This window comes from Schistocerca nitens, chromosome 2 (genome assembly GCF_023898315.1).
Source record: "Schistocerca nitens isolate TAMUIC-IGC-003100 chromosome 2, iqSchNite1.1, whole genome shotgun sequence".
NCBI classification, from domain to species: Eukaryota; Metazoa; Arthropoda; class Insecta; order Orthoptera; family Acrididae; genus Schistocerca; species Schistocerca nitens.
Window position 1 is genome coordinate 1072643462 of NC_064615.1, and position 144179 is coordinate 1072787640.

The 144179-nt window shown below is 46.1% G+C and overlaps 1 protein-coding gene across 1 annotated transcript; it reads right to left on the minus strand.

The window, feature by feature from the left end:
- Positions 1 to 13030: 13030 nt before the first annotated feature.
- LOC126235559 (uncharacterized) lies at positions 13031 to 102567 on the minus strand. Its single transcript, XM_049944276.1, has 2 exons — positions 101511 to 102567; positions 13031 to 13104 (listed from the first exon to the last, which is right to left on the minus strand). The coding sequence occupies exons 1-2, from the start codon at positions 102565 to 102567 to the stop codon at positions 13031 to 13033; spliced, it is 1131 nt and encodes a 376-aa protein (XP_049800233.1).
- Between the last annotated feature and the right edge of the window lie 41612 nt (positions 102568 to 144179).

Below are 144179 nucleotides of genomic sequence, written 5' to 3' on the forward strand. Positions count from 1 at the left end.
CCCGGACAGGGAAGGTGTGGAGCAGAGAAGTACGCAGCAATTTTTGTGCCTGGAGGGCACTGTGTGTTTCTAACAACAGGGTGCCATTCCGTAATCTGGAACAAGACTTTACAGGACCTGTAATTGCGTCGACACCTTTCTGAATAATGAATGGGGTTGACCGTGGAGAAGTCGTGACCTTCGTCAGACCGAGAAACAAGGAACTGTGGCAACGATGGAAGAACTGTCTGTGGCTGAGACTCAGTGAACTTACGTTTGTGAGCAGACATAGTGGAAGGTGAGGAAACCATTGCGGAAGAATCCCCCATGATTACCGGTGTCTGATGGCGCGCTCCTCCCTTGTCGGGGCCCTCACTGAGGGCACTCGCGCCTTAGGTGATTGTTCACACCTCAGGTCACACCTCCCGACAAACGGACGGAGGGACCAATCGGCACTTTCGGATGGTATCAGCTCGGGTAATCACCCCTCCCTGGGCCTGGTCGTTACCAGGGGGTACGTACGTGTCCTACCTGTCTACCCGGGGGCGGGGAATTACGCGTTACCCCCGTCACCGGCTACGCATGGAAGTGCGTGGGTCGGCCTTCAGACACGCACAGGGACGAAAAAAGAGAAAGGGAAAGGAAAGAAGAGGGGTCTCAAACGCCGCAGCGGAGAAAAGGGCAAAGAGAAGAGGGAAGGAAAAGAGAAGGACAGAGGAAGAACGAAGACTTGCAAGTGTTGGACGCTCGAAACTGTTGAAAATTCCTTGCTTTCGTCTCCGGACGTAGGCACAAACCATACTCCCAGAGGGGGAGAAAGGGAAGGAAAGAGCCAATGGCGAGACGAGAGGGGGGGGGGGGGGGCAAGATGGGGGATAGAGAAGGATGCGGAAAAGGGAAGGTATGCAGCCCGGAAAGGAAGGAAGGCCTAATCAGCTCGGGGTCCCATGCGCACTGCACACGTATCCACAAAGGAGTTGTGGACCCCCTGGGGCCTGTCAGTCGCTAGCTTTCTTCTCTAAAAACCTGGCCACCTCAGAAAAGAAAGAAGTGCGTACGTCCGCAAACTGCTGGCGATACAAGAGGCTGTCAAATACTTTCGTCCTCATGTCGACGCTCGCGTCTTCACAATATTTACAGATCACAAGCCGCTGACATTCGCCTTCTGGAAAAATAATGTGAACAGTTTGCAGAAGCAACACATTTCGGGATCGATAACATCGTAGCTGACTGTCTCTTGCGTCACTAGCGTCTCTACACTAGACTATGCAGCACTTGCACAAGCATGGAAGTCAGACCACGAGTTGCGAGGCCTGTTAGGAGATGCACGGACGTCACTGCAACTACAACCCGTAGACATACCTGGTGCCAGCGTGCAACTGTATTTCGGTGTGTCCACAGCCAAGTCACGTCCACATCGGCCTCCGAGCTTCCGACAGCAAGCTTTGGAATCCCTCCGCGAGCTGAGCCACCCAGGTACGCGATCTACGCTCAGTCTGGTTCTACATGGCTTAAAGTGGTCTAGAGCAAAGAAGGGTAGTCGGGTGGACGAAGTTTCGTCTCCAGTGCCAAGGCAGTGTAGGCACAGACACAAGTATGTCCTAGTACGTAATTCCTGACGTTACAGTGAGATTCGCAAATGTTGACGCTGACGTCTACGTACAGCTGCCGCACTAAAACGGCCAACGCTACCTGCTCACCGTAGACAGATTCACTCCTTGGCCCAAACCAGTACCAATAGATAATATCTCGGCCGAAACCTTGGCGCATGCCTCAGTGTCGCATTGGATATCGCGGTTTTGCTGCGAGCTCCACGTCACCGACAGTGGCAGACAGTTGAAAGTGTGAATTGTTCGCAAAACTGTCAGTATTTTGCGCCAGTAACAATTTTTCGGACAACCGGCTACCACCTGGCAAGCGTTTTCGTTGCTGCCGTGGATCTTTCTGCGCGAGTCGTCGTGCGAGACGGTGATCAGAAAGCAGGCAAAATTGACAGCGGCAAGTTGACGTTCCATCTCCTTGAAATTGGAAGAAAGGGAAAATGGGAAAATTAGGGCTCGTGCGTAATTTTATCATTTTCATCGTCCTATGACTATGCCAGAAAATAAATTTACGATCCCTCGTCGAGTCTCCAAGAAAGAAGAGAGAATGTGATGACACAGTGCCAGGCCAGCACCAGCCATCTGGCAGCTTGTCACAAGCCAGTTACTACAGATGGCCAAATGGAAGTTTGATCCGTCATGTGGAGCAGTCGATCACGCTGTAGGAGTCTGCCCTGGACTCTGGTTGTCGGAGGAATCTGCCAGTTGGTGCCACTTGTAATGCTCCACACCCACGTGCAGCCCCTGCTCGTGCTGCCACAACCACTGTTGGCGCAGATGCCCACACAGGTGGTGCAGCTGCAGCAGGTGCCACTTGCCTCACAGCTTGCAGCTGCCGTGGGTATCGCTACTGCTGCTCCGCCTCCTCCAGTATGTCTTGACAGGTTCATCCATGCATTCCGAGAGCACCGACAGTTGTGGCACAAGAATCGGGATGTGGAATCCCATACTGTCGACATGCTGTACGTCAAGTGCTGGGTCAATGGCTGCCCTGCCAAGCCTTCAGTCGATACAGGTGCTCAGAGGACGACACTGTCGTGGGCGTACGTGTAATGCAGCAATTTGCGGCGGCTGCCGAACGTGCGTTGGGCTGCTGTTGTCGGTGATCAGGATATTGTCAGCTGCGTCCGCAAGCCACAGCGGCAGATTGGAATGGAACTCCTTCCTATGTCCAGCGACATCGTGGAAGGGCAGCCAATGGACCTTTTACTTGGCCCAGATATACTGCGTGCATACCACTGCTGTTTCGATTTGCCAGCACTGCGCATCCGACAGAACAACCACCACCTACAGTAAAACCTACAGCTATAGCGCCTGCTTACCTGTTTTTTGGACAGGAAGAGGAATGGCTCGAGTGGGTAGAACAGTTTGAAGCCCATGTAACTGCTCATAATGTACCGGGTACTATGAAAAGCGATTACTTTCTCTCCACAGTGGACAGTGCAGTGTTCCGGCTTACAAACAACCTATTCCCTAACACCACTAAGAGTGAACTATCGTATGAACAGGTCGTAGATTTTTTAATTTTTAGCATATTGGAGCCCCGTCAGCAACTGTGACAGACTATTAAAGACCAGAAAATTCGCGCACGTGATGCGGATTCTTCAAAATAACGTTCTATCACAGTTGCTGACGGTGCTGCAATATGCTAAAAATTCTTATGTTTCTACCTGCCAAGGTGTCAAACGCTGCCGAGAAGTATCTAGATACCATGCTTACAATTGCAAAAACTAGTATGATAATTTCATTTATTAACCAGTGTAAACGGTCGAAGCTGACCCCTAAATTTGTTAACGGGCATCTAGGGAAATTATGCCATAAATCCCCATCCTCAAAAACAGGTTCAACGCACAGATACTCAATAGAATTGCTGACCTATACACGAGGCAGGTTAGTTTAAATAAAACAGCGTGAACGCTGTATCTTGAAATTTCGAAATGGTACTCGAAAAAGTGTAACTTTCAAATATATCATTTTTTTAGCACAGGCCAAGGAGTGGATCTGCAAGCGAAAGGAAGAAATCGCGGCTAGACATGCTAAAAAATTCTCCAGCTTATCTAATAGGGCTATAAAGTGTGACGAGCAACGGAACCTTAGTGAAACAGTAGTCAAATCCACCTTGATATGACCGAGTAATAAATTACACATATTAATTTCACACCATTTGAAGGTAAGGTACTCTCAGAGGGGCTAAAATTTAACATGAAACCGACGTTACGAAGACACGTTATAGATAAATTAATAGTAGACCTTGTACTAGTCTCAATGTGCGAAAACATAAAAAACGTTCAAACGCGGATAGCCTATGAGTCGTGTAAAATTTTAGAAAATGAGATGACATATGCACAAACAGATGCTAGTACGTACAAAACCATAAATAATATCGAACGTAAATTGAGAAGTACTGATGCCACAATCACTGAAGCCGACAAAGGTAATTCCGTGATCATTACCTCTAAAGCAGAGTACATAGGAACGAAAAACTCCTTGCAGAAAATGGTATTAAAAGATCGCACCCTAGCCTTACAAAAAGAAATACGAGCAGGCCTCCACAAAACCAAACAATTGAAAGTGTTCCGGAAAAAAAGGCTCATAAATATGAACCCCAAACCACCCACCCTGAAGAGTCAATTTGAAGTCTAGAAGAACCATCACCCGATTCGACCGATCGTGGACAGCACGGATAGTGCATACCACAAAATAGCCAGATTCCTGCACTAAAAGATAATTTTGTGTTCGCAGGAAACTACTCAGTTAAAGATTCAGTAGACGTAGCAAATAAAGTGAAAGCATGAACCTGCTCGCAAACGTCAAAGCTTGAGTCACTTAATATTAGATGTCTATAGCATCGTGCCTGTACACCAAACACTGAGCGTTTTGGAACGTAACCTGCACCTCCACAAGAAATTGTCAGATATTGAGATTGATGAACAGTCTTCAAACACGATTCCATCCCATTCACGAATCTTTCGGGCCTCCCAATGCTAACCCAAAAGGCTGCGAATATGTTTTTTCATTAAAGGAGAAGTAATTATTTTTGTAAGTAATACACAGATACAAAGTAAAACCACATTTTACGCAAGATACGTTGATCATAAACTTCTCATAGTTGATCGGTCCCAGGAATATATAGACCAGGTACTTTCAACATTCAATGAACTCCACGAGAAGATCGAATTCACTATTGCAATGGAATCTTCCAAAAGAACGCTGAATTATCTGGACCTCATTGTCACTATCTTACACAATCGTTTACAATTTAAGTTTGTTAGAAAATGTACCTTCGCTGACAATACAAACGACTTCATTATATTAGGTACCACGTGTGATGATAACCATGCGAACGTTATCTTCATTCCTTTTACAGGTAAAGCATCACATCGAATAAGGCGAATTCTACAGAACCATGGTTATAAGGCAACATTCTACCAATAACAGCCTTAAGAAAAATTTAATCCACTCTTTAAAAACAGTTAAGGTCAATCTGTCTGTCCGGGCTATATAAAATCACATGCGGTGAGTTCCCTAGCTTTTACATCAGCCAAAACAGGGAGAGCTTTGTCAGCAAGATATAAAGAGCATTTGCCAACGAGAAGTGGGGACGGCACACGGGGTTCGACTTTCGCCGAGCATCTCGTTCAATTAATACTGAGCTGTAGCTCTGACAGGTAAAAAGGAACAACGCTAGGTATTCTAGAGGAGCTGCAAATGTTTGAACACTTGCTATCCGATAAAGAAACCCTTCTCAGCAGTCGGCTGCTTCTGAGAAATAAAAACTTTTTCGAAAGTTTCCAATCTTTGGTACGTTTGGTTTAATTTATCCCTGTTACATCGACCACAACATTTCTCTCCTGGTTGCCACATACCATGTTCAGACATCAAGCCTCGCGCTTCTCTTTACATTTAAGTTTATCCCACGGCTCTTTCACGAGAATGTGGACGCTATAATAGTTACATTTAACAATTATGCAGCACAGTAAGTAAAAACTTTAGCACTTTAAATACTTCCCCTATCAATAACGATAACGTTATGGTCATATCGCATTTCTTACAGTGTTACCTGGGGAAGAATATTCCCATCAAAGGTACATTTTAGATTTTATATTAGTACACTTGACCCATGACGGTCAATACTAGTTAAGTGTGATGAGAGGGTGTAACTGGGCGTGCAAACACCCCTAATTAAATTACAGATGATGATTAAGGTTTGAAATAAGCGAGACAAGTAAGGTACTCGCCATTAGGTATGTTTGGTGGTGATACTTTACACCATGACCATACGTGCTTTAAGTCGTAAAGGTTATTCTTAAGCTTTATATACCCAACCAAGTAAATTTTCCTACCATGTAATAGAAGTTGCGTTGTTGTTGTTGTTGTTGTTGTTATCTTCAGTCCCAAGACTGGTTTGATGCAGCTCTCCATGCTACTCTATCCTGTGCAAGCTTCTTCATCTCCCAGTACCTACTGCAACCTACATCCTTCTGAATCTGCTTAGTGTATTGATCTCTTGGTCTCCCTCTACGATTTTTACCCTCCACGCTGCCCTCCAATGCTAAATTTGTGATCCCTTGATGCCTCAAAACATGTCCTACCAACCGATCCCTTCTTCTGGTCAAGTTGTGCCACAAACTTCTCCCCAATCCTATTCAATACCTCCTCATTAGTTACGTGATCTACCCACCCTATCTTCAGCATTCTTCTGTAACACCACATTTCGAAATCTTCTATTCTCTTCTTGTCCAAACTATTTACCGTCCATGTTTCACTTCCATACATGGCTACACTCCATACAAATACTCTCAGAAACGACTTCCTGACACTTAAATCTATACTCGAGGTTAACAAATTTCTCTTCTTCAGAAACGCTTTCCTTGCCATTGCCAGTCTACATTTTATATCCTCTCTACTTCGACCATCATCAGTTATTTTGCTCCACAAATAGCAAAACTCCTTTACTACTTTAAGTGTCTTATTTCCTAATGTAATTCCCTCAGCATCACCCGATTTAATTTGACTACATTCCATTATCCTCGTTTTGCTTTTGTTGATGTTCATCTTATATCCTCCCTTCAAGACACTGTCCATTCCGTTCAACTGCTCTTCCAAGTCCTTTGCTGTCTGTGACAGAATTACAATGTCATCGGCGAACCTCAAAGTTTTTATTTCTACTCCATGGATTTTAATACCTACTCCGAATTTTCTTTTGTTTCCTTTACTGCTTGCTCAATATACAGATTGAATAGCATCGGGGAGAGGATACAACCCTGTCTCACTCGCTTCCCAACCACTGCTTCCCTTTCATGCCCCTCGACTCATAACTGCCATCTGGTTTCTGTACGAATTGTAAATAGCCCTTCGCTCCCTGTATTTTACCCCTGCCACCTTTAGAATTTGAAAGAGAGTATTCCAGTCAACATTGTCAAAAGCTTTCTCCAAGTCTACAAATGCTAGAAACGTAGGTTTCCCTTTCCTTAATCTTTCTTCTAAGATAAGTCTTAAGGTCAGTATTGCCTCACGTGTTCCAGTATTTCTACGGAATCCAAACTGATCTCCCCCGAGGTCGGCTTCTACTAGATTTTCCATTCGTCTGTAAAGAATTCGTGTTAGTATTTTGCAGCTGTGGCTTATTAAACTGATTGTTCGGTAATTTTCACATCTGTCAACACCTGCTTTCTTTGGGACTGGAATTATTATATTCTTCTTGGAGTCTGAGGGTATTTCGCCTGTTTCATACATCTTGCTCACCAGATGGTAGAGAAGTTGCGTATAGTTAATATACATAGGGACTTCGTCTACATAATGCTTAGTTTGCTTACAGGTACGGTTGTCAGTTCCCAACACGTGATATACAGTCAATGATATACAGCCTTGGCTCTCCGTATGCGCACGCGCAAGAGTTGCTGTGTGCTCAGTGCAGTTCCGCGTGCAACCGTCATTGCCAACGTAGCTGCCGCTACCAACCAACCGCGTGGTGAAGAGATGGCGGGGGTGGACTTCAATTACGTAGTTTTAATTCGACATGGTACCACGGTACTATGGGTTTTAATTTTGACGTTGACTGTGCCTTACTCTGGCATGTTATAGTAATTTTATTCTTCTGAAGAAGGCTGGATTAATTTAGCCAAAACCTGGTAGAGACCAGGAAATTCTTCAATATAAGGCTGTAGGTTCGCTAACTTATGACCTGCAAGTGAACATGGTATCAGCTAATTATAAATTCTTTATTTGTATAAAACGGTCAGAAAAATCGTATCCCGAGTGGATAATAGATTTGTTGGGTATGACGAGGACATGCATTCTCATCTGTGATTGTGATGCGTTATATTTGGACGTTATTATGCGTGATGTGATTGCATAAAGTGTACCTGATGTCAAACTCTCAAAACAGATTTTGAACAGTGAGTTCCATCATTTCAGCAGGTAGTGCAAATACTAGATCAGCACGATTCAGTGCCATGTCTGCTGATAAATTTGAGCAGCCAGCAATTTGTTCGATGTAGTCCCTTGTTTGCTACCAGCCCATTCAGCAGCAGCTTGCATTCGCCATGCCGCTTAAGCAGCTCACTCAACAGGCCACTACACTGGCGAACACAATTAAGTCTTGCCCTCAGTGTCCTTCACCGCACAAACGCGACGACTGCCCGTGTCAGCAAGCTCAGGGTTACGCTTGTGGCGGGAAAAGACATGTGCAATCGGTATGCTTGCAATGGAATGCAGTTTCTTCAGTAATACGCCAGTCTCACTTTTCGTTCACTTACCCATTAGTGGGAAACGTGGGAAAATTCAGTTGAATAAGGTTGCCTCTTTCACATTGCTAAATCGTCACACACATGAGCTGTTAGGATCCCCACGCCCGTCTCAAATTACCAAGAAGTTGACAGGTTATAATGGACAAAACATTCCAATTCTCGAAAAATTTACTTGGCATATGCGAGCGATACATGGCGGGCAAACACTTTTACAGTGCAAGAATCACGTGATTGTGCGAATATATTTCGTCTTGATTCAATTTATTTGTTTGGCTATAACATTTAGGACATTGTGTTGTCAGTGTATGCATTCCATGCAAAAGAGAGTACATCTTGCTGAAAGAATTCCCAGAACTCTTCTGAAGGTTTATGCAAGGCTAAAAATTTTGTTGCACGTATTACTATGAAAGATACTGCTCAGCCGAAACTTTGCCAGGCCAGAAATGTTCCCATTGCATCACAGGGGCAAAGTCTCTGCTGAAGGTCTACAATTGCAAGATGCGGAGTTGTGACGCCCATACAAACTAGTCAATGGGCAGGCCCACACGTTTTGCTCCCCGAAACTTCAGGTCGCTTTCGCCTCTGTGTTGACCTTAGTCACAGTTCGTGGGTTGGCTGTAGACCTGACACTTATCCACTGCCACACCCAGAGGATCTCATGGACAGATTAGGCGCTGGTCGCTACTTTTCAAAAGTTATTTGCGCGATGCGTGTCTTCAAATACTGCTCCATGAAGAACCTCAAAACGTGTGTGCAGTAAATACTTGTTTGGGCTATTTTAAATATTTCGTTTGTCTTTTAGCAGTGCTTCCGCACCCGCTATTTTCAAACGGTATTTGGAACAGCTGACTGCTCAAGTACCAAAATCTTCTAACTATTTAGACATATTGTCGTCGCAGGTCGTACACCTGCAGAGCATATTGCAAAGTTACGTGCTTTGTTTCGTGTGTTATCTGATGCAGGACTAAAAAGTAGACTGGAAAAGTGTGATTTGTATTTAAACCTGATTTGCAGTATCTCTGTTATGTGAAACAGTCTAAGTGTACATCCTCTTCAGGCGCATTTGTTAACCTTACGAGATTTGCCAGTTCCTCGGAATTTCACAGAATTTCAGACAGTCGTACCAGTATGGAACTGTGTATCGTCCGACAGCTGAAGTTGGTAATGCAGACGCACTTTCACGTCTTCCGATTGGCCCCGATACTGACGCTTCTGCTTTATCTTGTCACATCGACTCTCAGGATTCTTAACTGCTTCTATCTTTTACGCTTAAGTGTAGGAAAGTTGCGCATGTCACTGAAGCTGATTCATGTTTGATCGTTTTGCTAAGATACATTCTGAGATCTTCGCCTCGTTCCCTGCATACGATAACGAACTCTGCAGTACGCCGATGTTTTGCACGTCAGCATAGCCTATCTGTATAGAAAGTAGTGGTTCTTGTTCAAAATGACAGTGCACAGTAGCGTCTGTTGATGCCTAAAGCTTTGTAAAACTAAGTGTTGTGGTTGGTTCACCAAGGGCAATGCGGATTGTTCGTACGCAACAGTTCGTGCATTAACACTGGCGTCCATACCATGCCAAGCACAAAGTGGAACAGATGACGCATGTGTGGAAGACCAGTCCGCTCCGCCACAAAAAAATCTGTCCTCGGCGTAAGTCGCAATCACCATGGCAACTTGTGCACACAGACTTTGCGGGACGTTTGTGGAACTTTCGTTGATTGATTGGCACAGCAAAAGGAAACTAGCTATGAGAGTCCACCACAATCAATGAATGAACTCGACAACGGCATGCAGCACAGTTGAGGTGTAGACCTCAAGTTTTTGCCTCGATTTGCCTGAAGGCATTGTGTCTGACAACGGCCCTGATCACATCAAATGAATTTGAAACATACTGTGAACGCAGTGGCATACAGTATCTAATTCGTGCTCCGTTGCAACCACGGTTAACTGGCGAATCGGGACGTTTTGTCACGACCTTCAAGTAGCAGATGGCGGAACTTCGCTCCTCACACACCAGGGATAGAGCATTGCAACCGTTTCTCGTCTCCTATCGTTCGCACCCACGAGATGGACCATCGCCGGCGGAATTGCTTTACGGCCGCCGCCATCTGTCACTGCTCCACCTGCTCCACACTCCTCAGCATCCGGGGCCGAACGAAGGCCTCAAGTATCGCTTCGCGCCGCATGATACTGTCTCTTACAGGGTTTTTAGCGGCAGTAGACGGTGTACGCAAAGCGAGATCGTCCGTCGACTTTCCGCTTGCATGTATCTTATTTCAGGTCCAGATGGCTTGCAGCGCCACCATCACAATCAAATTCGCCACTGTCCTTTGCACGATGATCCTTCTGTGTCTCTTCCCCCAGATTCATCGATCCCGAGAACAACGCGGCCATAGCAGCCGCGAGAGGGTGTCATCACGACACCGAGGGATGACCCCATTGAGACGGAGCCTTCGCCCTGTCTCGTCCTACCGAAGGAGCTGAACCCGCCCACACTGCAGCAGGCGACACCTTCCGCATCTCGTTATTTGCCTCCGGAGGTGGACCCGTACCCTTCTCGTCGTTTTCCAGATAATATTTCCGCCAGACCGAAGGCTGGAGACTGGATAGCAGGGTACGACATGAACCTTGACGTCAGCAGGCACAGCTTCCGGTCCAGCGCAGCGTCAACTCTCCCGTCTCCCCCCATCGTTGACACCCTCCAACCACCACGACGGTCCGTCACTTTGGGAGGTTGGGACGAATATTCCGGCGTGACATCAAGCGCCGGCACGTCGGCCTGAAAGGTAACAGCCGAGAAGGCTGTGAGACGTCAGCCAATAGTAACGCTGTCTAGAACCGCACCATGACAGGAGCTGCACCTATACGAAGGGAATGTAGGCGCCGCACCAGCTACCTACGGCCTCACGAGCAGTCACCCCCAACTCTTCAGTCGTGACTTGCATGGAAATTGTACATCGAAGGATATTCGCGACATGCAAATAATCAATTGCTTGCGACACACCATTGTACATCCGCTAACTTTAATCTTGTCAATTTAATTTACTGTAATGAACTCCATTAATAAGAATTGCTAGAATGTTGTCTGTAAGGGGAAACAGCTTCCTAGGCAGCCTGCATTAGACGAGTGGGCAGGATTCCACACTAACTCGCGTAGAACCACGGCCCGCTACCCTACAAGCAGAACATCGACTGGCGAAGTTTAACATCGGTTTGAATGAACGCGGTTGAATCGTGAATTTGCGCATATATCTTACGGTCATTTCTTCATCTCTTACTCCAGTGGAAGAACGAGCGTGCTTCAACCGTTTCTGGAGGACTCCCACAGCACGTAAAACATTTACCCTGGAGGGTTTGCTCCGAAGATCTGGGTCAGCAACATCAAACGCTCAGGAGTATACAGCAAGCAATTCGAGTGAGGAGTGGATCATGCACATCACATGTGACATTCGTTCTTGTCAACCAGGAAGTTCATGCTCTTCAGTACTACACTGCAGGAACTTTCACACCGAAGTTCCACGACTGGCGCATCACAAACAGTTATGTACCACAGCTCTGTAAACAGAAGATCATCTAGAAACAGTCTCGGTAGGACAACAGGAGATCTCTTCCTAGATGGGAGTAAGACTGTTGTAGCTGTGTCAACTCCCGGTGTTGACGGAAAGGTTAAGAGCTAATGAACGTTTTTTCCGTACGCCAGCCGTTTTTCGTGAGCAGCAGACAGTTACTGGCAATTGGTCAAGTCATCTCGCTAAGAATAGAAGATGTACCTTCATTTACCAACAAGTTAGGTAATTAACATACTGCTCTAACACAACGAAATGGAAGTTAATTATCTAATAAAGAAATTTATTGTAAACTACTTCTACATAAAAATGTTACGAAGTACGAACTGTGTGTAAATAATGCTATGAGAATAGGAAAAAGAGTGTGTCTTATCACTACTATCTCTGTTTCACTTACGTATTTCGTTCAGTGAAGACGACATTCACCATTTTACACCATCTTGGTGATCTCAAAGCAACAATGAAGTAGCTAGAGCAAAGGTGAAGTAAAAATTGATTCCTATGGTGAGAAAAACCCTTCAGTAGGGAACTGCAACCGTATAGTCTCATCCTACCCCCTTTTTGTAGTTCTGGTATTTATAAAAATCGATTATGAACAATGTGGAAGTTCTTTGTAGGTGATTGTTCATTACATCATTGACTGAAGATCTGCCCGCTTGACCTACAGAGGACGGCAGCAACGTCTTTTCGCACTGATCACTCCTATAATTCGTGAGACACCGACGGTCGGTAATGGAAATCCGATGTTTCACAAAGTGAACGAAGTGAAGCTTATGTAGTGGCCCCTAAGATCCACCGACAGCCCCATAAAAAGACCGAACTAGCACCATTTCCCATGAAACTAATCAGATACTACTCCTGTTGTTCACTTCGCAGTGGACATAACGAACTTTAAAGTTTAACCGAATTTCGTTTTCATCTTCACAACGGTCCTGTATTCTTGCGGTGATAGCCCTGCCATGACACGTGGCCTAGGGTTCCGCGCTGTTCACCGTTTCTTCCGCCACACCTTTGCTACACAATGATAATAGTTTATTGAAACCCTAATACTGTACCATAAAACACGTTTAATTCTGACCCTTCTCCATGGAAGACGCTTGGGGGTCGGGAGGCTCAACACCGTCTGTCCTGTCCTAGCACACCCTCTTGAGGCTTGTGTTTTCTGATATGGCGGCCGCTGTCTTGCCTGTCTGCCATTCTGGATTTTCTACGAATCATAGCCGGTATTATGTAATACATATGCATTTGCTGTTTGTTTTGTTATCCTACTCACATTTTAAGTTACGACTATGAGTTAGAAAGGTGCCTGATTCAGATAGATGAATGTTACTTTCATACTTTTTTTTCGCGGGACGAAAAACGATAGACTGCCGGACGCCTCGGACGAATCTGTGTGTCGACAGCAACGCCATTCCGACTGACGTGCGTAGCGAGCCCCCTCATCCGTGACTACATCTGCGAAAAGAGTTTAATTTTGTCCCCTAATTATGGAAGTATGGGCAGTTTGCTATCGATCGCATTTTTCCGTTGTGGGCCTGATGACTCTGCATTGTCACCAAAACCTGTAGCACCTGAATGAAAAATCCGAACACACACAGAGGAAGGTTTTGCCATCTATCGCATTTTGTATGTCGCGCGGTATCCATTTACGTCTGTGAAACTTTGAAGTACTTCAGAGCGTGGCCGAGTATGCAGCCAACCCACTATCGATATAAACCGAGCCAGGTGATAGCAGCATCATGCACTTCAAAACATATTTTATGCGGTATTGGTATGTTGAGTGCTGTAATGAAGAAGACCATCCGTTTGTTAATGGATTGATTTGGGAAGAAACTGACCTCGTACATCTAAAGGTGAACCCTTGTCATCCTTCAACTAGGCGTTTGTGCTATTAGTAAACAGAACGTGAACTATACCGTCTGTATATGCCATGGTTGTCCGACCTCATGTCATTCATGTAGTGGAGACAAAGCCGTCGAAAAATTGTTATTTATAGATTTTATACATCACTTTCTCAGACTGCTTAACGAACACGTACTACAAAAATATTGACGCTTCTAGTAATTATAGCTCGTTTGACATGGTTGCTTTAGATGTTAAGGAATCCGGAGAGACACATCCCCTGTAATTCTCGTCTTCGTTCTATTGCAAGGTGTCTCTTACCACAAGCCTCTTAGTATACCACGTCTACATTTACACACGATAACCGTAGAATTACCCTGATGCTTTCAGTGTTCACGGTATATGAAGCCGAAATACAAGATGTGCTGATCACTTTCACCTAAGCAGCGAGGTAGACCAGAACCTCCTACGAGTATAAAAGTAATTCTAAAGTAATTCATTATACTCATTCCAGATTTTACGTGACCAACTGTCGAAAATAGACAGAAACTATCTTTAGGCTGAATGGTGGTTGAAATAGAGCGTAAACTGCATCCCCATGAAGGAACTTCGCGGCATCTGTAGCGTGAAAATAGTGGAGCCCGCAACAATGCATGGGAGGAACTTCTGGACACACGCCCCCCTTTCAGCACCGTACCGGCACCGCACAGAGGACGATACAGGGCCGAGCATGGACTCCCTCCACCCCAATTCATGAGCACCGAAGAACCAGGCAACAGTGTCTAGCACACACAAGTGCCATTGGAGTCTCGGCTGAAACTGTACTTTTCTGAACGTTTAGCTTACACTTCAAGACAAGAGTTTGTATGCATCAAGTGATTCTTTTCTTTTCAATTACAAAGACAGTCGTAAATATTCGACACCCCTGCGAGAATGGTTTGAATGAAGTTGACATTAATATGACTCTTGTGGTAAATTCTCTTTACGTTCCACCTGCTGCTGCTATCAGACGTCTCCTAGGTAATTCAACCACATTTATCGTTCAACGACTTGTTTCACCATGTTTTGGTTTCGTTTTGTTTTAGGGCGCAAAAAGAGGGAAAAAAGGGTCTTACGTGCCCATGTCAAAAATATATTACACGAAAATAAAGAGTTAAAAACGCCTGCACATCAAACCCAGTCGACAGAACACAGCTATGAACAGGGCTGTGGAGAAAGGTCGGTATGCTACGCCACAGAGAAACGGAGGCCTAACATTGAGATTACATGTTTTTCGCCATATTGCTACGACGGATGAAAAGTAAGACGGCCTACAGCCCGCGAGTCATTTGCTAAAACGGCCGGTAACGCAGACGTTTCCCGCACGGGTATGCCAAGGTTGAAAGGTGGGCATTCCGTCAATAGCGGAGAGTTAAAACTTGGTCGCAATGTGCATGAGGTGGTAGGGGAGCGCCACGAAGCAAAAGGCGATGGCTAAAAAGGCAGTGCCTTATATGCATCCTAGTTGCGTGAAGGGAGGACCATTGGCGATGCGAGAGGGACACCACCTCCTGACAGACGGCAACACACCTATCATCACGGGGAATATAGGAACTAGTGGGCTGAGGTACGATTACTGCAGCCCTGGCAGCAGTGTCAGCAGCATCGTCTCCTGAAAAACCGACATGACCAGGGACCCACGGAAACATCACACTGGCTCCACGGATACTTAGCAAGTGACGGTTTCCCTGGACCCGTTGCACTAAAGAATGGGCGCTGTACAGCGCACATAGACTTTGAAGGGCGCCAAATGCATCTGAGCAGGGGATACGATCGAGAAGCCTGGGTCTCCAGATGTACTCCGTGGCCTGATACAGGGCGAAGAGATGCGCTGTAAATACTGAGCAGGGTGCCGGAAGCCGATATCGCTGACGAAGGAACACCCGACCCCACGGCCAGACCGATTGGCATCGGTGTATACGAAGGTACTATCGACAAGTTCCATGTGAAGGTTGTGAAACTGAGAACTATAGACCGAGGCTTGAGTGGTGTCCTTAGGAACCGAATGAAGCCCAAGGTTACCATGGGCCGCTTCGCGAAGCCAAGATTGCGCGACCATCCCTCTTACCCTTCTCAACGCTGACGCATACACAAAGCACCCACAGTCGAGTTTCGAACGGACAAGGGACCGGTATAAACGGAGGAAGTTGTTCGATTGGCACCCCCAAGAAGTACCATTGAGGTAACATAGGGCATTCAGGAAGCACGTACAGCGGGCTGCCAGTTTATACATGGAAGGACCAACAGTGTTTCCTATCGAACATGAGCCCCAGCAATTTCGTAGTTTCAACTAACGGAAGGGCAACAGGCTTAAGATGAAAAGACGGTAGGGGAAACCAATTACATCGCCAGAAATTCATACAGACGGTTGTGAGTGGAAAAGCGAAAGCTATTGTCGATCCTCCAGGAGTAAAGACAAACAAGACATCGCTGAAAGCGCCGCTCAGTGAGACAGGTCCGCGAAGAACTACAATAGATGGAAAAATCGTCAAGAAAACGGGAGCCGGAGATTGCTATCGCCGTTAACCCTATAATGGCCTGTCTCCTGCTGACAAATAAGACGACACTCACGACAGAACCTTGAGAGAGACCGTTGTCTTGGTAGAACCCACGTGCACCTCGAAAACTCGACCTTTTAAAAATGCCTGAAGGAAACCGGGCAGGCGGCCCACGTGTAAGGAGCCCACAGGATACCATTCCTCTAGCAGGTGTCGTAGGCCTTCTCCAAATCGAAAAACAAGGCCCAGACTGGTATTTCCGCAGAAAACCATTCATGACATGGGTGGACATAGTAAGGAGATTGTGAACTGCAGGAAGGGATGCTCGTAATCCCAACTGCGCGTTCATGAGTAAATTGTGAGACTCTAGCCACCATACCAGCCGGGCATGAACCGTATGTTCCAACACCTTGCCAATCCAGCTGGTAGGATAAATTGAACGGTAGCTAGAAGGAAGGTTTTTGTCCTTACTGGTATTAGGTATGAGTATGAAGGTGGCTTCACACCAACGTCCTGGACATGTGCCCTCTGCACAGATGCGGTTGTACGTGTTAAGCACCAACTGCTTGCCCGCAAGATAAAGGTGCTGCAACATCTGAATGTGGATGGCATCTGGCCCTGCGGCGAACGATTGGGATCAACTGAGAGCATGATCTAGCTCCCTCATAGGCAAGGCGGCATTGTAGCGCTCACGATTCGGAGAACAGAAGAGATCGCCCGAGACACTTCCGCTCGCTTCCGATGATGGAAGACAGGGTGATAGTCGTAAAAGCTCGAAACCTCCACGAAATGGCGGCCCGAAGTGTCAGATAGGGTCCACGATAACATTCTACAACGTTGACAACAGTGCAGTCACGACGTTAAGGCTGCCTCCTGACAAACGGACGGAGGGACCAATCGGCACTTTCGGGAGGTATCAGCTCGGGTAATCACCCCTCCCTGGGCCTGGCCGTTACCAGGGGGGATCTACGTGTCCTACCTTTCCACCCGGGACGGCGAATTAAGCGTTACCCCGTCACCGGCTACGCACAAAAATGCGTGGGTCAGCCTTCAGACACACACAGGGAGGAAGAAAGAGGAAGGGAAAAACAAAGAAAGAGAAAGGAAAGAGGAGAGGTCTCAAACGCCGCAGTGGAGAAAAGGGTAAAGAGAACAGGTAAGGAAAAAGGCGAAGGACAAAGGAAGGATGAAGACAAACAAGCAGAGAAGGCGAAGAATGTGTTACATCTTAGAGCGTCTGTCACCGGACGTAGGCACAAACCATACTCCCAGAGGGGGAGAAAGGGAAGGAAAGAGCCAGAGGTGAGGGGAGGAGGGGCGAAGATGGGGGAGAGGGAAGGATGCGGAAAAGGAAGGTATGCAGCCCGGAAAGGAAGGAGGGCCACATTAGCTCGGGGTCCCGTGCTCGCTACGCACGTATCCACAAAAGAGTTGTGGACCCCCTGGGGGGGGGGGGGGGGGGGCACTATGGGTGTGTATCCGTTGTGATGACGCCCCTATATTGTATGTAAGACAGACTGGCCATGGTTTCGATGTTAGGTTTGAAGAACATTTCAATTTCACCAGTTCTAGGTCCTTACTGAGCAGGAACTGCCCTCCTAAACAAATTATGTACAGGGAGGAAAAGGGACAGACCCTCAATGTTTTAGACGAGGTGGAAATTATGTGCGGAAGTGGACTATACATCCAGCACACACTTTATAGGCAGACTGCAGTAAGACATCTCGGTATTTTCTGTCATTCTGTCTTGCATGGGCTTTACTTCATTAATCCAGTGGTCCACGTATCTTTTTGTTCTGTTCCGCTCCTCGTCAGCATACTCACACCTGGTCTATGATATCGTCCCAGCTGCAGTGGTAAAGCTGAGGGGGAGGCGATTTGTGAACACTTCTGGACTTCCTTTTACGGCTTGCCTCAGACACATTATACGTTTTAGTGTGTGATATGCAAGATTTTATGTTGTTGTCAGCGTTTATTGCTTGGGTGTATTAGAGGCCACCAACGCTTCCTGGTGGCGTGTATGTACGCGGCATGTGGCTGATCCACTCTTCGTTGTACCTCTCTCAGAGATATGCTTTATACTGTCTGTTGTGTTCTGCCCATTCGTCTAATATATGGTGCCTGGGAAACCTGCTTTCTCGGATCGCTAGACAATTCAAGCAAATCGCATTAATGCAATTTTATTACTGTAAGATGACGACGGATAATACTCTACTTTGCTTATGTTTCATGTCGCCTTTTGCTTGCGACAGCTCGTTGTACATCCGTCTATCTCTTCAGTAAATACATTTCGTAACAAGTGAAATAATACAGGTCCTAAGGCGCTGCTGTCTAACATTTTAGACTGTCTAGACTTGAACTCGGACAGGCGGAGCGGCGCTTATATTCTCTTGGCCTAGAAGCCGCTCCTGGCTCGGTGTCGTCCTAGAGAGGGGTCAGTCAGCGTGCCGCTGGCTGACGTCGTCTCACTGTCCTCTCTGCTCTTCAGTTGTTGACCGTCGTGCAGGCGGTTGACGTTACGCCGCAACACACAGTATTAATGCATTTCTGTTCGCTTAGTATGCACGAAGTGTAGCTGCTATTCGCAGGGGTAGTCACAACGATGTGCTAAGTAATCTGCAAGTATTCAAACAGTTGCTGTGCCAGTAGTTTCTAATTGATTTGGTGATGCGTACTCCTTTTTCGGCCCCTTTCCTGGTTATCTGCATCTGACAAGTAATCCCGTTGTATCAGGAAGGTTCAGTCTCCTTTTCTTCATCGATGTCGAACACCAAAGTATTGTGCGTCTTTTTAGTGACTCTCAGTCATTAAGTGGGCTCATTGGATCGTACGTATAGTCCTTCAAATTGTCATTGTATGCGCTCAATCCCACAATATGTGGCTAGTCCCACTTTGACTACACAGGTGAGAAATGTCCCAGCAATGCACAACCCCGAATACCTCTATTTTCCTCTGCATTCTTTCATACCCCATGTAATGAAATTCCACAGAAAGGTCATCCCATGACTCAATGAACTCTACCCACAGCACAACGTGAACAACCGTCGTGCAGTATTACTTCAGTCCTCTGTGGTCATTCCGTAATATGCTTACCCTGTCTGGGGCTGTGCAGCCAAGACACAGTGACAGGCTGCGAAGAATCAAAAACAGGGGAGTAGGACAGTCGTTCCACGTCCCTGCTCGCTTTCCCACAGACGACGCACTTGCGGCCGCTGAAACTGAACCACTGAACGGAAGATTTCGAGACTAGGGAATAACGCCCACAGCCAGAAATGGACGGAAGACTCAAATTATTGTTACTTAGGTACAGTGGAGGTAATTATCGACGTACAAATATTAGGAGCCTTCTAAATACTGGCAATACACATCCATGCGTGTATGGATGAACCTAATAACCCATTTCTCAGGAAGTGATGTCCAAAGCCAATAACGTCATTCCAAAAGATCTACGCAGCAGACGGGCGCATTTGGCCGAACCGTAGTGGATTCTTATTAATAACAGAAAGCTGGAGACTCAGAGTAAACCTGTAGAGCATCTGCAGTGATTATTCACTTGCTCAGCAACTGCATGTCGTTTATTTTGTATATTATTTCTCCATTTCATGTTCATCAAACCAGTGTATGCAAGGAAGAAGTGACGGAGATGACAGAAGTAGCAGGACCTAAGAGTCATGAGGCTCAAATAGTCTTCACGTTCAGCGTGAAACGGAAGTACATGGTTTTGCAACCAACCCAGAAACAGATGGAACGATCTTCAACGTCATCAACGTGAAAGCGTTAGCAGCTGGAAGGAAATAAAAACGCACAGAAACAATGCGATGGCTGTTACCGAGTGAAATATTTGAACTAGCAGTAAGTACTAGCAATCAGTATTTCTTAGGCCAAACTGAGTTTTCAGAGCTGAGCAATCGTTTGAATAGCAACGAAGGTACTTGTGTTGGTACCAGAAAATAGAACTGCTCCGGCACTATGCAAAATTATATTCACATTGTTGCTGTTTCAGGAAATGGAACTGAAGCACGAACTTTTATCCAGCTAACACAGACATATCTACAGCGGTCTCCTCTTCCGTCGATTGGGATAAACAGGGACGTGCAGAAAGGTCTGTATGATACGCCACAGAGAAACGGAGGCTTGCGATGGAGACTGCATGTTCTTTGCAATACTGCTACTAAGGATGAAAGTAAAACGCGGTCCCTAGCCCGCGCGTCATTGACTAAAACGGCCGGAAACTCAGACCGCAAAACCAAGCGGCAACGTAAACGGTTAAAACATTGTACATTCCGTCAGAAAGTGGCGGACAGCTAAAACTTTCGCACAATGTGTACGAAGTGGTGGGGAAGCTCGACTCAAATGGCGACGGCTGAAAGGCAGTGGCCTATGCGCAACCTTGTTAAAATGACCTCCCGGAGGGACGGTCGAGACTTCGTCCAAGCCGCTGACAGGTGCTAATTAAGCTGGAGCTTATTCCCGTGAAGGGAGGACCGCTGGCGATGCCAGAGGGACACCACGTCCTGACAAACGGCAACACAGGGATCATCAGGGGGAATATTGAAACTAGTGGGCTGAGGTACGATTACTACAGCTGTGGCAGCAGCGTCAGCAGCCTAGTTCCGTGAAAAAACGACATGACCAGGGACCAACGGAAACATCATACTCGCTCCACCAGTAGTGAGCAAGTGACCGTTTCCCTGGACCCGCTGCACTAAGGGATGGGCGCTGTACAGTTCACATATACTTTGAAGGGAGCTGAGTGAGTCAGCAGAGAATACGATCGAGAAGCGTTGGTCGTCGGATGTACTCCGTGGCTTAATACAGGGCGAAGAGCTCGGCTATAAACACGGAGTAGGGTACCAGAAGCCGATATCGAAACACACGGGTGCCTATGACGGAGGCACACCCCTCCCCACGGTCAGACCGAAGGGCATCAGTGTATACGAAGATACTATCGCGAAGTTCCATGCGAAGGTTGCGAAACGAAAGACTCTAGATCGAGGCTGGATTAGTGTCCTTAGGAAGCAAGTTAAGGACAAGGTCACCTTCGCTTCGCGAAGCAGCCCAAGTTGATGTTAAGCCGCCATAGCAAATACGGAAACTGGACTCTAGGAGGTACCAGCAGAGGGACGAGCACCCCACACTGGCGATCAAAGGAATCATCGAAGAGGCATAGGATGGGTGGCCATTCATGGCACCCTAACGGCATGCATACCAACTGAGGAGAAAGTCAAGAGAGGAGTAGTTCTGCAGCTTCAGCAGACAGACACAACTGAGCTGGTGTAAAAGGCGCCTGTGGTCAAACCGATGCCATGATGGTGGATAGTGTAGCGACAGCGTAGGAGGGATGGGCGTGCAGACCCATGAACAAAGCACCCGTAGTCGAGTTTCGAACGGACAAGGGGCCGGTACAAACGGAGGAGGGTGGTTCGATTGGCCCCCAAGAAGTACGAGGACACACAGTACATTGCGGACACACAGGACACTGAGGACACACAGGACACTGAGGACACACAGGACACTGAGGAACCGCATACAGTGGGCTGCCAGGTTAGACATGGAAGGACCAACAGTGTTTCCTATCGAACACGAGCCCCAGCAATTTCGTAGTTTCAACTAACGGTAGAGCAACAGGCCCGAGATGTGAAGACGGTGGGAGAAACCAATTACATCGCCAGTAATTCATACAGAAGGTTGTGCGTGGAAAAGCGAAATCTATTGTCGATGCTCCAGGGGTAAAGACACATATGACATCGCTGAAGACACCGCTCAGTGACACAGGTCCGTGGAGAACTGCAATAGATAGCAAAATCGTGAACAAAAAGGGTGCCGGAGATTGCTACCACGATTAACCCTGTAATGGCCTGTCTCTTGCTGACAAAGAGGACGACACTGAGGACGGAACCTTGGGACAGACCGTTTTCCTGTCGTAACTCACGTGCACCTCGAAAACTCGATATTTTATATCTGAAGGAAACAGGGCAGGCTTCCACGAAACATCCACGTGTAAGTAGTACACAGGGTATCAGTTCTGCAGCAGGTGTCTCAGGCCTTCTCCAAATAGAAAAACAAGGCCCAGTCTGGGATTTCCGCAGAAAACCATTCATGACATGGGTGACAAAGTAAGGAGATTGTGAACTGCAGAAAGCATTGCTCGTAATCTCGTAATTGCGAGACTCTAGCCACCATACCAGCCGGGCATGAATCATTTGTTCCATCACCCTGCAAATGCAGCTGGTAAGAGAAATTGAACAGTAGCTAGAAGGAAGGTTTTTGTCCTTACTGGTGTTAGGTATGGGAATGACGATGGCTTCACACCAACATCCGGGAAATGTGCCCTCTGCACAGATGCGGTTGTACGTATTCAGCAGAACGTGCTTGCCTGCAAGATAAAGGCGCTGTAACATCTGAATGTTGATGGCATCTGGCCCTGCGGCGGACGATTGGGATCAACTGAGATCATGATCTAGCTCCCTCATAGGAAAGGCGGCATTGTAGCGCTCACGATTCGAGGAACAGAACGGATCGCCCGACACGCCTCCGCTCGTTTCCCATGATGCAAGGCAGGGTGATAGTCGTAAAAGCTCGAAACCTCCACAAAATGGCGGCCCGAGGTGTCAAATAGGAACAGGGACCACGATAACATCGTCTGCTGCAGTCAGGCCGCAAAGTGGGGAATGGACGATCATCCTCGAGGATCAACAGAGGTTGGCCCACACGATCGAAATGAGAGTGGAACTGTGGAAATATCTTGCTATCCCGAAGAACACGAGATTTCTTATTTTGTCTGTCGGCCTTCTCCTGTGACATCTGTATTTCACAGATTTACGTAGAGGCATTTATTTTCAGTAGTAAAAACTTGTATTAATACGATTTGCTTTAATTGTTGTTTAGCGATACGATAAAGCCTGTTTCCTAGGCACTGCACATTTGTCAAATAGGCAGCATGCAACACGTGGGACCTGTTTAAGGTTGTCATTGTACAACATCCACATCTAACGATCTGCAGGACCTCAGTGAAACTGCCGTCGAGGAGGACATCACACCCGAACATCAACTTCATGGTCTCATCCAGAGCATACCTTGCCGAGTTGAACTCTATGTGCTAACCACTGAAGACTGGTAATCAACACCACGACTAAGATTTACACTGTATTTAAATACTGTATGAAGATGTACACTCAGGAGAGCACCTGCTTTGTTTTCTTTTGATTTTCTTGTAACTAGCCAGAATCTTTCATTCTAAAAATAAGAATTATGTAGATTGTTAGTAAGGAATGGTACAGATGTCAATGGCTGTATTACAAGAAATCATTTTAGTGAACGAAGATATTCCGAACAAATGCTGAGGAGTGTATATATAATTAGGGATGCTACAGTCAATGGTCTCTTTAGTGCAGATGCATACAATGTGAAATTCCGTCAGTATTGGGAGTAATGGACAGGTGCACCAGGCAACAGTGCATAGGCAAATTGAAACCTGCTAGGGTGGTCTGAAGCTGCCCTGACCACTGTGTCTGGATGAGGGCGTGGGTAGCGCATCTGCCTTGTATGCTGGAGACGCGGGTTCGAATCAGAGTCCGGCCCCAATTTTCAACTTTCTCCACTGATTTGTATCACTGCCCACGTGCACTTATTGTCTAATTTCTTTGTGTCAATATTTCGCGACAAAGCTGGCAAATGTATTTCTGGAACTTTACTTTTGATGCGTCTACGGAATAGTAGAGGCATTCTGGAATCTTAAGGTCATTATCCACCCCAGGTGCTGCGGAACAGCTGTTATCGATTCCATTTGCGGAACTTTCGCTCGAGGTGTTCTGTTAAAAAGGTCAGTATTTATGGCGCGGTAAATTTCTATGAGTGAGCGTTAACTACATGTCAGATTACACTCTCTTAGTAACACCAACAGGGTACTATCTCTGGAAGTAGTAAAAGAAAAAATCATTTACCAGCAAACAGAAGAAACACAACAATCGGTGAATGATGTTAGTTTCACTCACGTGATCCGGGAAGCCAATAAATGACGATCTAAACTTATTCCTGATCCGTCCGCCACACAGCTATTCCGACCACAGCTGCTAGCCCAGATAAACGATAAAAACAGGATTGCGAAAAAAACGTACTCTACTGAGCAAACACCTGCTTGCTAAATTCAGAGTACAAGTAAACCTAACTGTGTCACTGAGCCATAGCAAAAACGCCTTGTGCCTGTGGAAGTTAAGGGTAACAACTGCTTGGAAGCCAACTACCAGTTTACGAGAAGACGTTTTAGGATGCCACTTAAGCACGGCGAGATATTTTCCCGGGCCCCATGGAAGCAAATGCTCCCTCCGATGTACCAAAAGACAATTCCGAGCAGCACAAGCAGAGTACTGGCAAAACGAAACAACGGGCGAAGAAAGATGGCTCCGTTTCTAGCAGAAAAGAACGTTACGTCTCTGACGTGGCTGCCTCGTTAACAGATAGTAGGCTGTCATTTGGTGTTTTACAGATGCCTCAAGAAAGTTTCAGGTCACGACCATCTCACCAACTAACTTGTTGGACACCTGTCGCAGCTAGCTGCATGAAAATTAGGGTTTCTTCAACGGGGTCTCGCGATTACAACAATGAACGACCCAATGGGAATATGCCTGCAAGGTTATTAGAACAATGTGTAAGAGTTAACAACATATACAGGAGAGATGATTTACTTCCGTTCTCTGTTGCAATTAGAAGAATTATGTATGGATTAATATACTTTGTTCCTGTATCAGCCGTTTTAACGTATGTCCTCTAATCCTAATTTTGAGCTTTATGCCCTGTCTTCAACTGATGCAGTTCTTCCTCCCTTTTAAGGTTCCTGTCCTGCTACTTCTGAAACAGCACCCTCGACAACTCTGCTGTTTCTTCCACGTTAGAGAGTACTTATTGTTCTACTAAACATTGACAGGTTTAAGCTGAGATGATTGTAAAAAGGAGAAACAGCACACTGAAGGTTTCGTGTCTCCAGTTACTTCCCCTTCCCTTCAACAGCATAAGCCACATTTTTTTATGAAATACTGTTTCTCAAATATCTGTGGTGAGATGCAGTATGGAGTGCCTCCAGTTTGGGTTTGCGCCGTAGGTACATTTCTACTTGAGCAATAAAGGAAGAAGCGCAGTCCTTTCTAGTTTATGTTGGCACCTTATTCTCCATGTATGCTCCCAGTATGATTATCAGCATCGTAGCATCGTAACAATAGGATCCGTATACGCCCAAGAACTGCGGAACTGGATGCACGAATGTTCAGTAATTCAGCAAAGGCACTTCCTATACAACAGACATTGGCGCTCTCCCGAGTTATTCTTCAATCACGTTAATTGAACAACAAGCTAGCCAGTATTACAACATCCGAGTATTCAATTTACTATGGAAATTGAAAGTGATGGTAAAATTACATTTCTTGATGATTAAGTTCAAAGAAAGGACGGTGGGACTTTTGGAAGGTGTGTATCGGAAACCTACTCATACTGACAGCTATCTTCATGCGACCAGCTGTCATCCAACACACCAATGTACTGCAGTTTTGCGGACTCTGATGAAAAGACCTTATGCCATTTCTGACGAGGAAAAGTATCATTTGAAGATTTTTTAAACAGAATGGATATACGGATCAACAAATATGCCGTGCTCTTCCGTTTGGCCCGTCACGCGAGCCAGGAGAGGATACTTTTGTAGCTGTTGCCTATTTACCCTTTGCGGGAAGTATTTCATCCAAATTCTCAATAATTTTAAGAAAATATGATATTAAAAGTGTTTTACGCCGGTGGCCAAGCCTAGAGCCCTTCTTGGCTGAGTTAAAGGTAATTTGGACTTGAGGAAGCCCAGTTTTATGAAATTCCGTGTCACCGTGGAAAGAAGTATATTGGTGAAAGTATTCGAAATGTTCAGGACCGGTGTGTGGATCATCGGCACACTCGGTTGGTCCAGCCTGAGAAGTCGGCAGTGGCTGAACACTGCCTTAACGAAGGGCACAGGATGATGTATGACAGGACACAACTGATCTCTCCTGCTTCTCGCTAATGGGAACATGTACGTAAAGAATCCTTTGAAATTAGAATATCAAGTAATATTACCAGAGATAAAGGTTTTCCTTTAAGTAAGATATGGAATCCGATGTTGTCCGACATTGAACAACGGTCTTCCTTTCTATCACTGGATTCTTCCAACAAGTAATGTTGCGATTTATCGATTCTGCCGTCTTCTCCCACCGGCGCGCTGCGCGTCTACTTGCTGCCAGGAGGTGGTGCCCATCTGCACGCGCGGTGCTCTGTCCCTGGTGTATAAAGGTTTCCGTCGTCGTGGCTGGAATTCAGTTCCGGCGAGTGAGTGCACGAGCATTAACTCAACTGAAGATCGCGGCCAGCTGGTCCGCCGAAATTTTATGTCTGGACTACGACATGATCCGGCTGCAAACCCGTTAATGGTATCAGTAACACGTCTCAACTGTCAGTCGAACCGATCAACCTGATGCCTTTGTAGTCACCATTTGTTGCAGACACTAAAATGATGAACTATTTCACAAAGCAGACCCCATTTCACAATTCCTACTGTTTTTGACGCCTATTTAAGATTTACCATCTACCTCACAGCTAGACTTCGAATATTGTCTCGTCTACAAATATATTAACTAGACTGGAATCCTAGAGACATCTTGATTGAATCTTGTTTTGCTCTACACAATTTGAGACTAATTTATACGGGCCACCACAAGTAGGTAAATTTTCGCATAATATTTGAATGTGTCCCAAATGTAAATAATGTTACGTGTTTTTTAGCTGCTCTGAAGTTGGTTGTGAACAAACGTGCGTATGATTTATTAGCAGCTTTACAATTATCTCTGACTGGCCTAACAAATTACTAACGTTTTACCGAGCGAGGTGGCGCAGTGGTTAGACACTGGACTCGCATTCGGGAGGACGACGGTTCAATCCCGCGTCCGGCCATCCTGATTTAGGTTTTCCGTGATTTCCCTAAATCGCTCTAGGCAAATGCTGGGATGGCTCCTTTGAAACGGCACGGCCGACTTCCTTCCCCGTCCTTCCCTAATCCGATGAGACCGATGACCTCGCTGTCTGGTCTCCTTCCCCAAAACAACCAACCAACTAACTAACGTTTTAACCAATTTTAAGACAGATCGCTCGGTTGTACATGGAAGTACATTAAAAGCTTGGTTAAGGGGCTCCGGAAAGGCTCAAAATCATGAAAAGTTCAATTTTTACTTTTTTGCTTTTTCTTAATCTGCAGACTATTACCTTTTAATAGATATATAATTTATTCAATTCCTAAGACTACAACTATTTTTAAATTTTTTTTGAAATGTGTTCTACATGGGCGTGACCCACTGTGGCGCTGTTAAACTGCTGTCAAATGGTGGTATTATTAACGTCCGTGTTCAGCAGGTACATTTTAGTGATGTGAGATAAAGTATGTGTTGTGGCTAACCTGTGATGGTTCAATATATATCGCTGGTGTGATTGTCGATTGTGTCATGTTTATTTACTCTGTCGTTATCTCGAAAACATTCGTAATTAATTCTGTTTCTTGGGTCTCTGTTTTCTTGAAGTATAATAATGAGTAAAAGTAAAGTTATTAGAAATCCTTTGAAGGCTTTTAAGAAAAGGAGAAATGTTGGAAAGCCAAAGGTATTTAGAAATATGGGAATGAAGATAGGTTCTAACATGGTACGAGCGATGCTTGCTTTAGACAAGGAACGCCTTCGGGCTGCAGACAGGGCTGTAAAGAGTCTAGAAATACAAGCAAGAGTAAACAGGAGGAGGAACAAGAGGAAGCTGGAGGAGCAGTTTGCAGAGGATGAAGATAATCCATCCTATGGACCTGGAATGCACTATAAAGTTAATCCAATCTTTGTCGCTCGATTCCCAAAACTTTTATTTTCTCATAATAATTACATGTTTTCTAAGGATCTTCCAAACATATTTGTTTCAAACTTTCAGTAAATGTTACACAGTACCTTCTGCATAATTTAACACAGCCTTTTTCCAAAAAACTGTATATTTTTGAATATATAAATAAAAAATTGCAAAAAATGTGAATTTATTAAAATTGAAAAAATCATCTTTAATAACTGAACTAAAATTTTGTAAAATCCCTGTGTTAAGTTGTAGCCCATATTCCAATAAATAATCTGTAAAACGTTCAACTTCCTACCTCAAATACTTTGTGAGGAAAGATGTAGTTTATAAGCGTTATTTTAACATTGCAAGTATAGGGCGTTCCGGAGCCCCTTAAATGTTTTGCAGTAATCTATTCATTGCATGAGACCGCACCAGTTTTCGTTCTTTGTACTACGATCTGTACCTCATTTACAGTATCGACCAGCCTGAAAGTATCCTCAACGGAGTAGTTTTGCTGTCTGGAACACACATCGATCGTGATAAAAACTATTTCTGCAGGTAACTACTAAATAAATATGGAATGACGTACGCGAAAATACCCAACGTTTTCTTCAGTTGTTGGTAGCTTAACTGGACGGGGATGCTATTGTAGAAGTAACTAAATGACGAATAAAACCAACACTCCGAGTTTACCCTTGCTTCGACTACTCCTCTGTCACCTATCCCTGGATTTATTCCTGTGATCTTGCAACTGTCCCGTAGAAATATAGTTAATAACCAGTCATGTGGATCGGTTCCGAGTTCGACACTTTTATGACTGGTATCAGCAATCAACTAATTATGTGCTGAAGTCCAACAAAAACAGTGAGCATTATTCACAACCCAGTTTACGCTGTTCAGCTCTAACACACATTTCCTCTCTTATTAACGATGGTAAGAAACAATTTCGTACAGAGAATTTTAAACCTAGGAAGAGCCTTGAAATTCTGTATATAGAACACCGCAGCCAGTAACTTACGAAGAAAGTTCTTAAACTGTGTGTAACCAAAGTGCGTGTTTGACACCAGAAATAACTTGTCACATCAATAATAATTATTTGAAGCCAACCATCTACTTTTACAGGAGAAGACAGTTTAAATAAGGAACAATCGTTTCCCACTTCTGCTGGTTTCCAAATGAACGTCCCGAAAGGATTTAGTATCACAAGGCCACATTATTGACATACTTTATGAGCAATGCTGTATGAAGGTAATAAATCTTATGACGACAGCAGGAAAAGGGGCAAAATTACTCATCCCTCATGTTCACTGAGGACTTCAGTTGATCCCAATTTTGTCATAACATCCGACTTACAAACTGATGCCTGAACGATTCTTCACCAACCTCCACAACGGAACATAATGCAACACACTCTTCACCTGACAACATGGCGATTGGTAAATCATGAACTACGACCCATAAAATGAGTAGGAATCTATTCTCATATGAAGTAAAAAGCGAATGAATTCCTCAACAGAAGTTTGGTACACCAAAACCGGAAGAAGGCTTATCCAAGCTTGGATCGGATCCCAAGTTACAAGGACTGCAATGTAGCTAATAAGTTAACCCAAGAAAGAGGCACGATATTTTAGAACTGTTTGGGCAAATATAGGATCATAGCACAGAGGGAATTAATTTGTAGACGTGTTAAAAATGTTAGCAGAGAAAGGATCCGAAATGTGATTTAATCAAGAAGAAAAATTCTTGACTATTTTCTCCATCGGATTTCTTCGTTTGTGATTACATCTGTTAAATGTGGAATATCAATCGCACACCACCTTCTAGAAAGGCGTCACTACCAGGATCAACGTGATTCAGTGCACGATCTGATCGAAAGAAGACCCAACCCTGTGTACGTACTGGATCAATGGGTCACCAGCAAGCTACACACATTTATCGAAGTGAGTCAGGGCTTGATATGCAACTTCAACAAAGGTGCCGAGGGAACAGCGGGGTGTTGGGCAATGAAAATAAGGTGGAGTGTAGTACGGGGAACAGTTGTCTTAAGACGAACATACGAAGCTTACTGCAAGTACACTTAACCGAGAAAAAGCGATCTAGAGGAAGTCAGCTATCACACTGCTACTTCTTCAAAGAAGCGTGTCAGGGGTTCGTGCCAGTCAACTGAAACAAACTGAAGGACCACTAGTCTTTATGCGACATCAAGTACACCCCAGTTGCTGATCAGTTTTCCCAAAGCCTTAGTTCAACACAAACCGGTACACCCTAACATACGTATCAACGAAGATCTCTTACATATTGTGTGTAGAAACAGCATAATACACCACATTAAGTTTTTGTCGAAGCTATTGTAGCTTAACAGGATATAGAAATGCATTTTAGGTATTTCCAGTGAAAAACATTGTCTTCTTTTGGTTCTTCTGTAAAACTCACGCTTTGGAGTTACTCTATTAATACTTTGTGCCGTCAATATTGCTACATTAATAAGTACACTTGTCATACATCTAACGTAATCCCAAAATTACTTGTTATTTGAACTTCGTCTAAGGCATGGACTGAGGTATGCTGGTACTACGAAACAGGGCTGTTGGGAAGCTACGGACGATATCTGCACGTGAAGCCAGTGTCAGAGTTGCGTGGCTGCTGAAGGAAAGCACCTCCTGACACGCATCAGAGATTCATGCAATTATTTAGAATCAAGCGAAGGGTATTCGCTCAAATTCAGTATAGCGCGCCACAGGTGCTCCTTTCGTGCTGTTGATTACAGCAGTAGTTGCAACAGCTTTTGCTTTATGACTAAGTAATAGTTTAAATCGTGCCTATACTCTACCTATTTGATGCGTAAGTGAACAGTAAGAGGCTTTATGAGCAGGCATTCGTCAATGAATCTGGAGGGAAATAGTGTTCAAGCAGGGGGTCTGAATGTCCGTATCGATAAGACGAAGGGCAAAGTGTTAATGCATTGTGGCTTGTGTCTTGATAGCAAATGAAAGGGAGAGAGTAGTGAATTTTAATTGACATTTCATTTAGCGACATGCAACACCTGTTTTCCAGAAAAGAATAGGCACATGTCAACAAAAATGGTTGTATGTCCTGTCTATGTCCAATGACAATGTGGAGGGGCAGCCAATGGACCCTGTACTTGGCTTACATGCGATGCGTGGAATAATTAATATACAAAAGTTAACGAAAGCAAGGAGTAAATGATCCGCTTCGGTCCAATATACCAAGCGCCTCTGGCGGTGCGCACTGAATACTGACGCACGGGCGACAACTTGACGCGCGCGCGAACACAGACACAGTAAGCGACTGCGATCCTTACAAACTGATCAGTTTACTCTTTTCATAGTGGTAGTACTTCAACATTTTGCTTATTTACTCGTCTTGTTCCGTAGAGCAAATTCTGAAGGTCATGGAACCTATCGGTAAGTGGAATTACAACACACAAGTAACAACAGGAAAATAGTGTATGAACCCAAAGGAAGTCAAATCATAAGCTTAAGTAAACGCAGTCTACAAATATAACAAGACTCAACTTAAATTTTCAAGGTACTCTTCAACAGATTAAAACAAGTGATTCATGAGGGAACTAAGTCGATTTTGCAAGCGTGTGGGTTACTGCTAAGATTTTCGAATTCTTGTGGTCTCTTATTGAAAATGGATGCAACAGTAAACCGCACACCTTTTTGCACTGGAATTTGGAAGTGCGATCCAAATGCAGATTGGATTTCTTCCGAGTATTAACTGAGTGAAAGCTGCTACCTCTTCGGAATAAGCTGATACTGTTAACTGTGAAGTCAGGCATACGACCACACTGAGGCCTGAGAGGCAATCCGCCGAATGCGACTCTCGAAAACGGAACACAACGGCTGTGCTACCAAAACTGTCAGTCGCTATTGTAAATCTCCAGGTGAGACTGCCGGTGCACCTGCAGTCTTACCTTAAGATGGAGTTCAGTTCGACCGTCGAATTATGTGGCATGAAGAACGAAATACAGCTGCATGTTCGTTAAGAAGAACGTTTATCACGCTGGGATAATCTACGCACTCAGTAACGTGACTCAGTTTCTGCTGGAGCCATTGCTCTACTCGAGATGTACCAGACGCTAATGTCTCCGCAACAAGTCGTTTGGATAACGTGGAAAACATATTGTGAAAACCATAGAATCTGAACCAAACGGTCAGTATCTGCTGTCATTCTTTTAGTGAAGACAGAGCCGATGAAACTTTTTTCTCTTCTAGTTTATGCTTCGCACTCTCAGATTGCTTAACGAACTTTAACTACAAAAATATTTATATTTACAGCAACTATACACAGCTCGGTTGACATGACTGCGACAAGTGTTACGGAATCTGATGACGCAGAAGCTGAGTGCAAATATTCGGCAAAGGAAATATTTTTCTAAAAGCAGATGACTTACTCAGGAACAACCACATGTTGACTGTACGCTCCGAACCACGAACACACTTATCGCCTGAAACTCTCGTCTTCGTTCTATTGCATGGTATCCCTCACCATCAACCTCCTGGTCTACCATTTCTAGATTTACATACCTGTACTGTGCAATTATTTTTATGCTTTCAGTGTTAACGACATCTGAAGCCGAGGTCTACGATGTGCACGATCATTTCCGCCCAATCAATGAAGTAGTGGAGCTCATATTCAGCATACCAAAGTAGTTTTCAAGTAAACCGTGACACTTAACTATTCCGAATTTCTCGTAAGCAACTGTCGAACGAAGGTAGAAAATCCGTAGGTCGAATGGTTGTTAATAATTGGGTGAAAATGGTATCCCCATAAAGGAACTTGGCGACAACGTGACAAGGATGGAGAAGCGGCCTCAGGCTGACGTTGATAGTTCCTTGGAATTGTGCAATTAGAACTTAAAGATGGGGAAACCACGCTAGTTTCGACTGCTGCTGCAATCCCCAGAAGCGTGGACAGTATCGGACAGTCCTAATGAGCGTTGTGGAAAGGCCACAGTAGCGTATGAACGTAACCATCAGTACAATCTGCTTAAAGCCACGGGTTGTCCCGTTTCAGGGATCGCGTCCAACACGGAAATACAGTAGCTACCTGTTCGTCGCGCAGTGTGGGAGGAGGACGGCGACTCACTGGTTGTCTTACTCGCCCGACATCCCGATAAGCGAAGTTCATCAGTCAGTCAGTCAGTCAGTCAGTCGGTAGGTAGGTAGGTAGACCGGTCGGTCAAAACGCCTGCGCACGTCGAGTTAGTCGGTCCACCGATCGGCAGGTGCGTGTGCAGCGGCCGTAAGAGGGAACGTACTGGAGCAGACGGCCCACTCTAGCCACCACAGGACACCACTGCTGCCGTAACCCTTCGCTGAGCGTGCTACCATCTCACAGAGTTATGACTATAAAATGTATAAATACAGCGGCCGAAACCTTTGTTTTCATCAGTTATTTACAATATAACGTGGCACCATACCCAGAACTTATTTAGCGACAAATTTTGGACGTTTTACATGTTGCGAGTTAGTATCCGTAATTTATATACAGTTTCAGGGCATGTACGCTGTTGGCTTACTGCACGTTTTAATTTAACCCAGTAGTCCTGAAGTACGCTACATTGAAGAGTGTCTCATTAATCCATTTGAACGAAGTGAAGCTATGTGAATATATTCTAAGCACATAGCAGTAATCACCTTGGTTATCATTTATTAAAATGGAAGAACAATGTTTTCAAACTGTGCACTAGTAAATGAACATGGGCAGCTAGTAATTTACCTCGTCGGAGTCCAATCATTCTATGGAAATGTGTTTTCTTCGGCCCAACTTTTGCCCATTTTTACGTCTCTAGCGGAAAGTGTTCAACCCTACCTACTAGCTCGTGTCCCGAGCAGATCATCTCTAGCAGGTGTAAAGCTTTCTGGCTTTTTGCTTTGAATATTAATTATATTTAGTGTGTTTCTATGTGGTACGTCGTCAAAATTTTTTGATTTGCAGCACTTCTCCTACGCTACATAACTTTTTGCACAAATTACAGCAACGGCGAAGTAAGCCGTGTCTGGTATATACACAACAGTGAAAATAGTATCGCCTTGTGTGTTCGAATCGTGGATGATCCAGTACCTGAGCGTTTATAGGAAATGTTAGTGGCAATATCTCTGATACCGATTCCGGAAGTACTGCTGTCACGGAATTCAAGCTGATCAAGGAACTGTTTTAAAACGTCATATGGCGGCACCTAGCTTCGATCGATATTCCGGTCAGCCAACTCTGAGAATGTAAACATTCGCTCGCGAACACATTTTATTTTCATTTTGACGGACGTCAAAGCGATATTTGAAAGCCTTCAATGTTGTGAATACATTGCCAATGTTTAAACTAGAATCGGCGAGATGCCTATTTTCTACAACTGTAAGTGCATTAGCGGAAAACAATGGAACTGCAGCCAAGGACGGCATATTTGTTTTATGGTGAAACTGATGAATGTGTAGAACACTAAGTCGTTATACTGACAAGGGAACCTCCCCATCGCACCCCCCTCAGATTTAGTTATAAATTGACACAGTGGATAGGTCTTTAAAAACTGAACACAGATCAATCGAGAAAACCGGAAGACGTTGTGTGGAACTACGAAAAAATAAGCAAAATATACCAACTTAGTAGTCCATTTCCAAGATAGGCAACATATAGGACAATGATAGCTGGTGAGCGCCTTGGTCTCGTGGTTAGAGTGAGCAACTGCGGAACAAAAGGTCCTTGGTTCGAGTCCTCCCTCGATTGAAAATTTTACTTTATTTTCGCAAAGTTACGATCTGTCCGTTCATTCATTGACGTCTCTGTTCACTGTAATAAGTTTAATGTCTGTATTTTGCGACCGCACCGCAAAACCGTGCGATTAGTAGACGAAAGGACGTGCCTCTCTAATAGGAACCGAAAACATTTGATCGCAAGGTCATAGGTCAACCGATTCCTCCACAGGAAAACACGTCTGATATATTCTTTACGACACTGGTGACGGCATGTGCGTCACATGACAGGAATATGTTGTCGACCCACCTAACTTGCACACTTGGCGAATGGGTAAAAAGATTCTTCTACCTTACCCGATTTAGGTTTCCTTGTGGATGTGATAATCACTCCAAAAAAAGTGATGAAAACATAAGAGTTTGTCACATAAACTGCATCATCAAATGAATGCAACAGTTTCAGAGTCGCACAGTTTTCCCTGTGCTCTGTCAAAACATATGTTTTTTACGTTTTCAAATGTTTCCGTGCGTAGACCGTCAAATTCTGTATACGTCCAAGCAAATCTGAACATGTCCTGGAATTTGAGAGAGCGAAGTTAATTACGTGTGAGTGCCTGAACTTTGATAACTATCTGAAATAAAAAATTAAAATTTTCACCGAGAGAAGATTTGAACCAAGGACCTGTCGTTCCACAGCTGCTCACGCTAACCAAGGGACCACGGCGCTCGTAAGCTAACACGCTCCTTGATGTTGCCTACCTTGCGCATGGACTACTCAGTTTGTATATTTTGCGATTTTTTTCATAGTTCCACTCAACTTCTTCCTCTTTTCTCGATTGACCTGTGTTCAGTTTTTCAAGGCCTATCCCTGTGCCGACTTATAACTAAATCTGAGGGGGGTGCGATGGGGAGGTTCCCTTGTGAGTATCTTTCATTACAAACGTGTAATCGGAACTAGGTAATAGTCTAATTCGCCATTTTCAAGCAATTTCCATGCCGTACTGCTTTCCCGGGTATTACATGATTGCTACAAGAGTTCGATCATAGCTTCTCAGTTTCGTAAATTTTACGTAGAAGAGACAAATTGCACCTGGCGTCGTTTTCGTACATTGTGTGTATGAGCGTGTGCGCCCAGCCGTAATATGCATAGAAACACTGACTTTTCCAGAACGTAAGTTTCTGGAATTTCGGTTCCAGTTTGCATCATAATTAAAACTGCGTCAAATATAGCAAAATGCGCTGACATATGGCGCTAACGTAAACATTAGGGCACGCTACAGGTCAAGCTCTTACCATTACCTCTATTCGGCCTTCATTTTCGTTGACTTCAACTGAACCGAAAACCACTTTTACCATGACATACACCTGGAGCTACGCTACACGTCGATCTTACCTTTTGGCTAGGGTCTGCACACAGCACGTTCGCATAATTTCAAAGGCAACAGCAGTTATTGAAACCATCGAAACCATCAATGTGTCCTACAGCGCGAACGAAACTCAGCTCTCTGCAGGCAGTCAACAAGATACAAAAATTTAGATCGTAGGGCTGGCTTCGTACACCCATGTTCTGTGGTTCTGGGAAAGCGGCATTGTATCTGGTATTAGTTTGCTTACTAGTTTTGAAGTGAATAAAAGGGCTGATAGTTGCTGTAATAATTCTATCACAACACGAAAAAAAAATGCAAGCACAATAGATTTGCTTAAGCCTACTGCAATGGCAACTTCGTAAACGGGCTCGTTTGCATCCAATTTCAACAGTTATCTTACGCAAACACAGTTACACACCCGCCCCCCCCCCCTCCCCACTCTTCCCTAGTGAGGTCTCCCATAGTATCTATTCGTACAAAACTGAACAGGCTCAACATCTATACTGTTCATTAGTTGCAATTACAGCATGTCAATCGCACAGTAGTTACAACATCGTTGTAAAATGTGGTTCATCTTTTACGCGGAGCTACGGAGGAAACATTCTACAACGTTGACTACGCAGAGTAATTACAATGTTACCGGCTGCCTCAGCGGGTAATACAGAAGGCACAAATAATCGAATACATACGCGGAAGTAACATTTTTTTTAAGAAGAATTGTTAAATTGAGCAACAATCACTACATCAACGTTTCACCTTTTCCCGAATACGCAACTGAATATTCTCTTTGGAAGTAATTAACGACATCCAACGTTCACTACAGAAAGCAAAAATCTGCAGCACGATTGAGCTTACTCGTAGCTTGTCCATGAATTAATTCAGTAATTGTTACATAATGAGTTATGCGAGGGAACCTTAACATACATCGCTGTAACGTCTCTTGTAGAGTGTCAAATTCTCTAACGCAACCGCGCTTTGCAGGACGTAAGCAAAACATTTTCGGTACTTACCAAGTAATGCAGCGACTGACAGTAAACAGCAATGAGATACAGACCCAGGATTCTGTGCTGGCGGAATACGACCAACCGTATCATAAACGAACGCGATGGCGCGGCTGCTGCAGCTAAGATTCCCACGCGGAACGAAAGCCACGAGGCCGAACTGCCGCAGTAAACACGACTGGAGTTAATGGGATACTAAGAAGTGCAGCGGTGCGTCACGTAGAGACTCTAGCGCCCTCTGCACCTGGCATCGACACGGACCGCTTTCGATATCGGACCATACTTGCAATGTAAAACTCGGAATGACTGGGGAAGTTGAATGTTGATTTTAATACCAAGAACCTTTCTTTCTGGAAATTTACAGCGCATCAATTTATGGTTGAGACGTTCGGCGTGTAATTCGTTCGGACACTTGAAATGAGGCAAAATAGCGGCCACCTAATATCACTAGAAGAAACACTAGCATCTCTCTTCTTGTCTTCGCTATTATGTGTTGTTCTTACTCGACGATCTCAACATCCTAGAAACCTCCTCAATATCGATCTAGGGAACAGAAAGTATATCGAACTTGGGAATCTGATGTACGTTTTAATTTCTTCGTACCCTTTATCTTTCGCCTCCTTTCCCCTCGTCTTCCATTTCCTCTCTCCCTCTCCACCTCCTCCTTTATATCCATTTCCTCTCTGTGTGTCTCCCTCTCCCTCTGCCTCTGTCTCCCACACACACACACACACACACACACACACACACACACACACAAATTTAGTGTTATTGTTAACAGAATCCGGGTATAGAAGTGAAAATCAGTTGCTAAATCGGTTGGAATCATTAGTACACCGTTTGAGAAAGACCTCTCCAGTAGCTGGATCTGTGAGGATAGTAGTTTTAATTACAATATTTCGCATGTTTTAATTTACGAAAAGGTTGGATTGTGAAGGTCGTCGATACAACTTTCCTGAGTTATGTTACAAATTACTGCGAGAAGGAGAAACAAAAGAAGACGCACAATTTCACAGCACAGCTTAGCATTTTCCTCGTAGCCGGTGTAACAGAATGTGTTTGTTGTGTAATCCTTATTCCACTTGTCTTTCATTGAGACGTTCATACAAAAATATCATCAATACTTCCCACTGTTCTGGGGGATTTTTCTACCATTTTCTTTCACAAGAACCTTGTTGACAATTACGAACATAACGAGAACAAACCAGCCAACATGCTTGAGCGGTTAACGAACTGTTGTTATATGCTAACAACTAGTCTCCTTGTATGTTCAAGTTTTGAAAGAGCCGTTTCCATCACTGAAAGAAAGCTCTGAATGCACACTCCTCGCGAACATGCCGAACACACTAGTTCGTTGTTCCTGGAGGGTCAGTCCTAGGGGTGGATTTCTGTAACTGTTTGTCGTCAACCCGGGACTACCTTCATCGATGGGAAAATGAAGTTGATTCATTATTTTGGAAGATTCTTTCGACAGAGTGGTTATGTGGCTGAGTATTTAACACTAATATTCAAGTAGCTTTTATGCAACATAGATGTTTGTGATGGTTGTATTGAGCTTACAGTGTTTCTTTGGGAGGGCTGTTGAACTACACCAGAGTACAATATGCAGCGGTATAGAACACTAAATTGAGCAGTGGTTCGAAGCTTATCTGCTGACGATCCCTGGTTGTTACCGAATAGTTTTGGATCTGATTGTTTCATGTGATTTTTTCCTTCTGAAGGAGATTTTTGAGATGCTTCGTCAGCGACACTGTGCTCCCAATAATCATTTCAAGTAAATTTGGGTGCCTGATGGCGAAGCTCGGTTTCGTTCGTGTGGACCTGGAGTTTCTAGTCTTCTGGTATGTTGGGTAAGTAAGAGTTAATAAAATGAGAAAAGCTTATTGAACACTGTACAATCATTCTGGTCTACTGTACCACCATACGCTAGTTGACGATGAAATACGCTGGGCAGAACAGAGGTACTATAAAGCAGAGTAAAAAGTGGAGAGTGCGATAAAAAAATTGTGATCAAAAATTAGAAGTAATGGCACCTACGTAAATGTATACAAAACGTGGCAAGTCATGGAAAAGCCCGGTTTTAGTCTTCTTCGTTTTGGTAGAGGCATCCAAAGGGTGAGACTCAAGGAGCCAATATTCCAGCATTTGTGGTAAAAGGTGTTGACAATAGGAAGAATTACAGAAACAAGGAAAGAACTAGAAAGAAAGTACAAGAAAGATCGAAACATATATTCTTAAGTGTAAAATAGTAAATTTAGAAAGCTTTCGAGGCAGAAGAAATACGTACGTGACCGTTAACACGACTGATACAATGAAGGCGAAGGCGAAGATGAAAATGAAGCAGTTACAATAAAATAGCTAACAGGGAAACAACAGGATTGGACAGTTTTACGTGATCCTAATTTAAACACTGCAAGTATCACAACAATTTGGATGTTAAGAGATTTAATTTTAAGGTATTTGGTGCTTTACACCAAATCTGGGCCTGAAGTCTCTCCCCCTTGGATGTTGATTTATATAGATTTTTTTTATTTTTAGATATGAAAATAGCATTGTCATACTTAAATTGAGGCATCTCAAGCTTGCATTAGACACCAGCTTAACGCTCGTGTTTTTTTGTTGACTTATTTCAGATTTGGATTGTGGAGGGGAAGTGGAGGTGTGTATCATGTTGCGTGATAGGCTGAGGCACCTATTTCTAGGAAAGCGGGAGATAGCGGAACTTTGCCAAATTTTAAGGAGTCTTCTCGGAACGCGAAATTGTATCTTTAAGTAAAATCGTGAAATAGTCGACGAAATCCGGAAATCAAAGACAACAGATTCTACACTATATCGCGATATATATGGTAAATAATTCACCGGCGATCATCAACTGTGTTACAAAATGCAACGGACCATGTTGACATTCTTTCACTCGTCAGTGTTTTCAGTTGCGTGTTATACATTGTTGCTGATCACCGATGCATTCATTCCTATTTGTTTTTCGTGCTGCAGTTTATCAATATGGTACTGGCACTTCTTGCTCGAAAAAATGTTCGTCAGGATTTACTGTGTGACAAAAGTGTAAAGACACTTTTATACAAATACTGCAGTGTGCAAACTGAGTGGCAGATCAAGGATACGCACCTAGAATATGTAAATAACAGCACAGCACCTTCTCCTTGTTCTTATGGGAAGAACTAACGACGACAGGTGTCAAGAGAGTAATTCTCACAGACGTCAGTGCAGCGGTAAAATGAGCGATAGAAAAATTCTACTTCACCTCTCATCGACGCTAGGATTCTACTGGAAAATTTGCTGAGAGAGTGGATGACAAATTATGTAGCAGGCCTGTGCAATATTACATAATTTTGGAGCTGAAGTGCCGTTTCGATAGCGGGCCTTCAGAGCAGCAATTTTCATACAGTCATCAAAAATTAACATACGTGGTTTTTATGTAACCGAATGTAGCAGGAGGACAATTTCTTCTCTACCACCCATCACCCCGCCCAAAATAACAAATCTTAATTTTATAGCTAGAACGACACAGTTGCAACCCAAGAATTTTGCTGATTCATAAAAGTCTGTCAAGGAGCAAGAATTTTAAAATGTAGAGGTAGAGTGACATACTCAACCTAACCAAACTTCCACTCGTCAGGATTTTAGTGTGTACACTATGAACTCGGGATGATGTATTCATGTTGGAAACTGTCAACATGGCGATCGCGCGTCGTCGCGGCCGACTAAGAGCACACGTAAATAGACAGTCCTTAGTCCCTCAGTCAATTCAATACCCCATCTTTTCGTAATGTATTTACTACATTTACACGGGAATTGGAATCAAACTGAACACTTTTTCCGTACGTTATTCTGAAGCTAAGCGTGGCAAAGTATGAACAGTAGTGAGCTGAAATAATTGAGCACAAATGCAATCGTAGGCGCAACACATGCGGCACAAATTACTATCTAACCTTCCCAGGAGTTTTTGAAATCGATGTACAGTCGTGGACAAAACGAGCGAGACCCCTCGCCTTTTCGTTATGCTGATCCGCACGGCTTTAAAGTCTGCTACACAGCATAACAGGCAAGGCGACGAAGTGCTACCAACATACTATGCGCAGGCGTGAAATTGACAAACTATCTGAACTTTTTTAGACTGTATTCCATAATTTCTAAGACTATATTAATGCTGATTAGTGTGTTAAATACAACACGTAAACATAAGACAGAACTGAAAGAAGAAACGCTAATTTGTATGAAACGGACGAATAAAAATGAATTTCAGCTTATCCAGACAACAGACAAAGAACCCCAGACCGTTACGAATTAGCAAAATATTATCCGCATTCGCCCGCGAAACGGTCTGTGTCAACGTTCAGACCAGTCATACTGGATTACCATTGCTGACCTACCATGAAAGTGTGCAAATTTAGCAATGCGTGAAGATTCATAACGAAATTCACTTAAACATCATTCAGTGCCACACTTAAGTCAATTCCATTATTGACAGAAGCGGAAAAAGGAGGCAGTATCATGTATGAAATTCTACAAGAGTGTCATATTGACATCCACAGAGCGCCAGTACAGAATAAAGGTAGCGATAAATCGTATTGGGTGCGCGAGAATTTCTTAAAATTGCTTTACTGATATTCTACCTGCCTCCATAGAGATTAGAACCGAAAACAAACCAGACCTTCCTTTCACTATGCTAGCAGACAACCTAGGCAAACAGCCCTCTATTATTACCCCAGACATGAACAAGCCGGCAATTTCGCAATAAAAATCTGCAGTTTCTGTTGCATAGAGCTTTCTGGACTCAAAAACATGAATTTTCTTCCTTTATGTCACCACTTATGCGACAATCATTCGGGATGATTATCGAAATAACAAATTACTGTTATTAGAGAGTAAATTTTGTAGGATAATTCTGCACCACCCCAGGAAATAAACGGCTACATAGCTGCCAAACGTATTCTGCATTGTTTAGAATTCTCCACTAGACTCGCCACAGCCAGAAAACGTTCATTAGAAGAAGTGTTTCTTAAGCTAGCTAGCAATGAGAATGTTCATACTTCTAAAACGCGGTGGCATTAATACTGGGATGTGAATTACCACGTGTATAGGCAAATACATTCTATTTGCATTCCTGTAAACGTGATTTGGATCGAAAACGTAGCTACGACTAATATGCTTATGTATCGACAGCAACTAGAACATTTCGAATAAAGAGTAGCGGGTGTTATTTATGCGGCCCTCATCTTCAGTGTTTTCGTTGTTAGGATTTCGTCACCTAAACCGGTAAAAACGGAACCCTACTAGTCTCACTTTCTTGACCGTCTATCGGTCTACCCAACCCTTAAAACCCGTTTACCTCCAGAACGGGTGGACATAATAAGCGGAAATGTATCGCACTTCTTGCTGTAGCCGGTCCCTTGCTGGTGTAAAAAAGTGAGCTTCTATGTCAACGCAATCAAAAGATACGACGGTTTATGTAAAGAAAATTTACGCGAAAGGTCAAAAAATGGCTTCAAGAACTATGCGACCTAACTGCTTAGGTCATCAGCCCCTAGACCTAGAACTACTTAAACCTAGCTAGCCTAAGGGCATCACAGACATCTATGCCCGAGGTAGAATTCCAACCTGCGACTGAAGCAGCCGTGCGGTTCGTCACTGAAGCGCCTGGAACCGCTCGGCCACCGCAACGCGGCGAAACCCTACTCACCTCATGTATAATGAAAATATATACTGTCTAATGAGGATAAACTGTATTCTCCAGCAACTCAGATCGTTTGATCACGGAACTTTTACGAAGCTACATTCAGACTTTGTAATGGATATTGCAGACGACTTCGACAAACACCCTAGGAACTTCGTATGCGATATCCACTTCTGAATACGCTGGCAGATAATGCAGTACTATAACAAGTAGGTGGGAACTTATTGTTATTGGTCCATGCATGACACTTTATTTCAATATCACTTTAACGCGCCTAGGTGTTCGTATATGGCTGAAATTAATGAACAAAAAGTAAATAAACAGTAAACAACTTCGATGTTCAGATCAAGTGAAAGTCACATGTCGTAATTACAACATAATTTCGTTGTTACATCTACATGAGTACATCAACAGGATTTCTTTGCAATCCGGACTTACGTGCCTGGCAGAAGTTTCGGATTATTTCTCTACCGTCCCACTCATTAACAGTGTGCGGGAAAAGGGACTACTTAAATCTTTTCTTGCGAGCCTTGAATTACATTATTACTATGGTTTCTTCTTGTGTAAGTACCCTAGGAAATAATGTTTTGGCATTCAGAACATATGGTGGTGATTTAAATTTCGTGAAAAGATCGCGTGGCAACGAAAAACGCATATGTTTTCATGAATGTTACCCAAACTCGATTATCAAATCTGGGATCCTCTCTCCCCTATTTCGTGACATTACAAAGCGTGCTACCGTTCCTTGGACGTTTTTGCGTGCACAGTCAATCACGTCTGTCAAGGATATTATAGCAGTGGACGGACAAACGTAGTGTAGGCAGTGTTTTCAGTTGGCCTGTTGCGTATTCTTAGTGTGCGGCCAATAAAACGCAGTCATTCGTTTGCCTTCCCCACAAAAGTATGTTTTCGATCTTTCCAGTTTAAGTTTTACTGGGTACTGAGATGAACTGACAGTGCTTCGACTTGTGTTTTGTCATGTAACCGAAAGTTAATTATTGTTATTGGACGCAGCTTTCGTCTTTAATGTATTCCTCAGTCAACAACAGTAGACTCCTCGTACACCACACATAACTGTTTCAAAGTATTAAATTGTTACTGATCTTACCATGTTGCAGTGGTCATCTTAACTTGCCGTTTTGAAAAAAAGGAAAATATTTTAGCGAAATGTAGCAACTAAGAAGCGGAGTATCCAAACAAACAAACGTTTCCGGTTTAAGTAGTTGCAGTAGGTCTACTACACAGTAACGTAAATTAGGAGCAAAGTCCATAAGTAGATCCTCATCAGGAAAACCAGCCCTCATAATGCAAAGTGCAACTACAACAAAGAAAGTTTCCACACATGTCAATGAGTAGTCGAGGAAAGTGGACGCATTCTGTCTACTGAATCCCAACGCACGCAATTTACGAGGGGGCACGCCAAGTGTCAGACCCCGATCTTGCTTTTAACTACGCTCATTGAAAGAGGGGACAAAATAAGCTTAAACTCTACCGCTTCTGAGAAAACGACGGTCAAAGTGTTCAATGCGTTGTTGCTATGGTGTAGATACCGCTTAGCGGTTAAGGATTCAACTGAAGCGGTGGCTCTGCGGCTACCATAGCGACTTCGGAACTTTGCGCTGCGAGTTCGAAACCCGGTTTTTCCTTTTTTCCCCCCTCACTCTCTGAATTATCTACGAATGTTTATTCCAATTTATGATGAAACACTGTTGTCGTTATTCGTCAGTTAATTTACTGTGTAAAGAAATAAGTTAAAAAGGGAACACACAGTGCGTAGTGGGGCGATCACTCTGTTGTAGAAATAATTCAGAAGCCAAGATCGCTTAAATACTGTCTACTGGATAACCGGTTTCAACACACTAAAGGTGCCATTATCGGATCTAAATGTAGATTAACATTGATAAACCATTTGGATATAACGATACATGAGGCAGACGAGATGATTTTATATCAGCTTGTCTCATTCGTTTATTATTTTTTTAATTCATTAATTACACATAAAGTTAATTGTCGAGTAATGACAACATTATTTCAACATAAATTAGAAAAAAAAACATTCGAAGATAATTCTGATAGAGAGGCAGGAAAATAAAATAATTAAAAAACCCAATATGGTCTCGAACACGGGAATCAATGCTAAGAAGGAACGACGGTAGCCACTGAGCCACCGCTTCAATTGCGTTCTCAGCTGCAGAATGTATCTACACTAGCGCAACAGCGCGTTGATAACTTTGGCCGTCGTTTTCTCGGAAACGGTCGAGTGTCTGCAGATAAGCCGAAACACAAGTTCGCTTATTTTGTCCTCTCCTTCACTGACAAGGGGAGGCCGCCAATTGTGAAATTCAGATTCGATTCATACTGCGCATAATAAAAGCTCATGGCCAGAGGTGTAATGTGGCAAAGCACCAAGATGCACTTCTCAGCCGTTGTCGAGAAAATCGACAGTTAGAAGAAACCGCTGCGGTGAAATACTCTCTACGATTCATAATTTTCTACAGCGTCGTGGCGCAGCGGTAAGCGCTCGAGTTCGTAATCCGAAGGTCGGCGGATCGAATCTCGCTCCATGCAACTTTTTTTTTTTAGTATTTGTTTTTTGTAATTCAAATGTGTGTATAAACACACACACACACACACACACACACACACACACACACATATATATATATATATATATATATATATAATTCCCGGCAACAGGTTGCAACAATTATGCATATAATAAGTTGTTGAAAGTCGTTTGTCGTGGAAAAACTGGCGACTTCGAACATCATTATGTTTTCCGCAAACAAATTTGTATTTCACAAATGTTATTAATTGTCTTCATAATGTTAACCACGTATAGTTAGCGGAAGACGTAGAAACGATATTCCGAAACGAATACGTATAGCGTAAGTCAAACGTTCGAATTAGAATAGAAACCCCACGAACACAAATTTGCTGTGGCAGGTATGAAATATAAACTCCGTTAATCGCTCGTTACACTTGAAGGACAGATGTTGAATGGGCCGAAACGAGCCGCCGCATAACAGCGTAGTTGCCTGCTAACTTCGAAAGAAGGTAGATGCGGTCCCTAGCACAACTTATAACACCGTCGAAAATCAGTGCGGACGTGAGAGCTTTGGTACACCCTGTTAAACAAACGGTAAAATGGAGGCGGTACAATTGGAGAGCGAGCCGCCTTCACCAACATGCATAAGCAATTCATTAACAGTTTATATATATATATATTTGAATTACAAAAAAATAATAATAATAAAAAAATGTTGCATGGCGTGAGATTCGATACGGCGACCTTCGGATTACGAACTCGAGCGCTTACCGCTGCGCCACGACGCTGTAGAAAATTATTAATCGTAGAGAGTATTTCACCGCAACGGTTTCTTCTAACTGTCGATTTTCCCGACAACAGCTGAGAAGTGCATCTTGGTGCTTTGCCACATTACACCTCTGGCCATGAGCTTTTATTATGCGCAGTATGAATCGAATCTGAATTTCACATTTGGCGGCCTCCCCTTGTGAGCAAAGTTTCGGGACAATCAGCCTATGACACTTGGCGAGTTCCCCTCGCTCGTCGAGTCGCTTCTTACGCCCGGCGAGAATTATGTATGCCTCCGAGTAAACTGCGCCACCTGGAAACACGGCGAGCGGGGATAAACACGTTTTCCTTCTTGTAAGGCAACCCTCTACAGATAAAATTCATGAAGTGTTCTTCATGTTGCCTCAGATATTTCAGAAATGTTTCTTGCGTCAGGCCTGCCGCATATGCAAAACGTAAACATTTCATTTCATGTAATATTTATCAGGATAAGACATGACAAGAGTGGACCAGTCCCTTCTGAGAAAAATTAGAGATTTTAAGTTGCTCCACTATGTAATGACACGGGTATGGGCTTGCGATCTGTCTTTTATGCCATCGATTTCCGTGTTACACATACTTGGCCACTGCGTTGTGGCTGCCATCGTGGAGGAGGCAGTCTGTTTCCTGCCAGCGCTGTTTCCGCAGCCAATATTAACCGCGACGAATCATTCAGTCAACGCTAAATGGCCCATCTGGCTGAGGCAGACAAGGGCGCTATAATAGAACTCCATGCAGAGGGATCTTCAAATGCCGACATAGCGAGAACTATGGGTCTTCACAAGTCGACGGTAGCCAGGTGGATCAGACGAAAGGAAGAGAGTGGTAACTTGAATGGGAGGCCTCATGGCCGTCGCCGCAAAACAACAGCAGCTCAAGATCAGCAGATACGCCGTTTCAGTGAGAACCACCCATTTGTCAACGCACGACAAATTCGGCAAACTTTGGGTCTCAATGTTAGCAGTAAGACCGTCACTCCTCGTGTAAGGGAAGGTGGACAGAGCAAGAAGCGCTGCTGTGAAAGAGACATTGACTGTTTCCCAAAGAGAAGCTTGCCTTGCTTTTGCTACTGAAAATGGCGACAAACCTCTCCAGTTATGGAGGCGAGTGATTTTCACGCACCAAAAAGTTTTCTCTACGGCATCATCCGGAAAAGTACTAGTTTACCGGCCTAAATGTGCTAGGTATAATCGAAAATATATTTACAGTTGCCGAAGGAGTGGCAGGTTGTCGGTGCCGGCCGGTGTGGCCGTGCGGTTCGAGGCGCTTCAGTCTGGAACCGCGTGACCGCTACGGTCGCAGGTTCGAATCCTGCCTCGCGCATGGATGTGTGTGATGTCCTTAGGTTAGTTAGGTTTAAGTAGTTCTACGTTCTAGGGGACTGATGACCACAGATGTTAAGTCCCACAGTGCTCAGAGCCTTTGTAGTCGGTAACGGTATGGGCGTGGATATCGGCCGAAGGGTGTGGGCTCCTGTGGGAAGTGGAAGGAAGATTCGATGCGCGCAATTACATATCAATTCTGGAGAACGTGATGTTGCCTGCTGTGGCAGCAAGATTTGGCGATGATCAGATCATGTTCCAACAAGATCGCTCGTCTATTCATATGGCACGTGTGGTTAAGAGGCGGGTCGACGACCATAGTAATATTACTGTAACGGAATGGCCACCTAAAGGAGCTGACACGAATCCCATTGAGAATATCTGGGCAGAAATGGTCAGAGTAATACGAGAAAAGGGCAGTCACCGTCGACTCGCCGACAGCTTTCTGATGTGATTCATGACGCTTGGAATGAGTTACTTGAATCTCCTAGTTATGTGGCTCGAGTTGTGGGCTCAATGCCCAACAGACTTCGAGCTGTTGTGGAAGCCAAAGGAGGCTTCACCAATCAGCTGTTTCAAGCTTTGTTTCTTTCTTCTTCGTCTTTTTTTTTTTTACTTACAGACGTATATTTTATATAATTTCAAGGAAACGCAGTAAATGGAATGTGGACTGATTTTTGAGGCTTCATTTTGTGACGGCTAAACAGTGCTGCATCATGGGACCCGCTATTTGTCCACATGTGGCTGAACATCAGAGGTGTAAAAAATTTTGAGGTGCCGAAGTTCTCTGGAAGAATAACGTCTTTTAGACAAGGAGATGATTTTTAGTTCATTTCATTTTAACCATTCACACTATGATTTGACATTCTAATCTTTGATTTCATTTTATTATTATGTATCTTTTCTCCAGTGAAAGTCAACGGTAGTAAGTTTCAAGATATGAAGAATAACTGGAAGTTTCTAATTTGTGGAAAGCGTATTTAACAGTTATTATTTTCGACAAATCTGTAGTTATAGGACATATTAAGAAGCGAGTCAAAAATGGCATTGTGGAATGATCAGGTTGGTCTATAAGGGTAACGACGATAAAATAGCAAATATGAAACTATGGGTAACAACTATTGTTGATGGTGAGGAGCCATAATCGATATGTCACTTTTCCGTAATTGTATTTCTGAAGTTTATCGTCAATCCTAGGACTGACATCGATACTCTGTTTTACGTAAAGAATACAACCTTCAAAATTTATTTAGCAGCGCAGAATATTAAATCACAGTTTATAGATCAGGAACCTAATCCAACTGCCTTTAATTTTATTTTCACGGATGACATTGAGACAGTAAATAACAAGAGAAATAAGAAAACTCTCAGAATCAATATAGAGAATTCAAGTATCATGTGAATTCAAAAGTTTGCTATAATAGCGATTAATTGCTTTTTACAGACCCCTTCATGCCTACGTTTTCCGTCCGACAGACAATGTTTGAAACTAGGACTAACGAGGTAAACAATTTTTGCACAAATTGTCAAATTGGAAGTCGGAGAGACAGTTACACAAATTACGATGACAACAAACGTTTTTCAAGTAAACTGATCACAGGAGGAATCCAACGCATTTATTGTGAGTTACATGCACAGTATGTAAACTGGCAACGCCACCAACACACAATACCACTAACAAGGGAACATCCCCATCGCACCGCCCTCAGATTTAGTTATAAGTTGATACAGGGGATAGGCCTTGAAAAACTGAACACAGATCAATCGAGAAAACAGGAAGAAGTTGTGTGGAAGTATGAAAAAAATAAGCAAAATATACAAACTGAGTAGTCCATGCGCAAGATAGGCAATATCAAGGATAGGGTGAGCTCAGGAGCGCCGTGATCCCGTGCTTAGCGCACGCAGCTGCGGAACGAGAGGTCCTTCCGTCAAATTTTCCCAGGAGTGAAAAGTTTAATTTTTATTTTCAGACAATTATTATCTGTCCGTCCGTCTGTCCGATGCGAGGTAACCGCGCCGTAGTATGATGACGCTACACCTAAAAAACATCGAAAGACATGACGTCAGTCGACTATAGCGCACGGAAGAGAGAGTATTCCTGCTAATGAGGCTCCCTGGCTGGCAGTTAACTGTTCGCTACTTTGGACGAGAGTGCATTAAATACGTGCGATGCATTGCGTGGGCAATATGAATCCAGCAAATATAGCTCGTGACTCCAATAACAATGTCAATGAATATTTTCCGAACTGTAAGGCATCGGAAAGTTCCTTAAGGGATCGAACGATTGTCGAACATTTGTATGATTATTTCCTACATTTGTTGAATAACAGTACGTGTGGTGATGATTGTCTGAAAATAAAAAAAATCAAACAACTAACCCGAGGGAAGCCTTAAACCAACGACCTCTCGTTCTGCAGCTCCTCACGCTAACCACGCGACCACTGCGCTCCCGTGCTCAAGCTATCCTTGATGTTGCTTATCATGCACACGGACTACTCAGTTTGTTTGGTTTGAATATTTTTTTCATAGGTCCACACAACTTCTTCCTGTTTTTCGAATGATCTGTGTTCAGTTTTCAAGGCCTATCCACTGTGTCAACTTATAACTAAATCTGAGGAGGGTGCGATGGGGAGGTTCCCTTGTTAGCTATGAAACAACTGTAGCAAAACGGAGCATCCTCGTTATCCATGTGATGGATAAGATGACTGATGCTTACATTGACATTTATGTTGCGAATTAGTTTCTGTTGGAACGTGCTTCCCGGACCAAATAACATACATTTCCTACGTCTTCAATGCGAATCATGTAGCAAATGTAATTTAAAGGACATAAAAATATCGAGTGAATTTACTAAAATAATTATGAACCACTTGAATTTGCATTCTACAGGCAATGTTCAGAAGTCTGGTGTAGGAGTACTGCATGCTCTAAATCGAAACAACAAAAATCAACAGAGTAACTATTATTGAACGTCATCCGGTCACTCACCGAGCATTCCTATGCAGTACTGTTACTGGTGACGTGTTATGATGCCTTTATCGTTAACTTCCTAAGAAGAAATGAAAGGCTGAGCCCCACCAAAAGACGTAAACTCGAGGAAAGAGTTGCGTGAACATATTATTTTACATCTGATAAATCCAAAAGTGTGTTTTGGGCTACGAATTCTGCCCCCAGGGTGTGTGCAACACAGCTGGAATTTGTTGCCAACAACTGAGACACCTTTCCGTCACAGTGTAAGAAAATCGAGCAACAAAACTACATCACCTGTGCTACTGCATGATAACGCACTATGTTGATTTGAGAAACAAAACTATCCAGGAGATTGATAGGAAAGTCGTCTCTCAGGCACATTTGTATTGATAGGGAAGTCCTCTCTCAAGCACTTGTCCCTCTCGTCATATATTTGTAAAATTTTACCTTTCCCACTCTAGATCGATCAACCGTCAAGGCAATTCATTTCTAGACGAAAATACTTTTAAAACTACTCTGGTTTATTGACATCGTTAGAACAAGTAGGTTTCTACAGGCGTAGAATTTGTAAACAACTTTAGCATTGTCATATCGTTTTAGATATCGTGAAAGAAAATTCTGCTGCTAATTAATTTCTCTTTGATAATTACTGTTGCGTTTAGTAAACTAATGGAAAATGCAATTAAAATATTCACTGTACTAATACAAACTAAAGTCAGCTTAATACAGAAACATCACGACGGCAGTCTATCTTAATAAAGCATTAAGTTTCTGTGAGACAATTGGGCTTATTTTAACACGAATTAGTAGGATATTACAGACTTTACACTTAGAAAAGATCTGTATTTATTTCATTTCCTGTACCATTCGTAAGTGTTATGAAAATGGGGCTTTTCATAGATAAAATTATGTATTCACAACAACAACAAAATGTCGGCAGAAAACAAAAGTGGCATTATGAATCTGGCAGTACCGTAAGGTTTTCACTCTGACACTAAGAGTTACTGAAAGTAGCAAGAAGAATTTTGCTCGAGCGTTGTCTTACGATTCCCTTATTAAGTTTTTATCTGCCTGCTTGTAGCTGTGCTACAAAAGAATTAAAAATCTGGCTTTCAGCAAGTCTCGAAAGGCGAACAAAAGCAGCTTGCACCTGGTTACTAAGCATGTTACCTGGGGACTGGTTTTTTCTTAAAGCGGGAAGACATCCTTTTGTGGTTCAATTGGCAAATGTCAGTCAGACGTGTGACGTTAGTCTAAGCGTTTCGGCGTGTTGAATTTGTACCAATGATTTTTCTACACGTTTTTTCTGTCCCAAATAGAGTTGAAGTCTCCCATTAGTATTTTCACGTCATCTTGGTGAATTTTGCTCATGGTATTTTCGAGTGTGTTCCAGAATTTTTCAACATTGTCGGTGTTTTTCTTATTTTCGATGTTGGTGGGTTCAAATGGTTCAAATGGCTCTGAGCACTATGGGACTTAACTGCTGTGGTCATCAGTCCCCTAGAACTTAGAACTAGTTAAACCTAACTAACCTAAGGACATCGCACACATCCATGCCCGAGGCAGGATGCGAACCTGCGACCGTAGCGGTCGCGCGGTTCCAGACTGTAGCGCCTAGAACCTCTCGAACACTCCGGCCGTCGATGTTGGTGGGGACACGTGCATTGATGAGTGTATATGTTTTACTGGGGCTCTGAATGACCATAGTCATAAGTCGCTTGTTGACGGGCCAGCCGCGGTGGCCGAGCGGTTCTTGGCTCTTCAGTCCGGAACCGCGCGACTGCTACGGTCGCAGGTTCGAATCCAGCCTTGGGCATGAATTTGTGTGATGTCCTTAGATTAGATAGGTATAAGTAGTTCTAAGTTCTAGGAGACTGATGACCTCCACTGTTAAGTTCCATAGTGCTCGGAACCTTTTGATTGTCGATCGGTGTGAATTCTTTGGCAGAGTTGATAGATCGGTGTTCGAGAAATGCGATGCCGAAGATTGGTACGCCTTTCGTTACCTTTTGTTGTATTCTGCTCTTGAAGATGCAATGGTTTCCCTAATGCACGGTTTCATTGTCAGTTAGTCGTGGTTCTTGAAGTGCAAGGATGAGAATTTTTTGTCGGTCCATTTCTTTTGTGAGATTATTTAGTTTTCGTGTTTGGATCAAGGTATCGATGTTTACTTTTAAATGCATGTTTTTTGCTTGTAGGGAAATTTACCAGAGATCTTCGATATTCTCTGTCGTGCTAACCTGGACTCCCCAGAATCCGAAAATCCAACTGCCGCCTGTCGACAGCCGGGTTGTGTACCACCTGGGATAAAGTTGACTTTGCTTGCATAGTTTACGTTTGCTTGTGTTTCATTGGTTGTGCTTGGGTGATACCAGGACCGGACAGGACCAGAGGGTGTTGAAGCCTTTGAAAGCAAATATTTTCAGCCAAGCTCATTGAGCTAACACGGTGACCAGAGTAACGGTGATTTTCACTCAGACGTGTCTGGATTTTGCGTTCAACGGATTGAGTAGCCGTTCAGGATTGTGTTAGTATTTGGTTCACCCCTAGTATTTGATTTCCTCGGTACCACCCATATGGGGGAGGGTTTCCACTATCCGCCACACGCGATTATTATTATTATTATTATTATTATTATTATTATTATTATTATTATTATTATTATTATTATTATTATTATTATTATTATTGTCATTATGTCTCAGCAAATCCCATATGGTGTATCTTCCCACCACTGAAATAGATGTGTATTGTTCGATTCAGTATTTCCATCACATAAATGTGGTTTATAATTACGTTACATTGCTACTAGTAGACATATTTCTCACTTTTTCTTAGACAGTTGCTACCTGTTACTCCATCATAGGAATTTATGTGCGAAGCATTGTTGAAATACAGACGTTCAAATTATCCGATTTCTGTAATTTCATTTCGATACCAGATCGTTCTAATCGGATTCAGCCAGGTAGTCTTAATGTGGATATCCGACCACGACTGTCATAATATGATAGACTGTGTAAACCACATTCTTTATCGGACTGTTGAATATAGATCACTTATCTATGACAGGACCTGAATTCTTAAACACTGTGGAAAATAATAATCCGATGTGCTTATTACAAATACGTTATTCCAATATAAATATGTGAACTAACGAGATAACAGTTTATTTACAGGAGCAGAACTAATGTTCAAATGTTCAAATGTGTGTGAAATCGTATGGGACTTAACTGCTAAGGTCATCAGTACCTAAGCTTACACACTACTTAACCTAAATCATCCTAAGGACAAACACACACACCCATGCCCGAGGGAGGACTCGAACCTCCGCCGGGATCAGCCACGCAGCTCATGACTGCAGCGCCCCTGACCGCTCGGCTAATCCCGCGCGGCTACTAAAAGTATACTCGTCCACAAAAGCCATGTGGACAATTATCTGATAATCGGTCAAGCTTTGCTTTGTCGCAGCTCTTTAGGACAAAAGAATGGACAGCTCCCTGCTTCTTGCGTTTCCGATATCGCGTACGATAAGAATCTGGTGTCACTGGTTATCACATTTAGCATTCAACCACGATTTTTATATATATTTTAACAAATGGATTATATCAATCTGGTGTCATATTATGTTTCAGAGCCGTAAACTGTTTATTTTTTCACCTCATACTAAAACAAAAGCTATGATATGAGACGAGGAAATGACTTATATGCTTCTCAGGAACTTAAGTTTTTCGCGTTACTTTTCTCACTTCATTCTAAAACAAGGACGTTAATATGAGAAGAGGAAATGAAATATACGCTTCCAAGACATATTATTTCCTTGTGTGCTACTACTGCATACATGAAAGCCCTGCAGTTAATTTTTGTATGTTGGATAAATTTTGATATCACCTCACATTCCTTTGTGAGAAGGTTCCTATTTTCTTAGGATTCAAATAGAGTGGACATTTCATCACTGGTTAATATTCTCATGACTAATGACATGATACCCGTTGCAATTGCTCCATGGCACCTGTGAGTAGAGTCTCACGTTGGTTACTATAAGAACACGCAGGCAGTGATATCCGCTCACTGCAGTCAGAGCCAAGGTGATTTCTTTCTGTTTATGGCGAAGCGTCTGCTGCAGTGTCCACGCTCAGCCAACATAAACAAGCCGGCCGAAGTGGCCGAGCGGTTAAAGGCGCTGCAGTCTGGCACCGCGAGGCCGCTACGGTCGCAGGTTCGAATCCTGCCTCGGGCATGGATGTTTGTGATGTCCTTAGGTTAGTTAGGTTTAACTAGTTCTAAGTTCTAGGGGACTAATGACCTCAGCAGTTGAGTCCCATAGTGCTCAGAGCCATTTGAACCATTTGAACCAACATAAACAAATCGCGGCGGCATTGGGCAGTGCTGATCGCTGCGCTTGTCGCAGGCCTCGACAACAAGAGCGCACTCTCTGCTAACGATACTATGGAGTTAATACATCTTACTTAACGTAATATGCAGGACGTGGGTTAGATGAAAATTCAGTTTGTAACTTCCCATCGCATTAACATACTTTACAGTCATATTTGATGCCCGGTTGTCTGTCTGATGTTAATAGTATTGATTCAGATTGTGCATTAACACAAAAACTCACTCACACACACACACACACACACACACACACACACACACACACACACACACACACACACACACACACACACACTCACACACTCACACACTCATTGATTCCAGTGAGGGTGACAACTACTGTGTGTTGAACAACACATGCACCAGTCAGTTCCTCAGTTGGCGTCGAGTGGATGAGTTTTTTCAATTACCTTGCATTGCAAGAATTGTATGTAAGAGCCTGAAAGTAAATGGACTTGTATCCCAAAGAGCTGCGACAAAGCAAAGCTTGACCGATTATCAGATAATTGTCCACATGGGTTTTGTGGACGAGTATACTTTTAGTAGCCGCGCGGGATTAGCCGAGCGGTCAGGGGCGCTGCAGTCATGAGCTGCGTGGCTGATCCCGGCGGAGGTTCGAGTCCTCCCTCGGGCATGGGTGTGTGTGTTTGTCCTTAGGATGATTTAGGTTAAGTAGTGTGTAAGCTTAGGTACTGATGACCTTAGCAATTAAGTCCCATACGATTTCACACACATTTGAACATTTGAACATTAGTTCTGCTCCTGTAAATAAACTGTTATCTCGTTAGTTCACATATTTATATTGGAATAACGTATTTGTAATAAGCACATCGGATTATTATTTTCCACAGTGTTTAAGAATTCAGGTCCTGTCATAGATAAGTGATCTATATTCAACAGTCCGATAAAGAATGTGGTTTACACAGTCTATCATATGATGACAGTCGTGGTCGGATATCCACATTAAGACTACCTGGCTGAATCCGATTAGAACGATCTGGTATCGAAATGAAATTACAGAAATCGGATAATTTGAACGTCTGTATTTCAACAATGCTTCGCACATAAATTCCTATGATGGAGTAACAGGTAGCAACTGTCTAAGAAAAAGTGAGAAATATGTCTACTAGTAGCAATGTAACGTAATTATAAACCACATTTATGTGATGGAAATACTGAATCGAACAATACACATCTATTTTAGTGGTGGGAAGATACACCATATGGGATTTGCTGAGACATAATGACAATAATAATAATAATAATAATAATAATAATAATAATAATCGCGTGTGGCGGATAGTGGAAACCCTCCCCCATATGGGTGGTACCGAGGAAATCAAATACTAGGGGTGAACCAAATACTAACACAATCCTGAACGGCTACTCAATCCGTTGAACGCAAAATCCAGACACGTCTGAGTGAAAATCACCGTTACTCTGGTCACCGTGTTAGCTCAATGAGCTTGGCTGAAAATATTTGCTTTCAAAGGCTTCAACACCCTCTGGTCCTGTCCGGTCCTGGTATCACCCAAGCACAACCAATGAAACACAAGCAAACGTAAACTATGCAAGCAAAGTCAACTTTATCCCAGGTGGTACACAACCCGGCTGTCGACAGGCGGCAGTTGGATTTTCGGATTCTGGGGAGTCCAGGTTAGCACGACAGAGAATATCGAAGATCTCTGGTAAATTTCCCTACAAGCAAAAAACATGCATTTAAAAGTAAACATCGATACCTTGATCCAAACACGAAAACTAAATAATCTCACAAAAGAAATGGACCGACAAAAAATTCTCATCCTTGCACTTCAAGAACCACGACTAACTGACAATGAAACCGTGTATTAGGGAAACCATTGCATCTTCAAGAGTAGAATACAACAAAAGGTAACGAAAGGCGTACCAATCTTCGGCATTGCATTTCTCGAACACCGATCTATCAACTCTGCCAAAGAATTCACACCGATCGACAATCAAAAGGTTCCAATGGCTCTGAGCACTATGGAACTTAACAGTGGAGGTCATCAGTCTCCTAGAACTTAGAACTACTTATACATAGCTAATCTAAGGACATCACACAAATTCATGCCCAAGGCTGGATTCGAACCTGCGACCGTAGCAGTCGCGCGGTTCCAGACTGAAGAGCCAAGAACCGCTCGGCCACCGCGGCTGGCCCGTCAACAAGCGACTTATGACTATGGTCATTCAGAGCCCCAGTAAAACATATACACTCATCAATGCACGTGTCCCCACCAACATCGACGGCCGGAGTGTTCGAGAGGTTCTAGGCGCTACAGTCTGGAACCGCGCGACCGCTACGGTCGCAGGTTCGCATCCTGCCTCGGGCATGGATGTGTGCGATGTCCTTAGGTTAGTTAGGTTTAACTAGTTCTAAGTTCTAGGGGACTGATGACCACAGCAGTTAAGTCCCATAGTGCTCAGAGCCATTTGAACCATTTGAACCCACCAACATCGAAAATAAGAAAAACACCGACAATGTTGAAAAATTCTGGAACACACTCGAAAATACCATGAGCAAAATTCACCAAGATGACGTGAAAATACTAATGGGAGACTTCAACTCTATTTGGGACAGAAAAAACGTGTAGAAAAATCATTGGTACAAATTCAACACGCCGAAACGCTTAGACTAACGTCACACGTCTGACTGACATTTGCCAATTGAACCACAAAAGGATGTCTTCCCGCTTTAAGAAAAAACCAGTCCCCAGGTAACATGCTTAGTAACCAGGTGCAAGCTGCTTTTGTTCGCCTTTCGAGACTTGCTGAAAGCCAGATTTTTAATTCTTTTGTAGCACAGCTACAAGCAGGCAGATAAAAACTTAATAAGGGAATCGTAAGACAACGCTCGAGCAAAATTCTTCTTGCTACTTTCAGTAACTCTTAGTGTCAGAGTGAAAACCTTACGGTACTGCCAGATTCATAATGCCACTTTTGTTTTCTGCCGACATTTTGTTGTTGTTGTGAATACATAATTTTATCTATGAAAAGCCCCATTTTCATAACACTTACGAATGGTACAGGAAATGAAATAAATACAGATCTTTTCTAAGTGTAAAGTCTGTAATATCCTACTAATTCGTGTTAAAATAAGCCCAATTGTCTCACAGAAACTTAATGCTTTATTAAGATAGACTGCCGTCGTGATGTTTCTGTATTAAGCTGACTTTAGTTTGTATTAGTACAGTGAATATTTTAATTGCATTTTCCATTAGTTTACTAAACGCAACAGTAATTATCAAAGAGAAATTAATTAGCAGCAGAATTTTCTTTCACGATATCTAAAACGATATGACAATGCTAAAGTTGTTTACAAATTCTACGCCTGTAGAAACCTACTTGTTCTAACGATGTCAATAAACCAGAGTAGTTTTAAAAGTATTTTCGTCTAGAAATGAATTGCCTTGACGGTTGATCGATCTAGAGTGGGAAAGGTAAAATTTTACAAATATATGACGAGAGGGACAAGTGCTTGAGAGAGGACTTCCCTATCAATACAAATGTGCCTGAGAGACGACTTTCCTATCAATCTCCTGGATAGTTTTGTTTCTCAAATCAACATAGTGCGTTATCATGCAGTAGCACAGGTGATGTAGTTTTGTTGCTCGATTTTCTTACACTGTGACCGAAAGGTGACTCAGTTGTTGGCAACAAATTCCAGCTGTGTTGCACACACCCTGGGGGCAGAATTCGTAGCCCAAAACACACTTTTGGATTTATCAGATGTAAAATAATATGTTCACGCAACTCTCTCCTCGAGTTTACGTCTTTTGGTGGGGCTCAGCCTTTCATTTCTTCTTAGGAAGTTAACGATAAAGGCATCATAACACGTCACCAGTAACAGTACTGCATAGGAATGCTCGATGAGTGACCTGATGACGTTCAATAATAGTTACTCTGTTGATTTTTGTTGTTTCGAATTAGAGCATGCAGTACTCCTACACCAGACTTCTGAACATTGCCTGTAGAATGCAAATTCAAGTGGTTCATAATTATTTTAGTAAATTCACTCGATATTTTTATGTCCTTTAAATTACATTTGCTACATGATTCGCATTGAAGACGTAGGAAATGTATGTTATTTGGTCCGGGAAGCACGTTCCAACAGAAACTGATGCTTACATTGACATTTATGTTGCGAATTAGTCATCTTATCCATCACATGGATAACGAGGATGCTCCGTTTTGCTACAGTTGTTTCATAGCTAACAAGGGAACCTCCCCATCGCACCCTCCTCAGATTTAGTTGTAAGTTGACACAGTGGATAGGCCTTGAAAACTGAACACAGATCATTCGAAAAACAGGAAGAAGTTGTGTGGACCTATGAAAAAAATATTCAAACCAAACAAACTGAGTAGTCCGTGTGCATGATAAGCAACATCAAGGATAGCTTGAGCACGGGAGCGCAGTGGTCGCGTGGTTAGCGTGAGGAGCTGTAGAACGAGAGGTCGTTGGTTTAAGTCTTCCCTCGGGTTAGTTGTTTGATTTTTTTTTATTTTCAGACAATCATCACCACACGTACTGTTATTCAACAAATGTAGGAAATAATCATACAAATGTTCGACAATCGTTCGATCCCTTAAGGAACTTTCCGATGCCTTACAGTTCGGAAAATATTCATTGACATTGTTATTGGAGTCACGAGCTATATTTGCTGGATTCATATTGCCCACGCAATGCATCGCACGTATTTAATGCACTCTCGTCCAAAGTAGCGAACAGTTAACTGCCAGCCAGGGAGCCTCATTAGCAGGAATACTCTCTCTTCCGTGCGCTATAGTCGACTGACGTCATGTCTTTCGATGTTTTTTAGGTGTAGCGTCATCATACTACGGCGCGGTTACCTCGCATCGGACAGACGGACGGACAGATAATAATTGTCTGAAAATAAAAATTAAACTTTTCACTCCTGGGAAAATTTGACGGAAGGACCTCTCGTTCCGCAGCTGCGTGCGCTAAGCACGGGATCACGGCGCTCCTGAGCTCACCCTATCCTTGATATTGCCTATCTTGCGCATGGACTACTCAGTTTGTATATTTTGCTTATTTTTTTCATACTTCCACACAACTTCTTCCTGTTTTCTCGATTGATCTGTGTTCAGTTTTTCAAGGCCTATCCCCTGTATCAACTTATAACTAAATCTGAGGGCGGTGCGATGGGGATGTTCCCTTGTTAGTGGTATTGTGTGTTGGTGGCGTTGCCAGTTTACATACTGTGCATGTAACTCACAATAAATGCGTTGGATTCCTCCTGTGATCAGTTTACTTGAAAAACGTTTGTTGTCATCGTAATTTGTATAACTGTCTCTCCGACTTCCAATTTGACAATTTGTGCAAAAATTGTTTACCCCGTTAGTCCTAGTTTCAAACATTGTCTGTCTGACGGAAAACGTAGGCATGAAGGGGTCTGTAAAAAGCAATTAATCGCTATTATAGCAAACTTTTGAATTCACATGATACTTGAATTCTCTATATTGATTCTGAGAGTTTTCTTATTTCTCTTGTTATTTACTGTCTCAATGTCATCCGTGAAAATAAAATTAAAGGCAGTTGGATTAGGTTCCTGATCTATAAACTGTGATTTAATATTCTGCGCTGCTAAATAAATTTTGAAGGTTGTATTCTTTACGTAAAACAGAGTATCGATGTCAGTCCTAGGATTGACGATAAACTTCAGAAATACAATTACGGAAAAGTGACATATCGATTACGGCTACTCACCATCAACAATAGTTGTTACCCATTGTTTAGTATTTGCTATTTTACCGTCGTTACCCTTTAGAGGCCAACCTGATCTTTCCACAGTGCCATTTTTACTTGCTTCTTAATATGTCCTATAACTACAGATTTGTTGAAAATATGAACTGTTAAATACGCTATTCCACAAATTAAAAACTTCCAGTTATTCTTCATATCTTGAAACGTACTACCGTTGACTTTCACTGAAGGAAAGATACGTAATAATAAAATGAAATCAAAGATTAGAATGTCGAAGCATAGTGTGAATGGTTAAAATGAAATGAACTAAAAATCATCTTCTTGTCTAAAACACTTTACTCTTCCAGAGAACTTCGGTACCTCTCAAAATTTTTTCAGCTCTGATGTTTAGCCACATGTGGAAAAATAGCGGGTCTCATGATGCAGCACTGTTTAGCCGTCACAAAATAAAGCCTCAAAAATCAGTAAATAAAACTATTCTTGTACAGTTGCTCCGAATCGCATATACCAACCGCCCTTTGCTGCGACAACTACTCAAAGTCTATTGGGTATTTGATTTTGTTCTGCTTTTTCGGGCCTCCTTACCTCTCCTTCTAGCCCAACCTTTGTTCTGCAATTACGTCTTCATCGGGGAGCTTCTCCTCAACATTTGTATTTTGTGCTGAACTGTTTTGTACCCTTCTTGCATACACACGTGTGTCACGTATTTTATAGAGACTGAATGAATATATAAGGTGAGTATTTCTTCTCTTATCAAATTAAATATTACATATCTTGCTGTGAATTAATTTGTTTGTCCCCATTCCACTTATTGCGTTTCCTTGAAATTATATAAAACATAAGTCTGTAAAAAAAAAATCGCGTATAGCCTCCTTTGGCTTCCACAACAGCTGGAAGTCTGTTGGGCATTGAGCCCACAACTCGAGCCACAGAACTAGGAGATTCAAGTAACTCATTCCAAGCTTCATGAATTTGCTGATTTGTCGTGCGTTGACAAATGGGTGGTTCTCACTGAAACGGCGTATCTGCTGATCCTGAGCTTGCGTTGTTTTGCGGCGACGGCCATGAGGCCTCCCATTCAAGTTACCACTCTCTTCCTTTCGTCTGATCCACCTGGCTACCGTCGACTTGTGAAGACCCATAGTTCTCGCTATGTCGGCATTTGAAGATCCCTCTGTATGGAGTATTATAGCGCCCTTGTCTGCCTCAGCCAGATGGGCCATTTAGCGTTGACTGAATGATTCGTCGCGGTTAATATTGGCTGCGGAAACAGCGCTGGCAGGAAACAGACTGCCTCCTCCAAGATGGCAGCCGCAACGCAGTGGCCAAGTATGTGTAACACGGAAATCGATGGCATAAAAGACAGATCGCAAGCCCGTGCCCGTGTCATTACATAGTGGAGCAACTTAGAATCTCTAATTTTTCTCAGAAGTGACTGGTCCACTCTTGTCATGTCTTATCCTGATAAATATTACATGAAATGAAATGTTTACGTTTTGCATATGCGGCAGGCCTGAGGCAAGAAACATTTCTGAAATATCTGAGGCAACCTGAAGAACACTTCGTGAATATTATCTGTAGAAGGTTGCCTTATAAGAAGGAAAACGTGTTTATCCCCGCTCGCCGTGTTTCCAGGTGGCGCAGTTTACTCGGAGGCATACATAATTCTCGCCGGGCGTAAGAAGCGACTCGACGAGCAAGGGGAACTCGCCAAATGTCGTAGGCTGATTGTCCCGAAACTTTGCTCAGTGAAGGAGAGGACAAAATAAGCGAACATGTGTTTCGGCTTATCTGCAGACACTCGACCGTTTCCGAGAAAACGACGGTCAAAGTTATCAACGCGCTGTTGCTCTAGTGTAGATACCTTCTGCAGCCGAGAACGCAATTGAAGCGGTGGCTACCGTCGTTCCTTCTTAACACTGATTCCCGTGTTCGATACCATATTGGGTTTTTTAATTATTTTATTTTCCTGCCTCTCTATCAGAATTATCTACGAATGTTTTTTTCTAAGTTATGTTGAAATAATGTTGTCATTATTCGCCAATTAACTTTATGTGTAATTAATGAATTAAAAAGTAATAAACGAATGAGACAAGCTGATCTAACATCATCTGGGCTGCCTCATGTATCGTTATAACCAAATATTTTATAAATGTTAATCTACATTCAGATCCGATGATGGCACCTTTAGGGTGTTGAAACCGGTTATCCAGTAAACAATATTTAAGCGATCTTGGCTTCTGAATTATTTCTACAACAGAGTGATCGCCCCACTACGCACTGTGTGTTCTCTTTTTAACTTATTTCTTTACACAGTAAATTAACTGACGAATAACGACAACAGTGTTTCAACATAAATTGGAATAAACATTCGTAGATAATTCAGAGAGTGAGGGGAAAAAAAAGGAAAAACCGGGTTTCGAACTCGCAGCGCAAAGTTCAGAAATCGCTATGGTAGCCGCAGAGCCACCGCTCCAGTTGAATGCTTACCCGCTAAGAGGTGTCTACACTATAGTAACAGCGCATTGAAAACTTTGACCGTCGTTTTCTCAGAAGCGGTAGAGTGTAAGCAGATAAGCCGAGACACGTGTTCGCTTATTTTGTCCCCGCTTTCACTGAGCGAAGTTTCAGCAAGATCGGGGTATTTCCTCGGGAACACAGGAAGAAACCATAGTAATAATGTAATTCAAGGCTCGCAAGAAAAGATTTAAGTGGTCCTTTTTCCCGCACACTGTTAATGAGTGGGACGGTAGAGAAATAACCCTAACCTTCTGCCAGGCACGTAAGTCCGGATTGCCAAGAAATCCTGTTGATGTAGTCATGTAGATGTAACGACGAAATTATGTTTTAATTACGACATGTGACTTTCATTTGATTTAAACATCGAAGTTGTTTGCTGTTTCAAAATGGTTCAAATGCCTCTGAGCACTATGGGACTCAACTGCTGTGGTCATAAGTCCCCTAGAACTTAGAACTACTTAAACCTAACTAACCTAAGGACATCACACACATCCATGCCCCAGGCAGGATTCGAACCAGCGACCGTAGCAGTCGCACGGTTCCGGACTGCACGCCTAGAACCGCGAGACCACCGCGGCCGGCTCGTTTGTTGTTTATTTACTTTTTGTTCAATAGTTTCAGGCATATACAAACACCTAGGCGCGTTAAATTGATATTGAAATAAAGTGTCATGCGTGGACCAATAACAATAAATTCCCACCTACTTGTTATAGTACTGCAGTATCTGCCAGCGTATTCAGAAGTGGATATCGCATACGAAGTTCCTAGGGTGTTTGTAATGGATATTGCAGACGACTTCGACAAAGTTTGAATGTAGCTTCGTAAAAGTTCCGTGAGCAAACGATCTGAGTTGCTGGCGAATACAGTTTATCCTCACTAGACAGTATATATTATCATTATACATGAGGTGAGTAGGGTTTCGCCGCGTTGCGGTGGCCGAGCGGTTCCAGGCGCTTCAGTGACGAACCGCACGGCTGCTTCAGTCGCAGGTTGGAATTCTACCTCGGGCATAGATGTCTGTGATGCCCTTGGGCTAGCTAGGTTTAAGTAGTTCTAGGTCTAGGGGCTGATGACCTAAGCAGTTAGGTCGCATAGTTCTTGAAGCCATTTTTTGACCTTTCGCGTAAATTTTCTTTACATAAACCGTCGTATCTTTTGATTGCGTTGACATAGAAGCTCACTTTTTTACACCCGCATGGGACCGGTTACAGCAAGAAGTGCGATACATTTCCGCTTATTATGTCCACCCGTTCTGGAGGTAAACGGGTTTTAAGGGTTGGGTAGACCGATAGACGGTCAAGAAAGTGAGACTAGTAGGGTTCCGTTTTTACCGGTTTAGGTGACGAAATCCTAACAACGAAAACACTGAAGATGAGGGCCGCATAAATAACACCCGCTACTCTTTATTCGAAATGTTCTAGTTGCTGTCGATACATAAGCATATTAGTCGTAGCTACGTTTTCGATCCAAATCACGTTTACAGGAATGCAAATAGAATGTATTTGCCTATACACGTGGTAATTCACATCCCAGTATTAATGCCACCGCGTTTTAGAAGTACGAACATTCTCATTGCTAGCTAGCTTAAGAAACACTTCTGCTAATGAACGTTTTCTGGCTGTGGCGAGTCTAGTGGAGAATTCGAAACAATGCAGAATACGTTTGGCAGCTGTGTAGCCGTTTATTTCCTGGGGTGGTGCAGAATTATCCTACAAAATTTACTCTCTAATAACAGTGATTTGTTATTTCGATAATCATCCCGAATGATTGTCGCATAAGTGGTGACATAAAGGAAGAAAATTCATGTTTTTGAGTCCAGAAAGCTCTATGCAACAGAAACTGCAGATTTTTATTGCGAAATTGCCGGCTTGTTCATGTCTGGGGTAATAATAGAGGGCTGTTTGCCTAGGTTGTCTGCTAGCATAGTGAAAGGAAGGTCTGGTTTGTTTTCGGTTCTAATCTCTATGGAGGCAGGTAGAATATCAGTAAAGCAATTTTAAGAAATTCTCGCGCACCCAATACGTTTTATCGCTACCTTTATTCTGTACTGGCGCTCTGTGCATGTCAATATGACACTCTTGTAGAATTTCATACATGTTACTGCCTACTTTTTCCGCTTCTGTCAATAATGGAATTGACTTAAGCGTGGCACTGAATGATTTTTAACTGAATTTCGTTATGAATCTTCACGCATTGCTAAATTTGCACACTTTCATGGTAGGTCAGCAACGGTAATCCAGTATGACTGGTCTGAACGTTGACACAGACCGTTTCGCGGCCGAATGGGGATAATATTTTGCTACTTCGTAACGATCTGGGGTTCTTTGTCTTACTGAAACAGTTAAGTCATCTCGATAAGTTGAAATTCAATTTTATTTGTCCAGTTCATACCAATTAGCGTTTGTTCTTTCAGTTCTGTCTTATATTTACGTGTTGTATTTAACACACTAATCAGCATTAATATAGTCTTACAAATTATGGAATACAGTCTAAAAAAGTTCAGATAGTTTGTCAATTTCACGCCTGCGCATAGTATGTTGGTAGCACTTCGTCGCCTTGCCTGTTATGCTGTGTAGCAGACTTTAAAGCCGTGCGGATCAGCATAACGAAAAGGCGAGGGGTCTCGCTCGTTTTGTCCACGACTGTACGTACCCCATGGAAAGTAAGTAACTGGTTATGCTCTTTTTTCATTAGGTTTAGGCAATGGACACTGGATCACTAATTTATTCCAAAGGCAAGAAGATTCATAATTTAATTCCTTAAATGGTGTCCAATAGTAATCTAATATCAGATCTACTGACATTTTTAAGGTTGGGTTGGGTTGTTTGGGGAGGGAGACCAGACAGCGAGGTCATCGGTCTCAACGGATTAGGGAGCGACGGGGACGAAGTCGGCCGTGCCCTTTCAAAGGAACCACTCCGGCATTTGCCTGGAGCGAGTTAGGGAAATCACGGAAAACCTAAATCAGGATGGCCGGACGCGGGATTGAACCGTCGTCCTCCCGAATGCGAGTCCCGTGTCTAACCAACATTTTTAAGGTGTAGGACATTTGCCCTCAGCTGGTGGACTGCGGGAAGTTTGTACCTCGAATCATGAAAGAAGAGGAGGAAAGATTAAAAGAAGCTGTGATGGACCGACAGACAGAAGGGCAATGCGCCTTCATTGTTCTGCGAAAAGTAGTTAGTATGGAAAATGCTGCATTTCAGGAGTTTGTTTGTGGAGTAAAACTTTTTGTAAATGCAACAGAATATCCACAAGCAACTGTGAAAAATTCACGAGCTTTAAATTCATTACCGAAATTAGTTTATGGCTTCGTATTCAGCCAGTAATATTGACAATTGTGTAAACGTAATTAGGGGTTTAGTTTCAGAAAGGTTAGCACTCACGTAATGCTGAGCTCCAATTAAATTTCTTTGGCAGGGTGTGGGCCTTGGCGCTCTGTGACTTCTGAAAACGCATCTTCCTTAATACGCTAAAGAGAAAGCATGCGTACGTTCAAGTTTTAAATCAGGAATATGAAGGTGAATCCGAAAAACCTAAACTTTTCCGTATTCCTGTAATCACCGGCTGGTATTCGTCGTTTTAATGTGTCAAATACCATGGAGAACATCTCAATGACGTAACACAGTTCGTTTTAAGTGTTGGAGACGAGAGTGTTGCTGTGAAATACGTTAAAGCCTTGACTTCTAACGAAGGGACGAAAATTCAGTACCTAGCTATTTTACTCTCTGAGATGTGCTCACATTGTTGGAATTTGCTGCTGACATCGGAGATCTTCAAGATACCGTAATACACGTTTTAATATCCAAGCCTGGTGACCTTTCAAAGAGCTTCAAGTTACTACAGAATGCTTTGTTTTCGACCCGACTTCCGGTAAGTTTCATAGACTGCGGAAGCAAATGCACTACCTACGGAGTGGAACAACGATGTTACATGTAGTTGCAAGCCTGATACAGCAGAATGACTTAATGGTGTGAGACTCATGACCCTCTTTCCTTTCTTCTACCGTATGATCCAAGAAACGCAGCGTGAGAATTTGCTTAATTAGCTAGAAGTTTTAAAAGACAGTCAAAATGCTTTCATTACAAGAACTTTCATCATCAGAATGTATTCAAGCATACACAGTGTTCAGATATTTAGTTGCTAGTTCTTGCAAAGAAGGTAAAGTAGATGATGTGATTGCTGCTGTTCTTTTCCTGAAAAGAGAGTATGGGCTTTTTGCGGAAGCTGAAGACTCTTTGGATCCCTGTAAGTGTTTTGATAATGGGAACTCATTTTCAACATATTGTAATCTAATGAACGACAGGAGAACAGCTTTGCCTCCCAGTAATGCGGAAGTCATGGTACACCTGTCGTCATCGAATTGATTAGCGGATTACGCCCATACACAAGGCCCTATTTATTAAAGTGGCAGTATGTGTGCTTTCCAGAAATTCATGGTTTTCTGTATGTGTCTCCATCATATGTGTAACTATAGTGCTATTTGTATTTATGTAAAAATAAATGTTTCACTGCAAATACGCCATCAATGAATCTTTCTTTACGCTCTATTCCTGGGAAGTGTAAATAAAATTTTGCGAAATTATTAACGAAATGATAAAATAGCGGAAAAGATACCGAGAAAACTTTTTCGCCTGATTTCGTCATTTTTTAAAAACTTTCCACCACAAACAGGTGCCTGAAGTGATTAGTAAGCGGAGTGTAATTTATTACTTGTCAATCATATGACATGCCACGCTTCTTTGATGTCAAGGACACGTGGCAGCCTGCAACTTTGATTTTTTTTTTTTATTTCCAGCCATCACCAGCGACTACAGCGCCGCCATAATAGTGTCTTTTACTGGCGAAAACTTAGCCGTCAGTCGCAGTCGGCGTAACACATTACTAACGTCGATGGCCGGTAATAATCGACCTGAGAACACGTATCAAATGGTGAATTTTGCAGGATGACTTGAAAAATAGCTCCAGAATGAACAATGATCGTAACATAGCACAAGAAGGGCTAATATGTCCTGTGCGGAGCTAGTGAAGAAAAAGGAAGTAATTGGTTTTCCGACATTCTGGCGGCTTCAAACAAATTTAAATCAAAACACCTTGCTATATTCACGATGTTTGATTGTTAGTTTTAGTACCCATGTCATGTAATACAATGCATCGTTTCAAATACAGTAATAATGTACCCCACGTCACGGCGAGTAAAACGATATGTCGTCCAAGAAGGCGTCTTCATGCTGTCCAATGCGACACACAGCGTCATTGTTTCTTGTGATACTACGTATTGTTTACAACGGCTGGAGAATTTTCTGGATTTTTAGCACAGCATCATGGACTTTGTTCTATAAACTGCAAGATGGAGGTACGCCAACACCTTGCGGCTAACGCAGCACACTGCGTTGGGGAAGTAGAGATAATTCTCTAAACAGCACAACTATGTCTGGATATTATTTAGACGTCTTTGAAGCTAAGTCTGCCTTGGACTGTTTCATATTGTTTAATGCTACGATAAGAGCGTTCTTTATTCTGCTTAACAACTTGTTCTACCATGATTTTCACATTGGACTGCCATTGTTTGGCACGCGATGTACATTTTCATTGAATTCGGAGACCACTAATTCGCTACAGGCTTTTTATTGTCTTTAGAACCATGTTGCTAATATCGTGGCAACTAATCAAGCTTTCACAAACGATTCCCCTAAGCTAGAAACATAGAAGTGTGGTTCGCATAGTAAAATTACAAAATCTTGTTTCTTCCACGTAAAATCCAAACGAAGCAAGTTTCCTTTTACACGTTTAAGACTTCCTTAAATCAAGGTCCGATACACTGATGGACCAAATTTGCCCTCGCTCTAATCCGAAATTATTGGAGGGTGACTTTTTGCACGTGAAATCCGAACGATGCGCATACAAATGGTGCTATCAGCTGAGCAAAATAAATTAATCGATTCGCACAGTTTTACTTGTCACCAGCTCCCACTCGCCGTTCATACCTTGGTTAATATACATTACCACAGTAAAGCAGATAATCGAACGGCTGTAGAAATCGCCGCTAGTCTGGGATAAACCTGAAACATTTTACCGCATGTTGCAAGCTGAAATACATTTCTGCAATCTTGATGAACAGCATATAATGCTTTGTTGAACGTCCTAAATTGTCGAAGATGATTTCTAAATTAAAGTGTCTACGATACAATGATATCTTTCACACAGTAAATTAACTGATAGCAGATTCTGTTCTGTTTCAGTTTGTAAATTATTCTTTTCTCTTGCTATTCTATAAAATTCACTCTAAAGTCAAATTTTGTTATACTGTTTTCCTGTAATGTAGCAGCGTGTTGCCCATCCTCGTTCACAGTCGTATCAGCCGCTGCCAGTAAATCGTTAATGGTTAATGGTTTTCAGTGCCTCGCAACACGCTAAAGAATCTCTATACTGTGTGTTGTTCTAGCAGGACTTGACTCGAACATGTGTACACTGAAGAGTAACAACCCCAATGTAACACTCTCACTAAGTCCCCAGTCACTCCAAGTACTCCCTTCGCAGTAAAGTCCACAAGAACCACTTATAACGCGGTACAGGCACGAAAACGGCTCTGAAACTGACAAACAGCCCCCTCGTGAGCCCACCCAGCCGACGGGAGAACTAACGAGACAGGAGAAGCCAGCATACCGGCAAACCGCAGAGGAGTGGACGCTAACACATCTTACTGGGCAGTCGCAACCGATACGAGGCAGCACTTCACTTCAGCAGACGTAAAACCAGCATCCGTTCAACGCAGCTCAGGCCACCCCGAAACCGGCCCAGATCCCACCTGGTCGAGGAAGCTCTAGGAAGACATCGCACTCCGTCAAAATGACTACTGTCATCATCTTCAGACCTCCTTCTGGTGGTAAATCTATTAGGAGTGATTTACCACCACCGGTCACAGTAATAAATTGTGATCAAGACTGTTTTGATAGTAAATATTTGTAACACATTGATCACTGTTCACTTTCACAATGTATTCAAAAGTAACTACTGATGGTGTCAGAGCAGCTACTTGGCACCGTCTGCTTAGCGTCACGCAGCGAAGCTGCACCGAGCGTTAATGGTTACCTGGCCGCTGCTGGCCATCTTATATTGCGGTAGCAGGGGGCGCTTGTCGTACACAGCCGATGGAAGCGTGGTTCAAAAGGCATACTCTAATGGACCTTTTAGATCCCTCACAACATTATCAACATCTGACGGTAACTTGCAATTCCATTGTCAACTATGGCGTCTGTGGGGTGGTGTCGATGCCTCATACCTTAACTCCAATGCCTTCCTCAAATAATCATCTGCGAAGAATGATGTTACGTAGATGATACAAGATTGGCAGCAAAATCCACAGATCCCTGCTGCTTTGGGAGCGGCAGCCAAAAAATCAGACCTTGTGTCTATGGGCCTATTCTGATAGCATACGGTTGTGTTACTGTGCATCTTGAACGCTGACATAATCACCGATTACACAATGGAAGCTGCGAATTCGTGAGCATGATGTCTGAAGAGCACCTTACACCGGAGTAAAAGCGATGGTACAAAACTGCAGCATTTGCAGAAGAGACCGCCTAACTGCAGGTGGTAGAGAAGCTGCATGCAGGGTGTTCTGGCGCTGCAGTTGCACACTTTCAGGAAATTTAGACTACACACACAGGATCGAGAATCACACAGAAGCATGGTGGGTAACTGACCCGGTGCAGTACTGACGATAAAGAACAAAGTGGAAGGACATGAACAGTGTGTGGAAACATTTACAGCAGACACCAAGAACTAGAAACAGAAGACAGACACTGATCGCTGTCAGTAAAGAAATTCTGAGTTACGATCCCAGACTGATGTGAGGTATACATCTCCAGTGCTTGGACCTCGAACGGGCGACACGAAACATGCAGTGTTATGGAGAACTGGAACGCCAGCCAATATTTAGCACACACGATCCGAGCGCCGAACACTGGGGCTAAGGGGAGTCGGGTTCATTACACTCCCAAAGCCCACCTGATTCACCTTACACAGACCCTCTGAATTCACCCCTTAGCAGCCTTGTGATGTCAGGTGGATAATGGAACCCTAATAGCTTCTCCGTGGGAAATCGTAGCTCCGGCCTTCAGATGGAAGGTGTATTGAGGGAACAGAGATGGCAAGTAAGAGACAGCAAGGTGCACACTTTCTTTGTAGCGTCGCAAGTTGTTCCGAGCGAACGTTTCTTTTAAGATAGTTTTCTGCATGTAAACATCTAGCGGCCTACCCGGGACACACACGTGCACCTGGCACTGCCTGCCATGGGAAAGCTATTCATTCTTACTGAACGCGTACATTCACCACCTATAAGAACCTAAATACACGATATTAAATATCATTCAATCATACTACCTTTTGTTATTCAGGAGGGGATTGTATTAAAATTTCTCTGATACCGCGCGCCGCGGAAGTTGAATCCCCGACAGACGTCATGAACGTCGAAGACCCTTAGAGGTCTCTGCACCATCGCGCCGTAAGCTGTGGCGGCGCGCGCCTCCTCGCCCGCATGTAGCGGGAGGGCGCCACAGTGGAACACGTGGTTCTAGCGGCCAACAGCGGCGTCCCTGATAGAGTACTTAAGCCCTTGCCTCTCGCTCAGCCAGGCGCATCTCCGGCGGTATTCCGGAAGGACACCGCCCTTCGATTGTGCCATTCCAGCACTAATCGAAGCGCTAGGGTTTCAGGTGCGGTCCAGCCGGCAGCAGCGGCAGCAGCAGCAGCTGCGGCATTCCTACCAGCCGTCGCCGTCGCCAGCGCCAGCAGTGTGGGACTCTGGTCTTCGTCCGTCTTCGTCTGTCCCCAGTTTTTTCCTCTCCTTTTCGTCCTGTGCTTTTTTGTTTATCCCTGTCGTCATGTCAGCCCCCACCACCACTGCCACTACTACCACCACTGCCATTGTGTTCCCGCCTCCGCCGCCATTACATGGTGTGCCCAGTCACACCCCCTCTTTCCATTCCTCCTCTTCTCACTCGCCCTCTCTCCAGGTTCTTCCTCCCACTCCTCTCCCTCTGATCCTTGCCCCCCACTCCCCCCGCCTGTCACTGCAGATCCAGCTCGGGTGGTGGCCCGTCAGGCCACTGCTCATGCCCAACTCTCCCCATCGCCGTCGCCGACTGCTGCGTCCACGCCGGGACCTGCCCCTTCCCGCCACCTCCCTATAGCTCCCGTCCCTGATGTCATCACCCACCCTTCTGCCGCTGTTAAACGCCCTAGTGGCACCACCACCTCCTCTGCTCCCAAAAAGGTCCCGCCCCTCCTTCCCCCCCCTCCCCAGGATGCCATGGATGTCTCCCTGCCTGGCCCTGCTCCCTCCTCCTCCTCCTCCTCCTCCTGTTTATACAAATACCTCCTCTCCTCTCCCGATCCTTCCCTTCTTGAGGCCTGGAATGTCTCCCTCCTCCGCTGCCATCACTTCCCTGGTGGCCCATCTCACTCCTCACTCCCAGACGGGATTCCGTTCTCATTTCCCCCCCCCCCTGCCCCACCCTCCATACTGACATCCTTTCCCGCCTCCCCATCACCCGTTTTGGCCCCAACGCCTCCCTCACCCCTGCTCCTTCTCCATCCCCTACTTGCCAAACCCAACCCCCTATTCGCCCGCTGACCCTCACTGCCGTGATCACTCGGCACAATCCGACGATCACGGAGCAGGTGGTGTAGGCGGAGCTCAAGGAGCATCCCACACTGGAGGTGCAGGCAGTCTGCCGCATTTTCAACTCGGCTGGCCCCACCCGCCTTATGCGGGTTTTCTCCGAGGATGCCCCCTCCATTGACCGTCTCCTGAAGGAGGGTGTCCTCCTCTTCAACCAGCGCTATAAGGTCGACCCCTCCTGTTCCCCTCCTCAATCCCTGCGCTGCCAGAGGTGTCTGTGCTATAATGCACACCCAACAGCCGAGTGCCGCGAGGCCCCCACCTGGCCGCATTGTAGGCAAGCGCACTTCTTCCGGCAGTGCCCTTCAATCCCCTCCCTCCTGTAATACCTGCAATCTCCCCCATCCCACCTACTCCCGAAAGTATAAAGCCAGACCCCCTCCTGAACTCACCGTCCCAGTCCGTCCTCTGGACGCCCCCACCCCCTCCTGATAATTTCCTTCGTCCCCCCCCTCCCCCCCTCCCCAACGCTGAGAACATCATCACGTTCCTCACCATTGTTCTACAAAACGTCCACCCTTTCCAGCGCCCTCACCCTCCAACAGGTCTCCCTCACCGCCCGTTCCATTTTCCACCTAAAACTGTACACCACCTACTCCAACAACCAGGCCCATTTCACCTTCTCCCGCCTTGACACCCTCGTTTAAATCCCTGTCATGGCACGGCAGCACCGTATCATTTTCAACAACATCCACTCCCTTCCCGCCAACAAGAACCTCTTCCTACACACCCTTGCCACCCACCGCGTGTACGCCTTCCTCCTTAATGAAACCTTCCTCCAACCCCACCACACCGTCCACATGTCGCCCTACCTCCTTCACCGCTCCGATAATCCCCTCCCGATTGCGCGTGGCGGCGTTGCCATTGGTCACCACCGCCAGATCCCATTTCGGCTCCAACCTCTCCTTCCCAGCCCCACCGAACACCTGATGCTTAGTCTCTTCTTCCCCGGCCTTACCGTCACCTGCGCCACCATCTATGTCCACCCTAACGCCCCTATTCCCTTCGACTTCCTCTCCCACATTGACTGTACCTTCTGCTCCTACGTGATGGCCGCCGACATCCATAGTCGTTCCGCCGCCCAATTACGGCGGTGGCATCGGTTCCTCTCCTCCCCTCAAGGCGACCTCATCCCCATCCCCCAGCACACCCATCCCGAATCCAACTCCACTCCCGATGTTATCCTTTCCTCCCCCAACCTCCTTGGCCGCATAACGGTGGATGTCCTGGAGCCTATTGGTAGCGACCATCTCCCTGTCCTCCACACCGTTTCAGACGGTCGTCGCCCCCACCCCGACCCTCGTAATGACCTTCCCCCAAAGTACGTCCATGACTATTCCCGTGCCAACTGGAATGCCTACTGTGATACCCTCTCTACCCAGGTCGATAGCCACCCCTTCAGCTACCACCACCCTGACGATGTTACCCATGCCGCCTCCTTTCTCCAGCAGACCTTGTCTGAGGCCGTGGAGGCACACGTCCCTACTGTCGCCATCCACCCCCACCGTCCTACCTTACCCCCACAGGCCTCCTCCTACATGAATCCCGCCGTCTCTACCGTGCCTTCCTACACACGTGTGACCCGGACACTGACAACTGCAGCGACACATTCGAAATTTGCTCGCAGCTAAGAAACGCCGGGACTGGCGACAGACATGCACCCGTTTATAGGTAGGGTAGCATTTAAACTCGTCCAAGATCTGGTCAGCCTTCTGTCGCCTTACCAGAACTAAACCCTCCCCCTACTATCCTCTTCTCCATGATGATAACCCCTTCCCTGACACCCTTACTAAGGCCAATCACTTTGCCTCCTACCGCTCCGATATTTTTTCCATCCCCGATGATCCCCAGTTCGATTACTCCGTCTTCCCGGATGTTCGCGATCCAACTGACACTTCTGTCCCTCCCCTCTCTCCTGGTTTCCAGTACTTGGACAACATTGCACACACAGAACTCAATGCCCCTATCACTACACAGGATCTCATTGCTACACTCCGCACAAAACGCAACACCGCACCTGGTCAGGATCGTGTCACCTACCGCCACCTTTGTGAAGCTCCTGTCTCTCATCTCCACCCTGGCCACGCTCTACAATGTAGTCCTGTCCACCGGCTACTACCCTGACCTGTGGAAAACCTCCCGTATCCTGGTGTTCCTTAAACCCGGTAAACCCCCGTCCGCCATCTCCTCCTACCGTCCCATCAGCCTTACCACGGTCTTCAGCATGGTCCTGGAATCCATCCTCACCTGACGCATCCACTGCCTGGGACAGCTTCCTTTTGTGTCCTATCAACTGTCGTCACGTTTCATAACTGTGGCATGAGGTTTGGTCCTCTCTCCATGAAAATAAGCTTAGGGCCATCAAAACGATCCCCACAGCTTGGACGACCTCCTCACGCTCTTCCCGGCGAGAGGACGTCATTTTGGCCAGGTTGCGGATTGGGCATTGCCGATTTAGCCACCGCTACCTGTTGTCTGGTGACCCCGACCCGCAGTGCCCCTGTGGTCATCCATTAACGGTGCGCCGTATTTTATTGTTCTGTCCCCGTTTTCTTCACTCTCTTGTTGTCTTGTGTCTGCCATCTACCTTACAGGAACTTTTAGCTGATGACGCTTGAGCAGCTGCTCGTATCCTTAGATCTTTTTGGACAATTCCGTCAATGTAATAAAACGCTTATTTTGGTTATCTGCGTTTTTTTAAGTACTTCCTGGTGTTTCCCCATTGCGTTTTTCTACGCTATTAGTGCAATAACGTTTGTGACTGGGCGCTAATGACCTTAGTAGTTGAGTGCCCTAAACATAAACAAAAAAAAGAAAAAACCAAATGATATTAACAGCTTCATATCGCGGATTGCGCGGCTGCTTGCGCCGTGAGTTCGAACCCTCCTCCGGCCATGGATGTGTGTTAGGTTTAAGTAGGTCTATGTCTAGGGGACTGATGACCTAAGCAGTTTGACATAGCTCACTAAGAACTGTGCGACCAATCTGAAGACACGGCCATTTATGTAAAGAAAATTCATGCGAAATGTCAAAAAAAAATGTCTTTACCCCACCAAGGGACTGTATATCGCAGGAAGTGAGACATTTCCGCTTACTATGTCTACCTGTACTCGAGGTAAACGAGTTTTAAGGTTAGGGTAGATACGTAGACGGTCAAGAAAACGGGACTAGTAGGGTTCCATTTTTACCGATTTAGGTGACGAAAGCGTAAAAACGAAAATAGCTACGACAGTTGCTGAAGATGAGGGCCAAATAAGTAACTCACCTGCTCTTTATTCGAGATCAGCGTATTAATCGAGACTACGCTTTCAATCAAATCACGTTTACAGGAATGCAAATAAAATCCATTTGCCTCTACACGTGGTAATTCAGATCCCAGTATTAATGCCACTGCGTTTTAGAAGTGCGAACATTCCCATGCTAGCTAGCTTAAGAAAAACTTCGGCTAATGAACATTTTCTGGCTGTGGCGAGTGGAGAATTCGAAACATTGTAGAATACGTTTGGCAGCTATGTAGCCTTTTATTTCCTGGGTGGTGCAGAATTATCCTACTAAATTTACTTGGTAATAACAGTATTTTGTTATTTCGGTAAACATTCCGAATGATTGAATCCTTTGTCACCGCTTAAGTGACAGAGTCCAGAAAGCTCAATGCAACAAACTGCAGATAATTTTGCCATTTTCATTGCGAAATTGCCGGTTTATTCATGTCTGTGGTAATAATAGACGGCTGTTTGCCTGGGTTGTCTACTAGCGTAGTGAAATTTTTTGCTACTGCAAGGGTGCAGTGGTTAGTTTACGATTATAATCTCGATGGAAGCAGATAGTCTACCACTAAAGCAATTTTAAGAAATTCTCGCCGCCCCCCCTCCCCCATACCTTTTATTGCTTCCTTCATTCTGTACCGGCGCCCTGTGGATGTCAATATGAAACTCTTTTACAATTTCATACTTGTTACTGCTTTACTTTACTTTATGATTAAATGATGATGGCGTCCTCTTGGGTAAAATATTCCGGAGGTAAAATAGTCCCCCATTCGGATCTCCGGGCGGGGACTACTCAAGAGGACGTCGGTATCAGGAGAAAGAACTGGCGTTCTACGGATCGGAGCGTGGAATGTCAGATCCCTTAATCGGGCAGGTAGGTTAGAAAATTTAAAAAGGGCAATGGATAGGTTAAAGTTAGATATAGTGGGAATTAGTGAAGTTCGGTGGCAGGAGGGACAAGACTTTTGGTCAGGTGATTACAGGGTTATAAATACAAAATCAAATAGGGGTAATGCAGGAGTAGGTTTTATAATGAATAAAAAAATAGGAGTGCGGGTTAGCTACTACAAACAGCATAGTGAACGCATTATTGTGGCCAAGATAGACACAAAGCCCATGCCTACTACAGTAGTACAAGTTTATATGCCAACTAGCTCTGCAGATGAAGAAATTTATGAAATGTATGACGAGATAAAAGAAATTATTCAGGTAGTGAAGGGAGACGAAAATTTAATAGTCATGGGTGACTGGAATTCCTCAGTAGGAAAAGGGAGAGAAGGAAACATAGTAGGTGAAAATGGATTGGGGGGAAGAAATGAAAGAAGAAGCCGCCTTGTAGATTTTTGCACAGAGCATAACTTAATCATAGCTAACACTTGGTTCAAGAATTATAAAAGAAGGTTGTATACCTGGAAGAATCCTGGATATACTAAAAGGTATCAGATAGATTATATAATGGTAAGACAGAGATTTAGGAACCAGGTTTTAAATTGTAAGACATTTCCAGGGGCAGATGTGGATTCTGACCACAATCTATTGGTTATGAACTGCAGATTGAAACTGAAGAAACTGCAAAAAGGTGGGAATTTAAGGAGATGGGACCTGGATAAACTGAAAGAACCAGAGGTTGTACAGAGTTTCAGGGACAGCATAAGGGAACAATTGACAGAAATGGGGGAAACAAATACAGCAGAAGAAGACTGGGTAGCTCTGAGGGATGAAGTAGTGAAGGCAGCAGAGGATCAAGTAGGTACAAAGACGAGGGCTAGTAGAAATCCTTGGGTAACAGAAGAAATATTGAATTTAATTGATGAAAGGAGAAAATATAAAAATGCAGTAAATGAAGCAGGCAAAAAGGAATACAAACGTCTCAAAAATGAGATCGACAGGAAGTGGAAAATGGCTAAGCAGGGATGGCTAGAGGACAAATGTAAGGATGTAGAAGCTTGTCTCACTAGGGGTAAGATAGATACTGCCTACAGGAAAATTAAAGAGACCTTTGGAGAAAAGATAACCACTTGTATGAATATCAAGAGCTCAGATGGCAACCCAGTTCTAAGCAAAGAAGGGAAGGCAGAAAGGTGGAAGGAGTATATAGAGGGTTTATACAAGGGCGATGTTCTTGAGGACTATATTATGGAAATGGAAGAGGATGTAGATGAAGATGAAATGGGAGATAAGATACTGCGTGAAGAGTTTGACAGAGCACTGAAAGACCTGAGTCGAAACAAGGCCCCGGGAGTAGACAACATTCCATTAGAACTACTAATGGCCTTGGGAGAGCCAGTCATGACAAAACTCTACCATTTGGTAATCAAAATGTATGAGACAGGTGAAATACCCACAGACTTCAAGAAGAATATAATAATTCCAATCCCAAAGAAAGCAGGTGCTGACAGATGTGAAAATTACCGAACTATCAGTTTAATAAGTCACAGCTGCAAAATACTAACGCGAATTCTTTACAGAGGAATGGAAAAACTGGTAGAAGCGGACCTCGGGGAAGATCAGTTTGGATTCCGTAGAAATGTTGGAACACGTGAGGCAATACTAACCTTACGACTTACCTTAGAAGAAAGATTAAGGAAAGGCAAACCTACGTTTATAGCATTTGTAGACTTAGAGAAAGCTTTTGACAATGTTAACTGGAATACTCTCTTTCAAATTCTGAAGGTGGCAGGGGTAAAATACAGGGAGCGAAAGGCTATTTACAATTTGTACAGAAACCAGATGGCAGTTATAAGAGTCGAGGGGCACGAAAGGGAAGCAGTGGTTGGGAAAGGAGTGAGACAGGGTTGTAGCCTCTCCCCGATGTTATTCAATCTGTATATTGAGCAAGCAGTAAAGGAAACAAAAGAAAAATTCGGAGTAGGTATTAAAATTCATGGAGAAGAAGTAAAAACTTTGAGGTTTGCCGATGACATTGTAATTCTGTCACAGACAGCAAAGGACTTGGAAGAGCAGTTGAACGGAATGGACAGTGTCTTGAAGGGAGGATATAAGATGAACATCAACAAAAGCAAAACGAGGATAATGGAATGTAGTCAAATTAAATCGGGTGATGCTGATGGGATTAGATTAGGAAATGAGACACTTAAAGTAGTAAAGGAGTTTTGCTATTTAGGGAGTAAAATAACTGATGATGGTCGAAGTAGAGAGGATATAAAATGTAGAAAGGCAATGGCAAGGAAATCGTTTCTGAAGAAGAGAAATTTGTTAACATCGAGTATAGATTTAAGTGTCAGGAAGTCGTTTCTGAAAGTATTTGTATGGAGTGTAGCCATGTATGGAAGTGAAACATGGACGATAACCAGTTTGGACAAGAAGAGAATAGAAGCTTTCGAAATGTGGTGCTACAGAAGAATGCTGAAGATAAGGTGGGTAGATCACGTAACTAATGAGGAGGTATTGAATAGGATTGGGGAGAAGAGAAGTTTGTTGCACAACTTGACTAGAAGAAGGGATCGGTTGGTAGGACATGTTTTGAGGCATCAAGGGATCACAAATTTAGCATTGGAGGGCAGCGTGGAGGGTAAAAATCGTAGAGGGAGACCAAGAGATCAATACACTTATCAGATTCAGAAGGATGTAGGTTGCAGTAGGTACTGGGAGATGAAGAAGCTTGCACAGGATAGAGTAGCATGGAGAGCTGCATCAAACCAGTCTCAGGACGGAAGACCACAACAACAACTTGTTACTGCCTACTTTTTCTGCTTCTGTCAATTACCGATTTGACTTACGTGTGCACTGATTGCTTTTTAACTGAATTTCGTTATGAATCCTCACGCAGTGCTAAATTTGCATACCTTCATGTTAGGTCAGCAGCGATAATCCAATATGACTAGTCTGAACGTTGACACGGACTGTTTCGCGGCCGAATGCGCATAATATTTTGCTAATTCGTAACGATCTGGGATACTTTGTTTATCTCGATAAGCTGAAATTCTAGTGAGACAGTTACGTTTTTTTTATTAGTACAGTTCATACTAATTAGTGTTTCTACTTTGATTTACCACTTTTATTTACGTGTTGCGTTTAACACACTAATCAGCATTAATATAGTATTACACGTGAAACAGTCCGACAAAGTTCGGACAGTTTTTCAATCATAATTTCACGCCGGTGCATAGTATGCAGGTAGCACATCGTCGCCTTGCCTGATATGCTGTGTAGCAGACTTCAAAGCTGTGCAGACGGGCATAACGAAAAGGCGAGGGGTCTAGCTCGTTTTGTCCAAGACTGTACCATTTCACACATTCTGGATTTGTGCGTTCTAAATCCTCATTCTCTCCACCTGTCAGTAACAGGGAGAAAAATGACACTCGCCGAAATTCGGCTCTCTCTCGTACGGGAGTTTGTGGAAAAATATGCTGCAGAATGTAAAAAAGGCTGGTAGAGGAAGGCGCTACGGTGACGAGAATCCTCTGTGATTCACAGGGAGACATTTTCCGGCTGTTATTTTGAGTGAACATTCGCAGTAAGTACGCTAATGCGCAGATGAATGGTTAGCACGAAACACAGTGCGCTGGGAATATAGATACCAATGCAAAACTTTCAACGTTCCATTACGTGGTGTACCCTGCTTTGAGACCTATCGTACAAAGAAGCATTACTGATCATTGGGAACTAAAAGTGAGAGAATTTATTGACACTTCCGTTGGATAAGCAGCTGGAGCAGCAAGTCGTATACTCCTAGCTCACTTATTTTTTACATAGTTTAATTCTTAATTTCTTTGCGTGTTTTTGGTACTTGCATTGTTTAATTTATAAATTTCGGACGTATTATAGTATTTGAGAGATGTAGCATCGCGTTTTAGTACCTGAATAGTGTAAACTCGCGTAGTCTCCTTCCATCGCCGAGCAGTGTCAGCAGTGCGCAAGTAGCAGCATTACTGCATTTACTACGCAGTCTTGTATTTTAATAACCGTTGAAATTTTGTCGATTTGTTTGCGCTCTCTGTAGATTAGTTCAGACGTGCTTTGCACAACAGTTTTTAGCATGGATAGGGACTGCAACTGCTGTGTTCGGATGCAGGCTGAGTTGGCATCCCTTCGCTCCCAGCTTCAGGCAGTGTTGGCTTCGGTCACACAGCTTGAAGCTATTGCCAATGGGCATCACTGTGGGGGTCCGGATGGGGGTTTGTCGGGGACGGCCAGCTCGTCCCACGCATCCCCCGATCGAACTACGACTGTGGTTGCCCGGGATACTGCCCGCATTGAGGCTGATCCCTCACCTGTGGTAGAGTGGGAGGTCGTCTCGAGGCGTGACAGGGGGCGAAAGACATTCCGGAGGGCTGAACGGAAGGCCTCTCCAGTTTGTCTGACGAACCGGTTTCAGGCTCTGTCTCAGGCTGATACTGATCTCGGGCCTGACATGGCTACTTGTCCTGTTCCAGAGGTTGCCCCTCAGTCTGCAAGATCCGGGCGGTCGCAGAGGGTGGGCTTACTGGTAGTTGGGAGCTCCAACGTCAGGCGCGTAATGGGGCCCCCTAGGGAAATGGCAGCAAGAGAGGGGAAGAAAACCAATGTGCACTCCGTGTGCATACCGGGGGGAGTTATTCCAGATACGGAAAGGGTCCTTCCGGATGCCATGAAGGGTACAGGGTGCACCCATCTGCGGGTGGTCGCTCATGTCGGCACCAATGATGTGTGTCGCTATGGATCGGAGGAAATCCTCTCTGGCTTCTGGCGGCTATCTGATTTGGTGAAGACTGCCAGTCTCGCTAGCGGGATGGAAGCAGAGCTCACCATCTGCAGCATCGTCCACAGGACTGACGGCGGACCTTTGATTCAGACCCTCCACTCGGCTCTGTACCAGAGGCTGAGACGGTTCTGCGACCGTGTGGGCTGCAGATTCCTCGACTTGCGCCATAGGGTGGTGGGGTTTCGGGTTCCGCTGGATAGGTCAGGAGTCCACTACACGCAACAAGCGGCTACACGGGTAGCAGAGGTTGTGTGGTGTGGGCTGGGCGGTTTTTTAGGTTAGATGGCCTTGGGCAAGTACAGAAAGGGCAACAGCCTCAACAGGTGCGGGGCAAAGTCAGGACATGCGGGGACCAAGCAGCAATCGGTATTGTAATTGTCAACTGTCGAAGCTGCGTTGGTAAAGTACCGGAACTTCAAGCGCTGATAGAAAGCACCGAAGCTGAAATCGTTGTAGATACAGAAAGCTGGCTGAAGCCAGAGATAAATTCTGCCGAAATTTTTACAAAGGTACAGACGGTGTTTAGAAAGGATAGATTGCATGCAACCGGTGGTGGAGTGTTCTTCGCTGTTAGTAGTAGTTTATCCTGTAGTGTAGTAGAAGTGGATAGTTCCTGTGAATTATTATGGGTGGAGGTTACACTCAACAACCGAGCTGGGTTAATAATTGGCTCCTTTTACCGACCTCCCGACTCAGCAGCGTTAGTGGCAGAACAACTGAGAGAAAATTTGGAATACATTTCACATAAATTTTCTCAGCATGTTATAGTCTTAGGTGGAGATTTCAATTTACCAGATATAGACTGGGACACTCAGATGTTTAGGACGGGTGGTAGGGACAGAGCATCGAGTGACATTATACTGAGTGCACTATCCGAAAATTACCTCGAGCAATTAAACAGAGAACCGACTCGTGGAGATAACATCTTCGACCCACTGATAACAAACAGACCCGACCTTTTCGACTCTGTATGTGCAGAACAGGGAATCAGTGATCATAAGGCCGTTGCAGCATCCTTGAATATGGAAGTTAATAGGAATATAAAAAAAAGGGAGGAAGGTTTATCTGTTTAGCAAGAGTAATAGAAGGCAGATTTCAGACTACCTAACAGATCAAAACGAAAATTTCTGTTCCGACACTGACAATGTTGAGTGTTTATGGAAAAAGTTCAAGGCAATCGTAAAATGCGTTTTAGACAGGTACGTGCCGAGTAAAACTGTGAGGGACGGGAAAAACCCACCGTGGTACAACAACAAAGTTAGGAAACTACTGCGAAAGCAAAGAGAGCTTCACTCCAAGTTTAAACGCAGCCAAAACCTCTCAGACAAACAGAAGCTAAGCGATGTCAAAGTTAGCGTAAGGAGGGCTATGCGAGAAGCGTTCAATGAAATCGAAAGTAAAATTCTATGTACCGACTTCACAGAAAATCCTAGTAAGTTCTGGTCTTACGTTTAATCAGTAAGTGGCTCGAAACAGCATATCCAGACACTCCAGGATGATGATGGCATTGAAATAGAGGATGACACGCGTAAAGCTGAAATACTAAACACCTTTTTCCAAAGCTGTTTCACAGAGGAAGACCGCACTGCAGTTCCTTCTCTAAATCCTCGCACAAACGAAAAAATGGCTGACATCGAAATAAGTGTCCAAGGAGTAGAAAAGCAACTGGAATCACTCAACAGAGGAAAGTCCACTGGACCTGACGGGATACCAATTCGTTTCTACACAGAGTACGCGAAAGAACTTGCCCCCCTTCTGACAGCTGTGTACCGCACGTCTCTAGAGGAACGGAGGGTTCCAAATGATTGGGACTACCTGTGCTCTTTTCCAGTCTTCAAGAAGGGTCGTCGAGCAGATGCGCAAAACTATAGGCCTATATCTCTGACGTCGATCTGTTGTAGAATTTTAGAACATGTTTTTTGCTCGAGTATCATGTCGTTTTTGGAAACCCAGAATCTACTATGTAGGAATCAACATGGATTCCGGAAACAGCGATCGTGTGAGACCCAACTCGCTTTATTTGTTCATGAGACCCAGAACATATTAGATACAGGCTCCCAGGTAGATGCTATTTTTCTTGACTTCCGGAAGGCGTCCGATACAGTTCCGCACTGTCGCCTGATAAACGAAGTAAGAGCCTACGGAATATCAGACCAGCTGTGTGGCTGGATTGAAGAGTTTTTAGCAAACAGAACACAGCATGTTGTCATCAATGGAGAGACGTCTACGGACGTAAAAGTAACCTCTGGCGTGCCACAGGGGAGTGTTATGTGACCATTGCTTTTCTCGATATATATAAATGACCTAGTAGATAGTGTCGGAAGTCCCATGCGGCTTTTCGCGGATGATGCTGTAGTATACAGAGAAGTTGCAGCATTAGAAAATTGCAGCGAAATGCACGATATCTGCAGCGGATAGGCGCCTGGTGCAGAGAGTGTCAACTGACCCTTAACATAGGCAAATGTAATGTATTGCGAATACATAGAAAGAAGGATCCTTTATTGTATGATTATATGATAGCGGAACAAACACTGGTAGCAGTTACTTCTGTAAAATATCTGGTAGTATGCGTGTGGAACTATTTGAAGTGGAATGATCATATAAAATTAATTGTTGGTAAGGCGGGTACCAGGTTGAGATTCATTGGGAGAGTGCTTAGAAAATGTAGTCCATCAACAAGGGAGGTGGCTTACAAAACACTCGTTCGACCTGTACTTGAGTATTGCTCATCAGTGTGGGATCCGTGCCAGATTGCGTTGACGGAGGGGATAGAGAAGATCCAAAGAAGAGCGTTACGCTATCACGGTTACCAAATAACCCTGCGACGAAACGCGCCGGAGATGTTTTGCAGAGTCTGCCACTTGAGTTTGCTAGAGAGGCGCTCTGCATCGCGGTATAGCTTGCTCGCCAGGTTTCGAGAGGGTGCGTTTCTGGATGAGGTATCGAATATATTGCTTCCCCGTACTTATACCTCCCGAGGAGATCACGAATGTAAAATTAGAGAGATTAGAGCGCGCACGGAGGCTTTCAGACAGTCGTTCTTCCCGCGAACCATACGCGACTGGACCAGGAAAGGGAGGTAATGACAGTGGCACGTAAAGTGCCCTCCGCCACACACCGTTGGGTGGCTTGCGGAGTATAAATGTAGATGTAGCTGGATCTATGAGGCTAGTAGCTTGTATTACAGTATTTCGTATATTTTAATCTACGGAAAGGATGGATTGTGAAGGTCATCGTAAAAAAGCACTGCAAGAAGGAGAAGAAAAAGCGCACCGTTTCACAGTACAGCTTAGCACGTTTCTCGCAACTGGTTTAACAGAACGTTTTTATTGCGTAATCCTTATTCTACTTTTCGTCGAACGCTGTCTGCACTCAGTCCGAGTGATTCCATCATACCATAGGCATGCACTGCATGTACGCCGACCGATATTTCATAGTTTCAGTGGTGGCATTTTTTCCAAAAGAAATAAACCACGTACTGTTCAACTGAATGTTTGTAACACAGAAAATTACCGCGTACTGAAATGAAATCCTGCAACCCACCAAAGGTATGATTATATCGCTTTCAATGGTGGTGTTCTTCGCAAAAATATCAACATCCGATGCACAATTTGTTATTACGAAATCATTCTACAGCCAAACTGTCAAATTGATAGTCACATTTCTTTCACCGAGATTTTCATACAAGAATACATTTCCAGCTTATTTTTCCAACCATTTTCTTTCACACGAACCTTGTTGACAATTACAAATACTACGATAACGCGTCACCCAACACCGTCGTACCGTTCCCGACCTATTATTTTTTCATACTTGTGGCTAATGGTTTTTACTCAGGTTGATATTATGAAAAAAGTAAACTTCAGAATTTACTTAATTAACGTATAACACTACACATGAAATATAATCCTAAGGACAAGGACAGGAATACATAAATAAAAAAGACACACTGGTCATTAGCATATAACAACAGTGTGTTTGCTCAGTCTCCTTGTGTGGTCAAGCTACGAAAACGTGGTTTGAAGTCTGAGCGTACTTGAGTCATCCGCACTCCTCGCAAATATCCCGAACACACTAGTTCGTTGCTCCACTGTTACACCTTTGGCTGCACTGCTAACCCTGTTTGTGGAGGTTGTCCTGTGTCCACGTCGGATGCGAATTACGTCTTCCACTCACGCCGCGGGGTTTCGAAGCCCTTCAGTATCTGTATAGGGTCAATGGCGAATTTGCTATCAGCAACCGGGAGAGTCAGTCCTACGTGTGGATTTCTGTAACTGTCGGCAACCCAGGACTATCTTCATCGATGGGAACTTGAGGTTTACTCATTATTTTGGAACATTCTTTCGTGAGGACTTACTTTCTCCTTAACAGAGTAGCTATGTGGCTCAGTGTTGGATATTAGTGTATTAAAGTGGCTTTTATGCACCAGAGATGTTTGTGATGCTTGTATTGAGCTCACAGAGTGTCTTTCTTCGGAAGGGCCGTTCAACTACTCCAGAGCACAATATGCAGCCGCAGGGAACACCGAACTGAGCACAGAGGTTCGAAGCTTATCTGCTGACGATCGCTAGTTGTTACCGAATAGTTTCTTGACCTGATTGTTCCATTGGTTTTATCCCCAAGACGATTTTTGATATGCTTCCTGAACGATACTGTGCTCCCAAGAATCATTCGTAGTTCATTTGAGTGACAGATGGCGAAGCTCCGTTTCGTTCATGTTGACGTGCAGTTCCTAGTCTGCTGCTTTGTTGGGTAAGTGGGAGTTAAGAAAATGAAAAAAAGCTTATGGCTTGGCAGATGTATCTACAAAAAGATATGCGCATATAGTACCGCAAAATTATAACACTGTACGACAGTGGGAAGACCAGAATGCTTATATGAAAGGTAGTTTGAAGATGAAAATCTGGGCAGAAGAGAGATACTAGAACGCAGAGTAAAAAGTGGTCAGTGCGATAAAAAATAGTGGTCAAAAATTAGAACTAATGAGGCCTACCTAAATATAAAGAAAACGTCGGAAGTCGTGGAAAAGCCAGGTTTTAGACTTCCTTGGATGCCTCTACCAAACAAAGGGTGAACCTCAAAGAGCCAATATTCCAGCATTTGTGGTAAAAGGTGTTGACAATAGGAAGAATTACAGATCCAAGGAAAGAACTAGAAAGCAACTACAAGAAAAATCGGAACAGAGACAAATCTTTTTATGTGTAAAATAGTAAATTTAGAAAGCTTATGAGGCGGAAGAAATACGTCAGTAATCATGGCCACAATGAAGGCGAAGGCGAAAATGAAACTGAAGCAGCTACAATGAAATCGTAAACAGGGAAAGAACAGGAATGGACATTTTTACGTGATCCTAATTGGATTTCACAATCACAGAACAATTTCCATTTTTTTTTGTTTTGTTTTGGTTTTAGGGCGCAAAACAGCTATGGTCATTAGCGCCCGGTCTGTGACTTACGAAAAGGTAAAAAACTAAAATGGAAACCAACAGCAATGGGAACGAAACTCAAAAAATTGGAGAAACTAAAAGCAGAAGGAAAGCTTAGAAAACCACCACAGAAAGGGGTTGGTTGTCCCAAAAAAAGCTTCAAATGACTGACGTCATCTCACTGGCACTAATAAACTCGAGAACGCGATCGGCTGAGCGCGTGTCATCTGCTAAAATGGACGATATATCAGGCGACAGCGGTAGACGGGCGCGTAACAGAGTAAATTAGGGGCACTCAAGTAAAAGGTGTCTTACCGCCCACAGCTGAGAGTAAAGGGGACAGAGTGGGGATCGCCACTTAAAAGATGTCGATCGCTAAAAAGACAGTGCCCTATCCGGAGTCTAGTTAAAATTACTACCTCCTCCCGACGACGCGTTCGGGAGGAAGATGTCCAAGCACAGGGAAGAGCTTTCACGTCCCGCAATTTATTATGGGGACGTGTCGACCAATCTGCATGCCATTAAAGAACAAGACGACATAAAACACTCCGTAGATCGGCGAAGGAAATCCATCGAATAGCTGGCCGAAGAAGAGAAACCGCAGCCTTGGCCGCAATATCAACCGCCTCATTTCCACAGATACCAACGTGTCCTGGGATCGAGAGGAACGCCACCGAGACGCCCCCCAAGTGGAGCAAGCGTAGGCAGTCCTGAATCCGGTGGACCAGAGGGTGGACAGGATAGAGAGCTGAGAGAATCTGAACAGATAACATACTGTATCCTCTGATGGTGACGGGTGTATTGGACAGCCTGGAGAACAGCGTAAAGCTCCGCAGTATAAACCGAACACTTGTCGGGAAGCCGAAATCGATTTGGGGCGTCGCCAACAATATAGGCACTCCGTACACCTAACGATGATTTCGAGCCATCAGTGTAAATAAATGTGGCTTCCTTCATTTGTGCACATAGAGCAGCAAATGCCCGACGATAAACAAGTGAAGGGGTACTATCCTTGGGAAATTGACAAAGGTCACGGAGCAGGCAGATCCGGGGACGGAGCCAAGGCGGTGCTGTACCCCAAGTTGTCAAGAAGGTTTTAGGAAAGCGGAAGGAAAGAGAATGGAGCAGTTGACGGAAGCGGACTCCCGGGGGTAGTAGGAAGGGCGGCCTGCATACCCTAAATCCAAGGAGGCGTCGAAAAAAATGTCATGGGCCGGATTAGCAGGCATGGAAGGCCGATGGCTAGCATAACGACTAAGAAGGACAGCTCGCCGATTGGACAGCGGATGTTCAGCAGTCTCAGCATAAAGGCTTTTCACAGGGCTGTTGTAAAAAGCTCCAGACGTTATCCACCACCGTGTATTACGTTTAGAGTCGAGACGCTGAAGAATAGACGGCCGAGCAGAGGAGAAAACTATGCTTCCATAGTCCAATTTCGAGCGTACTAAGGCGCGATAGAGGCGCGAAAGATAGGAAACGTGGGAGGACCACCACAGTTTTCTGTCAAACATAAGACCCAAGTATTTAGCGACGTCCGAAAACGGAAGGTTGACAGGTCCTAGATGTAAGGAAGCAACTATGTACGACGCCAAAAATTAACACAAACGGTCTTACTGGGAGAAAAGCGGAAGCCGGTTTCGATGCTCCGAGAGTGGAGGCGATCGAAACATCCTTGAAGACGCCGTTCAAGAAGGCTGGTCCGTTGAGAGCTGTAGTAGATCGCAAAATCGTCCACAAAGTGGGAGTCCGAGACATCAGGAAGGAGACAAGCCATAATTGGATTGATGGCAATGGCAAACAGTACAATACTTAGCACGGAGCCCCGGGGTACCCCGTTTTCTTGGGAGAAAGTACGGGAGAGAGTGGTGTTCACCCGCACCCTAAATGTGCGCTCTGCCATAAATTCGCGAAGAAATAGGGACAGCCGACCTCGAAAGCCCCAAGAGAACAGTGTGCGGAGGATGCCTGTCCTCCAACAGGTATCGTATGCTCTCTCCAGATCAAAAAATATTGCTACTGTTTGGCGTTTCCAGAGAAAATTGTTCATGATATAAGTGGAGAGAGCAACAAGATGGTCAACTGCAGAACGATGCTTTCGGAATCCGCATTGGGCAGGTGTTAAAAGACTGCGGGACTCCAGCCACCAGGCTAACCGGCAATTCACCATATGCTCCAAAACCTTACATACACTACTCGTGAGAGAAATGGGGCGATAGCTAGAGGGGAGATGTTTGTCCTTTCAAGGTTTCCGAACAGGAACGACGATAGCTTCCCGCCATCGTCTGCGGAAAGTACTGTCGGTCCAAATTCGATTATAAAGGCGAAGGAGGTAACGCAGACTATGGTATGATAAATGCAGCAATGTTAGTATGTGGATACCATCCAGTCCTGGGGCGGAAGAACGAGAAGAAGAGAGTGCATGTTGGAGTTCCCGGATGGAGAAAACAGTATTGTACCTTTTACGATTTTGAGAGAAGGCAAGAGGTTGCACTTCCGCTACACGTTTCTTTGGGAGAAACGCTGCTGAGATTTCGAGCTCTTCTAATTACCCGCCAAAGTGTTGACCCAATGAGTTAGAAATTGCGACGGGGTCCACTAATGTATCATCCGCAACAGTGAGCCCAGAGACCGGGGAGAAACTAGGCGCGCCTGAGAACCGTCGAAGCCGACTCCGAACTTCCGAGGAGGGAGTGAAGGTGTTAAATGAGCTAATAAAGAATTTCCAGCTTGCCTTCTTGCTATCGCGGATGACACGACGGCATCGCGCACGGAACTGCTTATAGCAGATACAGTTGGCCAAAGTAGGATGGTGGCAGAAAACGCGAAGAGCACGTTCCCGCTCACGTATTGCGTCACGGCATGCCTCGTTCCACCAAGGAACTGGAGGGCGCCGGGGCAATTCGGGAGTGCGTGGTATTGAACGTTGCGCTGCTGTAAGAATAACGTCTGTAATATGTGTGACCTCTTCGTCGACGCTAGGAAAGTGACGGTCATCGAATGTCGCTTGAGACGAAAAACGTGTCCAATCGGCTTGGGCAAACTTCCAGCGTCGCGGGCGCATATATGGCAGTTGAAGCTGCAGTCTAAGGACACATGGAAAGTGGTCACTCGATTGTGTATCGTCAAGGGCGAACCATTCGAAACGCCGAGCTGGCGGAACAGTACCGACCGCAAGGTCCAAATGAGATAAATTTGTCGTGGAGGCAGACAAAAATGTAGGGACCCCAGTGTTGAGGCAAACTAGATCCGCTTGGTGGAAGACGTCTATCAATAGTGAGCCACGTGGACAAGGATGTGGAGATCCCCAAAGCGGGTGGTGGGCATTGAAGTCCCCAACCAGCCAATAGGGGGGGTGGAAGCTGACCAAGAAGATTAAGGAGAGCAGCTCGTGCCATTGGTGTGGACAATGGAATGAATACAGTACAAAGGAAAGACGGACAGCGACAGCTTGGAAGGAAGTGTTTAAGGGGATTGGGTGACAATAGAGAGTATCATGGAGAAGAATCTTGAGTCCTCCAAGTGCTGGAGTGCCTACAACAGAGGGGAGATCAAATCGGACTGTCTGAAAATTAGGGAAAAAGAGCGATCGTGGGGACACAGCTTTGTTTCCTGAAGACAGAAGATGACCGGCGAGTAGGATCTTAAGAGGATCGACAATTCATCCCGATTGGCTCGAATGTCGCCGATATTCCAGTGGATAATTGACATAGGGTGAACAGAAAATGGAGGAATGTGACGAAGGTTTCCGTCAACTTATCGACTGCTCAGAGCTTGCGACCGACAGCATGGAATGGCAGTCAGCCGAAGGGACAACATCCTGATCCATAGGTTGTTCAGGAGCAGCTCCTGCCACCAGCGATCGGCCGGTTGATCGGCCGGTTGATCGGCCATCAGCAGTGCGCCTCGGCGACACAGAAGATGCGCGAAGGCGATTACCGCCAGGTGGTGCTGTAGATGGTACACGCCTTGGCGGAGAAGGAGATGAACTGGGTTTCTTACTAGCCTTCTTTGAAACATGATGTTTAGATGAAGGAGGAACTCATGGTTGTGAAGTTGGGGTACATAAAAAATCTTCACGAGTAGGCTCTTTTTTGGAAGTCCGGATGTCTGACTTTTGGGATCGAGATTTAGCAGAACCCGATGAAGGGTGAGCCATAGAGTGAGCAGGCGAAAGAGGGGAGGTTGAACGGGCGATCTTTGCGCTGGCCGATCTGACGACTGTGGCACTAAAGGTGAGATCACGAGTCTGCATGGCCGACTCCTTTGTTTGCCGAGGAGAGGCAAGGACAGTTTTTTTTTTTTTTTTTTTTTTTTGTGGTTTTCGGGCGCACAACTTCAATGGTCATTAGCGCCCTGACTACTCTAAGAATGCACCGCGAGGCACAAGTTGACAACAACAACTAAAAGGGAAAACACAATAAAAGACAGACTGACAGGCATAGGATTAAAAAACATCATCAAATGTCCTTAGCGATGTTTGTCAAATTGATAAAACAAAGAACACGAGCAGCTGCTCGTGGGTCATCCGCTAAAATGGCATCTAAAGTAGTAGGCAGGTTAAGATCGAGGCACAGTGTTTTAAGATCGGGACAGGACATTAAAATGTGACGAACTGTCAGCAAGTGCCCACATGGGCAGAACGGCGCCGGCGCAGCCGTCAGCAGATGGCGATGGCTGAACCGGCAGTGTCCAATTCTTAACCTTGCTAAAACGACCTCCTCCCGCCGAGAAGGGCGTGAGGAGGACGTCCAAGCCACGGGAAGAGGTTTTAAGGCCCGAAGCTTGTTGTCGGTAAGTGCAGCCCAATCGGCATGCCACAGCGACACAACGCGCCGACAAATGACCCTGCTAAAATCGGACGAAGGGACACAACAAGAAGCTGTCCGAGGCTGGAGGACCGCAGCCTTGGCCGCGGCATCTGCAGCTTCGTTCCCAGGGATACCGACATGGCCAGGAACCCACATAAAGCTAACCGGCGTACCGACGTCCACCAGCTGCTGAAGAGAGCGTTGGATCCGGTGTACGAAAGGGTGAACCGGGTACGGAGCACTGAGGCTCTGGATGGCGCTCAGGGAATCTGAGCAGATGACATAAGCAGAATGTCGGTGGCGGCAGATGTACAGAACAGCCTGGTAGAGGGCAAAGAGCTCAGCTGTGAAGACCGAACAATGGCCATGGAGCCGGTATTGGAAACTTTGTGCCCCGACAATAAAGGAACACCCGACCCCGTCATTGGTCTTAGAGCCATCTGTATAAATGAAAGTCATGTTGTTGAACTTCGAACGAAGTTCCAAAAAACGGGAGTGGTAGACCGAACCGGGGGTGACCTCTTTTGGGAGCGAGCTGAGGTCGAGGTGAACGCGGACCTGAGCCTGGAGCCAAGGTGGCGTGCGGCTCTCGCCCACTCGAAAGGTTGCAGGGAGTGAAAAATGAAGGTGTTGAAGGAGGCGACGAAAGCGAACTCCAGGGGGTAGCAAGGCAGAGACATACAACCCGTATTGAAGGTCAAGAGAGTCGTCAAAAAAGGAACGATAAGAAGGATGGTCGGGCATTGACAGTAGCCGACAGGCATACCGACAAAGCAGTATATCGCGCCGGTAGGTGAGTGGCAATTCGCCAGCGTCAGCATGAAGACTCTCTACGGGACTGGTATAAAATCCTCCGATCGCAAGTCGTAAACCCCGATGTTGTATGGAGTTGAGGCGGCGTAAGATGGATGGCCGTGCAGAGGAGTATACGAAGCTCCCATAATCCAGCTTGGAGCGGACGATCGACCGATATAGACGAAGTAGGACGGTTCGATCCGCTCCCCACGACATACCACTGAGAACACGGAGGACATTTAAAGAACGGGTACAACGGGCGGCCAAATATGACACATGTGGAGACCAGCTAAGTTTCCTGTCAAAGGTAAGGCCTAAAAATTTGATTGTCTCCACGAGTGGGAGAGCAACGGGACCGAGTCGTAAGGACGGTGGGAGAAACTCTTTGTAGCGCCAGAAGTTAATACAGACCGTCTTCTCGGCAGAAAAACGGAAGCCATTGGCGACACTCCAGGAGTAAAGACGGTCAAGAGAACGCTGAAGACAGCGCTCCAAGACACGTGGACACTGCGCGCTGCAATAGATGGTGAAATCGTCCACGAAAAGGGAGCCTGATACATCAGCTGGGAGGCAATCCATTATTGGATTGATCGCGATGGCGAAGAGAGCGACGCTCAAAACTGAGCCCTGTGGCACCCCATTCTCCTGGCGAAAGGTGTCTGACAGGACAGAACCCACACGTACCCGAAACTGTCGATCTATTAAAAAGGAACGAATAAAAAGAGGGAGGCGACCGCGAAAGCCCCACGTATGCATGGTGCGGAGAATGCCCGCCCTCCAACAGGTGTCGTAAGCCTTCTCCAAATCAAAGAACACAGCCGCGGTCGGGCGCTTCCGCAAGAAGTTATTCATGATGAAGGTCGACAAGGTAACCAGATGGTCGACAGCAGAGCGGCGCCTTCGAAATCCACATTGTACATTGGTAAGTAGGCGGCGAGACTCGAGCAGCCAAATCAATCGAGAGTTAACCATTCGCTCGATCACTTTACAGACACAGCTGGTAAGCGAGATAGGTCGATAACTGGAAGGCAAGTGTTTGTCCTTCCCCGGCTTAGGAATCGGGACAACAATAGACTCGCGCCAGCATGCGGGAACATGTCCCTCAATCCAGATGCGATTGTATGTACGAAGAAGAAAACCTTTACCCGCAGGAGAAAGGTTCTTCAGCATCTGAATATGAATAGAATCAGGCCCTGGAGCGGAGGACCGTGATCGGCCAAGTGCGGTTTCGAGTTCCCGCATGGTGAATGGGGCATTATAACTTTCACAATTCGAGGAGCGGAAGTCACGCGGCCTAGCCTCCTCGGCCTGTTTGCGGGGGAGGAAGGCAGGGTGGTAATGAGCGGAGCTCGAAACCTCGGCGAAAAAGCGGCCGAAGGCATTGGAGACAGCCTCAGGGGCCACAAGGACTTCATTCGCGACCTTCAAGCCAGAAATTGGGGAGTGGACCTTAGTGCCAGATAGCCGGCGCAGGCTACCCCAGACAACAGAAGAAGGAGTAGAACTGTTGAAGGTGCTGGTGAAAGCAGCCCAGCTGGCTTTCTTGCTTTCTTTAATAATACGACGACACTGAGCACGTAATCGTTTATAATTAATACAATTCGCCACTGTAGGGTGGCGTTGAAAGGTGCGTAAAGCACGTCGACGAGCACGTATAGCGTCCCTACATGCTGCGGTCCACCAGGGGACCGGTACGCGACGTGGAGAAGAGGTAGGGTGAGGGATGGAATATTCAGCAGCAGCGAGAATGACTTCCGTGAGGTGTGCGACCTGACGATCGCAGCTTGTGAAGGTTTGATCCTGAAAGGTCGCCCTGGAAGAGAAGAGCCCCCAGTCTGCCTTGGAGATGGTCCAACGAGAGGAGCACGGAGAGGGAGTATGCTGCAGGAGATGGATAATACACGGGAAGTGGTCGCTCGAATATGTATCAGCAAGGGCATACCACTCAAACCGGCGTGCAAGTTGGGGAGTACATATAGAGAGGTCTAAATGGGAATAGGTATGAGATGTGTCCGAAAGAAAAGTAGGGGCGCCAGTATTGAGGCAGACAAGATTGAGCTGGTTGAAAAGGTCTGCTAACAAGGAGCCCCTCGGGCAGGATGCTGGAGAGCCCCAAAGAGGATGGTGGGCATTGAAGTCTCCAGTTAACAAAAATGGTGCAGGTAGCTGAGCAACAAGTTGCGTCATGTCTGCCCTGGTAACGGCAGATGACGATGGAGCGTAAACGGTACAAAAGGAAAACGTAAAAGTGGGGAGAGTAATGCGGATGGCAACTGCCTGCAGGCCGGTGTGCAACGTGATGGGATCGTAGTAAATATCATCCCGGACCAGCAACATAACCCCTCCATGAGCCGGAATATCAACTACAGGGGGTAGGTCGAAACGCACAGAGGTGCCAAGGCAATTTGATCGCATGGGCGTAGCTTCGTTTCCTGGAGGGCTACGACGAGCGGACGATGCGAGCGGAGCAGCAACTTCAAGTCCTCTCGGTTGGAGCGAACGCTGCGAATATTCCAGTTAATAAGTGCCATCGGAAGAAAAGGAAGATGAGAGAAGGGGTCACCTCGAAGGCCGCTGAGGGCCTGGCTTCGAGCGAGCACTGCCGCCGCTATCAGTAGGCGGACAGTCATCGTCCATTGGTTCTATAGGTTCTATAGGTTCATCGGCCATCTTGGGAAGATGGCCGGGAGGGGGAGCTTCCTCCGCCGGTGAACGGCCAGATGTTCGGCTACCAGCGGTGCGGCCAGGCGAAAGGGATGACGGCCTGGGGCGGCAACCGCTGGGTGGCGCAGGAGAAGAAATGCGCCGTGGCGGAGGAGGAGAACTGTGCTTCCTATTAGCCTTCTTGGATGGTCGTTTGGTGGAAGTACCGGACGAAGGCTGGGAGGTCGAGGTACGGAGGAAGTCTGCACGGGACGGTTCCTTCTTGAAGGCCCGTGCATCTGACTTCTGGGTCTTCGTCTTAGCAGAAGCTGATGAAGGGGCTGGTGTCTGTGGGGTGATGGGACGAAGAGGAGACGTCGACCGCGCGATCTTAGCACTGGCCGAACGGACGACCGTAGTGCTGAAGGTCAGATCGCAGGTCTGGGTTGCCACCTCCCTGGTAGTCCGAGGAGAGGCGAGGACAGTACTGTATTTCCCCGCTGGGAGCAGCGTGGGCTTCCTACTAGCCAATAGCTTGCGAGCAGCCGAGGTGGACACTTTCTCTTTGACCCGAATTTCCTGGATACAGCGTTCTTCCTTATAGACAGGACAGTCGCGGGAGGATGCAGCATGGTCACCCTGACAGTTCACACAACGAGGAGACGGAGGTGGACAGTCACCCTCATGGGCATCCCTGCCACAAGTGACACATTTAGCCGCATTGGAACAAGATTGGCGAGTGTGATTGAAACGCTGACACTGGTAGCAGCGCGTAGGTGTCGGGACATAGGGGCGAACAGAAATAACCTCGTAGCCTGCTTTGATGCGCGATGGCAGCTGAACACTATCGAAGGTCAAAAAAAGTGTCCGGGTCGGTACAAGGTCATTGTTGACCTTTTTCATGACCCTATGGACAACTGTCACGCCCTGCTCAGCGAGGAAAGATTGAATCTCCTCGTCGAGGGATCTAGTGTAGACCACACCACGAGACGTACAAGAGTGTGGCCCGAAGCAGTTTTTGTGCCTGAAATAAGGTACCGTTACGCAACCTGGTACAAGATTTGACAGATCCGGCTATGGCATCTACGCCCTTCTGGATAACGAAGGGGTTGACAGAGGAAAAATCCTTTCCGTCCTCAGATCGAGAAACTACGAGGAACTGTGGGGCAGGCGGTAGTATTTTTGTCACTGTTGGCTGGTCACGTTTCCGTTTGTGGGTCGAAGTCGAAAGCGATGGAGTAGAATCCATTGCGGAGGAATCCCCCATGATTGCCAGCGTCTCCGATGGCGCGCTCCTTCCTTGTGGGGACCCGCTCAGAGGGCACTCCCGCCTTAGGTGAATGTTTACACCTCAGGTCACACCTCCCGAGAAACAGACGGAGGGACCAATCGGCACGGTCAGAAGGTATCAGCTCAGGCAATCACCCCTCCCCGGGCCTGGCCTTTACCAGGGGGTACGCACGTGCCTTACGCGTTACCCCGTCACCGGCTACGCGTGCGAACGCGTTGGTCGGCCTTCAGACACGCACAGGGAGGAAGGAAGAAGAGGAAAAAGAAGAGAGAGGGAGAAAGAGGACAGACTGTCTCAAACGCCGAGGCGGAGACCAGAGAAGGCAAGGAGAAGAAGGCAATGAGAAAGCAAGGAGAAGGAGGCAAGGAGAAGGCAAGGAGAAGAAGGCAATGAGAAGGCAAGGAGAAAAAGGCAATGAGAAGGCAAGGAGGAGTCAAGGGAAAGAGTAAGGAAGACAGTGAAGTGGAGAAGAGCAAAGAAAGGAACCAACAAAAGGAAGGAAGAAACGAGAAGTGAAAAACCAAAAAGACCACCATTATAGGTCGTGAAACCGTCCGTCTCCGGACGCAGGCGCTAACTACCCCCGTGAGGGGGATGGACTCCTTTTAGTCGCCTCTTACGACAGGCAGGAATACCTCGGGCCTATTCTAAACCCCGGACCCGCAGGGGGAACAAGGACAGTGGTGTATTTACCTGTCTGAGGCAGAGTGGGCTTTCGACTGGTGAATAATTTGCGAGCAGCAAAGGTCGACACCTTTTCCTTCACTGCCCCATTTTCGAAGACGAAAAGCTCATTCAGGAGATCAATCTCTGGAGGAAGCAGCGTGGTCACCCATACAGTTGATGCAACGAGGGGATAGAGGTGGGCAAGCACCCTCATGGGCATCCTTGCCACATGCAACACATTTGGCCAGATTGGAACAGGACTGGCTGGTATGATTGAACCGCTGACACCGGCAGCAACGCGTAGGGTTTGGGACGTAAGCGCGAACGGAAATTAGCTCATAGCCTGCTTTGATTTTCGATGGGAGTTGAACTCTGTCAAATGTCAAGAAGACAGTGCGGGTTGGAATGATGTTCCTGTCAACCCTTTTCACAACTCTATGAACAGCCGTTATGCCCTGGTCAGAAAGGTAGTGCTGAATTTCCTCATCGGGCAATCTGTCGAGGCAGCGAGTATAAACGACCCCACGTGATGAATTTAAAGTACGGTGCGGTTCAACCCGGACAGGGAAGGTGTGTAGCAGTGAAGTACGCAGCAATTTTTGTGCCTGGAGGGCACTGACTGTTTCTAACAACAAGGTGCCATTTCGTAATCTGGATCAAGACTTTTCAGGACCTGCAATTGCGTAGACACCTTTCTGAATAATGAAAGGGTTGACCGTGGAGAAGTCGTGGCCTTCGTCACAGCGAGAAACAACAAGGAACTGTGGCAACGATGGAAGCACTGTGTGGCTGAGACTCATTGAACTTACGCTTGTGAACAGACATAGTAGAAGAGGAAACCATTGTGAAAGTATCCCCATGATTACCGGCGTCTCCAATGGCGCGCTCCTTCCTTGTGGGGGCCCTCTCTGAGGGCACTCCCGCCTTAGGTGATTGTTCACATCTCAGGTCACACCTCCCGAGAAACGGATGGAGGGACCAATCGGCACTTTCTGAAGGTATCCGCTCGGGTCTTCACTCCTCCCTTGGCCTGGCCGTTACCAGGGGGTGCATACGTGTCCTACCTGTCTATCCGGGGCGGGGACTTACACGTTACCCCGTCACCGGCTACGCATGGAAATGCGTGGGTCGGCCTTCAGACACGCACAGGGAGGAAAGAAGAGAAAGGGGGAATAAACAAAGGGAAAGGAAGGTCGAGGGGTCTCAAACGCCGCAGTGGAGAAAATGGCAAAGAGAAGAGGTAAGGAAAAGAGAAGGACAGAGGAAGGACTAAGACTTGCAAGTGGAGAAAGCTAAGAATCTGTTTCAGTTTCGAGCGTCCGTCTCCGGACGTAGGCACAAACCATACTCCCAGAGGGGGAGAAAGGGAAGGGAAGAGGCGGAGGTGAGGGGGGGGGGGTCGAAGATGGGGAAGGATGCAGAAAGGGAAGGTATGCAGCCTGGAAAGGAAGGAAGGCCACATTAGCTCCGGGTCCCATGCTCGCTACACACGTATCCACAAAAGAGTTGTGGACCCCCTGTGGGGTCGAAGTGGTGAGTAATGTGTGGAGAATCAAAGAGACTGGAAATGTCATACGATAACGACGACGACAAGGTCTATCGCTCACAATACCAATGCAGGATCGTTTCGTCCAACTGTCGCCTCCCAGATGCCTAACATCAACGGCCTGGTCAACAGGGATTCGTATGCCAGGCCAAAGAGTGCGTAGAAGATTGCAGTGGTCTTCTGGAATGAAGACCACCCTGATGCAAAGTCTTGCACTGCACCGACGGAACCGTCGCAGTCTAAGGACCTGGGCCTTTGCATGTCAACATTCGATCATTGCTGACTGCAGTAATGTCGTATTTGCTGACGGTATCAGGACTGGTTTGCGACTGGACACTGGGCCTGTTAGGATTTGGAGAAGCGCTAGGTGACAAGGAATGCCTGTACTTCCCCCTAGTCCATCCGTTTGCAAGTGAAAATGTAATGTTCTGGGCGGCAATAATAATAACGGCTGACCACTCAAATTCCCACTATGGCAATTTGACTCGTCCCCAACATCTCCAAGAGGTCGTACAAACGATTGTAACACCATACAGAAGTAAAGTCGGTGGCAATCTCCTGCTAGTCGGCGACAATGCAAGACCGCACTATCAGTGTCTCCACGTAAAATCCAAACGAAGCTAGTTTTTTATTTTCATTTTTTTACGCAGTTCAAATGGGCACCAGATTCGTTCCCTTCCGTATCAGCCATATCCCTAAGAGGCCCTATTATGGGCTTTATATCGGAGCTCCCAACTACAATTCATTTGCGAATGCTTTGACCTAGTAGGTTGAGAGGCTTTCTCTAGCAACCAGTGTGTTACTCCATCTGTCACAGGAATTCGTCAGCCATAAATAGCACCCAAAACCTGTTCGTCGGGCAGATTGAGTATCCCTCTGAAACTTTGCAAAGGGGGCCGAATCAAACATGGCTGCGTGGTTCAGTGACCATTTCTAAATTAAAATAGAAACAGATGAGCCCTCGGTCACTGTTACTTTTTTTTTACTGACCAGGTTTCAACACTGAGTGCCTTCATCAGAATTAATACAATTCAAATCTCCTATAACGTAGTTACACTTTTTATATATAAGAATCTCGTTTCCCATAAATTTGTAAGTACTAACTAAATTATTTTGTATGTGACATGTAAGTAATGCTTCTGTCTGTTATTGTTAAAGGCCGGAACGGCTTTAGTCACAAGTCAAACTGTACAAGGAGACCCGAAATAAAATGTCAAGTAAAGGCTTTATACTCTTGCAGACATTTTTATTCCGTAATTGCAGCTGCAGCTGTTCATTGAGAAAGGAATTTTTAAAAATCGTTTCTCGAAATGATTGATATTGTGGAAAAATTTGAGACTACTTTACGTCCTTTTCTACTCGGTGCGCAAAATGCTGATATCGCAGCCGCGCGGGATTAGCCGAGCGGTGTAGGGCGCTGCAGTCATGGACTGTGCGACTGATCCCGGCGGAGGTTCGAGTCCTCCCTCGTCATGGGTGTTTGTGTTGGTCCATAGGATAATTTAGGTCATGTAGTTTGTAAGCTTAGGGACTGATGACCTTCGCAGTTAAGTCCCATAAGATTTCTCACACATTTGAACATTTTATGATATCACCAACACCTTTAGGCGCGTGACCTGTAATCAGAAGATGGTCGCAAAAAACATTTTCGGGATTAGTGCCACTTTTTCTTTTTTTTAAGGTGTTCCTTATATCTGGTTGTAAAGGCACGTCCTGGTTGCGATAACTGCTGTTCTTACTACATAGGACAATCATACAGACGCCAGAACTTTGTAATAAGGAAAACAATAAGGAACGAATCGATTTTAAATTATGAACGAATTTTTTTCCAATTATTATTGGTAGAAAATGCAACGTTACTGTTTTATTTATTACGAAGAAGGTGCTGCATCTGATAGGAGTTCGGCCCCACAAAAGGAACAGAGAAGTATATTTTTGGGCTGGATTCAATGATAGAGGTGTGCCCCTTGAAAATCTTTTACTGCCTGCCACTCCTTGACGCGACCTTCCACTCGACCACAGGGTCAACTTCACTAGTGGGAACAGTAGTGAACCTAATGGACCAGATGTGTGGCATGTGCTGTTTCCAATTGAGACGTCTGGCGTCCCACACATACCCATTCCTTCAGTCTTTCAGCTTCAGGCTCTTGCCAAGACCACCACCTGTAGCTGTGCATGAGTACTCTCCAACTGATCTGGCATCTCAATACAGCAGCCGCAGTCCCTTTTATACTGAAGATGGCATACCGGTACACTACACGTTATTAGAAAGATGGACTGAGGTTGGTAAGTGAACAAACCATTAAGAAACTAAGAAAATAAAATAGAGTGCTCAAATAAAGAGTAGTCATATAGTTGGGGGGGGGGGAAGCGTGCGAGCGTAGGGGACAGGATTGGGAGGGGAAGGGAAGCGTGCGAGGGTAGGGGAACGGATTGGGGTGGGAGCAGCGTGCGAGCGTAGGGGAACGGATAGGCGGGGTGCGGCAGCGTGCGAGCGTAGGGGAACGGATAGGCGGGGTGCGGCAGCGTGCGAGCGTAGGGGAACGGATAGGCGGGGTGCGGCAGCGTGCGAGCGTAGGGGAACGGATAGGCGGGGTGCGGCAGCGTGCGAGCGTAGGGGAACGGATAGGCGGGGTGCGGCAGCGTGCGAGCGTAGGGGAACGGATAGGCGGGGTGCGGCAGCGTGCGAGCGTAGGGGAACGGATAGGCGGGGTGCGGCAGCGTGCGAGCGTAGGGGAACGGATAGGCGGGGTGCGGCAGCGTGCGAGCGTAGGGGAACGGATAGGCGGGGTGCGGCAGCGTGCGAGCGTAGGGGAACGGATAGGCGGGGTGCGGCAGCGTGCGAGCGTAGGGGAACGGATAGGCGGGGTGCGGCAGCGTGCGAGCGTAGGGGAACGGATAGGCGGGGTGCGGCAGCGTGCGAGCGTAGGGGAACGGATAGGCGGGGTGCGGCAGCGTGCGAGCGTAGGGGAACGGATAGGCGGGGTGCGGCAGCGTGCGAGCGTAGGGGAACGGATAGGCGTGGTGCGGCAGCGTGCGAGCGTAGGGGAACGGATAGGCGGGGTGTGGCAGCGTGCGAGCGTAGGGGAACGGATAGGCGGGGTGCGGCAGCGTGCGAGCGTAGGGGAACGGATAGGCGGGGTGCGGCAGCGTGCGAGCGTAGGGGAACGGATAGGCGGGGTGCGGCAGCGTGCGAGCGTAGGGGAACGGATAGGCGGGGTGCGGCAGCGTGCGAGCGTAGGGGAACGGATAGGCGGGGTGCGGCAGCGTGCGAGCGTAGGGGAACGGATAGGCGGGGTGCGGCAGCGTGCGAGCGTAGGGGAACGGATAGGCGGGGTGCGGCAGCGTGCGAGCGTAGGGGAACGGATAGGCGGGGTGCGGCAGCGTGCGAGCGTAGGGGAACGGATAGGCGGGGTGCGGCAGCGTGCGAGTGTAGGGGAACGGATAGGCGGGGTGCGGCAGCGTGCGAGCATAGGGGAACGGATTGGGGGGGGGGGAATGAGCGAGCATAGGGGAACGGATTGGGGGGGGCAGTGTGCGAGCGTAGGAGAATGGGGGGAGGTGCGACACACGGGGTGCAAGTGTATGGCCAGCAACTGAGACTGCATGCACACATTATAACACGGGTGGATATAAAGTGTTCTGGCATAACCACGGCATACCCTCGACCGCTAAGTATTCGTACACTACTTGCATTGCCCAGAAGGGAGTGCTACAATAGCAGTGACGTGTGGTACATATGAATTGCTTGCATGAACATTGCATATAGGAAACGACACTCCATTGCATGTTGCCCATCACTTTAACCACTTGTATCCTCAAGTTAGGTAGTGTCATTCTACTTGTTTGTAATAAGAACAGTTAACGTGACTTTGCTTCAATTATTGTGTATCATTCTGAGAACACAGCATCCCTTAGGCACCCTACATGGGAGGAGTGGGCAGGACCCCACAAAAAGGGCATTTGGTCTGGAAACGGTGGAACCTCACAGGTTGATGACAATGAGCACTAAGTGGTGAGTGAATACCACTTGAATGAGGACAGCTAAAACAACAGCATTCAGTATGCATTCTAGCTAAATTGATCTTGTAGCGAGAGGGCTGAGCAGCTGGGACACATGGTATTATCATGGTAGTTTGGCAGCTCGTGCATGAAGACTCTGAACAGGACTGGTTTAAAGGCCGCCAGGGGCCAAACGGATGCCCCGATGGGTAGGCTGCTCACATGCAGTACAGTGAAGGACGGCCCACAGTGGCTCATCAGATAGGACACATGGGAACACCAAGAAACTTTCCAATCGAGAATGAGCCCCAGGAATTGGGTAGTTTCAACTAACTGAAGAGCAACATGTCGAAGATGTGAAGACGGTGTAAGAAACGAATTCCGCCACCAGAAATTAATACAAACGGTTTTCTCAGTGGAAAAAGTACAGCCATTGTGGTTGCGCCGTGAGTAAAGACGTTTGAGACACGGCTGAAGACGCTGTGGACTGAGACCATGGAGAACTATGATAGATGGCAAAATCGTCGAAGCAATGGGAGCCAGAGATGGAAGGTGGTAGATGGGCCATAATAGCGCTAATGGTGATAGCAAGGACCAAACCCTGAGGTGCACCATTTTCCTGGAAAAAAGCGTGTCCAACAAGGCAGAACCCACATGTACTTTCAAAACCCGGTCTTTTCAAAATTCCTGAAGGAATAATGGCAGGCGGCCATGAAAATCCCATGTGTAAGGAGTACAAATGATACCAGGCTTCCAGCATGTGTCGTTGACTTTCTCCAACTCGAGGAACACTGCCGTAGTCTCGGATTTCCGCATAAAACTGCACATGACATGGGTTGACGAAGTGACGAGATGCAGAATGGGGCGCTCGAAATCCACACTGAGCAGTGGTTAGTAAATTGCGAGACAAGCGACCATACCAGTTGGGCCCAAATCACATGTTGCATCATCTTGCGAACAGCTGGTGAGAGAAATCGGGTGGTAGCTAGAAGGAACGTGTTTTTCCTTCCCAGGCTTAGGTATGGTTATGACGGTTCCTTCACGCCAGCATCTGAGAAACATGCCGTCTGCCCAGATCATATTGTGTGTATAAAGGAGAAACTGCTTGGCTGCAAGGGAATGGCGTTGCAACATCTTAATGTGAACATCGTCTGGGCCTGGGTAGAGGATTAAGATGGAGTGAGAGCGTGATCTAGCTCAATCGTATTAAAGGCAGCATTGTAGCCCTCACGATTCTGAGAACAGAAGGGTATCGCCCGAGTCGCCTCCACTCTCTCCCGATGGAGGAAGGCATGGTGATTGTGGATGGAGCTCGAAATCTCCGCGAAACTGCGGCCCAAAATACTGCAGACAGCAACAGGGTCCACTGTGACATATCTGCTACGATCAGGCCAGAAATTGGGCAATGGACCTTAGTCCGAGAAGCCATGTGGGTTGGCCCCACACGATGGTATACGGATTAGAACCGTTAAAAAGCTAGCAGGATTTCATTTACCAGTTTGTTCAACTGTCCGAAAGAATGAGACGACACTGCAATCTTCCAGCAGCTAATTTGCTACGTAGTGAAGATCTCCGTAGTTAATGATCAAATTAAACAATCTTTCGTGGTAATTTCTAGCGGCGATAGAGAAAGGGGTCCTATATTCCTTGCGTGTTACGATGTCATCGTTGCCAATTACCGATCACTTACCGCGGCAGTGTCCCGCGTCCAGGGGCCCTAGGCCGAATAGCTGACGCCAGAGGCGAGGTAACGGTAGCAAACATCGTAACTGACCTATGAATTGTAAGGCGACTAAGGGTGCGAGTCGTTCTCCCTTGGCCAGCCAGAGTGGTCGAGTGGTTCTAGGCGCTACAGTCTGGAACCGCGCGACCACTACGGTCGCCGGTTCGAATCCTGCCTCGGGCATGGATGTGTGTGATGTCCTTAGGTTAGTTAGGTTTAAGTCGTTCTAAGTGACTGATGACCGCAGATGTTAAGTCCCATAGTGCTCAGAGCCATTTGGTTGTAGTTGATACCTTCTCTCACTTTCTGTGGTTGCTACCGACTCGTGGGGTTATGGCTAATATTTCCACTCACCAGTTGGCTATAGTAGTTTCACTGTTTGGGCCACCTCAATCATTGATGGGTGATAATGCTCCGGCCTTCTCACGGAGTATCTTTAAGGCCTTTTGTTTCAAGCACGGAATCAAACTTATTACCACCACTACATGTTATCCGAAGGCATCTTTTGCGGAGAGGATCAACCGGAATTTAAAGGCAGCCTTGACTGTATATCATTCCAAGTCACTGAGTAGATGGGTTTTTAGTCTTCCGTGGCTTAATCAGGCAAATAATTCCGCGACACATGAGGTCACTGTTAATTCCCCGCTGACGAATTCGTGGAGTATCAGTGATTTGTTGCCGGCATCTATCAGTCCAGAAGGTTTGAGTGAAAACTGGGAGCGGCTCGGAATAATATACACACTAATGCTCATAAAATAAGGATAATTGCAGAATGTGGTGCCACACAACGTGGCACTACACAAAACTGGCTCTAATAGCGTAGGCACATAGGGAAAACACTGAACACAGTCCACGGGTTGGTGATAAGTTGAGGAAACCGTCCCGAAACACATGAGCTACAACACGCCACTGTTCCTACGCATGTACCCCGACATCAATATGGGAAATTATCACAATGCACACGTACACAGTCCACACAACGGGTAACGGGTTGGCATACTCTGTATCAGGTGGTCGAGCACCTGCTGGGGTACAGCGTCTCATTCTTGCACCAGTGCCTGTCGGAGATCCTGAAGTGTCCTAGGGGTCTGAAGATACGTCGACCGAAAGCATTTCAGACGTGCTCTTTTCGGTTTAGTTCTGGAGAACAGGCAGGCCACTCCATTCGCCTGATATCTTCTGTTTCAAGGTACTCCTCCACGATGGCAGCTCAGTAGGGTCGCGCGTTATTATTCATCAGGAGGAAGGTGGGACCCACTGCACCCCTGGAAAGGCAGACATTCTAGTGCAAAATAACATCCCGATACACCTAACCTGTTACAGTTCCTCTATCGATAACATCCAGTGGTGTACGTGCAGCTATCATAATCCCAACCCACATCATCAAACCACAACCTCCATACAGGTCATTTTCAAGGACATTAAGGGATTGGTATCTGGGTCTTCGTTTACGCCAAATGAAAACCCGGCGAGATATGCATGATGGGGGAAAACCACCTAAAACCGGGAACAAAAGCGACAGTTCCCAACTATGTTAGCTATCGTAAAGACAGGCCAACCCAAGGCGGAGAAGTGGCCATATACATAAGAGAGATCCCACCACCAGGTATTCTTACCAGCTACCAAAAAAATCGAAGCAATGGCAGTGGAAGTAACCACTGCCACCGGACCCCCACTACTGACCCCCACATGACCAGATAGCTGAGTGAGACATAGCTGCTCTAGGGCAAATTGAAGGCAAACTCATAATAGGGGGAGACTTCAAAGCCAAACACCCTGATTGGAATTATAGAGTAACCTCCAGAGCAGGCGCCAAACTGAAACAACTAGCGCGCACCCACCACTTCGAAACATGGGGTCCAGTCGAGCCCACACATTTTCCAAAAAACGAAAGCAGGCCCGATGTGTTACACATAGCTCTCACTAGGAGGATCGCACGGTTTGTGGCCGCAAGGACGATCAACAGAATGTCCTCTGACCACAACCCAGTGATTCTAGAGGTCGATGTGGGAGAATGCGTTGCACTCCCACGGTACCAGACGTCGTACAAACGTACAGCCTGGGAGCGATACCAAGAAACTGTCGCCTCTGATATCGCTCGCGCTCCGCCGCCTACTGCCGAAACAGTAGAACAAGCGCTACAAGACTTAGCAGGCACCATCTTGCAGGCACCAGAAGAGGCCACCCCTCCGCAAAGGGATGGCCCTCCACCGCAAATACAGGTCCCGGACCACTTGCTAGCTCAAATTCGACATAAGAACAGAGTGGCAAAAGAGTGCAAGATCACCAGAAATCAGGCCACCAGGAGGCTGTTCAATCGTCTACAGAGAGAACTGAAGGTAGCGCTTAATGAGCACAGAAACCAGCAATTGAAAAACCGCCGCACAGCTCTGAAAGTAGACGATCATACACTATAGCAAGCAACCAAACAGTTCACAAAAAAGACGCGCTAGGATGCCGCCACTGCACGGAGAGCGGGGACTGGTCTACAGCCATGCTGGGAAGGCCAACGCCCTCGCCGACTCCTTCGACAAGCAGTTCCAAGCGGCAGAACCCCAAGATAAAGAGCATGAAGAGGTAGCCAGTCGTCAACTGGCTGTCTTCCTCAATGCTGAGGAGGACCCAGAGGACTAACCCACACTTTTTGCCCCCGACGACGTGGCAAGAATTATTAGGTCCCTCCCTACAAAAAAAGGCGCCAGGGCACGACTGTCACTAATCAGTTAGTCAAAAACCTCCCACCCACACACCTCGTGAAGGTCCTCAACGAGATTACTCGAACCCGCGAGTTCCCAGCTTGCTGGGAACATGCGGAAGTGGTCGCGATACACAAACCAGGGAAAGACACTATTCCCGCAGCACTACTGGCCGATTGGTCTATTGCCAACTCTCACCAAGATCTATGAGCGCCTCCTGCTAAAACCCATACAGGAACATATTACCAGAGAGCAGCTTCTGCTGGATTTCCAATTTGGGTTCCGGCAGAACCACTCCGCCCCTCAACAGGTCATGAGAATGGTTGAAGCAGCCACAGAGGGCTTCAACCACAGAGGCTACTGTGGGATAGTGCTACTAGATGTAGCCAAAGCCTTTGACTCAGTATGGCATAGAGGGCTACTCTACAAGTTCCACACACAAGGATTCCCCAGGAGCATAGTTAAGCTGATCAAAAGCTCTCACGAACAGAAGTTTCTCCGTCACAGTACACACTGCCACCTCCACCAAAAGGCGTATTCGTACTGGGGTGCGACCGGGATCGGGCCTGGGGCCCGTTTTGTACAGTATGTACACTGCGGACACTCCAACGGTCCTCCTGGTGCACACTGCACAGCCTTCTACACGAGAAATGCGGACAAGGACCTGGTCATCCGTAGGCTACGAAGGGTTTTAGATCACACAGAAACTTTGGCCCGTTGCTGGTGCATCACCAACTCTGTAAAGACACAGGCTATGCTGATTACCCACAGGCTCGGAAGGCGTGAACCTCCTCAAGTCCCCCCTCCATCTTCACCTAAATGGAACCCAACTCCCCTGGCACAGAACCGCCAAGTACCTTGGCGTAACCTTGGAGTCTTGTCTTACGTGGAAACCCCACTTGGACGAGGTCCACAGGAAGCTCTGCGCCAGAACGTCCATCCTATACCCAGTCCGCAACACAACCAGCTCCCTTCTCTGCTCTGTAGGACTAAACTATCAGGCCCTCATAAGATCAGTAATGGAGTATGCGTGCCCTGTCTGTGGATATGTGGCAAAGCAGCACCTGGACCAACTGCAGAGGCTGCAGAACAGTGATCTCAGGAGGGCACTGCACCTACCCATGGGATTCCCCACTGACGATCTGCACGCGATGCCGAAATCCCACTCCTCAAACAAAGATTCCAGGATCTGGCAAGAGCATTCTATGAGATCTCTTCCAGATCTGGAAATAATCTCATCCACTCCTTAGGTCAGTACGACACGTCCTGCGTCAAGCACGAACGCCCCATGCCGATCTTCGACGACTAAGTCGAAGAGACAAATCCCCAGAGCCTAACACCAATCCTTAAACCACCCAACATTTCGCCAACCTCAGTAAGTACTAGACACCACCAGAATACCAACACAACACACAGACAGCCAAAACACTCAAAGACAATCACACACTCAACGCACACTATGGAGTAAAAGCCAACAGGCTACAAACTCCTCAAAACACTTCCCCAAGGAGGGGAAAGTTAGAAGGTGTGAAAGAGAGAGAGCATCCCGACAGACAGCAAACCGTCGAGCAGATGGGCAAAAATGGGACAGAGAATTAGTGGCCATTATTCCAAGTGACTCTGCCGGACATACCGCAGAACAGGCGCGTGATCAAAGCTGTTCTGGCAGTCCCTGGCACCACAGAGCTGCTCCGATTAAAGAACAAGGCAGTGCAATGCGTCAGGTGACAGGGATTGTGTGACATAGCCGCCCACTGCCAGATGACCGTGCGCCGTAGAAAATGCGCCAAACCCCAGCACACCAGGACTTTCTCCATAAAACACATGGACTCGCAGATAAAGGGTGTGCTGTGTGGGAAAAACCACATCGCAGGGGAACAAGGCCGCGAGTTCCACAAAACACACACACACACACACACACACACACACACACACACACACACACACAGACAGACACGTGTCTTGTTTTCGTGTGTTGGGGAGCGGCCTTCGCACCGTTTGCCTTCTGTCACCTCATCAAACCATACAGAGACGAAACAAGCCAACACACACAAAACCAAGGCCTGACATTCGAAGGGCAACATATGCAGAAGTGGTCTCTCCACCAAAGAGCCACGAAAACGTGGAATAATCGACGCAAGCCCTGTCACCACAACGAGAGACACACGCAAGAACACCACCAGGAAAAACACAAGGAGCAGATCCACCATGAAAGAGGAAGCTCTAGGCAACCCCTCACTTATTCCACCCTCTCGGATCTATTGTTAGGCATTATGGTGCAGACCATGAACCTCGTCATGGAAATCAGAAGAGTTCAGTGAGGCCCAGAAGCAGAACAATCAGATCCTCGTTACCCTTCAGGAAGCAGTCCAGCCGTCGCTCCCCGCTGCGACCTTCTCAGTAGTTACAAGAATTGCCATGTTAAGAGGCTAACGCATTTGGACCAGTAAAAAATTGACCAAGATTATAAATCGACAAAATTGGAGGTTGACTGGTGGGTATATTTACTTTTTAAGTTGCCTTCAGTGTGGGATCCTGCCAACTCTTTGAACATAGCGTGCCTAGGACGTTATTTACTCAGATACCTAGAAAACATAGAACCACATCATATTAATGAAGTTTCTTGCAGTAATTATCAATACTTAACTTTGCCTTTTTCAGAATGAAGTGTCGGAAGCAACTGGCGACATGCAAATAATCAATATCAATCGCTATATACAATCTCCATACTGACAACTAATATAACGCCCAAGTCTCACCTAAACAGTTAGCCACTGCGACGTCTCCACCACTTACAGCACCTCACAGGCTGCAGTAGTGGTGCTTATAATCTTTTCGGATAGAGGCCGCCGCTGCCGTCTTGGTGCGGTCTTAGCCAGCATAATATTGACTGATGTCTTCTTACCGATGAGAGTTTAATTACATCGATACAGTATGTAATGACAACGAAAGTAAACGAGTGGGAAAAGGACTGTTGCAGCACGTGCATGGCCCCAGCCAGCACGGAGCGGACAATTAGTTCGTTGATTGCATATGAAATCTCTGCGTTGGACGGAGCGAAGCTGACTTACCGCTGAGCGTGATGAGGTTGCTACTGCGGTCAGTATGTATTTTGGTGTAACAACATGAATAGGCTTTAGTCGGTAGGAGGAACTCATGGCTGGGTAGATGGCGTTATATTGATGGTTAGTGGATAAATAGACACGTATTGTCCAGGAGGGCAAGGGCAGAATGGACTGCAGTATGTGGACCAAGTCCAATTTTTAGACTACTAATAGACTGACCAGTAAAATAGGGACCCTACAACCAAGTATGCAGTTATGTTAAAGGCACTGAAGACTACTAAGGTCATTCCTATATGATTTAAACCAAAGAATATAGCTAACACTGCAATCCACAAGGATAGAAAAAAAGGTGGGGGGGGGGGGGGGGGAGGGGTTACCGTATTGATGAAGTCCTATCAACTTATGTGAGCATCACCTTCACCAAATTAATCTGTGTCGACAACAGGGAAGTTAATTTTCGTAGCTGATGTCAGATGAAGAATAAATTAAATGCTTTAAGTTCTACATGCTAAACTTTCAGGGGAACACAGGGAAGATTTCATGGACTGAAGCAGCAGATTGTTCAGTACATGCGAGAAAAGTGGAATAAAGGCTTCATTACTTGAGAAACTAATCAAATGAAGGTGCTGGAAACGAGGAGAAATTTTTCAACTGCATGAGGTGCAGAATTCAAAGCAAGTATGAGCTGGTGCATGGTACTTAACTTCTTCAGACAGATCAATATAATAATAAAAAGAGTCTGCAAATATTAGACATAATATGTTAAATACCAAAAAATTCACATGTTGGGTCTTCAAAGAAAGGGGGTCATCTTATATTCTGAGTTGTCTTATAGTGAGGTAAATACAAAGTCTAAAGGTAGTTATAGAAAATAAAAATCACTTTGGGATGTGGAACAGTCATAAATAAAAATCTTCAGTTAGAAACAATACAAAATGACAATGACAACTCCACTGACTCAAGATTCACTGAGCACCAATGTCTGACCTTGGGTAAATGCATGCCGCCTTCCAACGTCACAGATATGTACACCAACATTCCCGTTCATGTGGGCCAGAATGATAACTCGCACAATTTAAGATACCACAGTTGCTAGCCTGGAGGTGAAATTACGTACATCCTTTTGATTCTGGACTCGGTCGTACGCGTAATTATCTTCCAGTTTAACATCATATGTGCTTTCAAACACAAGGTGTGGGTACGGGGGTCTCCTTCGGCGAACTGCCTAGCAAATACTGTTACAACCAAGCTCGAGCAAGACGTGTTAAGTATAACCGATGCATGAAGGTAATATTGTGATGTGTAGCTATCTCGATTAAGAATTATTCTATGAATATTCAAAGAAAAGTTTGGGATTTTCATGTAGAGTTGAATAGTTTGCATGCAAACGTCCAGTTCACTATGTAACATAGCGAGGGAGGGAGGTTACCGTATTTGGATATGAATATTTCCCTCCAGGGGTCCGGCGTGAAATTCGATGTTTCCGGAAAATCATCCATTACTGATAAAATTAGTCAAAGACCAAGTTTAGGACTATAGAAGAATGGGAGTTAGGTGGAGAGCCAAGGCAGCCAGCAGAGAAGAGTGGGCGGAGATTGTCCAGGAGGCCAAAGCCCTAGGCGACCTGTAGTTCCATGGAGTGAATAAGTTACCAGAATTGATCTGGATATCAACCGGCGCTCAAACCATCCCGTTGCATATACGATACCGGCTTTCGGATGATGTCCGGGGATTCCTTTCATGGAATTGCTCAGGTTTTCCTTGGTAATGGGCATGTTACCAAAGTTAAGTAGTTCGCGTAGTATCCATTAACAAGTGTAGTATGTGGCGGGGGTCTGGTGTTGATGGTATTACGTTAAAGATTATAGAGGAAAGTCGAAAGGAGTTATCACTGAGTTCCGTACTGTGGTAGAAGGTCTAAAATGGGGAAACTGCCTAGGATAAAAATGTAACACCTTCGTTTTCCATCCCTGTGGACTTGAGTGAAACCGTTGAGTTAAGAGGTTGTCATCCAGAAACACCGCACTACGGGTGCGTACTGCATCCGTTATGATTATGCCCCTATATCGTATGCGAGACAGACTGGCCATGGTTTCGATGTTGAACATTTCAATTTGACCGGTTCTAGGTCCTCAATGACCAGTAACCGCCCTTTTAAGCAAATTATGTACAGGGAGGAAAAGGGACAGACCCTAAATCTTTCAGGCGAGGTGGAAATTCTGCACAGAAGTGGAATATACATCCAGCACAGATTTTACAGCCACACTGCAGTGAGACATCTCGGTATTTTCTGTCATTCTGAGTGTGTTGGAAGAGCTTGACTTCCATAGTCCAACGGTCCACGTATGTTTTTGTTCTGATCTGTTTCGCTCCTCGTCAGCATACTCACACGTTGCCTATGATATCGTGCACCTACAGTGGTTAGGGCGAGGCGGAGGTGATGTGTGTACACTTCCGGACTTCCTTTTACGCCCTGCCTCCGAGACATTGTACATTTTAGTGTGTGGCATGTAAGATTATATGATGTTGTTGTTGTTGTCAGCGTTTATTGCTTGGTTGTATTATAGGCCACCTGGTTGCGTGTATGTACGCGGCATGTGGCTGATCCACTCATCGTTCTACCTCTCTCACAGATATGCTTTATACTGTCTGTTGTGTTCTGCCCATTCGTCTAATATATGGTGCCTGGAAAACCTGCTTTCTCGGATCGCTAGACGACAATTCAAGCAAATCGCATTAATGCAATTTTATTACTGTAATATGACGACGGATAATACTTTACTTTGCTTATGTTTCATGTCGCCCTTTGCTTGCGACAGCTCGTTGTACATCCCTCAATGTCTTCAGTGCATACATTTCGTAACAAGTGAAATAATACAGGTCCTACGGCGCTGCTGTCTAACATTTTAGACTGTCTAGACGTAAACTCGGACAGGCGGAGCGGCGCTTATATTCTCTCGGCCTAGAAGCCGCTGCTGTCTCGGTGTCGTCCTAGAGAGGGGTCAGTCAGCGTGCCGTTGGCTGACGTCGTCTCACTGTCCTCTCTGCTCTTCAGTTGTTGACCGTCGTGCAGGCGCTTGATGTTACGCCGCAACACCGTCAGTATAAATGCATTTCTGTTCGCTTAGTATGCCGGGAGTGTAGTTGTTATTCGCAGGGGTAGTCACAACGATGTGCTAAGTAATCTGCAAGTATTCAAACAGTTGCTGTGCCAGTAGTTTCTAATTGATTTTATTGGTGATGCGTACTCCTTTTCCGGCCCCTTTCCTGGTTATCTGCATCTGACAAGTAATCCCGTTGTATCAGGAAGGTTCCGTCTCTTTTCTTCATCGATGTCGAACACCAAAGTATTGTGCTTTTGTTTGGTGACTCTCTGTCATTAAGTGGGCTCATTGGAGCGTATTGATAGTCCTTCGAATTGTCATTGTATGCGCTCAATCCCACAATATGTGGCTAGTCCCACTTTGACTACACAGGTGAGAAATGTCCCAGCAATGCACGACCCCGAATACCTCTATTTTCCTCTGCATTCTTTCATACCCCATGTAATGAAATTCCACAGAAAGGTCATCCCATGACTCAATGAACTCTACCCACAGCACAACGTGAACAACCGTCGTGCAGTATTACTTCAGTCCTGTGTGGTCATTCCATAATATTCTTACCCTATCTGGGGCAGTGCAGCCAAGACACCTTGACAAGCTGCGAAGAATCAAAAACAGGGGAGTAGGACAATCGTTCCACGTCCCTGCTCGCTTTCCCACAGACGACGCACTTGCGGCCGCTGAAACTGAACCACTGAACGGAAGATTTCGAGACTATGGGCAGCAGTTTAGGAACGTCTAGAAACAAGTTAAGTGGCTTAGGGAATAACGCCCACAGCCAGAAATGGACGGAAGACCCAAATTATTGTTACTTAGGTACAGTGGAGGTCATTATCGACGTACAAATATTAGGAGCCTTCTAAATACTGGCAATACACATCCATGCGTGTATGGATGAACCAAATAACCAATTTCTCAGGAGGTGATGTCCAAAGCCAATAACGTCATTCCAAAAGATCTACGCAGCAGACGGGCGCATTTGGCCGAACCGTAGTAGATTCTTATTAATAACAGAAAGCTGGAAACGCAGAGTAAACCTCTAGAGCATCTGCAGTGATTATTGACTTACTCAGCGACTGCATGTCGTTTATTTTGTATATTATTTCTTCATTTCATGTTCATCAAACCAGTGTATGGAAGGAAGAAGTGACGGAGATGACAGAAGTAGCAGGACCTAAGAGTCATGAGGCTCAAATAGTCTTCACGTTCAGCGTGAAACGGAAGTATATGGTTTGGCAACCAACCCAGAAACAGATGGAACGATCTTCAACGCAATTAACCTTGAAAGCGTTAGCAGCTCTAAGGAAGTAAAAACGCACAGAAACAGTGCGATGGCTTACCGAGTGAAATATTTGAACTAGCAGTAAGTACTAGCAATCAGTATTTCTTAGGCCCAACTGAGTTTTCAGAGCTGAGCAATCGTTTGAATAGCAACGAAGGTACTTGTGTTGGTACCAGAAAATTGAACTGCTCTGGCACTCTGCAAAATTATATTCACGTTGTTGCTGTTTCAGGAAATGGAACTGAAGGACCAACTTTTATCCAGCCAACACAGACTCTGTGGGTGCGGACAATGGGATCAGCATGTCGTGGGGGTCGAATCATAGTAACGCCTCCAATCTGACGTACCAGCAGGTTAGCTATTTTCTTATCTCTCGAGTACGCTGCACGTGAGATAACATAACTCTACTTGTCTTGACAAGGCTTTCAGCTTGTCTCTCAGGATCTAATGGAAGTGAACCGTGCTACTGACGTGCGTGGCTAAGCCACTATGTCAAGTTAGGTTCCTAAAACCCCTGTTTTTGCTCCCCGAAGCCAAACGTTTTATTGGAAGCTGACCTAGTTGAAATCCAACGAAATGAAATAACGGGACGCTGAATCTCTTAGTTTTATCGGTCATACTCGCAATACCCACGATTCGACGCTATTGCAAATAACTGGAATTCCTTACCTTGTGAGCGGATAGTTATGCAGTCAACCCACAACCACTTTGTAAAAAGCAGACTTTACAGAAGACATCTCTTTCTGCTTTCTGTACGAATTTCTGCACTTTAGGAAGCGGAACACTGGTTTAAGGAGACATGAAGAAATTATAGTTATGTGTATCTGAACTGTAGTAAGGCGGTGATATACATCGAGACGTGGCGGCTTGTTTGGAGTCGATCCATCGCTGTTTGCCTATCGTGGCTTCGTTGCCGCGTCGTGTGACAGGGTGGCGCTCCGGGGCTGGGGGTGAACTAAGCGAGGGCGACGAAACTGATGGCAGGAACACTAGTAGAACACTGGTTCCGTTGGAGCCAGCAGTCACATTGTAAACGGAGCAGGAGTTTACACTGCTTTAGGCTCATCGAAATGACTTGCTTGACGCTCCTCAGCATCCGGCGACAAACGAAGGCCTAAAGTATCGCTTAGCTCCGCATGATGCTGTCTTTTACAGGGTTTCTCGCGGCAGCAGACGGTGGGCGCCAAGCGAGATTGTCCGTCGACTTCGCGCTTGCATGTATCTTATTTCAGGTCCAGATGGCTTGCAGCGCCGCCATCACAATCTAATTTGCCACTGTCCTTTGCACGATTGTCTTTCTGTCTCTCTTCCCCCAGATTCACCGATCCCGAGGACAATGCGGCCACAGCAGCCGCGAAAGGGAGTCATCACGACACCGAGGGATGACCCCATTGAGACGGAGCCTTCGCCTTGTCTCGTCCTACCGAAGGAGCTGAACCCGCCCGCACTGCAGCAGGCGACACCTTCCGCATCTGGTTACTTGCCTCCGGAGGTGGACCCGTACCCATCTCGTCGTTTTCCAGGGAACATTTCCGCCAGACCGAAGACTGGATAGCGGGGTACGACATGAAGCTTGACGTCAGCAGGCACAGCTTCCGGTCCAGCGCAGCGCCCACCCTCTCGTCTCCCGCGCCGTTGACAGACTCCCTCCACGGCGACGGTCCGTCGCTTTGGGAGGGAGGAATATTCCGGCGTAACATCAAGTGCCGGCACGTTGGCGAGAAGGTGACAGCCGCGAAGGCTGTGAAACGAAGTCAGCCAATACTAATGCTGGCTAGGACCGCACCATCACAGGAGCTGCACCTATACGGAGGGAAAGTAAGCGCCGCTCCAGCTACCCACGGCCGCACTGGAAGACGAACCGTCATCCCAACTCCTTAGTCGTGACGCGTGATCTACAGCCTAATATTTCCTTGAATGGAACTTTTATGTATCGAAGAACATCGATTATTTCCATGTTGCCAATTGCTTGCCACAGTCATTGTACATCCGCTAACTAAAATATTGGCAATTTAATTTACTGTAATGAGCACATTCACTAAAAATTGCTTGAATGTAGTCTGCCAGAGGAAACAGCTTCCTAGGCACCCTATATTAAAGTAGTGGGCAAGATTCCACACTAACTCGCATAGAAACACGGCCCGCTAGCTCACAAGCAGAACATCCACTGGGCGAATTACACAATTCGAAATAACGCGTTCGATTGTGAATTTGTGGATGAATCTGATGGTCATTTCTTCATCTCACCCTCCAGTGGAAGAGCGAGCGTGCTTCAACAGTTTCTGGAGGACTCCCACAACCCACGAAACATCTACCCTGCAGGGTTCGTTCCCAAGATCTACGTCAGCAACATCAAACGCTCAGGAGATTACGGGAATGAATTCGAGTGAGGAGTGGATTATGCACATCACGTATAACATTCTTTCTTGTCAGCCACGAAGTTCATGCTTTTCTTTACCAAACTGCAGGAACTTTCACACCATAGTTCCAGGACTGGCCTATCACTAACAGTTATATGCAACAGCTCTGTTTCTAGATGATCCTCTGTTTACAGACTCGGTAAGACAAAATACAAAATCTCGTCCCAGATGAGAGTAAGACTGTTGTAACTGTGTCAACTCCCAGTATTGACGGAAAGGTTAAGAAGAAACGAGCTTTGCCGCTCACGAAAAACGGCTGGTTTACGGAGAAGACGATTACTGACAACTGAACAAGTCATCTAGCTAAGAATAGAAGATGTACTTTCATTTACAGACAAGTAAGGTAATGAACATACCAATAGAATCAAAGGAAATAAACGTTTATTGTCTAGTAAGTGAAGTCATTGTGAACAACTAGTAAGAATGTTACACAATACCAACTATGTGTAAATAATGCTGGGAGAACGGGGGAAAGAATGAATCTGAACACTGCTACCTCTGTTTATTTAACAATTTCGTTCAGTGAAGTCACAATTCAGCATTTTACACCACCTTGGCGTTCTAGAAGTAAAAGTGAAGTAGTTAGAGCAAAAGTGAAGTAAAAATTTATTTCTGTGGTGAGAGAAACCCTTCAGAAGGGAACTCAAACAATAGTCCCATCCTACCCCCTCTGCGTAATTCTGATATTTATAAAAATCGATTAAGGGCCATGTGGAAAGTACTATGTAGGTCAAGCGGGCAGATCTTTGGCGCTGTCTTACCTGTCTGCCATTCTGGATTTTATACGAATCATAGCCTGTATCATGTAATACATAAGCATTTGCTACTGGTTATGTTATCCTAAATTACTACAATGAATTAGTAAGGTGCCCGATTCAGACAGATGAATGTTACTTCCGTACTCTCAGTTTATCGTTTTTCGTCCCGCGGTTCTACGAAGACTGCCGGTGGCTCCGCCTTGGAGGAATTTACGTGTCGACATCCCCCGTGATTCGGACTGGCGTGCGTAGCGAGCCCCTTCAGGCAATTACTACACCTGCGAAATCAGTTTAATTTTGTCCCTTATTACGGCATCATGGACAGTTGGCTATCATATTTATCCGTTGAGGGCCCGATGACTCTGCATTGTCACCAAAACCTGTCGCACATAAATGAAAAATCTGACACACAGAGGAAGGTTTTACCATCTGTCGTATTTAATATGTCGCGCGGTATCCATTAACGTTTGTGAAACTTCGAAGTACTTCAGAGCATGGCCGAGTATGCAACAGACCGATCGATATAAAGCCATCCAGGCGATAGCGGCATCATGCGCTTCAAAACAAATTTTATGTGGTATTGGATGGTCTTCATTACAGCATTGCACATACCGTTTGTTAATGGATTGATTTGGGAGTAAACTGATCTCGTGCATCTAAAGGTGTAACAACGAATTTCACGATGAATAAGGTTGGCAGATACTGACGACGTAATTAGTTGTACGTTGATGCGTTTATGGCTGTTGGAAGCCATCAAGGGCACTCCATTGTAAAAAAAAATCACAGATAATGCAGAGTACAGGCAAAAATGGTAGTGTTTGCTTTTCTAAAAATGAATGGCAACACCAGAGCATTGAAAATTGCAGCGGCTCTGGGCAGCTGTCCCAGCGAAGAAGTTTCCCTTCAGACGCATTTGTAAGACGTCACCGTAGAAGATGGCCACGGAAAGGCATGCCTTAGGGAAGGCAGCAAGCTTGATACTTGCACCAGTGAACTGCGGAGTCAATGGCTTGACACAGGGCCCTACTACAGCAGTCCCCACCGACAGGCGAACCGAGGACGCGGCCAAGTGCCTCAAAACACTGCCTCCATTTCTCTTGTGGCCAGCTTTCTTCTGAACGCTGTCGATACCGAAATTAACAGTTTTTTAATGTACAATACGAAGGTATCCCTCCCTACCAAGTAGGAGCAGAGGAGGAATCTAAATGTGGTTGGCCAGACACGCCCTGTATGTGCAGAGCGACTCGCAACATTGGGCGAAATCTGTGCACCGCCGGTGGATTGGTGGGTCAACTTTAGGAGGGACGAAATGATAGGCCGCCGAGATTCTTTAAAAACCTGTGTTTTTGTATGCAGAGGAGGCTCTCAGTCACATCGCCGGGGCGCAGAGATCGTGTGGCTCATGGCCAGCCTCGGTAGGCTCCGACATGCCTGTCTTCCTCACTTTGAGCGCTGCTCTCAAGTTTGTACTTTACGTGCTGCTGGTGTTCTTCTGTTGGACCTGCCCCCATGCATTTAGGCGCCTGTCTGGTGTGCAACCAGTTGCCTCGCTTGTATTGTCAAATTTTTAGAACTAGCCTTCAGTGTATTAGCGTTATCGGAAATAAACAGCGTTAATCAGATACCCCAACTCCAGCAGTCTCCTGCTGCAAGCATCGCGTCGATTACCAAACTCGGCATACCACGCGGATGCACTTTGAACAATGTTTGCCTCTGCCAGTGAAGCCAGGTAGATGAATTACGTCAATCTGTCTGCATTTGGTCCCGACCGCTCTGAAAGTGGAGAGTGACCTTAAACGCCCTGATATCCCTCTGTCGTGTCGTGACACAGGAAAAAAGATTGATCCAGTCCCTTTATATGTCATGAGGTCTTTGATGTTAGTGGAAATGAAAATAGAGTGTGAGGTAATGGGCGAATTGTGGTGCCCTGAAAATATTCGAAGTTGGGAGTTCAAATGGCTCTGAGCACTATGGGACTCCCCTAGAACTGCGAACTACTGAAACCTAACCAACCTAAGGACATCACACACATCCATGCCCCAGGCAGGATTCGAATCTGCGACCGTTGCGGTCGCGCGGTTCCAGACTGAAGCACCTAGAACCGTTCGGCCACACTGGCCGGCTAAGTTCGGAGTTGCCATGGTCGCACGGGCCGCTCAGCAGGCAGAGCACGTGGCTAGGAATTCCATGGTGACGCTGTGTCAATGAAGAAGACTCGCCGGGAGTGCGAAAGATGGCAGCCTTTGAAATGTCTGCCCTTACGGTCTCACACAGTTCGTATAGAAATTGGTAGTAGCCAGATGAATCACGATACCAAAAAAAAAGAAACATGTACAGTACCACTATTTGCTCGAGGATTCTGATGGTGTACTCAGGTTTTCATTACATTTATTAGTTTAAAGTTTAATATCCGACGATAAATTATACAAGTAACACCCAGCAACGAATTTTCAAAATCTAAACGGTTCATCCCATTTAATCGATCTACTTGTCTGTATAAAGCTATTAGCGTAAACCTAAATTGGTATGAATTACAGGTATGTAACATCAAAGTGGCCGATTACTATCGATCGCGAGAGGCCTGAAGTACTCCACAGTTACACGAAAAAACGGTAGCAGCATGCTTCGTATATATGGAATATAAGCAAAGACAGACGAATAAATATATTTACATTCACGAAGAAATTGATTAAATATTTAGTGTGTGTTACAAAGCACAGAGACATTAAGCTCCTGGCCTACCTTTTGCTTTTCTTTTCTTTTGGTATTTAATTGTTTATGTATTTAATCATGTGTGTTAGAGCGCGTTTACGTCCAATCATAAAAATATTTATTTAATTTCAAGTATTTAAATGTAAATCCAGTATTTCGAATATGTTTCAATATGTCTGTGAGCGTACACTCGCTTGGGGACATGGAGGGAGCACTCTAGCCAATCACAGCGCTCCTTACTAAGGGACACGTATCGAGGTGGGGAGGAGCATTGTTTCTGGAGAGGACATGAGGCCGTGCTGAGCAGTCCGGGGAATTCTGGAGAGTACGGCACAGGACACGAAGTGCTGGTCGCGACGGGCAGTCGGTGGAAAGACTTTTAAAGTGGAGCAGTTTGCGCGTGGTCGTGGAGGACAGAAGTATTTCGAAATGCCGACCTGTGCTCTAGTGTGATTTCCGTGGCTTCTGCAGTGAACACATAGTATGCGTTCAGAAGTGACCTATGTTGTTGTTCATAACTAATTACGTGAAGTAGGAATCTATTGTTTCCCTGTTATTCAACTTATATTGTATTTAACTGCTGGATCATCGACACCAGTAAGTGTTTTTGCGGAAATATACCGCGTTCTGGAAAGTACTTCTACTATCGTACTACTCAATTTGAGTCGTTAAGGTAGTACCGGCAGATTTATAAATGAGAGATGGCAATTGCGAATTATGAATGTAGCATATAAAATTGTTTAATTGCAAAGTGATAGAAGCATTCGACCATTCGATGGATGTGTGGATTCTAATGGTATACTGTTGACTTAGCAGTATTTGGCCTGTAATGCGGCAACTACTTTTCCCAGACCGTAGACAACGAAACTGGCCAAAACTCCTAGTATTTCAACAACGGTTCTGTGGGTGCGTACTTGAGGGCCACACCCATCATTTCGTTTCCTTTTTTGAAAGCCCACACGTTTCTTGATAAAGATCTGTGTGGGAATTAGACCTCAAATTTCCCAACATGGAAATTCAACGGTTCTCTCAAAACCTGCCCATTCTTCGACGAAGAACGACTGGTGTATCAGTTACTGAACACTGATACAAATATTTACCACCTTCAAACCACTTTCAGTTCATAATGGATAGTGAAAAATATCTAACGAAGTAGCGAAGCTTACCAGACGTTCTTTCACTACCTCTCAATACAGTGTCTTCACAAATAAGTATGCGCACCCTTAAAAGTTTCCAATTCAGTGACAGCTGACAGGTTTAGTCCTCTTTGCGCAACTGCGATAGAAACAACCTACTTAAATAACTCACAAAACAAATTTGAAGGTAAGTGATTGGTAACTATGCTACCAAGATAAATCGATGCAGTGAAGTCCTACGCAAGAATATAGAAAGTAAGCATAGCGACAACCAATCCATTAGCTTCGGGACTGCGTAGTATTTCATCAGCCTCGTTCTTGACTACCCCAATACTATTTCCCCTTTCAGCTATCTTTCAAACAACGAAATTTTTTTTAGTTCAGTGATCACAGAAAAGGGTAGGAACTGAATACAGTTAAGGGAGTTTGAAAATTACAAAAAACCTGTACGGTTCTATATGGTTAATGCAGAACACGCTTCACCCTTTCCAGCAGGATTCATTATCATCTGAAATCGAGGAGCACATCTCATACGCAAGCCGTCAGTGCCAGAGATCCTCAGTCCCCTCTCAGCACACGGAGCATGGGGCATGCAGCAACAACAGATTTCTTGCTGTCTTTCACTCTCTCGTGTGGCTGCTCGCCGCCGTGTACATGAAATTTTAATTGTCGCCTTTTAGGAAACAAGTGTGTCGGTGGCGATGAAATGAGGACAACATAACGCCCAGTCACTGATCGGAGAAAATCGATGTTCCCGCCCGGAAACAACGTGGCCCTTTCGATTTGCATCCTGCCATGATGACCGCGCAGCTACAGAGGCAGGCAGATTTGCTGCTAACGTCGTGAGGATGTTCCAACAAGGAAACAGCCACGTTTCACTCTCCTGAATTCACTTAGGAACTATTATGGGTAAATTGGAAAAACTCGAGCCAATATTGTGTTACTGACTAGTTTCCATACGAACCATTCACGCATTTTGTCAGGAATGAGGATATTTGGTGCAGTATACTTAGTACAACCGTTAACACACGTTAGTATGATCGGGTTATTGGTTCAGTCATAAAAGGTCACTATTGCACCATCAATTGTAAGCACCAGAGAAAATATTTCACATCCAGAGTACTTTTCTGGCAGTGGTACGCATCAAATTCCCCCAAGTTTTCTGCTCGTTATTCGACTGTACCCACCAGGTTACTCATCTGTCAGATTTGGAAATCCCCATCAGCCACTCACGGTAGCATTTAACGATGAAGAGCACAACCTCATACAAATATTGTGCAGCTTAGACTACACCGTAAGATGTTAAGTGTAAGAACTTGGCCACCGATTATTATGATCCGAAAAACTTCTAACAGCGCTATGTAACCTAATCCTGACAGAATGGCCTAAATTTTGCTGTATGCAGCTGTCCCCCGTGTTATTACTCAGTATCTGCTGTTTTTGGTATGAAAGCTGTGATGCGTTTAGTGTCACTGACCGTAGTAAAAGGTTCGTATTGAATGTACCGATGAATTTAGTTCAGTAGTGTCTACCACAGTTGCATTGTCATTTGTGTCTGCCGTCTTAGTGACTGGACAAAAGGAGTTACGGAAATTTGGGCTTTCCAGCACGGAATTAAATTTATTCGACTGGGGAGGGGGGGGAGGGGGATGCACAAACATTGCCGAATGGTACTTGGGGGCTGTGCCATCTGATAGGGAGAAGCAGGACAGTAACATTCACCCCTCCCGGAAGCCTTTAGGTTAGTATTGTTGGTTAAGTTTGCCTGAATGTTTGCACCCATTTCGACGTTTCGTTTAAGGTATCGCTTGCCCTGGCAACGGTATCATTGTCAAGTGCACACACTAGGCCGCGCTCTCTAGCAAATAGATGACGACATCTATGTTTGAATGTAATTTACTTCCTCATACTTCAACGTGCATGGAATTACTGTACTGTATTCCGTCTTCTTATCGGCAAAATATTGGTAAGAACGATGTGTCTGCGATGCCAGTAAGTGACACTGCTTCTTCCCTCATTCTGTACGTTCATCTATTTTTAACATGAAAGACGATTTCTCTGGTGACTTGTAATGGCTTAACTCCTTACACAAAGTTCTCGTAGGCCAGGTGCAAATGTGTATCTCATCTAACATCGACATCTCCCTTATTGTGAAGCTTCTGCCATTTCCTGATGCTGACATAATCCGTATGTCACGCTGTTTACCCCAGGACTCGACGGCAATCAGTCGCAGTTGCAATCGAGCTACCACGCAACAGCCGAGGAATTACCAGCAGCAGCCCTACGTGTAATGCTACATCGTTCCGTAATTTGTTGTGATTCATCTTTCGTGAGTCCTGCAAGGGTAGAAACAGCAGAGCTACAGAGAGTACTAAAACGTTTGCAAGATTACATTCTGAAGATGGCCAACCAGGCTGCATTGTTGCGATGTGCACTGCTATTGTAACAAAATTCCAGCACCACACCGCTGTTCTATGGACGACGTTGCATACGAGAAGTTTGGTAAAAGTTTACGGGTTCTGAAACCATACTGTGGGGTCTTAATGAAACTAATAGTAAAACAACGGTATTTAAGATCATCAGTAATCCCTTGTTCCCTAATTCCTAACGAGTATGCGGCCGGATGTTATCGTCCTGACGACACTGTATTTCGGGGACCCAGCTTGCTGCCATCCTCATGGGGGATTGCAGGTGCTGGATGCTCTTGAGGAGCATCAAGATTTATTAGGTTGGAAAATCTACGCAATCACAAACTAGATCTTTATTTGCCGCTGCATCCATTACTCTAGTAGAGACCTACCGGCCACTCCTCATCCCGCAACTAGGCGTTTGTACTATTAGTAAACAGAACGTGATCTACACGGGCTGTATATGCCATGGTTGTCCCACCTCTTGTCATTCTTGTAGTGGAGACAAAGCCGCTGAAAAATTGTTGTTTACAGAATTTATCCATCACTTTCTCAGATTGTCTAAAGAACACGTACTACAAAAATATTTACCCTTCTAGTAATTATAGCTCGTTTGACATGGCTGCTGGACATGTCATGGAATCCAGAGACACACATCACCTGAAATTCTCGTTTCGTTCTATTGCAAGGTGTCCCTTACCACCAGCATTTTAGTATAGATATCTACATTGACACACATTACCCGTAGAATTATCCTTATGCTTTCAGTGTTCACGATATTTGAAGCCAAAATACACTATGTGCTGATAAGTTTCAGTGAGGTAGACCAGTAATGCTAAAGTAAGTCATCATACGCATTCCGGATTTCGCATGAGCAACTGTCGAAAGAAGACACGAAGGTTCTCTAGGCGAAATCGTGGTTGAAATAGAGCGAAAATTGCGTCCACATGAAAGAACTTGGCTCCATTTGTAGCGTGAAAAGGCTGGAGCCCACAACAATGACTGGGAGGAGCTTCTGGAGACACGCCCCCCTGTCAGCGTCGCACTGCAACCGCACAGAGGACGGTACAGAGCCGAGCATTGACGCCCTCCACACCAGTTCATGACCACCGACGAACCAGGCAACAGAGTCTAGCTGGGACACAAGTGCCATTGAAGTCTCAGCAGAAACTTTACTTTTGTAAATGTTTCGCTTACATCTGAAGAGTAGAATTTTAAAAGAAAAGGATCATTAGATGCATATAATTGCAAAGATAGTTGTAAATAATCGACACCACTGTGACAATGGTTCGCATGAAGTTACCATTAATATGACTCCTGTGGTTAATTCTCTTTACGTTCCACCTAGTGCTGTTATCAGCCGTCTCCTAGATAATTCAGTCACATTTATCATTCAACGACTGTTGTTTCACCAGGTCTTTATTTTCGTGTTCTACATTTCTGACACAGGTGCGTAGTCTATGACCCTTGCTGCCATTCTTGCGCCCTAAAACAAAACGAAACGAAGAGTTAAAACGACTACATATCTATAGCTCTCTCCTCTTCCGTCGATTGGGAAAAACAGGGACGTGCAGAAAGGTCCGTATGATACGCCACAGAGAAACTGAGGCTTGAGATGGAGACTGCATGTTCTTTGCCATATTGCTACTAAGGATGAAAGTAAAACGCGGTCCATAGCCCGCGCGTCATTGACTAAAACTGCCGGAAACTCAGACCGCAAAACCAAGCGGCAACGTAAACGATTAAAACATTGGACATTCCGTCAGAAAGTGGCGGACAGCTAAATCTTTGCCACAATGTGTACGAAGTGGTGGGGGAGCTCGACTCAAATGGCGACGGCTGAAAGGCAGTGGCCTATGCGCAACCTTGTTAAAATGACCTCCCGGATGGGCGGTCGAGACTTCGTCCAAGCCGCTGGCAGGTGCTAAATACGCTGGAGCTTATTCCCGTGAAGGGAGGACCACTGGCGATGCCAGAGGGACACCACGTCCTGACAAACGGCAACACAGGGATCATCAGGGGGAATATAGTAACTAGTGGGCTGAGGTACGATTACTACAGCTGTGGCAGCAGCATAGTTCCCTGAAAAAACGACATGACCAGGGACCCACGGAAACATCACACTGGCTCCACCAGTAGTGAGCAAGTGACCGTTTCCCTGGACCCGCTGCACTAAGGGATGGGCGCTGTACAGTTCACACAGACTTTGAAGGGAGCCGAGTGAGTCAGCAGAGAATACGATCGAGAAGCGTTGGTCGTCGGATGTACTCCGTGGCTTGATACAGGGCGAAGAGCTCGGCTGTAGACACGGAGTAGGGTACCAGAATACGATATCGAAACACACGGGTGCCAATGACGAAGGCACCGCCCTCCCCACGGTCAGACCGAAGGGCATCAGGGTATACGACGGTACTATCGCCAAGTTCCATGCGAAGGTTGCGAAACGGAAGACTATAGACCGAGGCTGGAGTAGTGTCCTTAGGAAGCAAGTGAAGCACAAGGTCACCTTCGCTTCGCGAAGCAGCCCAGGTTAATGTTAAGCCGCCTTAGCAAATACGGGAACTGGACTCTAGGAGGTAAGAGCAGAGGGACGAGCACCCCACACTGGCGATCAAAGGAATCATCGAAAGAGGCATAGGATGGGTGGCCATGCATGGCACCCTAATGGCATGCACACCTACTGAGGAGAAAGTCAAGAGAGGAGTAGTTCTGCAGCTTCAGCAGACAGACAACTAAGCTGGTGTAAAAGGCGCCTGTTGTCAAACCGATGCCACGATGGTGGATAATGTTGCGACGGCGTAAGAGGGATGGGCGTGCAGACCCATGAACAAAGCACCTGTAGTCGAGTTTCGAACGGACAAGGGACCGGTACAAACGGAGGAGGGTGGTTCGATTGGCACCCCCAAGAAGTACCATTGACGACACACAGGACATTGAGGAACCGCATACAGTGGGCTGCTAGGTTAGACATGGAAGGAGAAACAGTGTTTCCTATCGAACATGAGCCCCAGCATTTTCGTAGTTCCAACTAACGGAAGGGCAACAGGCCCGAGATGTGAAGACGGTGGGAGAAACCAATTACATCGCCAGTAATTCATACAGAAAGTTGTGCGTGGAAAAGCGAAAGCTATTGTCGATGCTCCAGGAGTAAAGACAAACAAGACATCGCTGAAGACACCGCTCAGGGACACAGGTCCGTGGAGAACTGCAATAGATGGCAAAATCGTGAACAAAAAGGGAGCCGGAGATTGTCCCAAGGTTCCATACTCAGTGTCGTCCTCTTTGCTACCACGATTAACTCTGTAATGGACTGTCTCTTGCTGACAGACCGTTTTCCTGTCAGAACCCACGTGCACCTCGAAAGGGCAGGCTGCCACGAAACACCCACGTGTAAGTAGTACACAGGATATCAGTCCTGCAGCAGGTGTCTTAGGCCTTCTCCAAATAGACAAACAAGGCCCAGTCTGGGATTTCCGCAGAAAACCATTCATGACATAGGTGGACAAAGTAAGGAGATTGTGAACTGCAGAAAGCATTGCTCGTAATCTCGTAATTGCGAGACTCTAGCCACCATACCAGCCGGGCATGAATCGTATGTTTCATCACCTTGCAAATGCAGCTGGTAAGAGAAATTGAACAGTAGCTAGAAGGAAGGATTTTTGTCCTTACTGGTATTAGGTATGGGAATGACGATGGCTTCACACCAACGTCCAGGAAATGTGCCCTCTGCGCAGATGCGGTTTTACGTATTAAGCAGAATGTGCTTGCCTGCAACATCTGAATGTGGATGGCATCTGGCCCTGCGGCGGACGATTGGGATCAACTGAGAGCATGATCTAGCTTCCTCATAGGAAAGGCGGCATTGTACCGCTCACGATTCGAAGAACAGAAGGGATCGCCCGACACGCCTCCGCTCGTTTCCCATGATGGAAGGCAGGGTGAGAGTCGTAAAAGCTCGAAACCTCCACAAAATGGAGGCCCGAGGTGTCAAATAGGAACAGGGTCCACGATAACATCGTCTGCTGCAGTCAGGCTGCAAAGTGGGGAATGGACGATCATCCTCGAGGATCATCAGAGGTTGGCCCACACGATCGAAAGGACAGTGGAACTGTGGAAAGATCTTGCTATCCCGAAGAACACGAGACAATGCAAAAACCGTTTATAATGAATGTGGTTCTCCATACGAGGATGATAGTTAAATACGCGGGGAGCACGTCTGCGCGAGCGAATTGCGTCACGACACCTCAATCCAATTAGGAACCGGGACACGACATTGTAGAGACGAAGTGCGAGGAATGGAAAATTCTGTGGCGGAGAGGGTGAGATGTGGACAGCAACAACTTGAAGTCGGGTAGTGAGGGAGATTATTTGATTATGCATGTCAACCTGGATGAGCAGCATCGCTCCCTAATAGGAGCAATTGCTGTCCTAAACGGATTGGAAGGGAATGAGCTGCAAACCTACCATTGGTGGAGAGTCATGATGGGGAAAAACGTAGGTGTCACCACAGCGACTGCCGAGGGCCAGCCTTCAAAGACACTGCTACAGGGCACAGAGGCAGGGGAACTTGCTCCATGAAGTCTACAGAAGCGTCGCGTCGACATTGTCGTTCTGTCGGCTAGCCAAGTCCAGGGTAGAAAAATGGTTGGTGGTGCACACCCGCAACACGGAGGTCGGCCAGGCGAGGTTATCATGTGGCGACACCATCGAAGACATCTCAGTCGGCGAAAGAGAAGACCATTTCCCTTTGTTTGGGTACTTTGAGCCTTTCTAGTTGGCACACGAAGACTCAGATGTTGGTTGGGTGGAGGGACGTAGGGTATCATCGCAGGAATATTCCTTCAGTTCTTTCCAGTGTGCCAGTTGTGTAGCAAGTGACTTCGCCCTTTGAGGCGAAAGTCTGGTGGCTTGTTGCGTAACTGGAGGAGGAAACAACGACGCTACCATTACGCTCGGAAATTTCAAAACGTCTGTGTTAAATTTGAGATCGCATGTCTGTGTGGCCATGTCCTTCGTGTAGGGAGATGTAGCAAGAACAGAACTGTAATAGTCTGCTGGTAGAAGGCGCGGTTTCCGACTAGCCAAGAACTTTCGAGCGACCGGGTAAGGCAGTTTCTTCTTCGCCAGAATCTCCTGGACAGCCAACTCAACGAATACACCGGACAATCGCGGCGGAGGCGGCAAGGTAGCCACTGCAGTTGATACAGCGGGGACGAGAAAGCGGACAATCGCCCTTGTCAGCATCGCTACCACAGGTAACATTATGACAGATGTCGACAGGACATTCGAGTGTGGTCATAACAATGACCCTGGTAGCAGCGCATCATTAAGTTCGCAATGTATGGTCGTACTGTGGTAACTTCACAGCCTGCTTTGACCTTTGATGGAAGAACCCGTCTATCAAAAGTTAGAAAGAGAGCGTTTGTGTAGGCACTAAGGATGCATATACTTCTTGCATCGCCCGATGGACTGCAGTGACACACTGATCAGAGAGTTACGTTTGGATTTCTCCATCAGTCAGACCATCGAGCAGCATAGTATAATTAACACCGTGGGAAGAATTCAGCGTTTGATGGGCCTCGAAATGAACGACAGAAATGGAGGAATACAACTCCAAGCAGCTGTTGTGCTTGAGAATCAGGAGTCTCCAAAAACAAAAAGCCATTTAGTAAACGAGAACAGGGTTTCACTGGGAAAGCAATTGCATCAACACCTTTGTTTTAATAATAATCGGATTTACCGTAGCAGAGGACTGACCGTCTTCAGTAAGTGAAACCAACAGGAAATGTGGTGCAGTTGGGAGGGTCTGTGAATCGTTAGCCTCTTTCTCCTAACGTTTGGTAGACGTTGACGGTGAGAAAGATGACTCAATCGGTGCGAGACAATCGCCGATGATTGCCATCTTTCCTCAGAAGGCAGCACATCTACCTTCGTTCACATCACAGGTCACCCCATAACGCCTGACAGAGGGACCATTCCGCAATTTACGCAGGTAGCGGCTCAGGCAGTCACCCCAGCCTGGGTCCGAACTTTACGAAGGGATGTGCGAACCCTATCAGGGTATCACACGATCCCAAGTCACAGGTTGACAGTAACCTGTTACATGTCAGACGCTTGGGCTGGCCTTCACGAGCGCACAGGGAGGAAGAAGAGAAAGAGAAATCGCAAACACCCAATCAAGACATCTAGAGGGTTGAGGTCAGGAGAGTGTGGAGGCCATGAAATTGGTCCGCCTCTACCAATCCATCGGTCATCGAATCTGTTGTTGAGAAGCGTACGAACACTTCGACTGAAATGTGCAGGAGCTCCATCGTGCATGAACCACATGTTGTGTCGTACTTGTAAAGGCACATGTTCTAGCAGCACAGGTAGAGTATCCCGTATGAAATCATGATAACGTGCTCCATTGAGCGTAGGTGGAAGAACATGGGACCCAATCAAGACATCACCAACAATGCCTGCCCAAACGTTCACAGAAAATCTGTGTTGATGATGTGATTGCACAATTGCTTGCGGATTCTCGTCAGCCCACACATGTTGATTGTGAAAATTTACAATTTGAGCACGTTGGAATGAAGCCTCATCTGTAAAGAGAACATTTGCACTGAAATGAGGATTGACACATTGTCCGATGAACCATTCGCAGAAGTGTACCTGTGGAGGCCAATCAACTGCTGGTAGTCCCTGCACACGCTGTACATGGTACGGAAACAACTGGTTCTCCCGTAGCACTCTCCATACAGTGACGTGGTCAACGTTACCGTGTACAGCAGCAACTTGTCCCGTGCTCGCAAAGACGCCGATCAGTTGCTTCGAACATCTTCCTGTCAGGACACCTTTGTTCTGGAAATCTGTCTCGATACAGCACGCGCCGCGCCACGGCTATTGCCCCGTGCTAATCCATACATCAAATGGGCATCTGCCACCTCTGGATTTGTAAACATTGCACTGACTGCAAAACCACGTTCGTGATGAACACTAACCTGTTGATGCTACGTACTGATGTGCTTGATGCTAGTACTGTAGGGCAATGAGTCGCATGTCAACGCAAGCACCGAAGTCAACATTACCTTCCTTCAATTGGGCCAATTGGCGGTCAATCGAGGAAGTACAGTACATACTGACGGTACGAAAATGAGCTCTAACATGGAAATTAAGCGTTTCCCGACATGTCCACGTAACATCTTTTCTTTGTGTGTGAGGAATGTTTCCTGGAAGTTTGGCCGAACCTTTTTGTAACACCCTGTATATAGCAAACGACACTCCATTGCATGTTGCCTATCACTTTAACCACTTGTTGTATCCTGAAGTTAAGTATTGTCATTCTTCTTCTTTGTAGCAAAACTGTTAACGTGACTTTGCTTGAATTATTGTAAAGCATTCTGAGAACGCAGCATCCTTTAGGCAGCCTACAAGGGACGAGTGGGCACGGCCCCACAAGAAGGGCATTCGGTCTGGAAATGGTGGAACCTCACAGGTTGATAACAATGAGCACAAAGGCGTGAGTTAATACCTCTTGAATGAGGAGAGCTAACACAACAGCGTTCAGTATGCATTCTAGCGAAATTGATCTCCTTGTAGCGAGAGGGCTAAGCAGCTGGGACACATGTAATGCTCTACAGACTGTCCCATGAAGGGAGGACCAGTGATAATGCCACAGTAACGCCAACTGCTGACAGACAGCAATACAGATATCAGAAGGAGTGAAACACCAGGCTGGGATATGAGGACTCCAGGATTGGTAGCAGCATCAGCAGCCTCATCTCCCACCACAACTACATAACCAGCGACCCACGAACATCACAGTGGCTCCTTAATGAGTGATCAAGTTGAAGCTTCTTGGACCCCTTGCACTAAGGAATTTTACTGTTCCCAAGTGCCCTTCAGAGGCTCAGTACACTGGAAGTCACAGCAAATGACAATTCTAATGCCTGTGTCACTAGATGTACTGTGTGGCCTGATAAAGGGCGAAGAGCTCTGATGTAAATACTAGGCAGTGTTCCAGAAGGTGATACCGAAAATCATTGATGCAAGTGAAGAAGTCACACCCGACACCACGGTCAGTCTGAGAGCCATCAATGTAAGTGAAGGCAGTATCACGAAGGTCCATGCACTCAGTAGGTATATCCTAGAGCGGTGTCCTTAGAAAGCAACTTAAGTCCAAGTTTAACATATGCCACTGCACGAAGCCAAGGTGGTGAAGGGTTCACACCAACAAGGCAGTTGCAGGTAGCATGAAGTTAAGCTGCCAGTACAGCACCCAAAAGTGAACCCCAGGAGGTCACAGAGGCGAAACTGGCCCCATACTGGCCATCGAAGGAGGAATAGGATGGGTGGCAAGCATGGCACACGAACAGCAAACAAGGAGAAAATCATAGCAGTATTATCATCATAGTTTGGTAGCTTGTGCATGAAGACGCTAAACAGGACTGGTTTAAAGGCCGCCAGGGGCCAAACGGATGCCTCGATGGGTAGGCTGCTGACATGCAGTACACTGAAGGACGGCCTACAGTAGCTGCTTCGGTAAGACACATGTCAACAAGAAACTTTCCAATCGAGAATGAGTCCCAGGAATTTCGTAGTTTCAACAGACAGGTGAGGAAGATGTGAAGATGGTGTAAGAAACAAATTATGCCACCAGAAATTCATACAAACGGTTTTGTCAGTGGAAAAACTACAGCCACTGCAGTTGCTCTGTGAGTAAAGACGTTTGAGACATGGCTGAAGACTCTGTGGAATGAGACCATGGAAAACTTTAATAGATGGCAAAATCGTCTAAGCAATGGGAGCCACAGATGAAAGGTGGGAAATGGGTCATAATCGTGTTAAACATGACACCAAGGAGAACGACGATCTAGATGGGACCCTGAGGTGCACCATTTTCCTGGAAAGAAGTGTCCAACAATGCATAACCCACATGTACCTTCAAAACTCGGTCTTTTAAAAATTCCTGAAGGAATCATGGCAGGCGGCCATGGAAATCCCATGTGTAGGAAGTACAAATAATACCAGGCTTCCAGCATGTGTCGTTGACTTTCTCCAAATCGAGAAACACCGCCATAGTCTCGGATTTCCGCATGAAACCACACATGATATGGGTTTAAGTGACGAGATGCCGAACGGCGCGCTCGAAATCCACACTGAGCAGTGGTCAGTAAATTGCGAGACAAGCGACCATACCAGCCGGGCCCGAATCACATGTTGCATCATCTTGCGAACAGCTGGCGAGAGAAATCGGGTGGTAGCTAGAAGGAACGTGTTTTTCCTTCCCAGGCTTAGGTATGGTTATGACGGTTCCTTCACGCCAGCATCTGAGAAACATGCCATCTGCCCAGATCAGATTGTATGTATAAATGAGAAAGTGCTTGGCTGCAAGAGAAAGGCGCTGCAACATCTTAATGTGAACATCGTGTGGCCCTGGGTAGAGGATGAAGATGGAGTGAGAGCGTGATCTAGCTCAATCGTAGTAAAGGCAGCATTGCACCACTCACGATTCTGAGAAGGGTATCGCCCGAGTCGCCTCCACTCTCTCCCGATGGAGGAAGGCATGGTGATTGTGGATGGAGCTCGAAATCTCCGCGAAACTGCGGCCCAAAATACTGCAGACAGCAACAGGGTCCACTGTGACATATCTGCTACGATCAGGCCAGAAATTGGGCAATGGACCTTTGTCCCAGAAAGCCATGTGGGTTGGTCAACACGATGGTATAGGGATGGGAACTGTTAAAAAGCTAGCAGGATTTCATTTACTATTTTTTTCAACTGTCCCACAGAATGCGACGACACTGCAATCTTCCAGCAGCTAATTGGATACGTAGCAAAGATCTCCGTTGTTAATGATGAACGACCGCAATGCCAAATTAAACAACCTTTCGTGGTAATTTCTAGCGGCGATAGGGAAAGGGGTCCTATATTCCTTGCATGTTACGATATTATCGTTGCCAAGCTACCGACAACTTACCGCGGCGCCGGCCGAAGTGGCCGTGCGGGTAAAGGCGCTGCAGTCTGGAACCGCAAGACCGCTACGGTCGCAGGTTCGAATCCTGCCTCGGGCATGGATGGTTGTGATGTCCTTAGGTTAGTTAGGTTTAAGTAGTTCTTAGGTTATCAGTCCCCTAGAACTAAGATGTGAAGTCCCATAGTGCTCAGAGCCATTTGGTTGTAGTTGATGCCTTCTCTCGCTTCAAAATGGTTCAAATGGCTCTGAGCACTATGGGACTTAACATCTATGGTCTTCAGTCCCCTAGAACTTAGAACTACTTAAACCTAACTAACCTAAGGACATCACACAACACCCAGTCACCACGAGGCGGAGAATTCTCTCGCTTCCTGTGGTTGCTACCGACTCGTGGGGTTATGGCTGATATTACCACTCACCAGTTTGCTACAGTAATTTCACTGTTTGGGCCACCTAAATACTTCGTGAGTGACAATGCTCCAGCCTTATCAAGGAATATTTAAGGCCTTTTGTTTCAACCACGGAATCAAACTTATTACCACCACTACATGTTATCCGAAGGCAACTTTTGCGGAGAGGGTCGACCTGAATTTAAAGGCGACATTGACTGTATACCCGTCACCGAGCAGATGCATTATGAGTCTTGCGTGGCTTAATCAAGCGTATAATTCCGCGACACATGAGGCCACTGTTAATTCTCCCCTGTCGAACTAGTGGAGTATCAGTGATTTGTTGCCGGCATCAATCACTCCTGAAGGTTTGAGAGAAAACTGGCAGCAAACTAAGAGTAATATACACACTCATGCTCATAAATTAAGGATAATTGGAAAATGTGTTGCCACACAACGTGGCACTACACAAAACTGGCGCTAATAGCGTAGGCACATAGGGAACAGACACTACACAGTCCGTGTGTAATATCCCCACGGAAAATTACTCTCTACCACGCACTAATTAATAGTGATCCATCAAATCATTCACATTTATTTACGTTTGAAAAGTATTGGATCAGATATTCTAGTAAGATATGCGCCGACGGCTCGTCGACGCCAAGGTAATTTTCTAGTACGTTTATTCTCTGGAACAACAGAGGTACAGATATGTATGCTCCATGGTTATTATAGTTGGGATACAGAGAGAGAGAGAGAGAACGGAACTTTTTCCAAAATCGGATTGTTAAAGAAGTTTTTGGGTACTCTTCTTCGCATTAAAGCGAACAAGGGAAATTTGTGCCGCTAGTGGGAGACATAAAGAAATAATAAACCTGTGAAAATAAATCTCTTGAGATTTAAAATACCAGAAAACGGAATCTGTACAACAAAGGATTTAATATAAACCGTTCATCTGAAATCAGGTTTGTGAACATTTTATTACAGAGTGAATGAAGAATGAGTTCTCTGTATGAATCATTGATGATTGTCTGGGCCTGTAATTAATTGGGAAGTTTCAGCTGTGACGAAGAGAACCTGCAATCTATGAGTTTTACAAATCGTCCAAAAAGGCTTCGTCCACATCTGAAATATTAGATCTGTCGTAAATTGAACGGATTGTTCAAACGATCGATTTTCCCAACTGAATGCAGCGCTTGATAATAATAACAAACGTAAAGATCTTTTCTAGCAAAACTGCCGCTGAATATTAAGACGAGGGGCTCTACCAGAGATTCGACGAGGCTGATCTCAAGTAATATATTTTCATTGTACACAGATAAATTATATATATATATAGAGAGAGAGAGAGAGAGAGAGTGAATGTAATTCTAGAAATTACTTACAATCCTCCAGTAGTATAATTGTTTGTCTGTCCTTTTACGGATCAGCCAATCATAATCCACGAAGCCCTGACTTTACTGTACTGATTCAGGCGTGAGAGTGAAGGAGCGATAAAGACGACAGTTACACTTCTGTACAGACAAACACTACACCAAGTTAGCGGCAAGCTGCATTCAACACACAAAGACTTTCATCACGATTCAAAACATCACAAAACAATAATAAGAAAGAGGTTTAATTAGACGTGGATTGGTGGTAAGTTGAGAAAACCGTCCCAAAACACATGTGCTGCAAAACGCCACTGTTCCTATGCATGTACCCCGGCATGAATATGGGAAATTATCTCCATGCACACCTACACAGTCCGCACGACGGGTTGGCATACTCTGGATCAGGTGGTCGAGCACCTGCTGGGGTATAGCGTCTCATTCTTGCACCAGTACGTGCCAGAGCTCCTGACGTGTCCTACGGATTTGAAAGTGTGTAGCGATACGTTGACCGAAAGCATCCCAGAAGCGTTCGTTTGTAGTTAGTTCTGGAGAACAGTGAGGCCACTCCATTCGCCTGATACCTTCTGCTTCAAGGTACTCCTCCACAATGGGAGCTCGGTGGCGCCGTGCGTTATTATCCATCAGGGTGAAGGTAGGCCGCACTGCACCCCTGAAAAGGCGGACATGCTGGTGCAAAATGACGTCCTGATACACCTAACCTGTTACAGTTCCTCTATCGATGACATGCAGGGGTGTACGTGCACCTATCACAGTCCCACCTCACACCATCAAACCACGACCTCCATGTAGGTCTCTTTCGAGGACATTAAGGGGTTCGTATCTGGTTCTTGGTTTACGCCGGATGAAAACCCGGCGAGAATCACTGTTCAGACTATATCTGGACTCATCCGTGAACATAACCTGGGACCACTGTCCAATGACCATGTACTGTGTTCTTGTCAAGGCTGTACGGGCTCTCCTGTGACCAGGGGTCAGTGGAATGCGCCTTGCAGGTCCTAAGGCAAAAAAACCCTGTGTGTTCAGTTGTCTGTAGACTGTGTGTCTGGAGGCAACTGTTCCAGTGGCTGCGCTAAGGTCCCAAGCAAGGCTACCTGCCGTACTCCATGGCACTGGTGGTGAGTTACCGGTCTTGTGGTGTTTTACACTGTGGACGTCTCGTACTGTAGGGCCTGGACACGTTTCCTGTCTGCTGGAATCGTTGCCATAATCTTGAGATAACACTTTGTGGTACACAGAGAACCCCGTGCTACGACCTGCTGTGTTTCACCAGCCTCCAGTCGCCATAGTATTGTACCCCTCATAACGTCATCAATACGTTTTCTTTGATCCATTTTCCACACTCCGTCACCATGGAAACGTCTGCACATTTACTCGCTGCACCGTACTCTGACATGCACCAACACAAGTCTGCGTATTTGGACTACTGCCAGCGTCAGCGTGCGATGACTGCAGGTCAAATGCACTGCATCGTTATACTCCGAGGTGATTTAAGCCCGCAACCCTCCCACCAGAGCGTTGTTTCACCATGTGTCAGCATTATCCTTGATTTACGAGCACGAGTGTATTCACACACAGTCGGCAAGCAAGTAGTTACAATGAAGGGCGAAAACGCTTTTCAGGGAAAATTTGCGATTTGGCATTTGTTCGCAATTTGGCCGCTTCCACCGGTCAGGATGTAAAGGGGAAGCTTAAGCCGTGATATCTTGGACCGTGCCGGATTTGTAACATTCTTAATCCAGTGAATTTCCAGGTAAAGGTGAGGTTTTTGGGCGTTAGCCCCTCTGGAGGGTGGTTCTCGAATAGGAGGGCGAGGTTGAGACGTGGCGACTGGCGCTAGTTATGCTCCACTTGCGTCGCTGATATCGACAGTCGTCTGGTCTTCCATCTCTGACTGTTGCACGTTTAGTTTTCCGTGTCGGCGTGTGGCCGGGGGTCCGGTCGGCGTGTGGCCGGGGGTCCGGCCGGCGTGTGGCCGGGGGTCCGGCCGGCGTGTGGCCGGGGGTCCGGCCGGCGTGTGGCCGGGGGTCCGGCCGGCGTGTGGCCGGGGGTCCGGCCGGCGTGTGGCCGGGGGTCCGGCCGGCGTGTGGCCGGGGGTCCGGCCGGCGTGTGGCCGGGGGTCCGGCCGGCGTGTGGCCGGGGGTCCGGCCGGCGTGTGGCCGGGGGTCCGGCCGGCGTGTGGCCGGGGGTCCGGCCGGCGTGTGGCCGGGGGTCCGGCCGGCGTGTGGCCGGGGGTCCGGCCGGCGTGTGGCCGGGGGTCCGGCCGGCGTGTGGCCGGGGGTCCGGCCGGCGTGTGGCCGGGGGTCCGGCCGGCGTGTGGCCGGGGGTCCGGCCGGCGTGTGGCCGGGGGTCCGGCCGGCGTGTGGCCGGGGGTCCGGCCGGCGTGTGGCCGGGGGTCCGGCCGGCGTGTGGCCGGGGGTCCGGCCGGCGTGTGGCCGGGGGTCCGGCCGGCGTGTGGCCGGGGGTCCGGCCGGCGTGTGGCCGGGGGTCCGGCCGGCGTGTGGCCGGGGGTCCGGCCGGCGTGTGGCCGGGGGTCCGGCCGGCGTGTGGCCGGGGGTCCGGCCGGCGTGTGGCCGGGGGTCCGGCCGGCGTGTGGCCGGGGGTCCGGCCGGCGTGTGGCCGGGGGTCCGGCCGGCGTGTGGCCGGGGGTCCGGCCGGCGTGTGGCCGGGGGTCCGGCCGGCGTGTGGCCGGGGGTCCGGCCGGCGTGTGGCCGGGGGTCCGGCCGGCGTGTGGCCGGGGGTCCGGCCGGCGTGTGGCCGGGGGTCCGGCCGGCGTGTGGCCGGGGGTCCGGCCGGCGTGTGGCCGGGGGTCCGGCCGGCGTGTGGCCGGGGGTCCGGCCGGCGTGTGGCCGGGGGTCCGGCCGGCGTGTGGCCGGGGGTCCGGCCGGCGTGTGGCCGGGGGTCCGGCCGGCGTGTGGCCGGGGGTCCGGCCGGCGTGTGGCCGGGGGTCCGGCCGGCGTGTGGCCGGGGGTCCGGCCGGCGTGTGGCCGGGGGTCCGGCCGGCGTGTGGCCGGGGGTCCGGCCGGCGTGTGGCCGGGGGTCCGGTCGGCGTGTGGCCGGGGGTCCGGTCGGCGTGTGGCCGGGGGTCCGGTCGGCGTGTGGCCGGGGGTCCGGTCGGCGTGTGGCCGGGGGTCCGGTCGGCGTGTGGCCGGGGGTCCGGTCGGCGTGTGGCCGGGGGTCCGGTCGGCGTGTGGCCGGGGGTCCGGTCGGCGTGTGGCCGGGGGTCCGGTCGGCGTGTGGCCGGGGGTCCGGTCGGCGTGTGGCCGGGGGTCCGGTCGGCGTGTGGCCGGGGGTCCGGTCGGCGTGTGGCCGGGGGTCCGGTCGGCGTGTGGCCGGGGGTCCGGTCGGCGTGTGGCCGGGGGTCCGGTCGGCGTGTGGCCGGGGGTCCGGTCGGCGTGTGGCCGGGGGTCCGGTCGGCGTGTGGCCGGGGGTCCGGTCGGCGTGTGGCCGGGGGTCCGGTCGGCGTGTGGCCGGGGGTCCGGTCGGCGTGTGGCCGGGGGTCCGGTCGGCGTGTGGCCGGGGGTCCGGTCGGCGTGTGGCCGGGGGTCCGGTCGGCGTGTGGCCGGGGGTCCGGTCGGCGTGTGGCCGGGGGTCCGGTCGGCGTGTGGCCGGGGGTCCGGTCGGCGTGTGGCCGGGGGTCCGGTCGGCGTGTGGCCGGGGGTCCGGTCGGCGTGTGGCCGGGGGTCCGGTCGGCGTGTGGCCGGGGGTCCGGTCGGCGTGTGGCCGGGGGTCCGGTCGGCGTGTGGCCGGGGGTCCGGTCGGCGTGTGGCCGGGGGTCCGGTCGGCGTGTGGCCGGGGGTCCGGTCGGCGTGTGGCCGGGGGTCCGGTCGGCGTGTGGCCGGGGGTCCGGTCGGCGTGTGGCCGGGGGTCCGGTCGGCGTGTGGCCGGGGGTCCGGTCGGCGTGTGGCCGGGGGTCCGGTCGGCGTGTGGCCGGGGGTCCGGTCGGCGTGTGGCCGGGGGTCCGGTCGGCGTGTGGCCGGGGGTCCGGTCGGCGTGTGGCCGGGGGTCCGGTCGGCGTGTGGCCGGGGGTCCGGTCGGCGTGTGGCCGGGGGTCCGGTCGGCGTGTGGCCGGGGGTCCGGTCGGCGTGTGGCCGGGGGTCCGGTCGGCGTGTGGCCGGGGGTCCGGTCGGCGTGTGGCCGGGGGTCCGGTCGGCGTGTGGCCGGGGGTCCGGTCGGCGTGTGGCCGGGGGTCCGGTCGGCGTGTGGCCGGGGGTCCGGTCGGCGTGTGGCCGGGGGTCCGGTCGGCGTGTGGCCGGGGGTCCGGTCGGCGTGTGGCCGGGGGTCCGGTCGGCGTGTGGCCGGGGGTCCGGTCGGCGTGTAACGAGGCAACATGTTCTGAAGGCAGGCCCTCGTCTCGATCCGCTGTGCCTGGTCCTCGCCATAGCACCGTACACCCGGCCCACGGTGACTGATTAGTCGACGCGTTTGCGTGCGCAACGGTGACGGGTCCGTCACATGTTGGACATCATGTATCCAGTTACACGATGAGATCAAGTTACGTATTATTCATATTCTGCTGTTAACCTGTGAAGATTTGTCGAAGCTGGCATGTTGTCTCGCGGAGATCAGTTAAGGATGGTTTTAAGAAGAGAGTGTTGCACGGAACTTACGAAGTCTAGGGCTTGGAATCGACTCAGCAGAAACAACACTTCAAATTATTTCGGCAAATACAAATGGGGATAGAGTTTTACTGCTGGTTTTAAAAGTTCCCTGCAGTGTTAATTTCATGTAGTATCTTAATTAGTGTGCTCTTCGCCCAGTTTTGGTTTGAGACCTTTTAATATGAACAACAGAGCTTTTCTTAAGTCCATGTAATTTTAATTGTTCTTTTATTCGGTAAATGTTTCAGTTTGGTTGTCAGTTATGTTACAGGTAGTCCAGTAGTTAGTAAGCCTTTTACGGTCTCGAAGGTGAATCACGAGTTTAACCTGTCTGCCGCGTGAATTATTTGCTGTTGCAGAAACGGTCTGGTATGTAGGGCAGATAGGGTTTGTCGCCTTGTTGGGCAGGCTGAAATCGCGTGTGTGTGTTCGGCTTGTTTTCTGCCCTGGTTTACAGCCTGGTCGTCTTCGAAATTGCTCGGCGGTTCCTTTCTACTCGTTTGTTCCGAGTACCACCTTTCATCCTTTAGTTACATATCCGGCCTGTCCGCCGGGAGGGACGAGATCTTTTCATGAGTAGCTCAAGGTGAATCATTAGTGTTGTGTAAATTTTGGTTACGTAAGCACTGAACTTGATAGTGTGCTTAAGTTGGTGACAGATGCTTTTGCAATCAGATCTAGTTATCTTTAAAACCCTGTTTGTTATATTAATTCATGGCCTAATCACCGTTTTTTTTAAAGTTTGGTGAAGGACAAGTGTCCGAAATCTGAAGACCTCATCTTTGGTAATTCCATTTATATCCGTCTGCCGCCCCCCACCCCCCTTCAAGAGGACAAAGGCCCGAATTAAATTTTTCTATTGTTATTCTGATTCTGTTATTCTGTAATAATGAAATTTGTTCTTCAGCTGAAATTGCTGATGGACCAACTTGTGGTTGGTACATAGTTTCAAAGATCCCTAGCTTCCTACCTGCTGTGAGTAGCTGAGGTTAAATTGCACTTTAGGTTTCTCTAGCACGTAACTTGAGCAGTAACACAGCTCACAAATAACACTGTAACAATGAGAAGTCTCTGCTGTTACATTTAGAACCTTCCGACCCACCTTACATTTCAATGCGGTGGGTTACTCTGTACAGTTAACGAAATAAATCTTTCGAGAGCCCACCTGATGTCATGTGTGCTGCTGTCGATATATGGAGGCGCATCGTCTCACGATCGTCTATACACTGAAATGGACAGAGCGGAATGCAGGTAGTCATTTGCAATCCAGTAGAAATAGTGGCGAGGTAATGCCCAACCACTTTCTACCAACTCTTGTCAACCGTACATCTCAAACGGAACAATGATGTTGATAACTGACGAAGCACTGTTTTAGGGTAAACTCAGTGTAATAGAAAAAAGTTTTGTTGCCTCGGAACCATCAGAGTTTCACTGTTCAGTTTTACCCTCGAGATGATCATATACGGTAATTTTGAAGAAAACTTCGGTGAGATCACAATATAAGGGAAGAATGTGGCATATCCAGCGTGACAAGGTATCTGATTGTGTAAATTCCTCTTCAGAGCTGCTGAACAAACAACCAGGCAACAGAGATCTCTGCCAGAAAATTTTGGCCGCTCATAAACGAAACCAAGAAGTCGATGAAAGGTAATGAGCTAATACAAGGTTAAGATACTGGTGAAGTAGTTACTGTGTGTGTAAGACCGTTCCTGCTATTTTGTCTCCGTATTTGAACACCTGATAGCGTTTCTCATTGGGAAACTTATGTAAAGTCCAGATCAACTCCACGATCCATGTAGGAAATTAAACCTGCAGGTGTGTCTTGAGACTATTCAGGACTCTGCTATACAGAAACATTGATCCTACCGGAAGTACTATATTGCTGACATGTCGATTATCGACTGGACCCGAAGGAGAAGGGGGACTTCTAGCTGCATTCGGTCTACTGGGTTTGACTGCATGGAAGTGAGCCTAGGAAGAACATAATCGCGATTTTTTTTTTGCGCTGAAAGGGAGTAGCAGAGAGACTGGCGGTGGAACAGAGAGCAGACAGTGGCAGTGGTACAGTGGTAGAGAGAGAAACAAGTGGAGACAGTTGCAGTGAGTGAATGAGTGGAGCCTAGATGTCCTCCAGTCACCGTTGCCACCGTGCGCGTAAGCGTGGGGGTATGAGAGAGGAAGAACTGTTGCCAGTTTTTGCATATCCTCTTTGTGTTTAAGTATGAATACTTAACTGTAAAGAGACTGATAAAAAGGATGGAGAATGTTCCATGTTAGAACAGTGTACGTTCATGTTCCAAAATTTGTGATGAAGAAAGCTGAATAAGGATTGCGCAGATGTTCCAGTACAACTCCAGCAGTGTAAAAATGCCCCTGACAGGTCGAAATGGTGAATAGTTCCTCTGTAATAAAATGACAAAAAATGGGGAACTGGCTGCCCAAAGTTGAACATCCTATATGAATACATGTATCTTGAGGGGGGGGGGGGGGAAGCAGTAGCTAATAGCCAGTGTAATAAAAACATGGAAGAAACCCAGATGCAAACGCAGTAACATTAATAACTAAAAACTCAATGTGTGATAGTGGCAATCTTCGACAGTCGTGTACAGGGACATGGAAGATACAGCTGAATATCAGTTACTGGAACAGTTATTACAGTGATAGTTGTAGCCAAAGTACTTACGTAGCAACAATACAAAGTTCGATTTACAGTATTGTCTGACTGACTGTATAATGGCTAAGTAATCAGCCATGAGCCTGACACCCGTTTCAGATTTGCTTAAGTCACAGCTTCGAAGGACTGCAAAAATTTTATCATCAATATTTGGCGTAGTTCTTGATCAAATTCAGATACTTCTAATGCCGTAATTTACTCATTTAGAGATGTAATACAGTTAAAATGAAACGGAATAAGACACAGTACAGTTAGGGACTGGACGAACTGCGTGCTTGTCGACTCAGCGTAGATTCCGTGCGTATACCTGGAATTCAACCATCTAGTGTTGATGGATGAGAGCACTTACCGACTTCCAACAAACTTTGCACTCAACTTCAAACCTTTCCTAAACATTTCGTCGGTTACAAGCATTAAGCTAATTAACACAATTTTCAGAGGTATTAGTCTGCAGCTCTTATGCATGGGATTCTTTAGAGAATCAGAGTTTACTGGTACATTTTTAATACCTGTATAAGGCACAGAATTTTCAGATACATTACACAAACATGGTAATATCACTGCAGTAGTAAGTTATCAAGATCAAAGAAGTTTGCTGCAATAGATTGAAAGTAGCTTGCAAACCAATATTTACATTATACATTACAGCGTTCGTAACCATTATCTGAGTGCGAATACTACTATGATGAAACCATATCTATGTTCACGTTCATAACACCTGAAGTCATTAGTTAGATTTGTATCAAAGTTCCCAATATGAATTATACAGACTCGGATAATATTTTCACAATGAAACCTTAACA

Excerpts from the sequence above, each read along its gene's own strand:
- LOC126235559 (XM_049944276.1), bottom strand. The coding sequence starts at position 102,567 with ATGCTCGCTCATTCCCCCCCCCCCAATCCGTTCCCCTATGCTCGCACG. Across the intron at positions 13,105-101,510 it reads CTATCCGTTCCCCTACGCTC|AAAATCCAGAATGGCAGACA; the intron begins GCACGCTGCTCC and ends TATGATTCGTAG.